Here is a 144,179-nt window from a genome sequence, read left to right on the forward strand (position 1 = left end):
ACGATTTCGCTAAACTAGCGCAATGACAATGGCTCACAAAAACACGATTACGTTAACACTAGCGCAAAACGATTTGCGCCTTACTTGTAATCTATCCTTAAGACTTGCCTCATATGTTATTCTATAGCAACAAAATAGAAATGTCTTGTAAATACACAGGCCCCCATTTATCATTGTGTGGACGGACATGATCCGCTGTAGCGAACCATGTCCGCCGCACATCGATAAATGCCGACAGCATACACTGTCGGCATTTATCATTGCACCAGCAGTTCTTGTGAACTGCTGGTGCAATACCGCCCCCTGCAGACTAGCAATGGGTGTCAATCAACCCAATCGTATTCGATCGGGTTGATTTCTTTCCGCCGCCTCAGAGCAGGCAAACGGTTATGGAGCAGCGGTCTTTAGACCGCTGCTTCATAACTTGTGTTTCTAGCGAGCCTGAAGGATCGGCAGAAACATGGGTCATCAAGCTCCGTTCTGAGCTTGATAAATAGACCCAACAGTGTCTACTACTGTCCCTTTAACTGTTTGATTAATTATTTGTGCATGGATTAATGAAAAGTTTGTATCCCTTACAGCATTCATAAAACTCAAGTCAAAATGAAACTTTCATAATTTAGTTAGATAACACAATTTTTAAAAACTTTCCAATTCTCTTCCATATATACACATATAAGCATTTTATGATTGGCTGATGGCTGTCACATGATGCATTAGGAAGGAAAATTTAACTAACTTTGATCTTTTTCAGAACAACATCTACTACTCATTTGAAATTAAAACGAAGTGCTTTTGCATAGTATGTTTATTTAGCATCTATTGATTGTGCTATTCTAATGCGTTTAGTGGCCCTTTAGTTTGTCTGATTTTCCTATAATATAACTGATTACTGTATTCCACTACCTCAAGAAAGGCTAGTGTGTATCCTCTAGGGTCAGACACTTGACCCTACAAAATGCTACACTTTAATTGCTCGATAAGTGCAGGGCTCATTTATCTATCCCTTAAACATATTGTTTCATTATGCATAACTTAACAATTTATATAAAAAAATCTCAAGGGGTTTACTGTCCCTTTAAAGTATTAAAATATATTAAAAATGGCTAACTCTAGCGAGAGGTTTGTTTACCTTTTCTACTTTGGCCTTGAAAGATATTTAGTGCAATACGTTTTAATACAACTGTAGCATGGGAACCAGTCCTTATTATGACTAACATGTTTGTTAGACAATGTTTAAGGGGGCATCACTGCTTGTTGAAAAAGTATAATTTTTTACAGTTCCCCATAACAGAAACTAGACTGAAACAGATGGAAACTGAGACTACAGGAGTCTATATGATGAGGGGTTGTGTGCAAGACTCTGTAAACCTTAATGCAGCTGAAATTGAACAGGGACTTTAACTAAATTCAGACAAACTGAAACAAATTGGTATCCTGAAAGATTTGTTTGCAGAACTGCTTCTAGGCAACACAGGAGACAAAAAAGAAACATAAACACTTAAAAGCAAATGCTTGTGCACTGTTCCTGTTGAGACTTTCCTGAAACATCTTCCTTAAAGTCTTTGGGGCCGAATTTGGGGTGTATGCTGTCGGCATTTAGCGATGTCTGTCGGACATGATCCGCTGAGAGGATCATGTCAGACAGACATATGATAAATCGAGCCCTTTGTCACCTGATGAGATTAGGTTCAAACTGTGTGTGATTAGCTACTTGCCAGTCTATGCCAACTTAACAGTTAGTGCTAGATTTATTATAGCTGAGGCGTACAGGGGCGCGTATATGCACCCCTGTACGCCTCAGCTCACCTGTGGCGGGGCGAAATTACACGCAGGTATTTGGCATTGCACACGAGAGCAATTTTGCGCTCGCGTGCAATCCCGCCCCCTGCCCGCGTACAGCCAATCACGTGCTGGCAGGAGCTGTCAATCTCCTCGGTCGGACTCGACTGAGGAGATTGCATTTCGCCAGTTTAGAGGTGGCGAACAGCTTAGGGAAGCAGCGGTCTTGTGACCGCTGCTTTATAAATCACGGCGAGCAAGTTCTAGTGAGAACTTGCTGCCGTATGGCTGCCGTAGGGGCTTCATAAATCTAGCCCTTAATCACTCCCTTAAAGCTAAGTATTGTCTAATATATACTCAATGCTTTTAGTATAAGTTTTCAATAAAAGTGATTTGATTTCATAGCATGCCAGTGTCCTCCCTTTTGCAGCACTAATAGATAAAGGTTTGGCCTTCTCCCTGGCACACACAAATTTCTTGTTTTAAATGTTATAGGGAATGAGTGTGACATCCCTTTAAATCATTTACCCTTTAATCAAGTGATTCTTTTTAGTAGTGCAATTAATGTATACCAGCGTTAGACTACGGCTATATAAAAACCTTTGCAAGATTCCAAACTGTATGAAGAAATGCAATCTAATCTGTTCCCCTAATATCTTATAACAATGCTGCCATGTATATTTCTAAGCAACACAATGTACAATGACTAATAGATAGATTTGCCTTGACATATATGGTATCTATCACCCACGCTAAATATATGTGTCAGGATGCTTGGAAATATACTGGATTGGGGTCAGCTAGAATTCAGCAATGTGACATGCAGAGAGTTAATAAACAATAGAAGTGGGAGGCGTAGCTTCAGGCAGACCGGCCAGGTTGATCCTCCAGACGCCGGGCAAAGAGCTTCCAGTGCTGCAAACTATCAGCGTTGTGCTAGAGAACTTCGGGTGAGCAGAAAGGTGCAGGCTAAAAAATAAGGACCAAGCAGTCCCAAATATGTTGCAAAGAAAGAATGAGCAGCACAAAATATATTGCAAAAAGTGGATGTTTAATCCGGCAGTCTCTTGACAAAATACAACAATACACACAGGTATGGAGGTGAGAAAGGGGGTGTGTCCTTACGCGTTTCATGCCACAAGGCACGAAACGCCTTGCGGCATGAAAAGCATAAGGACACGCCCCCTTTCTCAACTCCATACCTGTGTGTATTGTTGTATTTTGTCAAGAGACTGCCGGATTAAACATCCACTTTTTGCAATATATTTTGTGCTGCACATTCTTTCTTAGTTAATAAACAATATTCTGCTTTAAAGGGACGGTAATATAAAATGTGTTATATGTAGTAAAAAATAACTGTGATTTAAGTCTGAAAAGTTTTCCAGTTAAAGGGACACTAAACACAAATTGTAAACTACATGATTATAAACCTTTATGTATATAAATAGTTTTGCAATGAAAATTGCAGCCTTATTTTGTCAAATGAGTATATTGTTTTATGTTTATTCTTTTCACTGATCTCCCTGTCTCCCAGAACAAAAGAACCCCTGCTAACCAATCACAAAACTAATATTAAGATATAACGCAAACTCTTTCTGCACATGTGCAGACTAGGGTAGCCTGCCCTCTTTAATCCCCCTAAGGTATTTTAGCACTGATTCAATATGATTACTTTTGCAAAGAATGCTTTGTTGATTGTTGATGCACCTTTAAAAAGCATATGACACCATAGAAGCTTAGGGAAGGAAGTAAAAGTAAACAAAAGCTCACATAAATTGCCTGAAAGTATTAACCCAAGCCTCCCTGGGAGAAAATGAAACAAACATTATTTAGATGTATTTCGCAACAAAAGGCTGCAAAATCAATAATGAATGTATATTGAAATAATGTTTCACTTGCAATAAGGAAACATTTTATGCATTGTTAAAAAGTCAAGTTTAGCCCAAGGTAGGCTGCACAAAGCCTAACTCTGCCACATACCTGTCACTAATTGCCAATGCAAAACAGTAAATAGTTTGCTCACATAATGACTTAGCTAGCCATGTCTTATTCGGCTCCTCTAAAAATAAGGGAAGCAGAGGACTGCATTTGGCTGTTGATAAATAATTGTAAAAAAACATATGATAATGCATTCCAAAACATTTTCACAATCACTCAGTATGTTAGTTTATTGCAAGACAGCGGAAAAAATTGCCTTCCCTTTTAAGAACCTGGAGTGATCTGGCAAATGAGGTAACATGAATACAATGCACATGATATTCCTGTTGATATTTGGGCCCCTTAAGGTTCCAGGTTACCTAGTGTTTAATCAGGCTCAGTTTGCATTTCATAGTAGGTATAATTAACCTTTTGAGGTTGTACAATCTACAGAAATCAGAAATCAAAATTCATATGCACCTAGAAATGCTGTTATAGATCAACATTCCAGAATAGGGCTCCGAAAATCTTTCACATGTTCAGAAGGTCAAACATATTCAAAACCGGGCAATTTTATATTCAGTTCCACGTGTTCCCTTAGGAAAATCTAACCGATAACTGACCCAACTCCTTAGTGTCCCATTGCATTAAAATCAAGGATAAACTTAGCCCTTAACAAAAAATGTTATGAAGTTTATTTTATTAATTTACAGTGATTTTCTGGCCTCAAAATGCGCCTTCCTTGTACAGAAAGCTCTCTGCATTCCTGAATTTCTCTTCAGGAAAAAAATATCCAGTTAAGAGCAAGAGGTAAAAAAAAAATGTATTTGGTTTGTGGCCGTTATGTCAGTCTTGTGATGCTGTTTAACCTACACAGAAAGCTGTGTATTCTGCTGGTACTTAGTGTGTTTTTGTAGGAATTGTATATTTCCAAAGGCAGCGAAAGTGCATAGCACGGAGAAAGTCTTTGTTTACTCAACTAAATGCTTCTTGTGTTTAACAATTTTGCTTACACAGGGAGAGAAGTTTTTAACAAATGCACACTAGGCTTTTTTTCTTATTTTTAAGCTGCTGTTCTTTTTTAAAAAAAAAAGTATATAAAAAATGCTTCTATTTAAAGGGACAGTATAGTATAAATTAAACTTTCATTATTCAGATAGGACTTTTAATTTTAATCAACTCTCCAATTTACTTTTATCATCAAATTTGCTTTGTTCTCTTGGTATTCTTAGTTTAAATTAAACATAGGTCGGCTCATATGCTAATTTCTAAGCCTTTGAGGGCTGCCTCTTATCACGTGCTTTTTAAATCTCTTTTCAACACAAAGAGACAGAAAGTACACGTGGGCCATATAGATAACACTGTGTTCAGGCACAGGGAGTTATTTAAGATCTAGCACAAAACAATGCGAAATTTAAGACAATAGATAATAAACAGTCACAGTCATGTGATCAGGGGGCTGGAAGAAGGTTCCTAGATACAAGGTAATCACAGAGGTAAAAAGTACATTAATATAACTGTTGGTTATGCAAAACTGGGGAATGGGTAATACAGGGATTATCTATCTTTTAAAACAATAACAATTCTATGGTAGACTGTCCCTTTAAAGGGATAGGGAAGTCAAAATTAAACTTTCATGATTCAGATATAGAGCATGTTATTTTAAGACATTTTTAAATTCACTTCTATTTCAAATGTGCTTCGTTCTCTTGGTATCCCTTGTTGAAAAAGAATACATACATATCCTACACTAGTGGGAGCTAGTTGCTGATTGGTGCCTGCACACATTTGTCTCTTATGATTGGCTAACTAGATGTGTTCAGCTAGCTGCCAGTAGTGCACTGTTGCTGCTTCAGCAAAGGATAACAAGAGAATGAAGCAAATTTGATAATAGAAGTAAATTGGAAAGATGTTTAAAACTGTATGTTCTACCTAAATTATGAAGAATAAAAATTGGCTTCCTATCCCTTTAAAAATGAAGTGATCTCATGCACATTTCATGTTTAACCTTTATATACCTTTAAAAATATATTGTATTAAAATAATTAGATGGATCTTTTTTTTTTTTTTTAAATAATATGAGGTGTAAGCTGTTTAAATTAAAGGGATATAAAATTCAAAAATGTTCTTTTATGATTCAGACAGAGCATTTTAAACAAAGTTTCCAATTTATGTCTAAGATCAAATTTGCTTTGTTCCCATGATATTCTCACATGGCAGAAATAATGCTGCCAGATAGTGCTCTAGCAAATGGAAAACATTCCTGCAAAACTGCTGCCATATAATGCTCCAGAAATGGGCTCCTAAGCATACATCCCTGCTTTTCATATAAAGATACCAAGAGAATAAATAAAAATTGAATATATATGTCCCTTTAAACTGAAACTAACACAGCAATATCAGCTGTGCACTACCACAACATCACAGGTTGATAGTTACCTCCCACTAATAATTATTGGCTTATGTGTACAAATGTTGAAATCATACTACGCATACACTTTTTATCTTACGTATGTTAGTGGCCTGATCATATTTTTAAAACACTGCTAGTTTATGATATTATATAAAACATATACTATAATTCATATTACATATATCCCAATATTTCAAAATACCAAGGAGAGATAAAGACAAAGCTGGGACAGTCCTGTAAAATATGGGATGTCTGGGAACGATTATACAAACCTTATGTGTTAACTTGAAATGTATTTTATGCTTTTTTTTATATATAAGTAATAATACATATGAGTGAGTCGACAAGGTTCTTAAGCAGAAATCCCTGCCATACTGAAAGTGCTCCCTGCCATAGTGATAGCGCACCCTGCCATACTGATATATAGCGCACCCTGCCATACTGATATATAGTGCACCCTGCCATACTGATAGCGCACCCTGCCATACTGATAGCGCACCCTGCCATACTGATAGCGCACCCTGCCATACTGATATATAGTGCACCCTGCCATACTGATAGCGCACCCTGCCATACTGATAGCGCACCCTGCCATACTGATAGCGCTCCCTGCCATACTGATATATAGTGCACCCTGCCATACTGATAGCGCACCCTGCCATAGTGATAGCGCACCCTGCCATACTGATAGCGCTCCCTGCCATAGTGATAGTGCACCCTGCCATACTGATAGCGCACCCTGCCATAGTGATAGCGCACCCTGCCATACTGATAGCGCTCCCTGCCATAGTGATAGCGCACCCTGCCATACTGATAGCGCTCCCTGCCATAGTGATAGCGCACCCTGCCATACTGATAGCGCTCCCTGCCATAGTGATAGCGCACCCTGCCATACTGATAGCGCACCCTGCCATACTGATAGCGCACCCTGCCATACTGATAGCGCTCCCTGCCATAGTGATAGCGCACCCTGCCATACTGATAGCGCTCCCTGCCATAGTGATAGCGCACCCTGCCATACTGATAGCGCACCCTGCCATACTGATAGCGCACCCTGCCATACTGATAGCGCACCCTGCCATACTGATAGCGCACCCTGCCATACTGATAGCGCACCCTGCCATAGTGATAGCGCACCCTGCCATACTGATAGCGCACCCTGCCATACTGATAGCGCACCCTGCTATAGTGATAGCGCACCCTGCCATACTGATAGCCAATTTGTGGTCTAATAAAAAGTTTACAAATACAGCTCTACTAAAATATGATTTTCAGAATATTCACTTGTAATTACAATGAAATGTAATCTTTATTTGCAAGCACTTTATGAAAACTTTACGAATTGATATTACTAAACTATATTGTTTTACAAGACTGGTTTAAAAAAAAAAATACAACATAAATGACTTTACAAATGATGCTAGCTCGGCCATGCATCACATTAGAATTTCTTGCATTGACTTACGGCCTGATTTATGCCCTACGGCTGTTTTTTATTACAGTAGTTTATGAACATACCCAGTGCCTGCATTTCAGTTTGTTATGCTGACAGAAGGATTGATTTAGGAGTTAACGGTTTTAGGATTTAATAAGACCTTGATGTTGTTCTTCAGTCATCCAAATTCCAGGCATGAGGCAAATTAGTTTAAGGTGTGACCTGGGTTTAAGAGGGGATATGGTGAATGACAAGCTCAGTAGCTAAGTCTCTTCATAGTTTTAGAGGCTTGTGATTGGCTGCAAAGGTGCGCCCGTTTCTGAGTTTTATAGACGGAGATGTTGAGATTTCCATGAACTGACATGGAAGACAAAATTAAAGACACATTAAAAACTTTGAGATGTTAATATAAAATGAAAAATTGTATACATATATAAAAAAAAATCTGCAATATACTTTCAATAGTTATTTTGTCCCCTTTTCCTGTAATCCATTCTGAAATTGTGCACTTTTCAGTTCCTGTTAGAAATGGAAGTGCAGAACACAATATATGTCACACAGCCATCGACTGCACACTGTAGTGACCTATTTATAACTGTCCCTAATTGGCCACAGCAGAGAAGGTAACCTAAGTTACAACATGGCAGCTACCATTGTTTTATAGACACTAAAACTTTAAATATTGACAAAATAAATGTAAACAGCTAATGATACTTTAAAAATACATCTACTTGTTATTCTCAGACTAATCTTTTTTTTTACTGCATCATTCATTTTAGCATTTATTTAGTGTTTAATGTCCCTTTAAGCATTTATAATTCAGATATAACAATTCCAGTTTGCTTTTATTATCCTTTATTGTACTCTCCAGAGCCTACCTCAGTATGCTGTTATGGAATGTTTCATGTGTCCTGAGCACTATATGTATATCAAGTCTGTGCTCCAGAGTCTAGCTCACTCAGTATGGTCTATGGAAAGGAGCTATGCCTAAACAAAGGATGACAATAGAAAGAGGTACATTTGATAAACAGAAACATATTTTTTTTGTTCTTATATTTTCTGTTTAAATAATGAGTTTGTTTTACTTCTTAGTCCCTTAAATTTTCATAACCATTCCAGTTTATTTTAAAAGCTATCATACATGCATAAACACATACAATGATGCACACATACATACATGCATAAACACATACAATGATGCACACATACATACATGCATAAACACATACAATGATGCACACATACATACATGCATAAACACATACAATGATGCACACATACATACATGCATAAACACATACAATGATGCACACATACATACATGCATAAACATATACAATGATGCACACATACATACATGCATAAACACATACAATGATGCACACATACATACACACATACATAAACACATACAAAGATGCACTCATACATACATGCATACACACACATACTTGCATACATGCGCACATATATACATGCATACACATATTCATGCATGCATACAAACATGCATGTATACACGCATACGTGACAGTCTTTGTGACCGCTGCTTCATAACTGCTGTTTCTGGCGAGCCTGCAGGCTCGCCAGAAACACGGGGCATCAAGCTCCATTCGGAGCTTGATAGATAGGCCCCTTAGTGTCTATAAAACAATGGGAGCTGCCATGTTGTAACTTAAGTTAACTTCACTGCTGTGGCCAATTAGGGACAGTTATAAAAAGGTCACAAGAGTGTGCAGCCAATAGCTAAATCATCTGCACAATGTTATTAAAAATTAAGCAAAACTATACATTGTTACAAAAACCCCTCCCATATAGGTGATATAAATGGATCATCTACAAAACATTCATGCAAAGAAAAATCTAGTTTACTATATCCCTTTAATGTGATGCTATTAAGTTATTAACCATCATCGATTCATCTTGGAACTGAATGATTATTAAAGTGATGGTAAATCCAAGCATTTAACAAATGCTAGGATTTACCATCACTAAAAATCAAGGGAGTTTCATTCATCAACTGGCTTAAAAAGGGTGCTAAACTCACCCTTTCTGTGACGTTGTACAGCGATAAATTCTGTGGCTTCAGCCGCCCACGGCACTTCGATCTTCTACTAATGAGGTGCCTGTTGCACCTCTGAACCAATAGCGGTGCATGCATACAGAAACCTGTCAGTTGACACGCACGACTATTGGTTCAGCGGAGCAAATGTCACCTCATTGAAGGAGACCTATGTGTCGTGGGCGGCCGGAGCCACTGAATTTAGCGCTGTGCAACAGCACAAAAAGAGTGAGTTTAGCACCCTTTTTAACCCAGTTGATGGAGGAAACTCCCCTTGATTTTTAGTGATAGTAAATCCTAGCGTTTTTTTAAACACTTGGATTTACTATCACTTTAACTGGGGTTTTAAATACTGTCCTAGTAAAGTTAGTGAAAGATGTATAATTAACCCTTCCATGAATCAAAAGATACTTTTTGTAAATCTTAAAACATATAATTTTAAAGTTTATCAAACATGTTTCTAAAGTAGTGATTGTGCGGCCCTGCTTGGTATGTTAAAAGTGTTTTTATAAGTGTTTCATTGTTTAACTATCAACAGTAAAATGTGTTTGTTTAAACTTTTTCGTGAATATGTCACCAGAAAAAGAAGAAAAGCTCACACATTAAAACACTGAGTTACTATCAGACTGTGAGAGCTTCTGTATTCTGTGGGTGAGTTGAGTACAAAGATATACTTTAATTTTTGCTTCAAAAACTAAATATAAACAGCTTTACCTTAACCAAAGCCAGATCCAGAGCAGCAATGCTAGATTAACACAGCAGGACCTCGATCACATACTTGGTGACATGCGCCAAAAACCGCGTTGCCATTTTTTTCTCAAATTGCGCGATCACAAACCTGGGGCAGCAGACATGTTATACGCATTGATTTTTCAAGGTGTGCACATTTTTTACTCTCATAGATTAACATAGAACTGGCGTCGGCAGTCGGTATCACAAAGGCAGCACATGGACTTACGCGTGCAGAATGGATATATTTTACTCCATTTTCAGTTTGCCACAAATAGGCAGGTGCAGCAACCCTTGCAAACAGTAAAAAAAGCAGTGTATGTCCCTGGAAGGCTGAACAAACACCTAACGCATGTGCACTCACATACATTTCACATATCAAACATTTAACCCTTTCATGGCCACTTTATAAATCAAACCAGTATCTGCCCTCTGCAAGTGTATCAAACCAATCACAAACAGCACAACCTCACATCTGCTGCCTTAAAACACCTGACAGACAATGCACACCCTGATTACCCACCATCTTTCCCTTGCTGTTTCTGAGATGTGAGAGGTATCATTTGGAAAGGCACAGTTTTATTTTCACGTGTGAAGTCAACACAAATACTCCTACTCTTAGATCTCCAATTACGTGTGCAATATACTGGCGTAAAGTACTGGCAACGCCAGAAATATGTAGTTGTGCACATTTCTGAACATCGCCAGTTTTGCATACTTACGTCGGTATGTCAGTCATATGATGGTGCGTGTTATGTGGTTCACCCGATGTGCGAGGTAAACTTACGGGTGACGTGGGTTTCAGAAGTTGCGCTGAAAATTATGCAAAATATGTGATTGCACCCCTGGAGAGCCAATGAAAAGAGCCATATATGTGTACCTACCAATCACCAGCTAGCTACAAATAGTGCTTTACTGCTCTGTAGCTGATACTTTATAGAAACCCAGGGTAATTTGAAAACCCAAAATCTGCAGAGTCAAGTTACAATAATAGAGACAAAATGAAATTAAAAAAAGGATAAGGTTAACGTTGAAATGTGCATGGGTGCATTTAAATCTTAAAAAAAAGCATTTCCATCTAAAAGGGAGGAGAGTCCACGGCTTCATTCATTACTATTGGGAATTAAGAACCTGGCCACCAGGAGGAGGCAAAGGCACCCCAGCCAAAGACTTAAATACCTCCCCCACTCCCCTCATCCCCCAGTCATTCTTTGCCGGAGTTTCGGAGTAGTCTCTTATGGAAGGAAGTACTCTTTGCAGTGGGACTGGAGTTTTAAGTAGTCCTGTCAGTCTCTCAGTGAGAGCCTAGGCGTAAGTTAGAGTCCGGAGATGCAGGGAGAGGCTTTCTGTGAAAGCATCCAGACTCATATTAACAGCTCCATAAGCAATCAGCGTTGACGAGTTTCACTGCCTGCTTTCTTCACTCAAGTCCATGTCAGGAGCGAGGCTACTAAAGTGTCACACTTGAAGGGCCGTGTTCCTGTTCCATGGTGTAGATTCTGGTAAGATTGTTTCATTTTTTATTAATAACGATAACATAGAAGACAGGGTCACAGTGTGGCGCCTTTTTATCTTTACAGAATCAAGGGTTAATATTCCTGGAAGGGGGATTATTTAATGGGGGGGTTATACATGATATTGCTTATTGTGTCATTGCTGTGTTATGTGCGAGATGAGGCTCTGGCAATGTGTGGAACTTTCAGGTTACTTGCGGAATCTTTGCGCGGCCATTTTTTGGTGCGTTTTCCCCTAGTGCAGGGGCGTCCTGCCAGGCATTCCATGTGACTGGGTGTGGCATGGCTCATTCAACTAGAGCTGAGGCTTCATCTTGGGCCTCTAGGGAGCAAATTTGTAAGGCGGCTACCTGGTCCTCCTTACACAGTTTTACAAAGTTTTTCAAATTTGACGTTTTTGCTTCTGCGGAAGCTGTTTTTGGGAGAAAGGTTTTGCAGGCTGTGGTGCCCTCAGATTAGGGTCCGCCTTTTACCCTCCCGGTTTCATTCAGTGCACATTTAAATCTTGAAAAAAGCATTTTTGCAATATATTTACATTAGCAAAAATACTTTTTTAGTGGCATACACACATATGCAGTGAGTGCCCGTGCACCAGTATTCAAATACCAATCACATTTTGTTAGAGAGTCAGCAGTGGCTTGTATGACACAAATGAAATCTTTACAAGCACAATACACATCACAGCCAGCTCTCTAAGCTTGAATGCTGATGCCCGGGCCCTCACAGCATATGTGCATATGCCTCTGAAAAACAGTTATCACTTTTAGTAAAAGCATTTTTGCTATTTGAAGTATATTGCAAAAAATGCATATATTTAAAATTTAAATGCACCCATGTACATTTCAACTCAGACCTTTCTATCCCTTTAATTTATAAGATATAACTACTTACCAATGAAAGAAGGGTTAATTTAACCCTTTCGTGCTGGGGTTTACATGTCTACATCAGAACAACTGTTCCAATGTAAACAAATTGAAATCTCGTGATCGTGCACGTGATCACAAGATTTCAATGATCGGATTGCATCAGGGGAGCGTCCCTATAATGCTAGACACGCCCTCCAGACCACGATCCCATCAGGGAAGCGCCAGTGGCTTCTGGAAAGCCAAGCAGTAAGGATGTTGTATTCCGTCCTTCGGCGCTAAAGTCCAGCAAAATTCGAATGGAATACAATGTCCTAACGGCGTTAAAAGTTTAATACTGCTGACACCTTGCGGTCCATATAAATTGTTTTTCTGCAGATATTTGTAACTTGTGTTAAAGGAACACCCAAGGATGTTAAAAACTAAACATTTAAGTGCCCAGTATTTCTGTGATTATGTTACTGGAACCTAGAAACCAGAAGTTAAACACATAGTTAAAGTCCCACCCAGGAGTTGCAAAGCATATTAGATCATATACATTTTTCCTTAAAATGTCTCTGATGAAGCTGTAGATTATAAAATGTGCAATCTAAAATATGAGTTTAAAATCTTAAACAAGTATTTCATCCATTCAAATTTCTTGATTACTCAGGAATTATTCTGGTTTCAATGTATGCATCTCTTTGTGAGTCTAATAAATAAAATGTTCAGTTTAAAGAGCACATTTTAAAAGTTTTTGTTTTCTGACCAATATGTCACATTCATGGGGGTCTAATCCTGAAATTGTTTCCTAAAAATGGGAATGCTTCACACCTAATAGAGGATGCTTTAGCTATTAATCTATCACATGAAAAAGAGAAGCGGACAGATTAGGGTCAAATTACCTCTGATCTGTTAATAATTGGTCATGTGATTAACAACTTTCAGTAGACACTGAATAATTTGTGATCTTGATAGATTTCAGTGGCACACTGCTGAGATAAAAGTGCTCTAATGAATAGGAGCAGTTAACCCACAGATTGCTGGGGGGGGGGGGGGAGAGCGGTATAATCCCTTTTATGGGAAAGCCTATTTTTGCTGCTAGCCCCTACAGTACAATGAGTTCCGCCTATTACATTTGGAATTTGGAATCTTTTGTGAGATGAAAATTAGCTGCTTTTATGTGGCAAACTTACTCTAACCAAAGAAAATGTAGCACTTTCATAACTTTACATGACAAAATACTCAAAACATGGTTTTATTTTATATAAAATATTTAAAAATATTAAAATAAAACAATATAAAATCTTAATTTCTTCAATAGCCTTTTATCATAGACTCATTATCATTTTAAAATATATTACACTTTATAAATGTATTATAGTGTTGTTTCTTTGTTTTTTTTTAAGGATATTCTTTGCTATATAACCCAACTTGTTCTGTAGGACTTGTCCCTTTCAGGCAGTCAGCAACGGATACTTAGGTTTTGTGGCACTTGCTGTTACTTTCACATTAAAGTTAAACAGCACTAGTCATAATTAAAATAGAGCATACCATTGAAAAGATACCCCACCCAATTTGTTTAAAACTGCAGCATTTTTTCTATTTTTTTAATTCCCTGACCACCCTTGCACACACACATACATACACAAACACACACATATACACATATACATACATACAAACATACACACAAACACTTACACACATACATACACTGTCACACACACACACACATACACACATAAAAATACACACACAAACATAAACAAACACATACACAAACATACACACATACATACATACATACACAAACATGCAAACACAGACATATATACACACACACACATACACACACACATACACACACACACACAAACATACACAAACATACACAAACATACACACACATACATACACACACAAACATACACACACATACATGCACACACAAACATACACACACATACACACACAAACATACACACAAACATACACAGACATACACACAAACATGCACACATACATACACACACAAACATACACAAACATACACACACAAATATGCACACACATACATACACGCATACACACACAAACATACACACATGCACACACATACATACACACACATACACACAAACATACACACACGTACACATGCATACACACACATGCATACATACTCACATACTTACACACACATACATGCATACACACACACATGCATACATAGACACTCACACATACACATGCATACATACATGCACACATTCATACACACACATGCATACATACAAACACATATGTATACATGCACATGTACACATGCAGACACACATGCATACATACATATACATGCATAAATAGTATACATACACACATGCATACTGTATCACAAACATATGCATACACACACATACACAAACACATATATATATATATATATATACACACACACACACACACACGCAAACATGCATACTACACATGCACATACATACACACATACAGTACACATGCCTGATCAGTGGTGTAACTCATTTACAAATGCCCTAATTTGTACCAGCAAATAAGATAAACCATATAGAAACATGCTTTTTAAGGGGTTTGTCCCTAGACTGCATAACTATACAAGGTCTGCTAACAAAAATAAACAATTAAATAATTTTAAATGGTCCAATTTGTATAGAGATATTTTGCAATTCATTACTTTATTCCTAATATGTAATGTACTATGCTTATATAAAAGGAGATGAATGTCAAAATTAAACTTTCATTCTGATTCTGATTCAACATGCAATTATAAACTTTTGTTATCAAAGGTACTTTATTCTCTTGGTATCCTATGTAGGTTTAGGAGTAGCAGTGCACGTCTGGGAGATAGCTGGTGATTGGCTCTTGTCATTGGATCACCAGGTGTGATCAGCTAGCTCTCAGTAGTGCATTGCTGCTATGGAGCGGACTCTAACTATGTGCTTATAACTTTTGCAGGAACTAAACACATATGGTAGGGTGACCATATTGTCGCTTTAAAAAGGGACAGATATGAAAAATACATATGTCAGGGTTCTTATACAAAACATTTCTTTAACCAGGCCTTAAAAAGAGCCCTGACATATGTATTTTTCATATATGTCCCCTTTTAAAGTGACAATATGGTCACCCTACATAGGGGTCGATTACAACCATTTAGAAAAAACATATCAAATGATTTATCTATAAAAATCCTTATAGACTTTATTTATAGTGGGTCTATAAATTGACTAGCACTGCTGATTGGATCAGTGGCAGTCTCCGCTCGCACTGTGGGTCACAAGTAGAACTTTAACTGGTTTTAACCCTTTTGCAGGGGTTAAACAAAAAAAAATTCTCAGCATTGCTAATGCTACAATTATATACTAATTCCTTATTTTAATTTTATCACTACAATGTAGTATAGAAAAATCATTAGATACAATTTCCTACAGAATTGTGATCGACTCCATAGTTTTATGTAAACAATAGTACAATTATAAATTGCTGTAACATATTAGATCAGGGTTATTCATATCATGGGTCGGGACCCATTACTGGGTTACAACTTGTGTGTGTGTTGTAAGAGTGTGTGTGTGGTGTGTGTTTTATATGAAATTGTGTGTGTGGTGTGTGTGTGTGTCACGGTGTGTGTGTTATATAAGAGTTCTTGTGGTCTGTGTTTCTGTTGTATGAGAGTGTGTGTGGTATTTGTGTTTGGTGTATGAGTGTGTGTGTGTGTGTGTGGGGGGGGGTGTTATGTGTGTATTGTTGAGAAAGTGTGTGTGTTATTGCCTTTTACAACACTTTAAAGTTTAACCACAATCAGGAATAAAATACACACACATTTTAGTAACTTTGCCAAATATTGCAGCTATCATAAATATAGGGCCGCTAAAGTATGGGGTAATATGGCACTGGGTCTTGGGGGGGGGGAAAGTTTGAAGAACCCTGTATTAGATAATTTGCTTTTTGTAGTTTTATGTACATTAATGTCATTCTAAAATACAATGTTTCTGGCTTAAAAGATACTGTATTAGCAATGCCTGTTATACATATGTATATTTTCTACATCTAAATTGTTTCACTAAAGGTGCAGTAATGATCAGCAATTGTTGGGATTTATGAATTTAACTTGTGCACAGCTCCTAAGTTAAATAAAATCTTGTGTGATTTAGCAGAACATAATATCCCAATGTGTGGGGTTTGTACATGAGCCTTATTGTATTTTAGCAAACAACTGACTTTGCCAAGCTGCATTTTTTTTATATTTCATTGTGACTTTGATTTTTACCCTAAAGATTGCAAATCCATGTACAGCTGTCAGTCAGTGTGGAGCCAAAATTTCCTGCCTGGCCCCCAATTATGCACAATCACTAAAAACCAAGGATTACGTAGGATTACCATAATGGTTTTCTTTCCCTAAAAGTGCAGGATATTGTTCATAAAAAGAAATAGGGCTCAGATATTGCAACCAGATTGTTTGAATTTCAGCTGTTATGAGCACTGTATAACATATAATCCTCACCCCTTTTAACCTGTTCATTGCTAAACCCAGTTGTGATAAAAGTTAATAGAATGTTTTAAACATATGAATTACATGCTCTAAATGATCAGAGAATGTAATTTATGATACTAAATTCAACACATAAAGGGACATGAAACCCAATTTTTTTCTTTCATGATTCCGATAGAGAATACAATTTTAAACAACATTCCAATTTACTTCTATTATCTAATTTGCTTCATTCCTTAGACATCCTTTGTTGAAGAAATAGCAGTGCACATGGGTGAGCCAATCACACGAGGCATATATGTGCAGTCACCAATCAGCAGCTAATGAGCAGAATTAGATATGTTTTAAACAAAGGATATCAAGAGAATGAAGCAAATTAGGTTATATAAGTAAATTGGAAAGTTGTTTAAAATGTAATGCTCATTCTATATCATGAAAGAACAAAATTGGGTTTCAGGTCCCCTCTCTGAGCTGCAATCCAGGAGAAAGTTCATAAGTCAATCAGAAGTGGTTGTCACATGTTGCCACCAATCACCAGCTGCCAGGGCTTGACTGGGAATAAAAAGCAGCCCTGGAAAATTTGGAGACCAGCCCTATTTTCCGTTGAGTCATTACAATGTGCAAGCCCCATTTTTCTCAAAGAAAATTACTGGGATACTCCTTCCCCCAATAATTTTTTCAAAATTATATTATATTAGTTTTTTTTTTTTTTTTTAAAGAACCAGATTATTGTTATAAAGGCACCCTACGACCCATTTGCTTCCATTAATCACCCCTTTCAATTGTAGCTTTCCAGCCCTAGCTGCTGCAGCCCACCGGGAAATCTCCTGTTATCCTGGTAGGCCAATCCAGCCTTGTCAGCTGCTTTCTACTTTGTAACTGCACTGCATGTGGTCCAAAGTAGGGTTGCCATGTGTCCAGTATTCAACTGGACAGTGAAGTATTTAAGCAGGCAGTCTAGTAAAATGTTCACAAAAATACTGGATTAAATGCCCATTTCTTTTATAAAGTCTGTGAGTGTTAACTAAATGTAAAAGGTCTTCTAGGCCTCCATGCATTACAAATATAGAGCATCAAAGGAGCATTTAAAGGGGTCAAATCATTACTGTTTGTGTGTGATACTGGCAACCAAAAAGGTACAGTCATTGATTGGTATGTTATTGGTGTTCTGTCGAAATATGCAAGTCATCAAATTTTACAACCAAGCTGTTCTGCGCATGCGCATGCTCTGAATACATTTTGACAGAACACTCTATACATGCTCATAGCAAGAGAAGTCTGACAATGACAGAGAACATATTTTGTATGATGTTTGGAACTTTTTTTTTTAGTTTTAGTAATAAAATAAAATGATACATTGTATTTTTTATTATTAATAGTAATACAAAAAGGGGGCGGGACCAACATCTGAACTGAACGGTCACACATCTCAGCAGCTACGGCTACAGTTTCTATAAATTTAAGCTTGGCGACCGTTCAGACTTCTGGACTTAACCAATATTGAGACTTTAATAGCCCTAGAAACTTGACGGGTAATTACTTTATACCCTGCGGTGAAAACCTCCCAACTCCGACGACTATGACAGACTATAGCCCTTCGTGAGCAGCAATTTTCCTACCCACGTGGAGCCCAAGGTGAGGGCTCAATGCGGCTACCTGATCCTCTCTAGTCTCAATACCCTATAGGAGCACCATGGCATCTGCAATGAAAATATATGTTCACCATTAGTGATGTCGCGAACTTAAAATTTTCGGTTCGCGAATGGCGGACTTGACCTTCCGATATTGTTCGCAAACCTGCAAACCGCCATTGAATTCAATAGGCAGGCGAATTTTAAAACCTACAAGGACTCTTTCTGGCCACAATAGTGATGGAAAAGTTGTTTCAAGGTTACTAACACCTGGACTGTGGCATGCTGGAGGGGGATCCCTGGCAAAACTCCCATGTAAAATTACATAGTTTATGCAGAGTCTGCTTTTAACCCATAAAGGGCCTAAATCACCTAACATTCCCAAATTGTTTGCAATAACGTGCTTTAAAACATCAGTAATGATGTCGTATCTATCAGGTAGTGTAAGGGTTACAGCCGCATCACAGTGACAGAGCAAACTCCAAGTGTAACGCACCGCAATCAACCGCAAACAGTCCACTTGCAGAACCACGAGATAGGTAGATTTGATAGATAGATAGATAGATAGATACATAGATTACATAGCTCAATCGATGCAATATACATATGATCGATACACTGTACATAGCTCAATAGATGCAATATACATTTGATAGATACGAATTACATCGATCAATAGATGCAATATACATTTGATAGATACGAATGTTATGGAATCAAAGATGCAATATACATTTTATAGATGCGAATTACATTGATCAAAAGATGCAATGTACATTTGATCGATACGTTTGTTAGTTCGATCGATTTGATATATAAATAAATGGATTTGAAATATATATAATTTCCCTGACAGAGTATAACAATAAGACATGTGGTCTGTGACCCGTGGTGTGTAAAGTAGTACTATTCTTAACATTTTACTACAACCTGTTACTCCCCCAATCGGTTGAGGTCTATATGGCCTTCATTTTTGGAACCGGGAGATGGAAGAAGATGATTGTTCTTTCCTCCAACTTCAAATTTGTCAGAAACACAAGTGGCTGTCTCAAAACAGTCCGGACAGAAGATAGATCGATCGATAGGATAGATAGATATACATAGATTGATAGTTAGATAGAATCGACAGAAGAAAAATAGATAGATTTTTTAGATATATAATTACCCTGATAAAGTCTAATAATTAAACATGCGGTCTTGGACCCAACTAGGTTGTGTTAAGTAGTACTATTCTTCGCACTTTCAGCCCTGTAACTCCCCCTATTGGTGGAGGTCTATATGGCGGTTATGATTACCCTGACAAAGTATAACAACAAGACACGCGTTCTGGGACCCATGGTAATTTTGTTGTGTTAAGTAAAAATGTTCTTATCACTTGAATCCCTCTTACCCACACTTTTGTTGGAGTTCTATATGGCCTGCATGATTAGCCTGACAAAGTATAATAAGAAAACATCTGGTCTTGGACCCATGGTAACTAGGTTGTGTTTAAGTAGTACTATTCTTAGAACTGTAATCCCTGTTACTCCCCCTATCAAGGGCGGTCTATATGGCCTGCATGATTACCCTGACAAAGTATAACAACAAGACACACAGTGTTGGACCCATGGTAACTAGCTTGTGTTAATAATTAGTACTTTTCTTAGCACTTTAATCCCTGTTACCCCCCTATCGGGGGGAGGTCTATATGGCCTGCCTGATTACCCTGAAAAAAATATAATAATAAGACATGCGGTCTGGGACCCATGTTAACTAGGTTGTGTTTTAAGTAGTACCATTCTTAGCACTTTAATCTCTGTAACTCCCCCTATTTGGGGAGGTCTATACAGCCTGGATGATTACCCATACAAAATATAATAATAAGACATCTGCTCTGGGTCTTGGACCCATGTTAACTATGTTGTGTTAAGTAGTAATGTCCTTAGCATTTTAATAGCTGTTACTCACCCTATCGGTGGCGGTCTATATGGCCTGCATGAGTACCCTTACAAAATATAATAACAAAACATGCGGTCTGGGACCCATGGTAACTAGTTTGTGTTAAGTAGTAATTTCCTTTGCATTTTAATACCTGTTATGGGAGGTCTATATGGCCTGCCTGATTACCCTTACAAAATATAATAACAAAACATGCGGTCTGGGACCCATGGTAACTAGGTTGTGTTAAGTATTACTCTTCTTAGCATTTTAATACCTGTTACTCACCTTATCGTGGGAGGTCTATACGGCCTGCATGATTACCCATACAAAATATAATAAGACATCTGCTCTGGGTCTGTGACCCATGGTAACTAGGTTGTGTTAATTTGTACTGTTCTTAGCATTTTAATACCTGTTACACCCTTTTGAGGAGGTCTATATGGCCTGCATGATTACCCTAACAAAATATAATAATAAGACATATGCTCTAGGACCCATGTTAACTTTGTGTTAAGTAGTACTGTTCTTAGCATTTCAATACCTGCTACTCACCCTATTGGTGGAGTTCTTTTTTTTTTTTTTTTTTTTTTAATTCCTTTTTATTGAGGTTAAATATAAAAGTCAACAGAAAAAAGAAAAAGATTATAACAATCAAATTGTCGAAAAACAAATCTGTTACATCACAGTTATAACAAGACAATTATAGATAGACCTCCTGTTTTCTATTTTTTAATACATAGAGATGAAAAATTTTAAACCTCTCTTTATCAATGTATAAATGAAGTAACGAAAAAGGAGACACAAAGATTATTACAACAATGTGCAGCAAACTGACTATTATTAGCTGATCATTCTGAACTTAAATCCTAGACATATCATTATCAAATAGTTAACATGACATAATGTGGTTTCGTGTTTCTACCCTGTGTCTCTCAAATCATAAACCATAATCTTTTTTCATTAATGTACTTTCCTAAATTTTCCTTCTCAGAATACATCAACAAATGTAAAAACAAAACAAAACAAAACAAAAAACAAAGAAAACAAAACAAAAAAAAAAACAAAAAAAAAAAAGAAAGGGAAAGGGAAGAAGGAAGGGTCAATATGCCGGGGTATTTCTCTCCCAATCCCTATCTCTACCACCGCCTCACCCCCATCCCGCCCCCCCATAGCGCCACCAACTAAGATTCTCTCATAGTACCATTAATCCAAGTATGTGGAAAAATATCCAATAACGTTAATTCCGCGAAGGTCTGTGAGGAAAGAAAAGGCGACAGAATCCTCTTTTGCAAGGAATATGGATAAGATAAAATAACTGGCGTCCATTTCCAGAAAAACTTCTTAATCCTTTTCTCAGATGCGTCGTGAAGATGAAACGACTCAAAAACAATTTGATCTTGTAGTGATCTGAAGACCATAGCTAATCCCGGTATCCGCCTAGCTTTCCAATTTTTAAGTATACAATATCTAACCGTAAGAATAATAGTATTTAGGCTATTTATAGTATTCACATTAAGAGCCTCCTGTGGGGGGCATAGAAAAATAATATCCTCCGCAGATAGAGCACATGATATTTTATATAATTTATTAAACCAGAAGATAATCTTCAGCCACAGTTGTCTTACCATAGGGCATGTCCAAAACATATGGAGTACATCAGCTCTATCATGTGAACAACGAGGACATAAATTGACCAAAGACGGAAAGATTCTAGAAATTTTCCACGGGGAAAGGTAAAAATTATTAACCAACTTCATGTGAGATTCCTTCCAAGAAACCGAGACTTTGCACTTATATAGAGAGTCAAAACTCTGAGTAATCTTATCATGGTTTATCAAGGGAATTAGCGGAGACCAGGATTTGCAAATAATGTCCTTGAATAGTAGACTCTGTTTATTCAACATGATATCATACATCAAGGATATAGAAGAATTTCCTCCCACAAATTTTTGTATATGAAGCTTAATGTCCGTCCAGTCAGAAAGAGAAGGAAGAGACCAACTTTGTGATAAGACAAAATGGCGAATTTGAAAGTAGGCAAATAGATTAGATCTGGCTAGATCATATTTATTAAAAATAGTATCTGCTACTAAAAATTGATCATTCTCATCAAATAACTGTTTTACATAATGTAGACCTTTATCGGACCAGACTTTAAAAGCTTTTTGATAGAGGCCTGGCAAAAAATTTGGATTATTTATAATAGGAAGCCATTCAGAGAACGAGTAATCTATATTTAATATTGCACAAAACTTCTGCCAGGCCAATACTATATTCCTAATAGTGATGAGACAGCTAACATTCTGAGGTAGATTCTGAGCAGCGATATGTAGTATAGCCTTTAACGCAAATGGGGTAATCAGATGGTTTTCTATTTCTGCTGATGAGACTAGATTAGTACCAGCTAGCCAATCTATTGCCGTTTTAACCATCACAACCAGATTATATAATTTAAGATTGGGAAGCGCCAAACCCGCCGATCCGTAATTTTGCATTAGTCTGGCCAGTGCAATTCGAGGCCTTTTATTATTCCAAATAAATTTGGAGATTAAAGCATTAAAAAGCTTTAAATCTTTATTTAATATAAATAGGGGCAGATTCTGAAGAGGGTATAATAAACGTGGAAAAATAATTGATTTTATCAGATTTACTCTGGCTGTAATAGACAATGGAAAAGCGGCCCATAGATGTAAATCAGATCCAATTTTTTGGAGCAGAGGCTCAAAATTAGCTTTATACCAAAATTTAGGATTTTTATGTAGAATTAAACCTAAATATTTAATGACATCAACCATTTTAAATGGGATATCAATGCCTGCTAACTGAGGGTTGTTTATACACATTAATTCGCTCTTTTCTAGGTTAATCTTATAACCTGAGAAAGAACTGAAAATTTCTAACACGTGTATGATCATAGGGATAGACTGCTGGATATTGGTAAGGAAAACCAACACGTCATCTGCATAGAGCAGCGTTTTAAGACGGTGTGCGCCGAATGGGACTCCTAACAATACATCTCTGAATCGAATCGCAAGAGGTTCCAGCGCTATATTAAAAAGTAGAGGGGATAAAGGGCACCCTTGCCTGGTGCCTCTCTGTAATGTTATTTTAGGAGATAAAGAGCCATTAATAAGCAAAAAGGAGATCAGATTATGATATAGTCTACCAATAAACTTGACAAATTCCCCTTTCAAACCAAATTGATCCATCGCTCTGAAAAGATATTCCTATACAATCGAGTCAAAGGCTTTGACCGCGTCCAGAGAGAGTATTGCAGTTTCTTGCCATGAAGGCGTCTTCTTTTCCCTATCCACATTCCAGGCATAATCTAGGAAGTTAATCAATTTGCGGGTATTTTTTACTGGATTTCTAGCTACCATAAATCCAGTCTGATCTGGATGGATAATTTTAGTTAGACAAACAGATAGTCTTAAAGAAATAATGGCCATTAAGATCTTATAATCTGTGTTCAGAACCGAAATTGGCCTATAAGAGGCCAGATTTTCGGGATTTTTACCTTTCTTCAAGATGAGAGAAATATTAGCCGCAGAAAAGTAGCTAGAAATCACATTATCCAAACTATAATAGTAATTGAATAACTTTTCTAAAGTGGGCAGAAGAGCCTCGCCAATACATTTATAAAACTCTGCGGGAAACCCGTCTGGTCCAGGGGCTTTATTCATCTTCAAGTGATCTATGGCTCTTTTTATTTCATCGATAGATATTGGAGTATTAATTAATATTAAGTCCTCGCTACTTAATTGGGGTGTCTTTATCATGGACCAAAAAAGATCTTGATTGGCATTATCTATCTTAACTCCAGAGTATAGCTGTTGATAATAATCAAAAAATGCCTCCATGATTCCATTGGTCTCCGTATATCTACCCTTTTCAGTTTGAATCACAGAGATAAGATTTTTCTTTTTTCTAACCTTAATGAGTCTAGCCAAATATTTAGCAGAGGATCCGTGGGTTCCTTTAAATTGGAGATTAATTTTCGCTTCTTCTTCTAAAAGTTTTTGTTTTAAAAATAAATCTCTGTCCTTCCTATTATCTTGGTATCTTTTCCAATTTGCCGAAGTGCTGCTTAAACAATATTTACTATATGAATTCTTGACTTTATTAATGATTTGGATTTCCCATACTTTACTCTTTTTTTTAGCTATACTGAGATATGTTTGTATTTCTGCCCGCATTACTGCTTTAAAAGCTTCCCAGAAAATTTCCGGTTTATTGGAATAACTCACATTGTCGGAATAATATTGCTGCCACCGCGATCTCAAGAAATTAACAAATTTCGGATTAGTGTACAAGTGTCGAGGAAAATAGAAACTGGGTGTTTGAATCCGTTGTTTTAACCTAGAAAAAAAGTCAAAGAAATAATAGCATGATCTGAGATAATAATATCTCCAATCCCTGCCTCCAACTTCTGAATAGACAGATTCTCCGCAATTAAAAATAAGTCAATTCTCGAGAAGGTGCCATGTGCTTTAGACTCACAAGAGAATGCTTGTTTATCTGGATTTTTTAGACGCCAAATATCTATTAGTTTTAACCTGGCACAAAATTGTGATAAGTATTTTGCATTTTTTGCATATAGTGATCTATTTTTATTGGACAATCTGTCTAACACAGGACACAGAATGGCATTAAAATCACCCCCTAGAATTAAATTTTCTGTGATAAGAGGAAATAATTTAATTTTTATTTTCTCCCAAAATTCTTTAGAAAATTGGTTTGGAGCATATATATTACAGAATATAAATTTAATATTTTTTATAAAAACATGGATAAGTATATACCTTGCAGCCGGATCTATTTCTATCTTCTCTATTCTATATTCCAGTTCTTTATGGAAGAGAATAGCGACCCCACATTTTCTAGATGGACCAGTCATAGAGACTACTTCCCCTACCCATTTTATCTTCAATTTAGCCGCTTCATGCTCATTAAGGTGTGTCTCCTGAAGGAGAACAACATCTGGATTATATCTTGCTAGGGTCTTAATAACCAATTTGCGTTTAATTGGAGAGGATATTCCTCCTATATTCCAGGATAATACTTTAGTTCCTTCCATGATCTAGCTTAGAATTCAATAGCTAATAGGGAACATTTGATTTGGGGCGAGCTGAGGGCGCGCATGAGGCAGAGGGGAAGCAGCGGAGAGAAAAAAGATAAGGGAGAGGAGAGAGAAAAAAGGAGAGGGAGGGAAAAAAAACAAAAAACAAAAATAAACAAAAGGACGACACACAACTCAACCCTAAAATAATATAGAACAGAAAAGACAACTTCGCTATCCTTGCATCGCGTTAAATAATTAGTTTTCAGCAACATTAAGAAAAAAACCCCCCATAAACTCTAACTAGTGAAATTCCCTGCGATTAGCTGCTCTCAATATATTTTTTAACTTCTGTAACATCATCAAATACATGTCTGATACCAGAGTGATCCTCAACTATAATTCTGGCAGGATATACCATATGAGCCTTTAGCCCTTTATTTATTAATTGTGTACAGTGAGGGGCCATCTGTCTTCTCTTAGATGAAGTTTCAAAAGAGAAGTCCTGAAATAATAATATCCTGCTGCCTCCGAATACTGGGGGATCAGATTTTTTGAATAGTTTTAATAGATCGACTTTATCTTGAAATGTAAGAAGTTTAAATAGACAGACTCTATTTTTTGCAACTCCATCCAGAGAGGACTCCTTGGGACCCAATCTATGGGCACGCTCAATTGTGAGTGGTAACAAGTGAGATGGCATACCAAGAGAAAGGGGTAATGTGGTGGATGTGAATTTTATTAAATCCTCGAATTCTGACTGTTCTGGAAGTCCTACTAATCTGATATTATTGCGCCTGGAGCGATCCTCTAGATCCTCCAGGCGCAACTGCATATTTTTAATTTTGGATTCTTGTTTTCGTAGGGTATCAGCCTGCATATTCGTCTGGTCTTCTATATCAGAGATCCTAGTCTCTGCTTCCATTAAACGCGCTGAGAACTGTCTTACCTCAGCAGACAGCGAACCTATTTCGGTAGCAATTGAGCCCAGCTCTTTTTTAATATCTTCAAATTGTGGTGAAAACACTTCTGATATTTTAGTTATAAGAGCTTGTGAATCAAATGGGGACCTGCTGGTCTCCATTGTACTATCTAAACTAATATCTACTGCTTTACTTTTTTTGTCTTTCGTTTTCACAGGCATTATGGGAGAACTAGACTTCCCCTGCGTGATAAATCTTTCTATCCAAAATGTGAGTGGAAAAAGAAAACCTCCCCTAATCTGTGAACAATGCCAGGCAGCCGCCTGCGAAGTGAACGTGCAAAAATACCACCCAAATACGTGTAAAAGGGAGAAAATAAATATGTGTGTATAATAAAGCCTCCTCACCCTATCTTATTTATGTGTATATGCTTTGACACTAGCCTTCCACTATGTGTCTCGTGTGTGTATTAATGGAGTGTTCTCAGTAGCACTCCTCCCTAATTAATTAAAGAAAGAAAAAAAAAAAAGAAAAAAAAGGAATCAAATAATAGTGAATAGGGCCTGTGATTTCTAGGACAGAAAAAGTTTTTCCAGAGCCCAATATCAGTTAGATAGATATCCAGAGAACAGGAATAAAGGGAAATTTCCCCAATTATATTTTGTAAGAAAAAACATAGACTATTTATGTGCAAATAATCAGTACTATGTATATTATAATTTCTTAAAAGTAATCTACAGAATTTACAATAGAGTTATCCTAAATAAGGAGAGCTTTTCCCTTTCTTTATCGTGGTAGCCAGTTATCAAACAAATTCTGCGTAATTAGATAAGAATTATGAGAGGTATCAAAGGAATATTAAGTTATTAAGATCTTCTTAAGCATAGAATTCAAAATCCATTAACATTGCATATGTATAGACCACTTGAATGGGTTAACTATTTAACATAATCTAAGCCTTGTAACACCTAGGTTTAAAAAATAATGGAGAGCTCTGCAAAAATAAAGAATGCCTAAATCCAGTATTAAACTAAGAGCTCCCACACCTTGCCCTTATTTCTACAAAGCGCTGTAAAGTGCTTATACCATTTTCTTTAAACACAAATATTGTTACATTATAGTGCCAATATTATAATTATGAGCAAATAACAGAAGAAAAATGAAAAGGGGTTAATAAAAGATCACAACGGTCACAGATAAATACATTTCTCTTCTTCTGCAAGGTAGCGTCCCAAGAAAAAGAAAAAAGAGAATTTTAAGCTCAAATTGAACACTCTGGCCTTCTCAATAGCGTCCAGTGTATTGTTTCCAGGGATAAAGACATATGCAATTACTCCTTTCTTTCCCCTTTTTAGGTAGTTCTAGTGAACAGTCTTGGAAGCATTTAGACACTGGGAAATCCTCATAACGATGTGTTACTAAGCCTGCACCCACCACAATAGCAGAATATGCACACAAACAAAAATTCCAGCAAATAGATTATAACAGGCGTTTGTCACTCACGTATATATCGCCCAAACTGTTCGCTCAGTCCTCAGGGAGTACTCTGGGGCTCTTCTTATGATTTTCAGCCAGCAATCTGCTCCCCTCTTCAAGCAACACAGTATCCGGGTGGTTTAACGAGCCTGTGTAAGCTCCGTATGGGAATGATAGGTGTCGTCTATTTCCTGGCACACCTTCGTTTCCTATTGGGTGGGTGGGGAGGCTCGCACGATGGGCCACTTTCCAATTGGCCAAGAATCTTCAGCTGTTATGTCCTCGAGCACTAGACACTAATACCTTTACTAAGGTTGCTTTCAATGCTCCCAGGGAAATTAGCGTTCTGTGGGTGTCCTAGGGGGTATTGCTACCCCACAGCGGGCACAATTAATCCTCAGGATATTATCCCGTGCAGGTAATCTTTTTTTTTCCGCTGGTAGCTATCATCCCTGCAGGAATACTGATGTGTGGCCAGAGCGATACAAACTGTCTCATCACGGTAAAGACATGCTGTACATACAGCGGTGGACAGGAAGCAGGTGTAAATCACTAGGCACAGAACTCTGGTTGCCGGTTCTTAACGGAGTAACGAAGTTGCGGCTTTGACAAAAAAGCTGAAATTGAGTCTCTTGTGGGTTTCCCGTCTGGGCTTGAGTAACGCTTGCCCGGCTCCCTAGGATGCTGTCTGCACCAACAACGGGAGATAAGACGCCAGGAGAGAGTAATATGGAGCTGATCAAACTTCGGCTCTCAACGCCGACACAGCGTGTTCACACTGCACAGCTCCTCCCACCGGAAACCACCACCGGTGGAGTTCTATATGGCCTGCATGATTACCCTTACAAAATATAATAAAAAAACATATGCTCTGGGACCCATGGTAAGTAACTAGGTTGTGTTCAGTATTACTGTTCTTAGCAGTTTAATAGCTGTTACAACACCGAATGGTGGCAGGTCTATCTGGCCTTCATGATTAGCCGCACCCAAACCCAAAAAAAAGCCAAGCGATCTTGGATTAACACCCATGGCTAACTCGGTTGTTTCAAGTAGTACTATTCTTAGCACTTTCATCTCATCATCCCTGTTACTTCCAGGACTCTCGGTGGTGGTCTACATGGCCATCATGATTAGCCTAACCAAATACTACAATCCAACCTTGGCTCAGTCTTCATAAGGCCCTTCATTGGCTGTATTTTGGTACAACTGTTCTTATTAGTTTAATAGCTGATACAACACCGAATGGTGGCAGCTCTATATGGCCTGCATGATTAGCCGCACCCAAAACAAAAATAAAGCCAAGTGGTCTTGGATTAACACCCATGGCTAACTCGGTTGTTTCAAGTAGTACTATTCTTAGCACTTTCATGTCATCCCTGTTACTTCCAGGACTCTCGGTGGTGGTCTACATGGCCATCATGATTAGCCAAACCAAATACTACAATACAACCTTGGTTCAGTCTTCATAAGGCCTTCATTGGCTGTATTTTGGTAGTTCTGTTCTTATTAGTTTAAAAGATGATACAACACCGAATGGTGGCAGCTCTATATGGCCTGCATGATTAGACGCACCCAAAACAAAAATAAAGTCAAGAGGTCTTGGATTAACACCCATGGCTAACTCGGTTGTTTCAAGTAATACTATTCTTAGCACTTTCATGTCATCCCTGTTACTTCCAGGACTCTCGGTGGTGGTCTACATCGCCATCATGATTAGCCAAACCAAATACTACAATACAACCTTGGATCAGTCTTCATAAGGCCCTTCATTGGCTGTATTTTGGTAGTTCTGTTCATATTAGTTTAATAGATTATACAACACCGAATGGTGGCAGCTCTATATGGCCTGCATGATTAGCCACACCCAAAACAAAAATAAAGCCAAGAGGTCTTGGATTAACACCCATGGCTAACTCGGTTGTTTCAAGTAGTACTATTCTTAGCACTTTCATGTCATCCCTGTTACTTCCAGGACTCTCGGTGGTGGTCTACATTGCCATCATGATTAGCCAAACCAAATACTACAATACAACCTTGGTTCAGTTTTCATAAGGCCCTTCATTGGCTGTATTTTGGTAGTTCTGTTCTTATTAGTTTAATAGATGATACAACACCGAATGGTGGCAGCTCTATATGGCCTGCATGATTAGCCGCACCCAAAACAAAAATAAAGCCAAGAGGTCTTGGAATAACACCCATGGCTAACTCAGTTGTTTCAAGTAGTACTATTCATAGCACTTTCATGTCATCCCTGTTACTTCCAGGACTCTCGGTGGTGGTCTACATCGCCATCATGATTAGCCAAACCAAATAATACAATACAACCTTGGCTCACTCTTCATAAGGCCGTTCATTGGCTGTATTTTGGTAGTTCTGTTCTTATTAGTTTAATAGATGATACAACACCGAATAGTGGCAGCTCTATATGGCCTGCATGATTAGCCACACCCAAAACAAAAATAAAGCCAAGAGGTCTTGGATTAACACCCATGGCTAACTCGGTTGTTTCAAGTAGTACTATTCTTAGCACTTTCATGTCATCCCTGTTACTTCCAGGACTCTCGGTGGTGGTCTACATTGCCATCATGATTAGCCAAACCAAATAATACAATACAACCTTGGCTCAGTCTTCATAAGGCCCTTCATTGGCTGTATTTTGGTAGTTCTGTTCTTATTAGTTTAATAGATGATAAAACACCGAATGGTGGCAGCTCTATATGGCCTGCATGATTAGCCGCACCCAAAACAAAAATAAAGCCAAGAGGTCTTGGATTAACACCCATGGCTAACTCGGTTGTTTCAAGTAGTACTATTCTTAGCACTTTCATGTCATCCCTGTTACTTCCAGGACTCTCGGTGGTGGTCTACATCGCCATCATGATTAGCCAAACCAAATACTACAATACAACCTTGGCTCAGTCTTCATAAGGCCCTTCATTGGCTGTATTTTGGTAGTTCTGTTCTTATTAGTTTAATAGATTATACAACACCAAATGGTGGCAGCTCTATATGGCCTGCATGATTAGCCGCACCCAAAACAAAAATAAAGCCAAGAGGTCTTGGATTAACACCCATGGCTAACTCGGTTGTTTCAAGTAGTACTATTCTTAGCACTTTCATGTCATCCCTGTTACTTCCAGGACTCTCGGTGGTGGTCTACATTGCCATCATGATTAGCCAAACCAAATACTACAATACAACCTTGGTTCAGTTTTCATAAGGCCCTTCATTGGCTGTATTTTGGTAGTTCTGTTCTTATTAGTTTAATAGATGATACAACACCGAATGGTGGCAGCTCTATATGGCCTGCATGATTAGCCGCACCCAAAACAAAAATAAAGCCAAGAGGTCTTGGATTAACACCCATGGCTAACTCAGTTGTTTCAAGTAGTACTATTCTTAGCACTTTAATGTCATCCCTGGTACTTCCAGGACTCTCGGTGGTGGTCTACATCGCCATCATGATTAGCCAAACCAAATAATACAATACAACCTTGGCTCAGTCCTCATAAGGCCCTTCATTGGCTGTATTTTGGTAGTTCTGTTCTTATTAGTTTAATAGCTGATAAAACACCGAATGGTGGCAGCTCTATATGGCCTGCATGATTAGCCGCACCCAAAACAAAAATAAAGCCAAGAGGTCTTGGATTAACACCCATGGCTAACTCGGTTGTTTCAAGTAGTACTATTCTTAGCACTTTCATGTCATCCCTGTTACTTCCAGGACTCTCGTTGGTGGTCTACATGGCCATCATGATTAGCCAAACCAAATACTACAATACAACCTTGGTTCAGTCTTCATAAGGCCTTCATTGGCTGTATTTTGGTAGTTCTGTTCTTATTAGTTTAAAAGATGATACAACACCGAATGGTGGCAGCTCTATATGGCCTGCATGATTAGACGCACCCAAAACAAAAATAAAGTCAAGAGGTCTTGGATTAACACCCATGGCTAACTCGGTTGTTTCAAGTAGTACTATTCTTAGCACTTTCATGTCATCCCTGTTACTTCCAGGACTCTCGGTGGTGGTCTACATCGCCATCATGATTAGCCAAACCAAATTCTACAATACAACCTTGGCTCAGTCTTCATAAGGCCCTTCATTGGCTGTATTTTGGTAGTTCTGTTCATATTAGTTTAATAGATTATACAACACCGAATGGTGGCAGCTCTATATGGCCTGCATGATTAGCCGCACCCAAAACAAAAATAAAGCCAAGAGGTCTTGGATTAACACCCATGGCTAACTCGGTTGTTTCAAGTAGTACTATTCTTAGCACTTTCATGTCATCCCTGTTACTTCCAGGACTCTCGGTGGTGGTCTACATTGCCATCATGATTAGCCAAACCAAATACTACAATACAACCTTGGTTCAGTTTTCATAAGGCCCTTCATTGGCTGTATTTTGGTAGTTCTGTTCTTATTAGTTTAATAGATGATACAACACCGAATGGTGGCAGCTCTATATGGCCTGCATGATTAGCCGCACCCAAAACAAAAATAAAGCCAAGAGGTCTTGGATTAACACCCATGGCTAACTCGGTTGTTTCAAGTAGTACTATTCTTAGCACTTTCATGTCATCCCTGTTACTTCCAGGACTCTCGGTGGTGGTCTACATTGCCATCATGATTAGCCAAACCAAATAATACAATACAACCTTGGCTCAGTCTTCATAAGGCCCTTCATTGGCTGTATTTTGGTAGTTCTGTTCTTATTAGTTTAATAGATGATAAAACACCGAATGGTGGCAGCTCTATATGGCCTGCATGATTAGCCGCACCCAAAACAAAAATAAAGCCAAGAGGTCTTGGATTAACACCCATGGCTAACTCGGTTGTTTCAAGTAGTACTATTCTTAGCACTTTCATGTCATCCCTGTTACTTCCAGGACTCTCGGTGGTGGTCTACATCGCCATCATGATTAGCCAAACCAAATACTACAATACAACCTTGGCTCAGTCTTCATAAGGCCCTTCATTGGCTGTATTTTGGTAGTTCTGTTCTTATTAGTTTAATAGATTATACAACACCGAATGGTGGCAGCTCTATATGGCCTGCATGATTAGCCACACCCAAAACAAAAATAAAGCCAAGAGGTCTTGGATTAACACCCATGGCTAACTCGGTTGTTTCAAGTAGTACTATTCTTAGCACTTTCATGTCATCCCTGTTACTTCCAGGACTCTCGGTGGTGGTCTACATTGCCATCATGATTAGCCAAACCAAATACTACAATACAACCTTGGTTCAGTTTTCATAAGGCCCTTCATTGGCTGTATTTTGGTAGTTCTGTTCTTATTAGTTTAATAGATGATACAACACCGAATGGTGGCAGCTCTATATGGCCTGCATGATTAGCCGCACCCAAAACAAAAATAAAGCCAAGAGGTCTTGGATTAACAACCATGGCTAACTCAGTTGTTTCAAGTAGTACTATTCTTAGCACTTTAATGTCATCCCTGGTACTTCCAGGACTCTCGGTGGTGGTCTACATCGCCATCATGATTAGCCAAACCAAATAATACAATACAACCTTGGCTCAGTCCTCATAAGGCCCTTCATTGGCTGTATTTTGGTAGTTCTGTTCTTATTAGTTTAATAGATGATACAACACCGAATAGTGGCAGCTCTATATGGCCTGCATGATTAGCCACACCCAAAACAAAAATAAAGCCAAGAGGTCTTGGATTAATACCCATGGCTAACTCGGTTGTTTCAAGTAGTACTATTCTTAGCACTTTCATGTCATCCCTGTTACTTCCAGGACTCTCGGTGGTGGTCTACATTGCCATCATGATTAGCCAAACCAAATAATACAATACAACCTTGGCTCAGTCTTCATAAGGCCCTTCATTGGCTGTATTTTGGTAGTTCTGTTCTTATTAGTTTAATAGATGATAAAACACCGAATGGTGGCAGCTCTATATGGCCTGCATGATTAGCCACACCCAAAACAAAAATAAAGCCAAGAGGTCTTGGATTAACACCCATGGCTAACTCGGTTGTTTCAAGTAGTACTATTCTTAGCACTTTCATGTCATCCCTGTTACTTCCAGGACTCTCGGTGGTGGTCTACATCGCCATCATGATTAGCCAAACCAAATAATACAATACAACCTTGGCTCAGTCTTCATAAGGCCCTTCATTGGCTGTATTTTGGTAGTTCTGTTCTTATTAGTTTAATAGATGATACAACACCGAATGGTAGCAGCTCTATATGGCCTGCATGATTAGCCGCACCCAAAGTCCAAAAAAAGCCAAGCGGTCTTGCACTAACACCCATGGCTAACTCTTTGTTTTCAAGTTGTACTATTCTTAGCACTTTCATCTCATCCCTTAATTCCATGCCTCTCGGGGGTGGTATACATGGCCATCATAATTACCCTCACCAAAATATAACAACAATACGTGCGTGCAGGGAACCATGGTAAGGTTACTTCCTTTCGCAAAATTGAGTATAACAGTTGCAGGCAGAGGTTCTGACCCTGCATTATGGCTGCATCTCTCCCTAAAAGAGGCATGCATTACAGAGTCTGTGGGCATGTATGCAAAGAGCTGTCCTGCCTAAAAGGAGCAGCAAGGCAGTACAGGTCGTTCTCTGTTACAGAAGCATTAGTTATTTTGTTGTGAAGAGCTTATTTCCCAGCAGCAATGCCTGAACCAGCCAAGCCAGCGCCTAAGAAGGGCTCCAAGAAAACCGTAACAAGTATCATTTCATAAAGAGTTAACTTTTTTTCAGCTTTTAGAAACTATTTTCTAAATACAAGTTTGCTGGCCTCAGCTCTAATTAAGTTTAGTGATAAAACATTCCCATTGTCTAATCACCTCCGGAGTCAGACTGCTAATTGATAAGATGGACTGCATTGTTTTTTTATGTGTAACTTGTTATCTGAAGTACTGTAATCCTATTGTGGCCTGTCAAAGGACATTGTCTCTCTATCTAAATGTGTGATGGGGGATTTTATGCTTCCCCCCCTGGGAGTGCCCTGTGTGCATGTAACTTCAATAAAAAGCAGGCTGGGCATCCCAGTCCTGAGTTCTTGGTTGACCCTCAATCGCAGCGTTGACTCGTTTTTGTGGGCAGAAGGGTATCCTAGCTGTACTACAGCTAAGGGGGATTATTCTACATTTGCGAGACTCATATAGAATACTATGGAAAGCAGCTTCTCCCCTCTTCAGCAATAGGGATCCAGGCTACTAAGCGGTCCATCTCTCAGCGAGACTAAGGGTAACCGTAACATTTGGCGGCAGTGGTGGGATTTTCCTGGATTTCCTAGGAGAGGTACAGAACGGATGGAGAGCGCTTACAAAAAATTGAAGCGTACAACCCTAAAGGATTTACTTGAAAGCAGAGGGGGGTACGCCAGCAACCGGCCGAGGAGAGAGCTGATCGCAGAATTGACCGAACTGGATCAGAGCTTCACAATGGCGGAAACACCGACCACGATTAGTGACGAAAAAACCAGGATTGTTCGGGAGAGGCTCTCACTGTACGGGCCGAACCCCTCCATGGAATTGGTACAGCAGTTGATGGCGGAAGCGGACGAGGATATATGAGAGACTCGAGACCACAAACTCAACCTAGCGAACGCACACCGCAATGCTGAAGCCCCGCAGGTAATCATCCCTGTCGAAAATGCTGGGAGGCCCAAGATACCCTATGCGGCATTTCGACCCTTCCTAGAGAGCGAGACAGGGATTGATGAATATTTGGCGGACTTCGAAAGGCAATGTGCCCTGCACCAGATTCCCAACAGAGAGTCCCACGATATTGTCTGGGAAACTATCCAGGCGAACCCTGGAAGCCTTTCGTACTCTGGGTGCTGAGGAAGTGACACAGTATGAGCTAGTTAAGGAGACACTGTTGCGACGATACGCAGTAACTCCGGACACGTATCGCCGACAGTTTCGGGGCACAAAAAAAAAGCCTAACGATACCCATATGGAATGGGCACACCGAATGCGGAGAGCGGCAAATCACTGGATGAGCGGTGACTGGTGAGGAAATTTTACAATTGTTTCTCTTAGAACATTTTTATAATGGCATGGAACAGCAAGGGAAGGAATGGCTGCGAGACAGGCGGCCTTCTACCTTAGAAGAAGCAGCCAAATTGGCCGATGAACATTATGACTCCTGTCTTCACGAACCCATGAACTACCGAGCTCCAGCACGGGTCGAACCCAGAGAGGTTTACCGTGCACCCCCTCATGCTGAATTCCGAGCCCCGGTGCCCGCAGGGCCCGCCCGACACTCAGGACCACCCAATAACAGCTCTGAGCATCCCAGACGACTTGCCACCGATGCAAGCAACCAGGGCATTTCATGGCTAGCTGCCCCCTTAATACGCACCAGACACCCAGGAATTACAATTACCCCTCTGGGTCATATCGTCCGGCCCGGGCCCTCTGTGTTAACCAAGAGGCCCCTATGGAGGAATATTTGGGGCCGCTTCACGAGGCGGACCCTGTATATGCTGCCTCAGATAACCGCCAGCACCATCGGCAGAAGGTATGGCTCGAGGGGCGATCTACCGAGGGATTGAGAGACACAGGGGCTACTATCACGTTGGTACAGAGTCATTTGGTGCCAGAGCACAAGCGATCCGGACAGACTGTGGCCGTTAGAGTGGCGGGGGGGGATGTGTACAAAATTCCAACAGCTAAAGTGCATCTTGATTGGGGAGCGGGAAAGGGGGCTGTGAACGTGGGCATAATGGATAATTTACCTGCCGAAGTACTACTGGGCAACGATTTGGGCCCCATGACTTCTGCCTATGCTCCAGTATGCAACAACGAGGAGGACCCAGTGACTACACGGGCCCAAGCCCGGACGGAGCGAGAGCTCTCACCAGTGTGGGAGACACAGGTAAAACCTACCCCGACCTTGCCTGACATGTTAGGCCCCATACCCTGGGACACCCCAGATGCTTTCGAGACAGAGTCTAAGACTGACCCGACCTTACAAAAGTACCGGGAACAAGCAGAGACTGGAGGGGGCGGGGCAGATAACGAAACATTCTTATGGGAAAAAGGGAAACTATACCGCTGGACAGAGAAAAGGGGACAGCGTAGGCGACAGCTGGTAGTGCCCCACAAATACCGTCAAGAAATCCTCAAGATAGGCCACGACATCCCCTTAGCAGGCCACCTAGCCGTAACCCGTACCCTACACCGCATTACTCACACATTCTTTTGGCCAGGGGTACACGCTGACGTTAGAACTTACTGTAACACCTGCGATGTGTGTCAACGAGTAGGAAGGCGAGGCGATCACCCTAAAGCCCATCTAGTAAATATGCCCATTGTAGAGGAACCCTTCAGCCGGGTTGCTATTGACCTAGTGGGACCACTGGCTACCCCTAGTCCCTCCGGTAAGCGCTACATTCTTACCGTAGTGGACTACGCTACCAGGTACCCAGAGGCTGTCGCCCTATCCAACATACAAGCGGATACGGTAGCGAATGCACTAGTACAGGTGTTCTCCCGGGTAGGATTTCCAAAAGAAATCCTATCCGACCGAGGCACCCAATTTACGGCTGAATTGACCCAACAACTCTGGCAGGTTTGCAAAATTAAGTCCCTCTTGAGCTCCCCATACCACCCCCAGATGAACAGGCTGTGTGAGAGGTTCAATGGGACCCTCAAGCAAATGCTCAAGACGTTCACTCAGGAATACCGAGACTGGGAACGCTTCCTGCCGCACCTCCTATTTGCTTATCGGGAGGTGCCCCAGGAAACAACAGGGTTCTCTCCCTTCGAGTTGCTCTACGGAAGAAAGGTACGGGGACCCCTAAACCTGATCCGGGAGCACTGGGAGGGAGAGATGGACACTGACGGTGTCCCCATTGTGCCATACGTGCTGGAACTCAGGGATCGAATGGAGCAATTAGCCAAATCCGTGCGGGCTAATCTCCAGTCGGCCCAGAGAAGACAGAAAGTATGGTACGATCGGGGGGCCCGAAAGAGAGTCTTCACCATAGGACAAAAGGTGTTAGTACTTAAGCCGGTGAAGACAGACAAATTGCAGGTGTCCTGGCAGGGTCCCTACCAGATCGTAGAGAAAAGGGGAGACACCACTTATGTGATAGCTAGCTGCCACGACAACAATCTTAGAAAGACATTCCATGTAAACATGCTCAAGGAATATTTTGAGCAACCAGAGAACGTGACGGCCATATGTTGTTCCCCTCAGGAAGACCCCGACAGTCTACCCATTCCCGACCTATTAGAAAAGAGTCTCCCCACAGGTATAGTGGCTCAGGTTCAGATAGGAGACCAACTTAGCCCCACTGAAAGGGAGCAGCTCAACCAACTCCTACAGTCCAAACACCTCACCTTCTCCCCGAAGCCAGGGTACACTACTTTAACCACCCACCAGGTAGATACTCCGGGACAAGCTCCCTTGCGCCAGGCTCCGTACCAATTCCCTGAAGCAGTTAGGACAGGAATGAAGAAGGAGATCGATGAGATGCTCCAACTCAGGGTAATTGACCCCTTGATAGTCCCTGGGCCTCCCCAGTTGTCTTGGTGCCCAAGAAAGATGGGACCACCCGGTTCTGCGTAGACTATCGGAGGCTCAATGAAAAAACCGTGACGGACGCTTACCCTATGCCCAGGGTAGACAAGCTACTCGATCGTATAGCCAGGGGAAATTACCTGACCACTTTTGACCTCTGCAAAGGTTTTTGGCAGATTCCCCTGGCCCCGGAGGCTATCCCCAAGTCGGCATTCGTCACCCCATTCGGCTTATATCAGTTTAGGGTAATGCCGTTTGGGATGAAGAATGCCCCAGCTACATTCCAGCGCTTGGTGGATAGGCTCCTGGATGGCTTGCGCCTACCTGGACGACATAGCGATCCACAGTGAGTCCTGGGAGGACCACTTAGCTCACTTAGGAATGGTTCTGGATCAGATCCGGGCTGCTGGCCTGACTGTGAAGCCAGAAAAATGCCACTTTGGGATGGCCGAGGTACAGTACCTGAATCACCGGGTGGGGTGTGGAAAGCAGCGACCAGAGCCGGCCAAGATAGAAGCTGTCGCCAATTGGCCCACCCCCATCACTAAGACTCAGGTCCTAGCCTTCCTGGGCATGGCAGGGTACTATAGACGGTTCGTACCAGACTACAGCACACTTGCCAAACCCCTGACTGACTTGACCAAGAAGAACTTACCTCGACAGGTCCTGTAGTCTCCCCACTGTGAAACGGCTTTCCAGGCTCTCAAAAATGCTCTAATTAACGCTCCTGTCTTGGCGGCCCCAGCCCTTAACAAACGTTTTATCGTCCATACAGATGCTTCCATGTTCGGGCTGGGAGCCGTCCTCAGCCAAGTAGGCGAAGATGGAGGGGAGCATCCAGTTGCCTACATCAGCCGGAAGCTCCTGCCCCGCGAAGTCAGCTATGCAGCGGTCGAAAAGGAGTGTTTGGCTTTGGTGTGGGCATTAAAGAAATTGACTCCCTATTTATATGGGCAGGAGTTCACTCTGGTCACCGACAATAACCCGTTAGTGTGGCTGAACCGGGTCTCTGGAGATAACGGCAGGCTATTACGTTGGAGTTTATCGTTGCAACCCTTCAATTTCACCATTACTTACAGACCTGGGAAACAGAATGGCAACGCCGACGGGTTGTCCAGACAAACCGACCTCAGCCCCGCATAACCAGCAGTCTGGACAGCCTTAGTCTGCCCCGAAAAGGGGTCAGACCGTGTCTGCCAGAGTGTTCCACAGAAAGGGAGCACTGTTACAGAAGCATTAGTTATTTTGTTGTGAAGAGCTTATTTCCCAGCAGCAATGCCTGAACCAGCCAAGCCAGCGCCTAAGAAGGGCTCCAAGAAAACCGTAACAAGTATCATTTCATAAAGAGTTAACTTTTTTTCAGCTTTTAGAAACTATTTTCTAAATACAAGTTTGCTGGCCTCAGCTCTAATTAAGTTTAGTGATAAAACATTCCCATTGTCTAATCACCTCCGGAGTCAGACTGCTAATTGAAAAGATGGACTGCATTGTTTTTTTATGTGTAACTTGTTATCTGAAGTACGGTAATCCTATTGTGGCCTGTCAAAGGACATTGTCTCTCTATCTAAATGTGTGATGGGGGATTTTATGCTTCCCCCCCGGGAGTGCCCTGTGTGCATGTAACTTCAATAAAAAGCAGGCTGGGCATCCCAGTCCTGAGTTCTTGGTTGACCCTCAATCGCAGCATTGACTCGTTTTTGTGGGCAGAAGGGTATCCTAGCTGTACTACAGCTAAGGGGGATTATTCTACATTTGCGAGACTCATATAGAATACTATGGAAAGCAGCTTCTCCCCTCTTCAGCAATAGGGATCCAGGCTACTAAGCGGTCCATCTCTCAGCGAGACTAAGGGTAACCGTAACACTCCTTCAGCCGTTTTATATGCTGTCCCACGGCCACGACCCTCAACAGCCACAACAGAATGAAACACCACATATGCCATCCTTTTGAACAATAGAGTACAGGTATGGCATTGATTTTAGTTACACGGCGATATTTATTATGAACCGTGAAATTGAAAACAAAAACAGGATTGGACACCCAGTACAGTACAGGTCGTTCTCCTTCGGCCTTTTTAGAAGAGTGTTCTGGACCCTCAACAAAAACAACAGCAGGAAAGAGGACATATGGTATCCTTTTGAACAATAGAGTACAGGTACATCATTGATTTTAGAAACCCAGAGATAATTTTTGGCAAATGGGAAATAGAAAAAAACATTCATTGGACACCCAGTACACTTCTTTATCCTTAGGCCTTTTTATAAGAGGGTCCCGGACCCTCAACAGAAATGACAGCAGCAAAGAGGACATATGGCATCCTTTTGAACAATAGATGACAGGTAAGGAATTGATTTTAGAAACCCATAGATAATTTTGGTCAAATGGGAAATAGAAAAATACATTGAGTGGACACCCAGTACACTTCTTTATCCATAGGCCTTTTTATAAGAGGGTCCCGGACCCTCAACAAAAACAAGAGCAGGGAGCTGGGCATAGGAGTATGAGTGTGACAATAATAATGTGAAGGGGAAGATTGCGGAGTTGTGGCATTTTGAATTTGTTATCGTGGGAAGTACTTGCAATGACCTTGCTCTGGTGAATCCATATTGCAAATGTATTTTTTAAGGCACTGTTTGTCTATTTATTGAATATCAGCATTTGGTAAATGAAGCGTGACTTAAGGCTGGTGAGAACCAACCTTTCTTCTGGCTGTTTGAAAATGTTGTGGCTCTGGACAAACATGTGAATAAGGGTCCATCGGCCATATTCTGCACGCAACCCCTTTGATGATTGACGCTAAAAATGTGTCACCTGCAAGCAGAGATCGTTACTTCTGTCTAAATCTTCCTGGTATGGACAGGCCACTGTTTCCCACAGCAAGTCATAGGCTTGAACTACAAGATTGTCTTGAGTATGGTAGGAAATCATAGTTTATTAAAGTCTGTACTATCACCACAAAAGCTGAACTTCTTGAAGCAATGAAAATGCCAGCAATTTCCTGTGCTTATGGATGACAAGGAGGACGTCCTGTCGTGCACAGAGATGGAGAGTATTTTTGGTTTCCCTGTACACAACACAGAGATGTCTCCAACATCACCATAAACACAAGACAGCGACTCTTGTGTGAAGTTCCTGGAGTGTTCCGGTAGCCATCTCTTTGCGCCCCTAAAGGAATACTTTATCAGTTTTTTTGTATACATTTGACATCAGATTTGGAGACTGTGGTGACGCAAATTTTATTTACTGTTGTGCAAGCTGTGGCAATTTCAATTGGCATTAAAAAGTAAGATTTGGAGAGGTGACGCACATTTTATGCACGCTGTGGCAATTGCAATTTGCAGTGAAAAGAATCTGCTAACAACCACTACCTAGGACCACGCCTGACTCCTGAAGTCATGCTTCAGTTAGTAACTCAAGTTAAATTAAATTAAATTTTTTTTTTTATTATTATTATTATGCTCCCATTCTTCTAGTCATATCACACAACATGGAAAATGGCAGTGTGCAAAGTCATAATCTTAGTGAACCTATAAGTGCATACAATTTTCTAAAATAAACAAAAATACAGAGAAAAAAAAAAAGGACATATGGCATCCTTTTGAACAATAGATTACATTTAAGGCATTGATTTTAGAAACCCAGAGATAATTTGTTGCAACCGGGAAATTTAAAAAAACATTGATTAGACACCTTGTACACATATTTATCCTTAGGCCTTTTTATAAGAGGGTCCCGGAGCCTCAACAAAACCAGCAGCAGGAAAGAGGACATATGGCATCCTTTTGAACAATAGATTACATTTAAGGCATTGATTTTAGAAACCCAGAGATAATTTGTTGCAACCGGGAAATCTAAAAAAACATTGATTAGACACCCAGTACACTTATTTATCCTTAGGCCTTTTTAGCAGAGGCTCCAGGACCCTCAACAAAACCAGCAGCAGGAAAGAGGACACATGGCATCCTTTTGAAAAATAGATTACAGGAAAGGCATTGATTTTAGAAACACGGATATAATTTGTTGCAACCGGGAAATCTAAAAAAACATTGATTAGACACCCAGTACACATATTTATCCTTAGGCCTTTTTAGAAGAGGGTCCCGGAGCCTCAACAAAACCAGCAGCAGGAAAGAGGACATATGGCATCCTTTTGAACAATAGATTACATTTAAGGCATTGATTTTAGAAACCGAGAGATAATTTGTTGCAACCAGGAAATCTAAAAAAACATTGATTAGACACCCAGTACACTTATTTATCCTTAGGCCTTTTTAGCAGAGGCTCCAGAACCCTCAACAAAACCAGCAGCAGGAAAGAGGACATATGGCATCCTTTTGAAAAATAGATTACAGGAAAGGCATTGATTTTAGAAACACGGATATAATTTGTTGCAACCGGGAAATCTAAAAAAACATTGATTAGACACCCTGTACACATATTTATCCTTAGGCCTTTTTAGAAGAGGGTCCTGGAGCCTCAACAAAACCAGCAGCAGGAAAGAGGACATATGGCATCCTTTTGAACAATAGATTACATTTAAGGCATTGATTTTAGAAACCCAGAGATAATTTGTTGCAACCGGGAAATCTAAAAAAACATTGATTAGACACCCAGTACACTTATTTATCCTTAGGCCTTTTTATCAGAGGCTCCAGGACCCTCAACAAAACCAGCAGCAGGAAAGAGGACACATGGCATCCTTTTGAAAAATAGATTACAGGAAAGGCATTGATTTTAGAAACACAGAGATAATTTGTTGCAACCGGGAAATCTAAAAAAACATTGATTAGACACCCAGTACACTTCTTTCTCCTTAGGCCTTTTTATACGAGGGTCCAGGACCCTAAAAAAACACCAGCAGGAAAGAGAACATATGGCATCCTTTTGAACAATAGAGTACAGGTATAGCATTGATTTTACAAACCCAGAGATAATTTTGGGCAAATGGGAAATAGAAAAAAACATTGAGTGGACACCCAGTACACTTCTTTCTCCTTAGGCCTTTTTATAAGAGGGTCCAGGACCCTCAAACAAAAGACCAGCAGGAAAGAGGACATATGGCATCCTTTTGAACAATAGAGTACAGGTACAGCATTGATTTTACAAACCCAGAGATAATTTTTGGCTAATGGGAAATAGAAAAAAACATTGAGTGGACACCCAGTACACTTCTTTCTCCTTAGGCCTTTTTATAAGAGGGTCCAGGACCCTCAAACAAAACACCAGCAGGAAAGAGGACATATGGCATCCTTTTGAACAATAGAGTACAGGTAAAGCATTGATTTTACAAACCCAGAGATAATTTTGGTCAAATGGGAAATAGAAAAATACAGTCAGTGGACACCCAGTACACTTCTTTCTCCTTAGGCCTTTTTATAAGAGGATCCAGGACCCTAAAAAAAAACACCAGCAGGAAAGAGAACATATGGCATCCTTTTGAACAATAGAGTACAGGTATAGCATTGATTTTACAAACCCAGAGAGAATTTTGGGCAAATGGGAAATAGAAAAAAACATTGAGTGGACACCCAGTACACTTCTTTCTACTTAGGCCTTTTTATAAGAGGATCCAGGACCCTCAAACAAAACACCAGCAGGAAAGAGAACATATGGCATCCTTTTGAACAATAGAGTACTGGTACGGCATTGATTTTAGAAACCAAGAGATAATTGTTTGGAAACGTGAAATTGCCCATAAAACCATGCTTGGACAGCCACTCCAGGTCGTTCTCCTTCAGCCTTTTTATAAGAGGGTCCAACACCCTCAACAGAAACAACTGCAGGAAACACCACCACATATGCCATCCTTTTGCAGAAGCAAGTACAGGTATGGCATCCATTTTAGAAACCCAGAGATAATTGAGAGGAACCAGGAACATTTTTCTAAAAATTTGCTGGGGCACCCATTACAGGTCGTTCTCCTTCAGCCTTTTTATACCATGGGCCACAACCCGCAACAGGCACAACAGCATGAAACACCACATATGCCACCCTTTTGCACAATAGAGTACAGTTATGGCATAGATGGAACACAGAGATAATTTAGAGCAACCAAGAGACGGATAAAGATGCTCGGTCGGTCCTCCTCCTTCAAATTTGTGGCAATGCGCGTTCAATTTAATGGTCCACCAGATATGAGTGGTGTGCTAAGTTGTACTATTCGTAACAGTTTAATCACTGTTATGTGCCTTATTTTTTTTATTTGAGTTTTGTACCCACAGAGCGGCAGCAGAGGCCAGAAAAATTAGGAATGTACAAATGACTGAAAAATTTGGGTATTGTTGTAGCAACTGCTGTAGCAGCGGCCAGAAAAATTGATGTTTGTAAAACATTTATAAAGTGCCCTAAAAGCTTGTGGCTTGAACACTAGTTGTTGGCGGATAAGTCAAGCAAGTCCTCCGGCTTTATAACAAAAAAAAAGGCCAGCTGTGTACCAGTTGTAGCCCAAGCCAGCTTATCTCATCATCAGGCCTTTTTTATTCAAATGTATCGCCCAATATCAGTCCCTTCGGGATCCATCCCTCATTCATTTTTATAAAAGTGAGATAGTCAAGGCTTTTTTGACCTAGGCGACTTCTCTTCTCAGTGAAAAAACCTCCTGCTGCACTGAAAGTCCTTTCGGACAGGACACTTGAAGCGGGGCAGGCCAGAAGTTCCATTGAAAATTGGGATAGCTCAGGCCACAAGTAGTCAAGCTATCCCAGTAGTCAAGGGGTCCATCGCTCCTGAGAGTGTCGAGATCCGCAGTAAAAGCTAGGTAGTCTGCTACCTGTCGGTTGAGTCTTTCTCTAAGGCTGGATCCCGAAAGGCTCTGATGATACATGGGAGTTAAAAAGGTACACATGTCCTCCATCAACAAGACGTCAGGAAAGCATCCTGTCCTTGCCGCCGTGGTCGTGGGAGGAGGAGGAGGATTAATTTCATCTCTTCCCCTGTTACATTCCCGTGGTGCTGTGACATCACCCTTATACGCTGTGTAAAGCATATTTTTTAATTTATTCTTAAAATGCTCCATCCTTTCCGACTTGCGGGAATTTGGTATCATTTCAGGCACTTTATGCTTATACCGGGGGTCGAGGAGCGTGGACACCCAGTACAGGTCGTTCTCCTTCATCTTTTTTATACGAGGGTCCCTCAACAGGCATGACAGCATGAAAGAACCCATTTGAACAAGGTTGGATGCAGAGCTAATCATGTCCCGTTCCTTGTCCTCACTGATCTCACTGAGGGTATCTTCTTCCCCCCAGCCACGTACAACCCCACGGGTACCAGAGAGGTGACAACAACGAGCACCCTGGGATGCCTGTTGTGCTCTGTCTTCCTCCTCCTCCTCAAAGCCACATTCCTCCTCTGACTCCTCTTCCTCACAATTCTCTTCCTGCGTTGCCGCAGGTCCAGCAAGCGATGCTGATAAGGCTGTTTGTGGGGGTGATGGACACCACAACTCTTCCTCTTCCTCTTCACGCTCATCTACTGCCTGATCCAGCACTCTTCTCAGGGCACGCTCCAGGGAAGAAAACAAATGGTATGATGTCGCTGATGGTGCCTTCGGTGCGACTGACAAGGTTTGTCACCTCCTCAAAAGGACGCATGAGCCTACAGGCATTGTGCATGAGCGTCCAGTAATTTGAAAAAATATCCCCAGCTCACCAGAGGCTGTCCTAGCACCCCGTTCATACAAATACTCATAAACAGCTTTTTCTTGTTGGAGCAGGCGGTCAAACATTAGGAGTGTTGAATTCCACTGTGTCAGGCTGTCGCAAATCAAGCGCCTCACTGGCAGGCTGTTTCGATGCTGGATATCGGACAAGTGCGCCATGGCCATGTAGGAACGCTTGAAATGGCCACACACCTTCCGGGCCTGCTTCAGGACGTCCTGTAAGCCTGGGTACTTATGGACAAATCATTGTACAATAAGATTACACACATGTGCCATGCATGGCACATGTGTCAACTTGCCCAATTTCAATGCCGCCACCAAATTACTTCCATTGTCAGAAACAACCTTGCCAATCTCCAGTTGGTGCGGAGTCAGCCACTGATCCACCTGTGCGTTCAGGGCGGTCAGGAGTGCTGGTGCGGTGTGACTCTCCGCTTTCAGGCAAGTCAACCCCAAGACAGCCTGACACTGCCGTACCCGGGATGTAGCATAGTACCTGGGGAGCTGGGGGGGTGCCATAGATGTGGAGCAAGACGCAGAAGTTGAAGAGGACTCAGCCGAGGAAGAGGTTATGGAAGAGGATGGAGTAGGAGGAGTAGAGGAGGTAGCAGCAGGCCTGCCTGCAAGTCGTGGCGGTGTCACCAACTCTTCTGCAGAGCCACGCATTCCATGCTTGTCAGACATCAGCAGGTTTACCCAATGCGCAGTGTAGATGATATACCTGCCCTGACCATGCTTTGCAGACCAGCTATCCGTGGTCATATGGACCCTTGCCCCAACGCTGTGTGCCAGACATGCCATAACTTCCTTTCTCACAACAGAGTACAGGTTTGGGATTGCCTTTTGTGAAAAGAAATTTCTGCCAGTTACCTTCCACTGTGGTGTCCCAATAGAAACAAATTTTTTGAAAGCATCAGACTCCACCAGCTTGTATGGTAAAAGCTGGCGGGCTAAGAGTTCAGACAAGCCAGTCAGAAATTGGCTTCTTACGCTCAAACATGTCCTTGACAGACAGCTGACTGTGGGCAGATGTCCAGGAACTGCTACGTAAGAGAGACTGAGTGGAGGATGGTTGAGAGGGGGCAAGGAGGACAGCACTGGTTGACGTGGCTGAAGATCCTGGAGCAGGAGGAGGAGGGCGGCTTTCACTTTGTGTGCTGCTTTTACTCATGTGTTCTTCCCATCGGCCTTTGTGATGGGAGACCATGTGCCTTCGCAAAGCAGTTGTACCTAGGTGGGTGTTGGACTTCCCATGACTCAGTTTCTTTTGGCACAGGTTGCAAATGGCATAGCTGTTGTCAGAGGCACACACACAAAAAATGCCACACTGCTGAGCTCCACGATGACGGCATTCTGGTGGTGGCAACAGCATGCGTTGATGGGCATCAGCATGCTGTCTGGCTGACCCCGGGTGCCGATGCATGCTGTCTGACTGTGCCACTAGCTCCTTGAGACGACCTCCCCATGCTCCAAATCGTCTCCTCCTCCTCCTCCTCTCTGTCTCCCCATCTGAACTTTCCCTCTCTTCTTCTTCTCTTCTAGCAGGCACCCACGTGACATCCACCGACACACCATCATCAACCGCTTCACTTGTATCTGACACATCAAGAAAGGAAGCAGCAGCGGGTACAACATCATCAGCATCACACCGTACCTCCATGTTGGTAGTGCTGCCTGACTGAGACTGATCACTATTATCTACATCCTCTGTCAATGATGGTTGCGCATCACTCATTTCTTCCAACTGATGTGTCAATAACTCCTGTGACAGATCAAGTGAAGCGGCTGTGGTGCTAGTGTTGGTGGTGGCGACAGGCGGGGGAGTGGCACTGGTCACTTGAGACCTGCCCAAAGCACAGCTGGACGTAGATGGTGCGTCAAGGTTAGGAGGACTAGCAGCGGAAGCTGAAGAAGATTGGGTGTCCTGTGTTAGCCATTCAACTAGGTCCTCCTCCGAACTTTTTGCGTCCCCCCTGGCACTCGGCGTCTGAACAATGTGCATATTTATAGGGTCTAAAGGAATCACAGCACCACGACCACGGAACCTGCGGGGTGGCCTGCCTCTCATTTTTTTTTAAATGGACACTAACAATACTATTACACCAATTATATGAGTGGTGGCACTGTGAAAGTGGGCACAGTATACGCTGTGAGACTGACAACAACAAAAAAGACAGATGTTTTAAAAATCACAAATTGTTATTTTTTTAAAAATTAAAAGTACTGTGACAACAAATATGATTGTTGGCACTAGTTGGCAAATGGGCCTGTCTGGCACACACGCTGGGAGAAAGGAAACTGCAATTCAATGGCACTAGGAGACTGAAGAATCACAGTCAAAACAGTTATGATTAACAAAAATTCCAATCCTGTTACAATAAATATGATTGGTGGCACTAATTGGCTAGTTGGGACTGGCACACAGGCAGGCAGGCAGGAGGAAAATGCAATTCAAGGGCACTAGTAGACTGCAGATTGAATGTCAAAACAGTGATGATTGACAAATTTTGCAATACTGTTAAAAGAAATATGATTGCTGGCACTAATTGGATAGTTGGGCCTGGCACACAGGCTGGCAGGCAGGAGAAAAGTGCAATTCAATGGCACGAGCAAACTGAGGATTAAGAACAACAATCAAATTTTTTTTAATTTTTATTAGTAACAATACTGTGACAACAATTATGATTGGTGTAAATAGTTGGCAAGACGGCCTGGCACACAGGCTGCAAGGCAGGAGGTAAATGCAATTCAAGGACACTAGGAGACTGAATACTGACAGTCAAAACAGTGATGATTGACAATTTTTGCAATACTGTTAAAAGAAATATGATTGCTGGAAATAATTGGCTAGGTGGGCCTGGCACACAGGCTGCAAGGCAGGAGGAAAGTGCAATTCAATGGCACGAGCAAACTGAGGATACAGAACAACTCTTACCAAAAATTTTAATTTTTAATTATTAAGAATACTGTGACAACAAATATGATTGGTGTAAATATTTTGAAAGTAGGCCTGGCACACAGGCTGCCAGGCAGGAGAAAAGTGCAATTCAATGGCAGAAGCAAACTGATGAATCACAAGCGATCAATGGAATTTTAAAAATTAACAATACTTTTACAACAACTAGGATTGTTGGCACTAATTGGCTAGTTTGTGCCTGGCACACAGGCTGCCAGGCAGGAGGAAACTGCAATTCAATGGCACTAGTAGTCTGAATATTTGCAGTCCAAAAAATTATGATTTTTAATTTTTTTGATACTGTAACAAGAATTTTGATTGGTGCCACTAATTGGCTAGTTGGGCCTGGCACACAGGCTGTCAGATATGAGTCGTGGATGGTAGGTAGGGCAGTAATTTAACACAGTATGCTGTGTAAGTGACAAAAACACAGGCCTGATAGAAAATTAAGTTAGATTACACTAGCAAAATATTTTAAAATTTTAGATTTTAATATTAAAATTATGTTAAGAAGTGCAATGCACATATGAGTGGTCGCACTGGCTGGCTGCTACATAGGGCAGAAATTAACAACAGTATGCTCAGCAAAACACACAGGCCTGATAGAAAATGATATTAGATTACACTATCAAAAAAATGTAAACTTTTTTTTTTATATTTAAATTAAGGTGAAGAAGATATGAGTGGTGGCTGCCTGGTACAGACCAATTAACCAAAAGACTGAAAAAAATGAGGTATATTAATGCTGAGTGAGCCTGACAGACACAGGCCTGATAGAAAATGTAATTAGATTACACTAACAAAAACAGAATTTATGTTTACCTGATAAATTACTTTCTCCAACGGTGTGTCCGGTCCACGGCGTCATCCTTACTTGTGGGATATTCTCTTCCCCAACAGGAAATGGCAAAGAGCCCAGCAAAGCTGGTCACATGATCAGTGGCGTCACTAGGGTTGGTGTCACCCGGTGCGGTAAGTTATGGTGTCACCCCCCCCCCCCCGAAAGCAGACACACACAAAAACACAGGCAAACACACATACAAACACTCAGACACACTTAAAACATACTCAGATGCACACACAAACACTCGGAAACACACTCAGACACACACACAAAAACACACACACAAAAACACTGATACACACACACACACACAAAAACTCAGACACACACATACAAAATATGTAAACTGCACTGCATTAATTATGAAGCTCATGCCTAGAGCTGCTCCCTGGCTCAGCAGAGCATCAAATGAAAGATAAACAGAGCACTCTAAAAATAAATCACTGAAGAAAAGTTTTAGGTGCAAACTATGAAAATTCTGCTCTCTGACTCTGTTCCAAGTCTGTCAGTGCACAGCCCTGGGCCGCGTGCCTACCGCTTCTTATGGCCAATCACCTCTGCACTCTGCCCACCCCCAGACCCCCACCCGCCCTTCTACCTGTTCAGTGTGCACTTAGTGTACCGTAACCGTAATGGTCTGGTGGGCATCATACGTGGCTCCTTCACTTTAAAGACAGTGTCAAACAGTCATGCGGTCAGGTGCCAGGCATCCCCTCATGATTTGCCAGTTCCCGTTTAGAGAGACAGCACAGCAGTGAGTGACTCCACTGCTCCACATGTCACTGAGCAGTGAGCACAGATAGGCAGGCAGGTTTAGGCTAGCAGCGCAACTTTGCAAGCCCCACAGCATGCCCACAACATTCATAGAGAAATTGGGCAGGGGAGAAGCAAAGTACAAACAAGCAAAAGCAGCAGGGAAAACTATTTGTTGAAATTGCAGCACTGGCTCAAGGGGCAAAAAAAATGTGTGTCTACATCTTCCCCAGTCCCACCAATGTTCACAAATGCCAGCCCCTCTAATAAAAAAAAAATCTATGCATCTCAACATTGTATTTCTTTGAATTTCAATAAAATTAAAAAAAAAAAAAAAAAAAAAAAAATTTTTTTTTTTTGGTGTCACCCCCTGGTGGGTGTCACCCGGGTGCGGCCCGCCCCCCCCGCCCCCCCCCCCTAGTGACGCCACTGCACATGATCCCTCCTAGGCTCCGCCTTCCCCAGTCATTCGACCGACGTAAAGGAGGAATATTTGCATAGGAGAAATCATATGATCCCGTGGTGACTGTAGTTAGAGAAAATAAATCATCAGACCTGATTAAAAAACCAGGGCGGGCCGTGGACCGGACACACCGTTGGAGAAAGTAATTTATCAGGTAAACATAAATTCTGTTTTCTCCAACATAGGTGTGTCCGGTCCACGGCGTCATCCTTACTTGTGGGAACCAATACCAAAGCTTTAGGACACGGATGATGGGAGGGAGCAAATCAGGTCACCTAGATGGGAGGCACCACGGCTTGCAAAACCTTTCTCCCAAAAATAGCCTCAGAAGAAGCAAAAGTATCAAATTTGTAAAATTTGGTAAAAGTGTGCAGTGAAGACCAAGTCGCTGCCTTACATATCTGATCAACAGAAGCCTCGTTCTTGAAGGCCCATGTGGAAGCCACAGCCCTAGTGGAATGAGCTGTGATTCTTTCAGGAGGCTGCCGTCCGGCAGTCTCATAAGCCAATCTGATGATGCTTTTAAGCCAAAAAGAGAGAGAGGTAGAAGTTGCTTTTTGACCTCTCCTTTTACCAGAATAAACAACAAACAAGGAAGATGTTTGTCTGAAATCCTTTGTAGCCTCTAAATAGAACTTTAGAGCACGAACTACATCCAAATTGTGCAACAAACGTTCCTTCTTTGAAACTGGATTCGGACACAAAGAAAGCACAACTATCTCCTGGTTAATATTTTTGTTAGAAACAACTTTCGGAAGAAAACCAGGTTTAGTACGCAAAACCACCTTATCTGCATGGAACACCAGATAAGGAGGAGAACACTGCAGAGCAGATAACTCTGAAACTCTTCTAGCAGAAGAAATTGCAACCAAAAACAAAACTTTCCAAGATAATAACTTGATATCTACGGAATGTAAGGGTTCAAACGGAACCCCTTGAAGAACTGAAAGAACTAAATTGAGACTCCAAGGAGGAGTCAAAGGTTTGTAGACAGGCTTGATTCTAACCAGAGCCTGAACAAAAGCCTGAACATCTGGCACAGCCGCCAGCTTCTTGTGAAGTAAAACAGATAAAGCAGAAATCTGTCCCTTCAAAGAACTTGCAGATAATCCTTTCTCCAAACCCTCTTGTAGAAAGGATAGAATCTTAGGAATTTTTACCCTGTTCCATGGGAATCCTTTTGATTCGCACCAACAGATATATTTTTTCCATATTTTATGGTAAATTTTTCTAGTTACAGGCTTTCTAGCCTGAATAAGAGTATCAATGACAGAATCTGAGAACCCACGCTTTGATAAAATCAAGCGTTCAATCTCCAAGCAGTCAGTTGGAGTGATGCCAGATTCGGATGTTCGAACGGACCTTGAACAAGAAGGTCCCGTCTCAACGGTAGCTTCCATGGTGGAGCCGATGACATATTCACCAGGTCTGCATACCAAGTTCTGCGTGGCCACGCAGGAGCTATCAAGATCACCGAAGCCCTCTCCTGATTGATCCTGGCTACCAGCCTGGGAATGAGAGGAAACGGTGGGAACACATAAGCTAGGTTGAAGGTCCAGGGCGCTACTAGTTCATCTACTAGAGTCGCCTTGGGATCCCTGGATCTGGACCCGTAGCAAGGAACCTTGAAGTTCTGACGAGACGCCATCAGATCCATGTCTGGAAAGCCCCATAATTGAGTTATTTGGGCAAAGATATCCGGATGGAGTTCCCACTCCCCCGGATGAAATGTCTGACGACTCAGAAAATCCGCTTCCCAATTTTCCACTCCTGGGATGTGGATTGCAGACAAGTGGCAGGAGTGAAGCTCCGCCCATTGAATTACTTTGGTCACTTCTTCCATCGCCAGGGAACTCCTTGTTCCCCCCTGATGGTTGATATATGCAACAGTCGTCATGTTGTCTGATTGAAACCTTATGAATTTGGCCTTTGCTAGTTGAGGCCATGCCTTGAGAGCATTGAATATCGCTCTCAGTTCCAGAATGTTTATCGGGAGAAGAGATTCTTCCCGAGACCATAGACCCTGAGCTTTCAGGTGTTTCCAGACCGCGCCCCAGCCCACCAGGCTGGCGTCGGTCGTTACAATGACCCACTCGGGTCTTCTGAAGCTCATCCCTTGGGACAGGTTGTCCAGGGTCAGCCACCAACGGAGTGAATCTCCGGTCCTCTGATCTACTTGGATCGTCGGGGACAAATCTGTATAATCCCCATTCCACTGTCTGAGCATGCACAGTTGTAATGGTCTTAGATGAATTCGCGCAAAAGGAACTATGTCCATTGCCGCAACCATCAAACCTATTACTTCCATGCACTGCGCTATGGAAGGAAGAAGAACAGAATGAAGTACTTGACAAGAGCTTAGAAGTTTTGATTTTCTGGCTTCTGTCAGAAAAACCTTCATTTCCAAGGAGTCTATTATTGTTCCCAAGAAGGGAACTCTTGTTGACGGGAATAGAGAACTTTTTTCTACGTTCACTTTCCACCCGTGAGATCTGAGAAAGGCTAGGACAATGTCCGTATGAGCCTTTGCTTGAGGTAGAGATGACGCTTGAATCAGTATGTCGTCCAAGTAGGGTACTACTGCAATGCCCCTTGGCCTTAGCACCGCTAGAAGGGACCCTAGTACCTTTGTGAAAATTCTTGGAGCAGTGGCTAGTCCGAATGGAAGTGCCACAAACTGGTAATGCTTGTCCAGAAAGGCGAATCTTAGGAACCGATGATGTTCCTTGTGGATAGGAATATGTAGATACGCATCCTTTAAATCCACCGTGGTCATGAATTGACCTTCCTGGATGGTAGGAAGAATTGTCCGAATGGTTTCCATCTTGAACGATGGGACCTTGAGAAATTTGTTTAGGATCTTGAGATCCAAAATTGGCCTGAATGTTCCCTCTTTTTTGGGAACTATGAACATATTGGAGTAAAACCCCATCCCTTGTTCTCCTAATGGAACAGGATGAATCACTCCCATCTTTAACAGGTCTTCTACACAATGTAAGAATGCCTGTCTTTTTATTTGGTCTGAAGACAATTGAGACCTGTGGAACCTTCCCCTTGGGGGTAGTTCCTTGAATTCCAGGAGATAACCTTGAGAAACTATTTCTAGCGCCCAAGGATCCTGAACATCTCTTGCCCAAGCCTGAGCGAAGAGAGAGAGTCTGCCCCCCACCAGATCCGGTCCCGGATCGGGGGCCAGCATCTCATGCTGTCTTGGTAGCGGTAGCGGGCTTCTTGGCCTGCTTACCTTTGTTCCAGCCTTGCATCGGTCTCCAGGCTGGCTTGGTTTGAGAAGAATTACCCTCTTGCTTAGAGGATGTAGAATTTGAGGCTGGTCCGTTTCTGCGAAAGGGACGAAAATTTGTTTTATTTTTAGCCTTAAAAGACCTATCCTGAGGAAGGGCGTGGCCCTTTCCCCCAGTGATGTCTGAAATAATCTCTTTCAAGTCAGGGCCAAACAGCGTTTTCCCCTTGAAAGGGATGTTAAGCAATCTGTTCTTGGAGGACACATCCGCTGACCAAGACTTCAGCCAAAGCGCTCTGCGCGCCACAATAGCAAAACCTGAATTTTTCGCCGCTAATCTAGCTAATTGCAAAGTGGCGTCTAAGGTAAAAGAGTTAGCCAACTTAAGTGCTTGAACTCTGTCCATAACCTCCTCATAAGAGGATGCTTGATTGAGCGACTTTTCTAGTTCCTCGAACCAGAAACACGCTGCTGTAGTGACAGGAACAATGCATGAAATTGGTTGTAGAAGGTAACCTTGCTGAACAAACATCTTTTTAAGCAAACCCTCTAATTTTTTATCCATAGGATCTTTAAAAGCACAACTATCTTCTATAGGGATAGTGGTGCGTTTGTTTAGAGTAGAAACCGCCCCCTCGACCTTGGGGACTGTCTGCCATAAGTCCTTCCTGGGGTCGACCATAGGAAATAATTTCTTAAATATAGGGGGAGGGACAAAAGGTATGCCGGGCCTTTCCCATTCTTTATTTACAATGTCCGCCACCCGCTTGGGTATAGGAAAAGCTTCGGGGGGCACCGGGACCTCTAGGAACCTGTCCATCTTACATAATTTCTCTGGAATGACCAAATTGTCACAATCATCCAGAGTAGATAACACCTCCTTAAGCAGAGCGCGGAGATGTTCCAATTTAAATTTAAATGTAATAACGTCAGGTTCAGCTTGTTGAGAAATTTTTCCTGAATCTGAAATTTCTCCCTCAGACAAAACCTCCCTAGCCCCTTCAGACTGGTGTAAGGGCATGTCAGAACCATTATCATCAGCGTCCTCATGCTCTTCAGTATCTAAAACAGAGCAGTCGCGCTTTCGCTGATAAGTGGGCATTTTGGCTAAAATGTTTTTAATAGAATTATCCATTACAGCCGTTAATTGTTGCATAGTAAGGAGGATTGGCGCACTAGATGCACTAGGGGCCTCCTGAGTGGGCAAGACTGGTGTAGACATAGAAGGGGATGATGCAGTACCATGCTTACTCCCCTCACTTAAGGAATCATTTTGGGCAACATTATTATCAGTGGCATCATTGTCCCTACTTTGTTTGTCACATTCATCACATATATTTAAATGGATAGGAACCTTGGCTTCCGAACATACAGAACATCGTCTATCTGATAGTTCAGACATGTTAATAGGCATAAACTTGATAACAAAGCACAAAAAACGTTTTAAAATAAAACCGTTACTGTCTCTTTAAATTTTAAACTGAACACACTTTTTTACTGAATATACGCAAAAGTATGAAGGAAATGTTCAAAATTCACCAAAATTTCACCACAGTGTCATAAAGCCTTAAAAGTATTGCACACCAAATTTGAAAGCTTTAACTCTTAAAATAACGGAACCGGAGCCGTTTTTACATTTAACCCCTATACAGTCCCTGGTATCTGCTTTGCTGAGACCCAACCAAGCCCAGAGGGGAATACGATACCAAATGACGCCTTCAATAAGCTTTTTCAGTGGATCTGAGCTCCTCACACATGCATCTGCATGCCTTGCTTCTCAAAAACAACTGCGCATTAGTGACGCGAAAATGAGGCTCTGCCTATGACTAGAAAAGGCCCCCAGTGAAAAAGGTGTCCAATACAGTGCCTGTCCGTTATTTTTAACAAAATTGCCAAGATTAAAATAACTCTCCAAAGTTATAAACCATTAAAAATGCTTATATAGTAATCGTTTTGGCCCAGAAAAATGTCTACCAGTCTTTAAAGCCCTTGTGAAGCCCTTTTATTCTTATATTGAAAATTAAGAAAATGGCTTACCGGATCCCATAGGGAAAATGACAGCTTCCAGCATTACCAAGTCTTGTTAGAAATGTGTCATACCTCAAGCAGCCAAAGTCTGCTCACTGTTTCCCCCAACTGAAGTTAATTCCTCTCAACAGTCCTGTGTGGAAACAGCCATCGATTTTAGTAACGGTTGCTAAAATCATTTTCCTCTTACAAACAGAAATCTTCATCCCTTTTCTGTTTCAGAGTAAATAGTACATACCAGCACTATTTTAAAATAACAAACTCTTGATTGAAGAATAAAAACTACATTTAAACACCAAAAAACTCTGAGCCATCTCCGTGGAGATGTTGCCTGTGCAACGGCAAAGAGAATGACTGGGGAAGGCGGAGCCTAGGAGGGATCATGTGACCAGCTTTGCTGGGCTCTTTGCCATTTCCTGTTGGGGAAGAGAATATCCCACAAGTAAGGATGACGCCGTGGACCGGACACACCTATGTTGGAGAAATTATTATTTTTTTTTACATTTAAAATAATGTTATAAACGGATATTAACACTGGTGGCTGGCACTGAGCAATGACCCAAAGTATATGCTGTGTGACACAGGCCTGATAGAAAATGAAAAAAAATTACACTAGCAAAATAATTAAAATTTTTGGTTAGTTAAATTTAAACTAATGTTGTTAGGGAGATATCAGTGGTGGCAGTAATCACAGCATATGCTGTGAGCCTTAAACACACAGGCTGAAAGCCAGGCAAATGCTAATAAAAATACGGGAAAAAAAACGGCACGAAATATAGCCCTAAAAAGGGCTTTTTGGGGTGCTGTCCTTGCAGCAGAGATGAGTGGAGTCCTTCTGGACTGTAGTGGACACTAAAAACACTAGCCTAGCTATGTATTTCCCTATAATGTCAGGAGCACAAACACAACACGTCCTCTCACTAAGTAAGCAAGGTCGTTATGAGTCTAAAATGGCGGCTTCCAAGTAGCTGGGAGGGTCTGTGAGGGAGTGTCTGTTGTTGATTGGCTCTAATGTGTCAGACGGCTGTGACATACAGGTTCAAAGTTTCCTCAATGATGACACATAGGGGGCGGATCGAACATCGCCATGTGTTCGCTCGCATCCGCGAACGCGAACAAGCTATGTTCACTGTGAACCGTTCGAGGGCGAACAGTTCGGGACATCACTATTCACCATATAACTGTAGACTACTGTATGGCAACAGTTTTACCAGAATGGTAAACATTAACAAGAGCACTAGAGGGCAGCACTATTTACTGCCATGTAGTGCTCTGCAAACGTACCTAGGTATTCCTTCAACAATTATTACAATGGGAACAAAGCAAAATTGATAATAGAAGTAAATGGTAAACTTTTTTAAATTGTATTCTTTGTCTGAATCACAAACATTTTTGAATTGTATATTCCTTTTAAATACACATATTGTTTCAAAAGAATATATATACAGTATATTAAAACTGTTAAACAAAAAAAAAAGCTTTATACTGGAGTGTTGCTATAAAATAACATCAGCCAAGTCTTAAAGGGACACTAAACCCAAATTGTTTCTTTCACAATTCAGATAGATCATGCAATTTTAAGCAACTATCTAATTTACTCCTATTATCATATTTTCTTTCTCCTAGATTTAGAGTTTTGCATTAGAAGGGGTGCGTTAGCTATGCATGGTTTTTTTCCCCGCACCTTTTAAACAACGCTGGTATTTAGAGTTCTCAGAAGGGCTGCGTTAGGCTCCAAAAAGGGAGCGTACAGGCATATTTACCGCCACTGCAACTCTCAATACCAGCGTTGCTTATGGACGCGGCCAGCTTCAAAAACGTGCTCGTGCACGATTACCCCATAGGAAACAATGGGGCAGTTTGGGCTTAAAAAAAACCTAACACCTGCAAAAAAGCAGCGTTCAGCTCCTAACGCAGCCCCATTGTTTCCTATGGGGAAACACTTCCTAAGTCTGCACCTAACACTCTAACATGTACCCCGAGTCTAAACACCCCTAACCTTACACTTATTAACCCCTAATCTGCTGCCCCCGCTATCGCTGACCCCTGCATATTATTATTAACCCCTAATCTGCCGCTCCGTACACCGCTGCAACCTACGTTATCCCTATGTACCCCTAATCTGCTGCCCCTAACACCGCCGACCCCTATATTATATTTATTACCCCCTAATCTGCCCCACCCCCAACGTCGCTGCTACCTACCTACACTTATTAACCCCTAATCTGCTGACCGGACCTCACCGCTACTATAATAAATGTATTAACCCCTAATCCGCCTCACTCCCACCTCAAAAACCCTATAATAAATAGTATTAACCCTTAATCTGCCCTCCCTAACATTGCCGACACCTAACTTCAAGTATTAACCCCTAATCTGCCGACCGGACCTCGCCGCTACTCTAATAAATGTATTAACCCCTAAAGCTAAGTCTAACCCTAACACCCCCCCTAAGTTAAATATAATTTAAATCTAACAAAATAAAATAAATTTATTAACTAAAGTATTCCTATTTAAAGCTAAATACTTACCTGTAAAATAAACCCTAATATAGCTACAATATAACTAATAATTATATTGTAGCTATTTTAGGATTAATATTTATTTTACAGGCAACTTTGTATTTATTTTAACTAGGTACAATAGCTATTAAATAGTTAATAACTATTTAATAGCTACCTAGTTAAAATAATTACAAAATTACCTGTAAAATAAATCCTCACCTAAGTTACAATTAAACCTAACACTGCACTATCAATAAATTAATTAAATAAACTACCTATAATTATCTACAAAAAGTAAATCAACTAAACTAAATTACAATAAAAAACACTAAATTACAAAAAAAACCCACTTAATTAAATAAAAAAAGATTACATGAATTTTAAACTAATTACACCTACTCTAAGCCCCCTAAAAAAATAACAAAGCCCCCCAAAATAAAAAAATGCCCTACCCTATTCTAAAATAAAAATTTAACAGCTCTTTTACCTTACCAGCCCTTAAAAGGGCCTTTTGCCGGGCATGCCCCAAAGAAAACAGCTCTTTTGCATTTAAATAAACATATAATACCCCCCCAACATTACAACCCATCACCCACATACCCCTAATCTAACCCAAACCCCCCTTAAAAAACCTAACACTAAGCCCCTGAAGATCTTCCTACCTTATCTTCACCACGCCGGGTATCACCGATCCGTCCAGAAGAGGGTCCGAAGTCTTCATCCTATCCGGCAAGAAGAGGTCCAGAAGAATGTCCGAAGTCTTCATCCTATCCAGCAAGAAGAGGGCATCCGGACCGGTAGACATCTTCATCCAGGCGGCATCTTCTATCTTCTACCATCCAGCGCGGAGCGGGACCATCTTGAAGCAGCCGACGCGGATCCATCCTCTTCTTCCGGCGACTCCCGACGAATGAAGGTTCCTTTAAGTGACGTCATCCAAGATGGCGTCCCTCGAATTCCGATTGGCTGATAGGATTCTATCAGCCAATCGGAATTAAGGTAGGAAAAATCTGAAGACTTCGGACCTTCTTCTGGACCTCTTCTTGCCGGATAGGATGAAGACTTCGGACCTTCTTCTGGACCTCTTCTTGCCGGATAGGATGAAGACTTCAGACCCTCTTCTGGACCTCTTCTTGCCAGATAGGATGAAGACTTCGGACCCTCTTCTGGACGGATCGGTGATACCCGGCGTGGTGAAGATAAGGTAGAAAGATCTTCAGGGGCTTAGTGTTAGGTTTTTTAAGGGGGGTTTGGGTTAGATTAGGCGTATGTGGGTGGTGGGTTGTAATGTTGGGGGGTATTGTATGTTTATTTAAATGCAAAAGAGCTGTTTTCTTTGGGGCATGCCCCACAAAAGGCCCTTTTAAGGGCTGGTAAGGTTAAAGAGCTGTTTAATTTTTATTTTAGAATAGGGTAGGGCATTTTTTTATTTTGGGGGGCTTTGTTATTTTTTTAGGGGGCTTAGAGTAGGTGTAATTAGTTTAAAATTCATGTAATCTTTTTTTATTTTTTGTAATTTAGTGTTTTTGTTTTTTTTGTAATTTAGTTTAGTTGATTTAATTGTAGATAAATGTAGGTAGTTTATTTAATTAATTTATTGATAGTGTAGTGTTAGGTTTAATTGTAACTTAGGTTAGGATTTATTTTACAGGTCATTTTGTAATTATTTTAACTAGGTAGCTATTATATAGTTATTAACTATTTAATAGCTATTGTACCTAATTAAAATAAATACAAAGTTGCCTGTAAAATAAATATTAATCCTAAAATAGCTACAATATAATTATTAGTTATATTGTAGCTATATTAGGGTTTATTTTACAGGTAAGTATTTAGCTTTAAATAGGAATACTTTAGTTAATAAGATTTATTTTATTTCGTTAGATTTAAATTATATTTAACTTAGGGGGGTGTTAGTGTTAGGGTTAGACTTAGCTTTAGGGGTTAATGCATTTATTAGAGTAGCGGCGAGGTCCGGTCAGCAGATTAGGGGTTAATACTTGAAGTTAGGTGTCGGCGATGTTAGGGAGGGCAGATTAGGGGTTAATAAAATTTATTATAGGGTTTTTGAGGCGGGAGTGAGGTGGTTTAGGGGTTAATACATTTATTATAGTAGCGGCGAGGTCCGGTCGGCAGATTAGGGGTTAAAAAGTGTAGGTAGGTAGCGGCGACGTTGTGGGGGGGGGCAGATTAGGGGGTAATAAATATTATGTAGCGGTCGGCGATGTTAAGGGCAGCAGATTAGGGGTACATAGGGATAATGTAGGTTGCGGCGGTGTGCGGTCGGCAGATTAGGGGTTAAAAAAATTTAATAGAGTGGCGGCAATGTGGGGGGGCCTCGGTTTAGGGGTGCATAGGTAGTTTATGGGTGTTAGTGTACTTTAGAGCACAGTAGTTAAGAGCTTTATGAACCGGCGTTAGCCCATAAAGCTCTTAACTCCTGACTTTTTTCTGCGGCTGAAGTCTTGTCGTTAGAGTTCTAACACTCACTTCAGCCAAGACTCTAAATACCAGCGTTAGAAAGATCCCATTGAAAAGATAGGATACGCAATTGACGTAAGGGGATCTGCGGTATGGAAAAGTTGCGGCTGGAAAGTGAGCGTTAGACCCTTACCTACAAGACTCTAAATACCAGCAGTAGGCCAAAACCAGCGTTAGGACCCCCTAACGCTGGTTTTGACGGCTAACGCAGAACTCTAAATCTAGGCGTTTGTTCTTTAGCACCCTCGATTTGCTTGCTGATTGGTGGGTACATTAAGCCACAAATCAGCAAGAGCAACCCAGGTGCTGAACCAAAAATGGTCCGGCTCCTAAGCTTATATTCCAACTTTTCAAATAAAGATACCAAGAAAAGGAAAAAAAAATGATAATAGGAGTAAATTAGAAAGTTGTTTAAAATTGTCTGCTCTACCTGAATTATCAAAAAAATGTAACGTTTTTAAACAAATTAACATAATTTTTACTGCAATTATGTTTCAGTAGCCAAACTCCACCCATTTGCCTTATTTAGAGGAGCCAATCTTGGCTTTAGTCTGCAGACAACAAGGCTAGCTAGAGTCATAAAGTTAGTATAAAATGCATTGTTTTGCAGTTATGAAAGCCAATTAGTGAAAAATATGTAGCAGGGTTAGCCTTGAGGCATCAGCAGGGTGCTTTTAATTTTCTGAGAAGTAGAAATTGCTAAAAAAATAATAAATCTAAGTTACATGAAAAGGGAACAAAATAAATAATGAAGATATATTGCAAAGTTGTTTCATTATTCATAACTAAAAATTGTTAAATGTCCCCTTTAAAGGGACATTAAACACTTTGAGATAGTAATATAAAATGATAAATTGTATATAATAAAACAACTCTGCAATATACTTTCATTATTTATTTTGTCCTCTTTGCCTGTAATTCCATTCTGAAATTGTGAGCTTTTCAGTTCCTGTTAGAAATGGAAGTGCAGAACACTGTTAAATCCAGCACAACCATTGGCTGCACACTCTAGTGAGCTATTTATAACTGACCCTAATTGGCCACAGCAGAGAAGGTAACACAAGTTACAACATGGCAGCTCCCAGTGTTTTATAGACACTAAAACTTTACACATATTTTTTCACTTTTTAAACAACTAATGAAACTTTAAAAAAATACATCTACATGTTAGTCATGGACTAATCTTTTCTTTGAATGCATCATTCTATCTAGCATGTATTCAGTGTTTAATGTCCCTTTAATGCTGCTCTGCTCTTGCTTATATCTCTCAAATTTAATATGCATAATTCCCAGGATTCTTTTCTGCAATGTGAGCACTGTTTCTTTTGTGGTTAACCAGCAAAAAAAAAGCCATAGATTGCTAGATATGTCAAAGCTATCATAAATATGTTTATAATTTCCTTATGATGTATCACAAAGACCTAAAGCCACTTTTTTTTTCACTCACCATATGTTAGAAAAGAATTTTGGAGACCTAATGATGTTAGAAAAACAAGATTTATTACCAATCAATTCTAAAATATCCTTTGTTCAAAATTCACATCATTCACTTTATCAAAGCTAAAATAACACATGATGAAGTGGCCCTGAATTGAACCAAAAATATATGTGACGCCTCGCATGTTGGGTGCGTTTCTTTAACAGTGACCCTGACAGTTGATGCTGATAAATTGCTTGTTTTTTTCAAGGAAATTCATGACGTGAATGGATCACAAACACTAAGATGTGGATAATTGAGATCAGTGTGTCAAGCAAAGCAATGGAAAACAATGTCAGGGGCTCACACAGCAATGCTCTTGCCAAGAAATTAATGAAGACAAGATGGCTCTTTTTAGAATCCCAACAGTATGGAAAGTGCTGGATAGAATTCTCATGTTCCTCCCTTCCTCTCCTAATAAAATAGCTGACAGCGTGGCTGCTCTGCAGAGAATATGGACTGAGACAAACCCAGAAGATAAATCTCTAACTGTAAATAAAAATACAATTACATTTAGATCTCATTTAAAGGGACATTAAACCCCCCCAAAAATATTTAATGATTCAGATAGAGCATGTGATTTTAAACAGCTTTCTAATTTACTTCTATTATAAATGTTTCTTTGTTTTCTTGGTATCTTTTGTTGAAAAGCAGTGATGTAAGCTTAGGAGCTGGCCCATTGCTGGAGCACTAAATGGCAGCAGTTTTGCAAGAATGTTATCTGCAGTAGATGACAGCACTATTTCCTGCCATGTTGAGCGTTAGATACCTACCTAGATATCTCTTTAACAAAGAATTACCATGGGAACAAAGGAAATGTAATAATAGAATTAAATTGGAAACATTTTAAAAATTGTATGCTCTGAATCACACAAAAAAATGTTTTGGGTTTTATATCCCTTAAAAGGGACATAAAACAAGTTGGGATGGAGACAAAATATAATAATATGTACTTTAATAACTTTACCTAAACATTTATACTGCAGTGTCTCGCCATTAACCCTTTCTTTTAAGTTTCTGAATTGTAAAGCTCTAACTCCCCTCCAAACATTTCCTTCTATGACTGTAGAATACAAAAGTGAATATGGATTATCTGCTGGAGCATGCCTAGAAGCTGTGAACTCGGTTGAAATACAATGTCTGTGTCTTAACACTGATAAGAGGGGGGTGGAGTGGGCTGCCCCAGGCAGCTTAGCTATGTAATTCATTTTGCTTATATTTGAAAATTATTTTAAATTAATTGCCAGCAATTTTTAAACAATTTTTTTATGCAAACTATTTTAATTAATTAGCCCTTTTAGGATATGCACAGATCTCAACCTGTTTTATGTCCCTTTAACTACTATGTTTTATAATGGTTGGATCGGCTATTGCAGACTCAGCAATTTGTGGGTCATACATCTATTTAAAAATAAAATACCCCCCAAAAAAGTATGAAAGAATTCCACAATTACCTATTCCCTTTTCTGTTTTAGAGTCAGCAGCTTCACCTTCAATGAGATCCAAATTCTTTAGCCAGGAAAAACTCAAGTCCTATAATTAAAGACAGAAACCAAATAGTGCTTAAAAAATAAGTAGTGCCTAAGGGTTCCACCACAAAAAAACAAACAAAAAAACCCTCTTCTGAGCTATTTAAGTAGGAAACTAGACAGTATTAGAGCAAGGAAATTGTCTTCTAAATATGCTACAAATGTAAAGCAACTAAAAATACTTTGAAATATTTATACTGTATATTAGGTTTTTAATTATATGTTTTTAAAACTCTGCAATTTATTTTCACCCTTTATAATGTCTCAATTTTCTATAATTTAACTTTGAAAATTGTGGGTTTTCCAAATATGAAAATCTGACATATCATATAAATCCTGCTATCAATATCGTGAGCCTGTGCTAAGATTAGCGTGTAATCTAATATTATAAATACACGGTAAAACCGAATAACTAGAGAATGTTTAGGGTGGACAATATTGTTTTGGTATTCTATTAGCAAGCCCTATACTTTCAATTAATAGCACTGTCACGCTAAACATCGCTCTTATTACAAGTTGTGAATTAGGTTCTAGTGCAAAAAGTTAGGGTGACTTGAGAACGGAAGTAATGTGCTAGGGTTGAAATAAAAGTATAAGAAAACATATGTAAAACATATTAAAATACAATATTACACTCAAATATATACCTATTAAATGTAAAATATATATTTTTTATTGAAATAAATGTATGAACAGTGATTTAAAGGGATATGGTATATAACATGGTTTTTGACTGGGAAGGGCTCAAAACATGTGTGTGTGTGTGTGTGTGTGTATATATATATATATATATATATATATATAAACACACACACAGACATATATATATATATATATATATATATATATATATATATATATATATATACATACTGTCAAGGCATATGTAAGGTTAATAAATATATATTTTAATCATATGTTTTAAGATTAATAAATGTATATACATATTTTGATCATGTGTTTGACTGGTCAGTGGAGGATGATTCAATTCATTCTTAACTTGGGACTCCTGTCCCATCCTCCCACATTCAGTGTGCAAAAAGTGAAGAGGGCACCCAAGTGAGAATAATAGAGCATTTGGTTTAATTAAAATGTAACAACAATTTCAGGAAACCATATGTGTGATTGCCTGGGAATGGGAGATAAAATCTATTACCCCTCACAACGTGCCGTAGAGTCCGACACATCTTGTGAGAAAGTAACTCTGTGCATTTCAAATGCAAATAAACCATGCTATGTGGGTGGGGCTGTGAAGACCTTAGGAAACAAAGACAAATGCTATGGTGTGAACTTAAAATTACTGAAAGCAGTGTGGGTTGAAGAATTAACATTTACAACCCCTGTATAACACAGATAAAAATAAATACATTTTTGCAAAGGGAACAATACTAGTTTCATATGTGTTTGGAATAATTCAAATAACCCATATATGTATATATATGGGACTGAGACATTTTATATTAAATGAATGATTGCTATGTTGAGTAATAATTACATCAAATACATATGAATGCTTGGATCATTTCTAATAATTATTTCTATTTTTATTGCAGACAACCATTGGTCATGGGCATCAATCTATGCACTTAGAAAGAGGTGCACTGAATACCTCAGCCTCTGTGTTTTTAAGAATATGAATAGATATTTGTGGACCTAAAAAGAAATAATTAATGACACTTATTATTTTATTTCAGGTGAACCATGGGCAAAGTTCCTGCGTGCAAGAATTGTGGGAGACATAGAGCATACTATATTATATGAAAACATATTAGATGTATAAATGCCATTAATTTCAGAAACAGGATACATTATTTTAATATAATATACTGTGTTTCATATCAAAATGATCAGAAAATTCATAAGATATTACTTATCCAAAACAAATATTGTGAGTAGTTGTTGCAGTAAATTATGATAAAATGAATAACCATTTCATAGAAATACTGAATTAAGTTGTTAAAATGTTTAGAAATGGTATTGCATGTATTGCTGTGTTGTGCTGTCTGCTGCCACCTAGTGTTATGATGTGAAATTGCAGCCATGAGATGATTGGTTGTTGCAAGGATGCATATCCTTGGCAACATATATTCCCAAATGAACCAATCCATGTTCAGTTGCAAAGGGCCAATCCGAAACAAGACTTCCGTGGGGCGTTTCCAATACTCACCAATGATGGATAATGATCAAAAAAAGGGGAGGGGTAAAATCAGATGATTTAACCCCAAGCATAGAGACTGAAAAAAGGCTGCTGGCTAATCCTGGAGCAATAACTACTGTGGTTATTATTAAAGCACACGGCTACTCTTAGACTCCATATGTGAATATCCCCAATTTTGAAATTCTGAGGTGAAATTGAATCTGTTGAGAAACATTGGAAACTGGATATCGATTGGTTTATTTGGTAAAGTATTGAAATGACATGTGATGTTTTAGAATAAGTTATATGCATAGTCACTACAGTTAAATTACAATTGGAAGATTGGAGAGAGCAAATTGTGCTTTTAAATTGTATTGCATAACCTTGAATAGCTCTTAGCTTGCCTATTTGTATGCAAACATTTAAAGTAAACATTTACTATTGCTGTATGTAGCAGAGTTAAGTAAATAGTTTAAATTTCAAGTTAGCATTTCATAAGCCTATGTGTTGTTTAAATTTGTATCTGGTAGACTAAGTAACTTATCTGTGCAAGTTCTGATGTTTTAAATCAATATTGTATTAGGATAAATTGCAGTTAAATAGCATAATATATATATTATCCTATTGTTTATAAGCACTGTTTAGGATTGTATTGCTTGGATGTTAAAAGTTAAAGGTTTTAATCCCATTGTGTTAACTGAATGAAAGGCTATTTTTAAATAACGCTGATTTGTGAAGGTAAATTTTTCTGGGCTTTGTAAGAAGGATAGCATATCTTAATTAGTTGGTTTTAACGTATATAATATTGTGTCATATTATGGTATTGCAAATATATTTCAAAATGTTCATGGATATTAACTAAATAAAAGAATTCAGGTATTTATATTAATTGTATGGTTTCTAGTAGATGCATGTTGGTTAAGGGTTTCTATTTTTAAGGATAATTATTAAATATATTGTGTTATAACCCTGCCATAAGCTGATATATTATTTGGAGAGCACTACTTAGATTTTCATAAATATACTGACATATTGTATGGAGGCATTTGCTGAGATTTATTAAAATTCATCATATTGATATCATATATTTGTAGTAAATAGAAATTATTATAAAAGAGAGAAAAAGTTTCATATTTCGATATTAATATTTTGAAGATATAATTTTTGAAAAATTGAAATATTGATTTTCATATTCTGAGATTGATATTAATATCTTAAAATATTATTAAATATTAATTTTTGAAAAATTAATAAAAATATAAATTTTTCATATTTCGAAATATTAATTTTTCATATTTCAAAATTAATATTATTTAAAAAAATATATATATATCATTTTTTTTCTCTCTTTTTATTGGCAAAAAAAATTGTATTAGCGTTTTAATTTAACTAAATACTAAACCAATATAATAATGTCTGTAGCCAGAAGTGACTCATTTAATTCTATACATAGCGATGAAAATGGTCCCATCACCATACCCATTACTAAAGGTCAGGTCCTTAAGAAAGATATCATAAGTTACATTAAAGGGAAGTTTAATATTGCGGGTGAATTAAATGATTTTATGGATATGCTTGAAACTAGGGCTAAAAATATTACCGTTAATAATAATATGTGGAATGAAGAGAATGAATTCTTCCAAGAATTATTAATGATTAATCAATGCAAGACTCCCAAAAAGCGAGACAAACTAATACTAAAATTTTGGCCCCTTTTAATATGCATTATTGACGAAATGTCGTTTTGTGTCATAGAAAAACGATTGCAAATACAGGAGCTAGAAAGTAGTATTCGTTCCTCACGCAGATGCGAAGAGGATTTAAAAATAGCCAAAAATAAAATGGATGAATTTGCCCAAAACCTAACTGCCTTAGATAAGCATAACATAGACTTACTCGCACAGATACAAGAATTAAATAAACAGCTTGCACAAAGCCAGAGAGAATTAAGAGATGTAAAAAGGTCATATCGCCATAATGAAAAACCCTTATATTAACAGTGAGAATAATGCAGATAATGCTAACTCTTTTAGCGATCGCGTCAGGGACGAGGTACAAAAATATATGGAACAGTATAGACAAATGACCCCTAATGGGTCAGAAATAGATTTCCCAAATAGGCAGTCACCTCATGATATAAATCCAGAGGACTGCTGTAACGCAGCTGGTGCGGGGGAGGGAAACTCTAACAGAGAATCCCAAAATAAGTCTGATAAAGTATACGATTCCCATAAAATAATAACCTTCATACAGCGCGCAGTACCTATATTCTCCAATAAGGGAACAAAATCGGTAATTGATCATTTAGAGGCTTTTGAAAATGCATTAGCTATAATGAATGTTACAAGTGAGAAATTAAAAATTGAATTTCTGCCCTGGGTATTTGACAGTAAACATCACAAATTCTTTGCTTCACTAAAGGATATGAATATTCTGGAGTAGGATAAAACGACAATGCAGAAAAGAATTCGGGCAATATCGCACTAAAACTGCCGCGAAAATAGCGGCATATAGATTAAAATGAAGTGCAAATCAGAGTCCAATCGAATTCCTTTCTGAATTGAAGAATACGTACAGTATGGCTGAAGATAATCCCAGATTTGATGGCTCAGAATTTGTAAATTTATTTTTTGAAGCACTGCCTACACCCATCAAAATTAACTTAGCTAGAGATTTTGATGAGGACTGCTCATTGGAATGGCTGATCAAAGAGAGTACAAAGTTATACTCTATTCAGCAATCCAGTGAACAGGGGGTGAAAAGGGAATCAAAACCCAAAATTGTGGCAGAAACTAGGGTGTCACCTAGCCCCCTCAATTTGGAGTCTAAAAAGCAAACCTACGTGGAGGTGGCAAGTCAAAACAGGCCTTCTCCACAGAGGTTTAACTCTGCCCCCTCCCCTACACAGGTTGAGGCGCAGGGAAACTATAACCAAAGTGGGGGACATAATCAGGTAAATAATTACTCACAAAGAGAATACTCACCAAATAATTGGTATCCACGCAAGGGTAGATACAATAGACGGCGAAGATATTCTCAGGGTAACCAAACACCCCAGGTATATAATGCTCCCCAAAGTACTAATACTGAACAAGCTGAACCCCAGGGGCAACCACGCCAGACTAGAAATAGCGGCCCTGATTCTGAGGGAACCCAATGGTCCAGGAATCATTATTATGGGGCACCAAGAGATAGGCCCAGGGGTAGAGGTAACTTGTACAATCAGGTAGATATGCTTTTTACCCAGTTAAATCGGTTGAGCGAACAATTCGCTAATATGAGTAAACCTTCTATGGCTCAGCAACCGAACAATACTTTTTTAGGGGTACAGCCAGTGGTCAGCAGTGGACCACAGGCACAGTCATAAATACTGCAGTATCACCTGAGAGGGAGGGGAGAGATATACAAAATGCAATAATAAATATCAATGATACTAATCATATTCTCTCCCCACAGACCGGAAACGGACATATTAGCTGTGATGACAGGCAACCTCATCTGGGAAAAATTAACAAATCTCTTCCTTTGCAGCACTCCCTTAACCTTATTTCCACAGATGCAGTACACAAGAATCCAGCCGACCCTGTCATAGAGGAGGCCGGTAGGTATGAAACTTCTTCTGCATCGGAAAACATGGCGAATTCAGGTAACACGTGGCGAAGCCCACAGATGTGTGATAACGCCAACTTTATGTGTGAAATGGTAGAAAATGCAGGAAGGTATTATTTATTAGTTGAGCTGCAAGATTCAGTCTCCAACCCTATCATGGGATTAATTGACACGGATCTCAGGCAACTATCTTATCCCACATTTACTACACACAGCTAAATGAGCTAACACCCCACAAACCTAAAATAAAAGAATTTGATGGTTCCCTAATAGGAGTTGGGGGTGAGTCTCTAAAAGTTACGGTACTGCATGGCTAAAATTTAAATTGGGGAACAGGATCATAAGACACCCTGTCATTATAGTGGATCTGCCAACTGATCGTTTAATTATTGGTAGTGATCTCCTGAAGCGATTAAGCACCATAATTGATTGCATAAATAATGTAATTTGGTCACAAGTTAAAAGGCCTATTAATTATGAAAAATCTGGTATATCTCGCACCCGACATAGCTGTCACGTGGTGGAAGAGAAACCAGATGCTGTGGAGATTCATTTTAGGAATTACTCTGTACCTGAAATCACTATTCTCCAAATAGATGATCAGACTCCTTTTAGTGGCTCTGATGGTAATACTTTTAAAATTTCGCCTGGAAAGATAGCGAATATTTCCCTAGATGGCGATGTATTAACCATATCACTCCACAAGGTGGATCATAGAATCCCTAAGGGGGGAGGCCACGCTCAATACCTCACAGGGATTGAGAGAGTTAAAGAGGATCTATTTATCCCTATACAAATGAATGACCTTGGTACAACAAAATATGCCAAGTTGAGTTTAAATCAGGAAGCTAGCTATATAAGCGAAGGTTTATTAGCGCAAATAGCTGAACCTAAAGTGATTAAATATCTTTCTCCCCAAGACCACAGTGTCAACGGCCTGGATGACAGGTCTGAAAGCTATAACATCACAGCTAAGTGCTTATTATCTATCTCTATTGTTAATAAGTCAGTGAAGCACCTGTTTTTAGTTTTAAATACTCCCCATAATCAAATATACATTGGCAATGATATCTTACATAGATATGCCATACAAATAGATTTGATTAATTCTTGCCCCAAAGAATCGAGTCAGATCGGGGGACCCACTTCATTAGCAAAGTGATGACCAAAATGTGGAAAATACTAGGGGTTAAAAGAAAGCTCCATATTGCTTATAGAGCTGCCTCAAGTGGTGGTGTATAGCGTTACAACCAGTCCATTGTGAAAATCCTCAAAAAGTTTGTGAGTGAAACGGGTGAAGACTGGGATGTAAAACTACCTCTAGTCCTAATGGCATTAAGAGCAACTCCAAGTAGTGCTACCAAGATGTCACCTTTTGAACTGATGACTGGTAGAAGAATGGTTCTACCTCAACATCTACTGTACCGTACATCAGACCAAGACTTGATAAACGCTGCAATACACATCAATATGTGGAGAACCTAAGAAAGCACCTGCAATATGCCTTTGCATTTGCTCAAAGGAATTTAGAAAGAGCCGCAACTGCCACTAAAACCTATTATGATCTCAAAACGTCCAAAACGGAATATGAAATAAATGATAAAGTTTATCTTTATAACTTTGGAAGAGATCAGGTTAGGGAAAAGAAATTCCTTCCCTCATGGAAAGGTCCTTTTGTCATTACTGAAAAAATATCTCCAGTGGCCTATAAAATACGGATCCCCAAAAATGAAAGTTTCATAGATAAATGGGTCCATATCAATCAATTACGGGCATGTCTTCCTAGGTCCCAACTACAAGTCATAGAGGGAGAATGAAGTGTCATATCCCCAAATGCACTAAAGACATACTGTAGTTTGAAGATGACTGGCTCAAAAATAACGGACTTTCTACTTAGAAGACTGTCTATGATGTGTACGGTCAACATCCTCACCAAATACCATTGACTTTAAGCCAATTTAAATACATGTGTCCTACATCTATTTAAAATTGGAAGGGGGATTTATGTCAAGGTATATGTAAGGTTAATAAATGTATATTTTAATCATATGTTTTAAGATTAATAAATGTATATACATATTTTGATCATGTGTTTGACTGGTCAGTGGAGGATGATTCAATTCATTCTTAACTTGGGACTCCTGTCCCATCCTCCCACATTCAGTGTGCAAAAAGTGAAGAGGGCATCCAAGTGAGAACAATAGAGCATTTGGTTTAATTAAAATGTAACAACAATTTCAGGAAACCATATGTGTGATTGCCTGGGAATGGGAGATAAAATCTATTACCCCTCACAACGTGCCGTAGAGTCTGACTCAGGTGACACATCTTGTGAGAAAGTAACTCTGTGCATTTCAAATGCAAATAAACCATGCTATGTGGGTGGGGCAGTGAAGACCTTAGGAAACAAAGACAAATGCTATGGTGTGAACTTAAAATTACTGAAAGCAGTGTTGGTTGAAGAATTAACATTTACAACCCCTGTATAACACAGATAAAAATAAATACATTTTTGCAAAGGGAACAATACTAGTTTCATATGTGTTTGGAATAATTCAAATAACCCATATATGTATATATATGGGACTGAGACATTTTATATTAAATGAATGATTGCTATGTTGAGTAATAACTACATCAAATACATATGAATGCTTGGATCATTTCTAATAATTATTTCTATTTTTATTGCAGACAACCATTGGTCATGGGCATCAATCTATGCACTTAGAAAGAGGTGCACTGAATACCTCAGCCTCTGTGTTTTTAAGAATATGAATAGATATTTGTGGACCTAAAAAGAAATAATTAATGACACTTATTATTTTATTTCAGGTGAACCATGGGCAAAGTTCCTACGTGCAAGAATTGTGGGAGACATAGAGCATACTATATTATATGAAAACATATTAGATGTATAAATGCCATTAATTTCAGAAACAGGATACATTATTTTAATATAATATACTGTGTTTCATATCAAAATGATCAGAAAATTCATAAGATATTACTTATCCAAAACAAATATTGTGAGTAGTTGTTGCAGTAAATTATGATAAAATGAATAACCATTTCATAGAAATACTGAATTAAGTTGTTAAAATGTTTAGAAATGGTATTGCATGTATTGCTGTGTTGTGCTGTCTGCTGCCACCTAGTGTTATGATGCGAAATTGCAGCCATGAGATGATTGGTTGTTGCAAGGATGCATATCCTTGGCAACATACATTCCCAAATGAACCAATCCATGTTCAGTTGCAAAGGGCCAATCCGAAACAAGACTTCCGTGGGGCGTTTCCAATACTCACCAATGATGGATAATGATCAAAAAAAGGGGAGGGGTAAAATCAGATGATTTAACCCCAAGCACAGAGACTGAAAAAAGGCTGCTGGCTAATCCTGGAGGAATAACTACTGTGGTTATTATTAAAGCACACGGCTACTCTTAGACTCCATATGTGAATAACCGCAATTTTGAAATTCTGAGGTGAAATTGAATCTGTTGAGAAACATTGGAAACTGGATATTGATTGGTTTATTTGATAAAGTATTGAAATGACATGTGATGTTTTAGAATAAGTTATATGCATAGTCACTACAGTTAAATTACAATTGGAAGATTGGAGAGAGCAAATTGTACTTTTAAATTGTATTGCATAACCTTGAATAGCTCTTAGCTTGCCTATTTGTATGCAAACATTTAAAGTAAACATTTACTATTGCTGTATGTAGCAGAGTTAAGGAAATAGTTTAAATTTCAAGTTAGCATTTCATAAGCCTATGTGTTGTTTAAATTTGTATCTGGTAGACTAAGTAACTTATCTGTGCAAGTTCTGATGTTTTAAATCAATATTGTATTAGGATAAATTGCAGTTAAATAGCATAATATATATATTATCCTATTGTTTATAAGCACTGTTTAGGATTGTATTGCTTGGATGTTAAACGTTAAAGGTTTTAATCCCATTGTGTTAACTGAATGAAAGGCTATTTGTAAATAAGGCTGATTTGTGAAGGTACATTTTTCTGGGCTTTGTAAGAAGAATAGCATATCTTAATTAGTTGGTTTTAACGTATATAATATTGTGTCATATTCTGGTATTGCAAATATATTTCAAAATGTTCATGGTATTTATATTATTAATATATATATTAATTGTATGGTTTCTAGTAGATGCATGTTGGTTAAGGGTATCTATTTTTAAGGATAATTATTAAATATATTGTGTTATAACCCTGCCATAAGCTGATATATTATTTGGAGAGCACCACTTAGATTTTCATAAATATACTGACAATACACACGCATAAATATATATATATATATATATATATATATACACACACACACATAAATATATATACACACACATATATATATATAGGATCTCTGATGAAGCGCATGTGAGCATGCGTGAAACGCATCAGATCTAGCACCCCTTGCACCCCTGTGACAATGCTACTAACCTTGTGTATTCAATAAACCACTTGGCATCAAGTTCTCGGTTCCTCGTTTCTTCCTTTTTTGTATCCTATATATATATATATGTGTGTGTGTGTGTGTGTGTGTGTGTATGTATGTATATATATATATATATATATATATATATATATATATATATATATATATATATATATATACATACAGTATATACACCTTTAATCCCTTCCCAGTCAAACACTTTGTCTTATACCATATTTCTTAAAAACAATGTAAACACCTTTTATTTTTATAATAAAAATACTTTAAATATAACATTTTCTTCTGAGTGAAAACAATGATTTTAATTTTAAATATTACATTCAACTTCCAGATGCTAGTGCTTGAACAAATTTTTAATTTAAAATTTTAATATGATTACAAGAATAAGAGCACTATTGATTTAATTTGTGCGTTTTTATCGCTCTATAGAGCTAATATTTTTAAGCTCCACTGGTAATGTAGCCCTGATTTTTGTAAATTAGTTAACCAGTGTCATTTTGTTAAACCTATTTACAAGGTTTTGGGAGTCAAAAGCAGTCCATGAATACTCCTCTAGAAAGTTTTGTGGAATCCATGTTCTTTGTCTCGAGCTCTGAGGTAACAAATCCCTGTGTATAATGTTGCAGGGTTTAGTACATTCTCCATTCATAAGTATTATCAAGGCACTCCAACCTCTCTAAGAGGATGTGGGACAAGCACACTTTTTAGAGGTGTCTACAACAAAAGCAAACAAACTAAATAATGGAAGCATAAAGCAGTGTTTAATGGCCCTTTAGGCAGACACAGGAGACTAAATTATTTTTTTAGATGACTTCTCTGGTCATATCACATATCACCTTCAGAGGGAGCTTTAGAGTGCAGTAGCGTTAGACTCTCTATAGTAAACAAATCTATTGCTGTATAACTAGAAGCACTGTTCAATGAAAAACTGAGAATAATGTCCCGTGCCACGATCAGACGGAGACAGAGAATAATCGAGCCAGGGACTTCATTTGTGCCTTAGCCCTGCAAATCAGAGGGTGAGGGAGGGGGTCCCTTCTCCTGGATTTGCACACAGGGACTGGGGAGGAAGGGGCTCCTGGAGTATCACACAAAGGAGGTATCCAGAGCTGCAGACCCACTTGATCCACCTAAGATAAAGGTGGAATCTGGTTCTGTTTTGTGTGTTTCTGTGGTTGTCGGTGTAAGTGTATTGAGTGTTTGTTAGTGTGAGTTGGTGTTTCTGTGTGGTCTGTGTATCTTTGTGTCTGTCCATGTGGGTGTCTGTGTAAGTGTTTCTGTGATTGTTTGTGTCTGAGTGTGTCTCTGTGTCTGAGTGTGTATGTTTCTTCCTGTGGGTGTTTGTGTGAGTGTGTCTTGAGTGTGAGTGTTTCTGTGAGTGTGAGTTGGTGTTTCTGTGTGGTCTGTGTGTCTTTGTGTCTGTCCATGTGTGTTCTGTGGGTGTCTGTGTTTGTGTGTGTGTTTGTTCCTGTAGGTGTATGTGTTTTTCTGTGGGATTGTCTGTGTGTGTTTCTTTTTTGTGTGTCTGTTTTTTGTGTGTGTGTTTCTGTGTTAGTGTGTATGTTTCTGTAGGTGTCTGTGTGTGAGTATGTTTCTGGGTTTGTGTATGTGTGTTACTACTTTAACAACATTTTGAATATTGACAAAGAAAAAGTACATACACATTTTTTGTCACTTGCCCAAAAATTGCACAGGGCAAAGGGGGTGCAAAAATCCATGGTTTCTATAGGGGCCACAAGATTTCTAGGGGTGGCCCTGATAGTGTCTTGTATGTGGACCGGACCCATCCAAACAGAATGTGCAGTAGTAATAAGTGAAGACAAAGCTGTGGCTGTTCCCTGACATTACTCAGCACTGCTTGATGCAGCTAAAGCTCCTTCTACAAGTTGCTTGCATAAATTGGTACAAACACTGCTTTAGTGAGACACATGCACGCTCACGAGTCTACTTCAGTATGCACTCATGGAAAGGAGTTACTTTTCAAGAAGAACAAGAAAAAGAGGTACATTTAATAAAAGTAAACTGGATTTCGTTCTACATGTCCATTTAATCTGAATCATGAAAGTTAAATGTTGTCTTTAATGCCCTTCTAAGGTGTTCGTGTGAGTGTGTATGTATATGTATATATACACTCACTTGCCACTTTATTAGGTACACCTTGCTAGTACCGGGTTGGACCCCCTTTTGCCTTCAGAACTGCCTTAATTCTTCGTGGCATAGAATCAACAAGGTGTGGGAAACATTCCTCAGATATTTTGGTCCATATTGACATGATAGCATCACACAGATTTGTCGGCTGCACATCCATGATGCAAATCTCCTGTTCCACCACATCCCAAAGGTGCTCTATTGGATTGAGATCTGGTGACTGTGGAGGCCATTGGAGTACAATGAATTTATTGTCATGTTCAAGAAACCAGTTTGAGATGATTTGAGCTTTGTGACATGGTGCATTATCCTGCTGGAAGTAGATGGTTACACTGTAGTCATAAAGGGATGGACATGGTCAGCAACAATACTCAGGTAGGCTGTGGCATTTAAGCGATGCTCAATTGGTACTAAGGGGCCCAAAGTGTGCCAAGAAAATATCCCCCACACCATTAAACCACCAGCCTGAACCGTTAATACAAGGCAGGATGGATCCATGCTTTCATGTTGTTTACACCAAATTCTGACCCAACCATCTGAATGTCGCAGCTGAAATAGTTTTTCCAATCTTCTATTGTCCAATTTAGGTGAGCCTGTGTGAATTGTAGCCTCAGTTTCCTGTTCTTAGCTTACAGGAGTGGCACCCGGTGTGGTATTCTGCTGCTGTAGCCCATCTGCTTCAAGGTTTGACATGTTGTGTGTTCAGAGATGGTACTCTGCATAACCTTGGTTGTAAGAGTGGTTATTTGAGTTACTGTTGCCTTTCTATCATCTCGAACCAGCCTGCTATTCTCCTCTGACCTCTGACATCAATAAGGCATTTTCATCCACACAACTGCTGCCCGTTTGATTCTTTTTCGGACAATTCTCTGTAAGCCCTAGAGTTGGTGGTGTGTGAAAATCCCAGTAGATCAGCAGTTTTTTAAATACTCAGACCTGCCGTCTGGCACCAACAACCATGCCACGTTCAAAGTCACTTAAATCCACTTTCTTCCCCATTCTGATGCTCAGTTTGAACTTCAGCAAGTTGTCTTCACCACGTTTAGATGCCTAAATGCATTGAGTTGCTGCCATGTGATTGGCTGATTAGCAATTTGTGTCATCAAGCAATTGAACAGGTGTACCTAATAAAGTGGTCGGTGAGTGTATGTAGATATGTTGAAGACCATTAAGTGGACTAATTTTCAGTTTACAGTTTTTACAGTAAATAATGTATTTAATAGCTCATATTGTATAATTTCCCAATATCTGTCAAGTGTTTTTGGTGCAAATTGCATAATTGATAAATACATAATAAAATAAGCACTTACTTTGAATATGAAATGAGTAGTAGATTTGTTTTCTAACAAAGTTCAATTTTTATTCAATTTTCCCTCTACCTCTATCATGTGACCTCCCTCACCCAATCACAAAAACGCATATGCGTATATACTGTGCACTCTTGCACATATTCAGTAGGATCTGGTGCCTCAGAAAGAGAATATAAAAAAAACTGCACATTTTGATAATGTAAGTTAATTAAAAACATGTTTAAAACTACATGTTCTATCTAAATAGAGAACGTTTAGATTTGACTTTAGTGTTCCTTTAATGCAAACTGTTAAAAAAAAAAATTGATTGCTACATTGCTACATTATATGTAATTGACCTCTAAGTGCTAAAAGGTTGTGAAGATTTTATAAGCAAGTGATTTATGGCATGTCTGAACCAAGCTTATTTAAACATTTCCAGCCAATTATGTTTAAAGTCCAGAGCAGTAATTGACTTAATTGCAGAAACCACAGCAGGACATCCATGTAAACACATATATCCCTCTAAGACACAAACATACAAACACACATTCCCACAAACACTGACTTAAAGCTGTCATTGGCCCAAAGTCTGTTACATTACACTTGGAAAGGGTTACAAGCTTACATTTGTTGCAACAAAGTATGATTACTTAAGCCTCAGATATCTGAGCTTATCTTATATCCTAACTTCTGGCATTCACAGCCCTAAAAGAGCAAAAATAATAAAACAAATTAGCAGTAATTACTTTGCCTTCATTTCAGCCGTGGGATCTTTTCTTTTTTTTTCTTTTTTTCTTTTTTTTTTCATTTCTTTCACACAAGAGGTTTAAAATCCTTTAGAATCTCAATTAAGTTTGTTATGAACAAGTTAGAAAATTGTGGGAATCAAATTATTCTGCAGTGATACAATCTCCCCACCCTAAGCCCTAGTGATCCATAGAATGTATATCAGGCTTAAAGGGACAGTAAGCACATAGTAATTACAAGACATTTATGTTGTGCTGCTATGGAATAACATATCAGCCAAGTCTTAACATTTTTAAAACAAATTAACATCCTTTTTACTGCAATTATTTTTCAATAGTCAAACTCCACCTACCATTTGCCCTATTTTGAGGAGCCAATCTGTGCTTTAGTCTACAGACAACAAGGCTAGCCACAGTCATAAAGTTAGTAAAAAAAAATGCATTGTTTAGCAGTTGTTATATTACAAAGCCAAATAGGGACAGGTATGTAGCAAAGACATCTTTGAGAAGTCAGCAGAGTGCATTTCATGTTCATGAACTTCTCAATTTTCAGAGCTAAATTACATGAAAAGGGGCAAAATAAATTTAGAAAATGTATTTAATAGAAGTAAATTATAAATGTGCTTAAAATTGCACGCTCTATCTGAATCATGAATGAAAAAATGTGGGTTCAGTATCCCTTTAACTTTAAGTTTAAAGGGACAGTATACTTTAAAATTATTTTTCAATTAATGTGTTTCCAATTACTTTTTTTTTACAAACTGCAGAGTATAAAATGTATGAGATTTGCTTTTTAAAGTTTATTTGTGTATGTGAATTAGCTGATTTTCTGTTTTGAAGCCACAACCTAATAAAATGGGTTGAACTTGTAGATATAATCAGATCTCATTACTTTATCACATTGTGTACATATACCTGCTTCTTTATCTTATATGTGTACATAAACCAAAGACCAATACTTGGAGAGAACAATGGAAAATTAACATTTTATTACCTTATCTATTCTATACCCCACTGGGAGTGTAATGTCTTCTGCTGGTTGTGTTAACACAGCTTATCTATAGCTTGGACCTAAGGCCAGAACCTTTCAGAATAGATGGGGATACCACAGGCCAAATCAACTATTTAAAATGTGAATATAAGTGTAAAGGAAATATTTGTAAATAATTTAATACACCTCAGCAGGTAAAGATCATTGGGAACAAATTAAAGGAGAGAACATTTTTTAGTAAACTGTCCCTTTAAGCTCTTCTGGCACCCTGAATACCTTTCCAATAAGAAATAGGAGACAACTAATTTAATTTTGTCTTTACTGTCCCTTTAAGTTCTCACACGAGCAGGCCATTCCGCTCCTTTTGTTTCACTTTTTTTTTTTAACTAAAATACCTACTTGATTACTGTAACTGTCCTGTATCTCTATGGAATATTAGGATTCACAAAATGAAACAATGATAATTTGCCTCCTCTGGTGTCAGACTATCCTATGACTACACCTTGTTTCACCTGAGGATGCTGCCTTCCATGAACTCTCTAATTCTCTGGAATTCTGCTCTGTTCTTTGTTAGCTCCTTAATCAGTTAGAGATTACAGAAGCCTGCAAATGAGCAATGCAGATTGTTGGCATAGAAACTATTATTCTTTAAAGTTGTTCAAAACTGATCTTTGCTAAAGCTCCAGCAGTAGTGCCCATTCCAATTTCTCTCGTTCTGTCCCATCTTTATTAATTTATGTCTCGCCTTTCTTATTCTCCATCTCTCAGCCCCTTCTATCATCTCTCTCCTCTCCCCATTTCTTCCCTCTCTCCCTCCACTGTCCTCTCAACCTATATGTCTCCTTCATCCTTGCTCTCTCTTCTCTCTCTTTTACCATCTCTTTTCTCCCCTCTCTTTCCTCCTTCCCATGTCTACTCTTCACTTCCAAACTCTCCCCTCCCCATCTCTTGATTCTCACACTTCCTTCCCTCTCCCAAATCCTCTCCTCTCTCCCTCCCCATCTATGTCCTCTCCCTGATCTCTTGATTCACCCATTCACATCTCTCATCTCCATTTTCTCCTCTGTCTTCTCTCTTTTCAATTCTCTCCTCTCTCCCTTCCAATCTCTCTTTCTTCTCCCATTCCCATCTCTATTCCCCATTTCTCTCATCTCCTTTCTATTTACACAATTCTCTCCCCTTCTCTCTAAACTCTTGATTCTTCCTTTCTCACTTCCCCGCCCCCTTTCTCTCCCCTTCCTCCCTCATGCCTACTCATCACTATCTCCTTTCTCTTACTACCTTTCTTTCTTATCAACCTTCCAGTGGTATCCCCATTCTCTTTCTGCTCCCTATCTCTCTAGGTGGCCCCCCAATGATTTGTGGGAGGGAACTTGGTGGGAGGATGAGACTGGGCATGTTGTGGGAGGGACCAGGTATGTCATGGATGGGACTAGCTGGAACTGCTGCAGAGCATGAGCAGAGTAGTGGTGGGAAGTCACCATTGCGAGGGGCAAATAGGGGGCAGCTATTATGATGGAGGAAACTAGTGCCACTTGCCCACTGGTGATGTCACTGAAACTTTTCTGTCCCATTACTTGCCATATATCCCCATACCCAATATCACTCCTGTTACTCCTTTCCTCTTCCACTTACAATCCATATGCTCCCCCATTCTCTTCCTGCTCCCTATCTCTCCTGTCCACCTTCCCAAATATCTCCTCTGCATCCTTCCCCATCTCTCTATTCTACCATTACTCTCTTCCCCATCTTTTTTTTACCCTCCTCCATTGCTATCTTCTCATTAATAATCTGCTAAATCAATAAAATTAGAAACAAACTATAAAACTATAGTTTTGAGATGTTAGATAACTAGTAGGAACTGTGTATGTACATATATATATATATAAATATATATATATATATATATATATATATATATATATACACATACAGTATCACACAAAATTGAGTATACCCCTCACATTTTTGTAAATATTTTATTATATTTTTTCATGTGACAACACTAAAGAAATGACACTTTGCTACAATGTAAAGTAGTGAGCGTACAGCCTGTATAATGGTGTAAATTTGCTGTCCCCTCAAAATCACTCAACACACAGCCATTATTGCCTAAACCGTTGGCAACAAAAGTGAGTACACCCCTAAGTGGAAATGTCCAAATTGGGCCCGATTAGCCATTTTCCCTCCCCGGTGTCATGTGACTCTTTAGTTTTACAAGGTCTCAGGTGTGATTAGGGAGCAGGTGTGTTAAATTTGGTGTTATCACTCTCATACTCTCTCATACTGGTCACTGGAAGTTCAACATGGCACCTCATGGCAAAGAACTCTCTGGGGATTTGAAAAAAGAATTGTTGCTCTACATAAAGATGGCCTAGGCTATAAGAAGATTGCCTAGACCCTGAAACTGAGCTGCAGCACGGTGGGCAAGACCATACAGCGGTTTCACAGGACAGGTTCCACTCAGAACAAGCCTCTCTATGGTCAACCAAAGAAGTTGAGTGCACATGCTCAGCTTCAAATCCAGGGGTTGTCTTTGGGAAATAGACATATGATTGCTGCCAGCATTGCTGCAGAGGTTGAAGGGGTGGGGGGTCAGCCTGTCAGTGCTCAGACCATACACCGCACACTGCATCAAATTAGTCTGCATGGCTGTCACCCCAGAAGGATGCCTCTTCTAAAGATAATGCACAAGAAAGCCCACAAACAGTTTGCTGAAGACAAGCAGACTAAGGACATGGATTACTGAAACCATGACCTGTGGTCCGATGATACCAAGATAAACATATTTGGTTCAGATGGTGTCAAGCGTGCGTGGCGGCAACCAGGTGAGGAGTACAAAGACAAGTGTGTCTTGCCTACCATCAAGCATGGTGGTGGGAGTGTCATGGTCTGGGCCTGCATGAATGCTGCCGGCACTGGGGAGCTACAGTTCATTAAGGGAACCATGAATGCCAACATGTACTGTGACATAATGAAGCAAAGCATGATCCCCTCCCTTTGGAGACTGGGCTGCAGGGCAGTATTCCAACATGATAATGATCCCAAACACACCTCCAAGATGACCACTGCCTTGCTAAAGAAGCTGTGGGTAAAGGTGATGGACTGGCCAAGCATGTCTCCAGACCTAAACCCTATTGAGCATCTGTGGGGCATCCTCAAATGGAAGGTGGAGGAGCGCAAGGTCTCTAGCATCCAGCAGCTCTGTGATGTTGTCATGGAGGAGTGGGAGAGGACTCCAGTGGCAACCTGTGAAGCTCTGGTAAACTCCATGCCCAAGAGGCTTAAGGCAGTGCTGGAAAATATTGGTGGCCACACAAAATATTGACACTTTGATCTCAATTTGGATATTTGCACTTAGGGGTGTACTCACTTTTGTTGCCAATAGTTTAGACATTAATGGCTGTGTGTTGAGTGATTTTGAGGGGACAGCAAATTTACACTGTTATACAGGCTGTAAACACTACTATATATATACTAAATATATATACACACATATATATATATATATATATATATATATATATATATATATATATATATATTAAAAATAATTCTAATGCTGCAACGAATTGTAAAAACAACATCCCAAGGAATTTCTAAAACAAAGAAATGGTAAATTTTCCGTAATGGATATTGAGCTTAAGTACACCACAACAGCTGTCTTGTGTTTGAGAGAGATAGATAAGGGTGTTGCTTACCACAAAATGAATCAGCTTGCTCTAACACAAGAATTCCAGCTGAATTATGAATATTTTTCTCGGATTTAAAGGATATTTTGACAAATAGGATTGTAGTTCAAATTAATATAAATCTAAGACATAACCAAAGTGTTGGTCTCAGTTTGCAGCAAATTGCTTAGTAATGAAAACATCATAACATGACCTTTATTTCAAAGGTGAGCAATGCTTTTAGGGGAAAAATGTAGCATATTGTAAGATAATTTAATGTTTAAAAGGAAAATTATTATAATACTATATACATTGGGAGATAGATGAAGTATTAACTGAAAAGTATATCAGTATTTTTTTAACATACCACATTCCAAATCCATTGATTGAAATCACTATGGTTTTTTGCATTTTGTGAATTTTATAGTGTTCCCTATGGCAGGGGTTGTGTCCTTTTTTGAGAGTGCATGTCTAATTGGTGAGGATATAGGGCTCGATTTATCAAGTCTCTACGGCTGCAAGTTCTCTCAAGAACTTGCTTGCCGTGATTTATCAAGCAGCGGTCACCAGACCGCTGCTTCCCTAACATCTTCGCCACCTCTATCGTGGCGAAATTCAATCTCAAGGAGATTGACAGCTCCTGCCCGCACATGATTGGCTGTGCGCGGGCAAGGGGCGGGATTGCAAGCGAGCGCAAAATTGCGCTCGTGTGCTATGGCGAATACCTGCGGGTAATTTCGCCCCGCCACAGGCGAGCTGTACGCCTGGTAATTTCACCCCTGTATGCCTCAGCGTTAATAAATCTAGCCCATAATCTTCTAAACAAATTCTCTCAGGTGCCCGTATTATTTTTTAAACGTAAAATGATGCTGAATAAACAGTAAAGTTAAAGGGACAGTCTAGTCAGAAGGAATCTTTCATGATTAAGATAGGGCATGCAATTTTAAACAACTATCCAATTTACTTCTATCATCAAATTTGCTTTGTTCTCTTGGTATTCTTTGTTGAAAGCTAAAGATAGGCAGGCTCATGTGCTAATTTCTAAGCCCTTGAAGGCCATCTCTTATCTCAGTGCATTTTGACACTTTTTCACAGGCTTATTCATGTGTGTCATATAGATAACACCAAGGCACGTCCTCAGTGGTTTTAAGCGCTGAAAGCAATCGTGATCGCTTCCAGCCACTTTCAGGGTATTGCAGCAATGCCTTGATATTGAGGCATCCTGCAATACCTTTTGGTAAAATATCTATGCATCAGCCAGCGATAGTACTGAGCGTTAGTGGCGTGGGAGGAATAGGAGGGAGCCGGGTGGGTGGACCATCGCTGGAGAAGGTCCGGTGAGCGATGAGAGGTTCGCGAGTGGGCTTGAGGGGGCAGGAGCGAGCGTGAGGGGGCAGGAGTGGATGGGACCGCTACACTAGGCAAATGGAAATGGGAAGGAGGGAGAGGGGGGAAAAGTGTTGGGAAAGGGATCTGGGAGGGAGAGGGGGTAGGGTATTGAGGGGGGCAACTACACTACAGAAAAAAATGTGTTTTTTTTTTGTCTAAAAAAAAAGAAACCTAATTTTCAGCAAACTAGGTTCTATAAGACAGCTGCCAGTACCCAAGATGGCGGCAAATAGGTAGAGGGGGGAGGGTTAGAAAACTGTTTTGGGGGATCAGGGAGGTTGGGGGCTAAGGGGGGATCCTACACTGCAGAATATATATATTAAAATATATATATACTGTTGATTAAGAATAGTCTTTGACTATTACATTATGAACTTGATGTATTGAAAATAAAAATTATTTGGATTGTTATTTGAACACCTGTAAGTGCCCTTCTGAATCAATGGTCTACATGTTTACATAATTGAGGATAGGACCCTGGTACTGAAAACACCCTAAAGGTTGGAGTGCTGGGCTACTGGCTAACTGATTTTTTATATATATGTAGAAGGTGCAGTAGCACTCCAGCTTCAAATAGAACCGTTGAGCTCTCCTTGCCCCGGGTGCACTTCAGTATAGATAAAGCAGCAAAGAGGAAGTCACTCACATGGTCTTGCAAAAAGATAAAGTATTTATTTTGACGTTTCCGGTGTTACCCCTTTCTCAAAAAACAGCACTGTGCTGTTTTTTGAGAAAGGGGTAACACCCGAAACGTCAAAATAAATACTTTATCTTTTTGCAAGACCCTGTGAGTGACTTCCTCTTTGTTGCTTTATATATAAATATAAATATATATATATATATATATGTAAAGGCATTTTATTTTAGTACTGGCAGACTTTCTGACAGTACTTAAGATGGGGGTGACAATTGTGGGGTAAGGGAGGGAAGAGAGCTGTTTGAAAGGGGCCAGGGAGGGATCAGGGGGTGGGATTTTCAGATGGGAGGCTGATCTCTACACTAAAGCTTAAATTAACCCTACAAGCTACCTAATTAACCCCTTCACTGCTTGGCATAATACAAGTGTGGTGCACTGTGGCATTTAGCAGCCTTCTAATTACTAAAAAGCAATGCCAAAGCCATATATGTCTGCTATTTCTGAACAAAGGGGATCACAGAGAAGCATTTACAACCATGTGTGCCATAATTGCACAAGCTGTTTGTAAATGATTTCAGTGAGAAGCCTAAAGTTTGTGAAATTTTTTTTTTTATTTGATCACATTTGGCGGTTAAATGGTGGCATGAAATATACCAAAATGGGCCTAGATCAATACGTTGGGTTGTCTACTAAATAAAAATATATACATGTGAAGGTTTATTCAGGGACTCCTGACAGATATCACTGTTACAATGTAACTATTGCTATTTTTTTTATTTTTTTTAAATGGTTTGGAAATAGCAAAGTGCTACTTGTACTTATTGTCCTATAACTTGCAAAAAAAAGCAAAGAACATGTAAACATTGGGTATTTCTAAACTTAGGACAAAATTTAGAAACTATTTAGCATGGGTGTTTTTTGGTGGTTGTAGATGTGTAACAGATTTTGGGGGTCAAAGTTAGAAAAATTGTTTTTTTCATTTTTTTCATCATATTTTATAATTTTTTTATAGTAAATTATAAGATATGATGAAAAGAATGATATATTTAGAAAGTCCATTTAATGGCGAGAATAATGGTATATAATATGTGTGGGTACAGTAAATGAGTAAGAGGAAAATTACAGCTAAACACAAACACCTCAAAAATGTAAAAACAGCCCTGGTTCTTAACGGTAATAACATTTAAAAATAGTCTGGTCACTAAGGAGTTATAATATATAATAATATATATAATAACGTTGGTTGTACAAAACTAGGTAATGGGTAATAAAGGGATTATCTATCTTTTTAAACAATAAAAATATTGGTAGAGTCTGTCCCTTTAATTTTTCTTATAATTATATTATGTATATAATCAATTAAAGCATATACAGCAATTTTTTTTATTTATTTTTATTTTTTCCAAATATAATGTGCTATATTTTGATAAAGAATCAACTGCAAACATATAATAACAGTTTTCAAAAGTTGACTGATGTGCGTAAAGCTTGATACTGTATATTTTCTGTACTTTACATGGACTCACAAGGATGAAATAAAGTTTTGTTTTGTTTTTACTTAAAGAGATTGTGCAGCAGTATTTTTATTTATTTATTTTTTGACCATCTTTATTTTTGTTCATTTAAAATAGGCAAATAAAAAATGATTTCCGTTTTTTTTTTGTTTTGTTTTGTTTTTAAACTTATGTTCCTTTTCTGGATAAACAAAAAACCCTTGTACCATTTGCAGAAGTTTGTCTCTTCAGTAAATAGGACACTAAACACCTTGTAATTGTGTTGCTATAGACTAACATATTAACTAGGGGTGTGTATTTGTTTCAGAAAAAAATGTCAGTTCATAACGAAAATGCGGTTATTTATTTAATTTTAGCAAAATGAATATTGGAATGAATACACTAACTAATTTAAAGAAAAACAAATATATTCATTATTTTTTAACACTTGTAGCTCGCTGGTGAGCTGCGTTAATCATCTTCTTCTTCATAGACTCCAAGGCTGCGCTAATGCTTCTATTAGCGCGGTTTACCAATACGTTACAGGTACATTAGTGCGGCAGATCCCTTCTCCTGTGGAGTGTGCCAATCCGGCCTTCTTTACAGAGTCCAGGAGTATTAGGCCCTGGACTCTTTGAAGAAGCTTTGGATTAGCGCCCCCCCCTCCCCCCCCCCGTCTGCCGCGCTAATGTACCTGTGCCTATGAAGAAGAAGAGAATCAGCGCAACTACAGGTACGTATCAACGTGACAAAAGTAGAGAATATTTACATTTGTTTTAATGAGAACTAATGTAAATGTTAATAAATATTCAGTATTCAAAATACCAAATAGTGCAGCACACAAATATTCTGAAAAACAAATTTTTCAGAATATTTGTTCAGAATAATTTGTCCGATACAAATTATTCACTGCTGCACGAGTCTAATATCAACCAAGGCTTAATATTTTTTAAAAACAAATAAGCATCTTATTTACTGCAATTGATTTTCAATAGCTTAACAAAACTTGCCTCATTCGGAAGAGCCAATCCAGGCTTGAGTCAGCAGACAAGAAGACTGACCACGGTCATTATGTTAGTATAAACTGCATTGGTTTGCAGTTGTTATCAGTTATATTAAATCAAATGACCTCTTAATGCAGTAGAATAACATAATTAACAAGTACATAATAAAAAGACAATGCAATGGCACTTACTCTGAATTTCAAATAAGCAATAGATTTTTTTTTCTGACAAATGTATTTTTCCTCCTATTGTCTGGCCCCCTGTATCATGTGACAGACATCAACCAATTACAGACTAGTATAAGTATACCCTGTGAGCTTGTGCACATGCTCAGTAGGATCTTGTTCCCCATAAAGTGTGAATATAAAAAAACTGTGCTCGGTGAAAAAGATCCGATAGGTCTGATTTACAAGGTCTCTGCTCCCTGGTAAGGTTGTTTGGATATTTCCTGTGATTTTTGGGACTGTGGTTACAGCAAGTTGTATATAAGAGTGTGTTTGCAGCGGTTTAACACTCAGCTATATATATACTTGAAAGTTCACTTGAACATTGTATCCAGGATATCTATAATAGCCCTATCTAATTTTTTCTCTTACCCCTGTATCATGTGACAGACATCAGCCAATTACAGACTAGTATAAGTATACCCTGTGAGCTTGTGCACATGTTCAGTACTATCTTGTTCCCCATAAAGTGTGAAAGTAAAAAAAAACTGTGCACATTTTATAATTTAGGTAAATTGAAAAGTTTCTTAAAACGGCATGCTCTATATAAATCATAAAAGTTTATTTTGACTTGAGTGTCCTTTTAAGGAGAGATACGTTGCAGAATTTAGTGTGATGCACTTCCAAGTCTTATAATTAGAAAATACACCATTTTCAGAGCTAAATTACATAAAAAAGGGGGAAAATAAATAATAATGTATATTGCAATGTTATTTAACTATGTGTAACCAAATGCTCTATTTTACTGGCTATGAAAATTCAGTGTTTTCCAGATTCTTGTGGACAAAAGGCAAGTGTTGGTCTGAGCTCCCACCTGGCCTCTTTGATTTATAGCCAAGTCTGTTTGTTAGTAGCCCAGCTCTATGTCTGCTCACATGAAAAGAAGCATATGGGAACATTTTAAATTAAATGCTTCAAATTGTCATTTAACTAGAACTTAATATGACAGTTTTATGTTCAAGACCAGCTGATTATTAAACTGGAATGCATACCAGAGAAAATATCTGAAAGGGGAATATTGCATGTCACACTTCTCCTAGCAGCCAGTGCCTCAGATTTAGGGTCCTATTTAAGAGTCTTGGAAGCCTTTGTTCACACGGTTTTACATCCTTTTTTTAAGTATATTTGTGCTATATTTCATGGCTGAAATGCTAAAGCTCTGAAAAAAGAATATTCCAGGGACTTGGAAAAGGGTCTCTGCAATGTATTTTTAGGCCCTTGTCCAACAACTCTCCATATAAAAACAAATTCCTAGTGCTGGGGAAACGTTTAGTCCCAGCTATTTTGGGGGCGGGGGATTTATTACCCAAAATTAGGTATACTACTTTTTTTTTAACATGCTGGCAAATGTCAGTTAGGAGGAAAAATAAAAGAAATGAGAAATTATGGCAAAAGAACTCACAAATTAAAATGTATTATTAATAAAAACTCCAGCTAATATGTGACCCTTAGTCATACTGAATAATACACTAAATAGAAACATGTGTTAAATATATGTAACAATATGTATACAATGTATATGTTTCCAGCTATGATTATATAAAGTTCTTTTTGTTTTTTTTTGTTTTTAGGAACCTATGACACTAAATAAGTGCTATCTGGAATCTGTTTTTAAAGGGCAAAAAAGTTTTATTTTGATAAATAAAAAAGCTATAACATTTTTTTGCTAGTCATTTAAGTTATGCAAAAAAAAAAAAGTTGTAATGCAGCCCCTCATTTTAAGAGGTTGGACATCCTTGGATTACTAAGGTTACTAATATGTAGAGGAGGTGATCATGGGTACGGAAGGTCTGCTTAGGAGTACCACATGCAAATGGAGAAAACTATAAAGTATAATGTAAAGCAAAGCAAAACTGAAATAACCCATCCTAAACATGTCATAGAACAAGTTAAATATACATTGACTTATCTGAGTTACAACTGGATGTCTACACCTTTATCTGTCTGCATTTTCACAGCAGCAAGATCACTGACGACAATGATTAAAGGGACAGTCTAGTCCAAAATAAACTTTCATGATTCAGATAGAAAATGTAATTTTAAACAATTTTCCAATTTACTTTTATCACCAATTTTACTTTGTTCTCTTGGTTTTCTTAGTTGACAGCTAAACCTAGGAGGTTCATATGCCTAGGTTTAGGCCGCCTCTTCTCTCAGGGAAATTTGACAGTTTTTCACCACTAGAGGGAGTTAATTCATGCGTGTATATATATAGATAACACTATGCTCAGGCACGTGGAGTTCCTATGAGCCAGCACTGATTGGCTAAAATGCATGTCTGTCAAAAAGAATTGAAATAAGGGGGCAGTCTGCAGAGGCTTAGATACAAGGTAATCAGAGGTAAAACGTGTATTATTATAACTGTGTTGGTTATGTAAAACTAGGGAATGGGTAATAAAGGGATTATCTATCTTTTAAAACAATAACAATGCTGGGGCGCGATCCGATATAGATCGCAGTTTGCGGCGCAAGCGAGGGAACCCACGTCGCCCGCAGTTTCAGCTCGCAACTCGAGCCATCCAATATGCGGCGCCGTCACTTGCTAAAGTGGCGCAAGTCTCACAAACCAGCGATGTCCAGAAATCTGCGTAAGTACAGATTTTTGGAGTCGCCAGTGACTTGCGCCACGTTAGAAACTGCCGGCGCCTATAAAGCCTGACTAAAGTCTAAATCACCCGCACTGTCTAACACGCCTCCTAAACATAGCCCGACACGTCTAACACGCCTCCGTAACATAGCCCGACACGTCTAACCCTCTATCGGCTATCCCCCCTCACTATCCTAACAATAAAAAAGCTATTAACCCCTAAACCGCCGCTCCCGTACCCCGCCGCAACCTAATAAAGTTATTAACCCCTAAACCGTCGCTCCCGTACCCCGCCGCCAGCTATATTATATCTATAACCCCCCTTAAGTGAGCCCCTAACACCGCTGCCATCTATATTAAAATTATTAACCCCTAATGTAAGCCCCTAACACCGCCGCCATCTCTATTAAAATGATTAACCCCTAATTTAATCTACCTACCCCGCCGCCAGCTATATTATCTATATTAACCCTAAGTATATTATAGTTAATATAGGTATTACATTATATATATTAACTATATTAACCCTAATTATATTAGGGTTAATATAGTTAATAGAGTTACTATAGTATTTATATTAACTATATTAACTCTATCTAACCCTAACACCCCTAACTAAATTTATATTAAATTAATCTAATTCATTTATAAACTAAAATATTCCTATTTAAATCTAAATACTTACCTATAAAATAAACCCTAAGATAGCTACAATATAATTAATAATTACATTGTAGCTATGTTAGGGTTAATATTTATTTTACAGGTAAATTGTTAATTATTTTAACTAGGTATAATAGCTATTAAATAGTTATTACCTATTTAATAGCTACCTAGTTAAAATAATTACCCAATTACCTGTAAAATAAATCCTACAAATACTCCTACACTATCAATAAATTAAATAAACTACAAACATCTATCTAAAAATACAATTAAATAAACTAAACTAAATTACAAAAAAAAACAAACACTAAATTACAAAAAATAAAAAAAAGATTACAAGATTTTTAAGCTAATTACACCTATTCTAAGCCCCCGAATAAAATAATAAACCCCCAAAATAAAAAAAATTCCCTGCCCTATTCTAAATTAAAAAAAAGTTCAAAGCTCTTTACCTTACCAGCCCTTAAAAGGGCCTTTTGTGGGGCATGCCCCAAAGAATTCAGCTCTTTTGCATACAAATACAATACCCCCCCCCCCATTACAACCCACCACCCACATACCCCTATTCTAAAACCACCCAAACCCCCCTTAAAAAAGCCTAACACTACCCCCCTGAAGATCTCCCTACCTTGTCTTCACCACACCGGGCCGAACTCCTGATCCGATCCGGGCGATGTCTTCCTCCAAGCGGCAAAGAAGAATTCTTCCTCCGGCGATGTCTTCCTCCAAGCGGCAAAGAAGAATTCTTCCTCCGGCGACGTCTTCCTCCAAGCGGCAGCAAAGTCTTCATTCTTCCGGCGGCATCTTCAATCTTCTTTCTTCGCTCCGCCGCCGCGGAGCATCCATCCCGGCCGACGACTGAACGACGAATGAGGTACCTTTAAATGACGTCATCCAAGATGGCGTCCGCCGAATTCCGATTGGCTGATAGGATTCTATCAGCCAATCGGAATTAAGTTAGAAAAATCTGATTGGCTGATTGTATCAGCCAATCAGATTCAAGTTCAATCCGATTGGCTGATCCAATCAGCCAATCAGATTGAGCTTGCATTCTATTGGCTGTTCCGATCAGCCAATAGAATGCAAGCTCAATCTGATTGGCTGATTGGATCAGCCAATCGGATTGAACTTGAATCTGATTGGCTGATTCAATCAGCCAATCAGATTTTTCTAACTTAATTCCGATTGGCTGATAGAATCCTATAAGCCAATCGGAATTCGGCGGACGCCATCTTGGATGACGTCATTTAAAGGTACCTCATTCGTCGTTCAGTCGTTGGCCGGGATGGATGCTCCGCGGCGGCGGAGCGAAGAAAGAAGATTGAAGATGCCGCCGGATCAATGAAGACTTTGCTGCCGCTTGGAGGAAGACGTCGCCGGAGGAAGAATTCTTCTTTGCCGCTTGGAGGAAGACATCGCCGGAGGAAGAATTCTTCTTTGCCGCTTGGAGGAAGACATCGCCGGAGGAAGAATTCTTCTTTGCCGCTTGGAGGAAGACATCGCCCGCATCGGATCAGGAGTTCGGCCCAGTGTGGTGAAGACAAGGTAGGGAGATCTTCAGGGGTAGTGTTAGGCTTTTTTAAGGGGGGTTTGGGTGGTTTTAGAATAGGGGTATGTGGGTGGTGGGTTGTAATGGGGGGGGGTATTGTATTTGTATGCAAAAGAGCTGAATTCTTTGGGGCATGCCCCACAAAAGGCCCTTTTAAGGGCTGGTAAGGTAAAGAGCTTTGAACTTTTTTTAATTTAGAAAAGGGCAGGGAATTTTTTTTATTTTGGGGGTTTATTATTTTATTAGGGGGCTTAGAATAGGTGTAATTAGCTTAAAAATCTTGTAATCTTTTTTTTATTTTTTGTAATTTAGTGTTTGTTTTTTTTGTAATTTAGTTTAGTTAATTTAATTGTATTTTTAGATAGATGTTTGTAGTTTATTTAATTTATTGATAGTGTAGGTGTATTTGTAACTTAGGTTAGGATTTATTTTACAGGTAATTGGGTAATTATTTTAACTAGGTAGATATTAAATAGTTAATAACTATTTAATAGCTATTATACCTAGTTAAAATAATTAACAATTTACCTGTAAAATAAATATTAACCCTAACATAGCTACAATGTAATTATTAATTATATTGTAGCTATCTTAGGGTTTATTTTATAGGTAAGTATTTAGATTTAAATAGGAATATTTTAGTTTATAAATGAATTAGATTTATTTAATATAAATTTAGTTAGGGGTGTTAGGGTTAGATAGAGTTAATATAGTTAATATAAATACTATAGTAACTATATTAACTATATTAACCCTAATATAATTAGTGTTAATATAGTTAATATATATAATGTAATACCTATATTAACTATAATATACTTAGGGTTAATATAGATAATATAGCTGGCGGCGGGGTAGGTAGATTAAATTAGGGGTTAATCATTTTAATAGAGATGGCGGTGGTGTAAGGGGCTTACATTAGGGGTTAATAATATTAATATAGCTGGCGGCGGTATAGGGGGATTAGATTAGGGGTTAATAATTTTTATATAGGTGGCGGCGGTGTAAGGGGTCAGATTAGGGGATAGATAAGGTAGATGACAGCGGTGTAAGGGGTTCTAATTAGGGGATAGATAAGGTAGATGGCGGCGGTTTTAGGGGCTCACAGTAGGGGGTTAGTTTATGTAGATGGCGGCGGGGTCCGGGAGCGGCGGTTTAGGGGTTAATAACTTTATTAGGGATTTCGGGGGGGGGGGGGGTTGCGGTTGACAGGTAGATAGACATTGCGCATGCGTTAGGTGTTAGGTTTATTTTAGAAGATCGCGGTTGACAGGGAGATAGACTGCGCATGCGTTAGGTGTTAGGTTTATTTTAGAAGATCGCGGTTGACAGGGAGATAGACATTGCGCATGCGTTAGGTGTTAGGTTTATTTTAGCAGCCAGTTTAGGGAGTTACGGGGCTCCAATAGTCAGCGTAAGGCTTCTTACGGCTGCTTTTTGTGGCAAGGTGAAAATGGAGTAAGTTTTCTCCATTTTCGCCACGTAAGTCCTTATGCTGCATATTGGATACCAAACTGCGCTGGTTTGGTATACCTGCCTATAGCCCAAAAAACTACGGGCGACGGCAGAAATATACGCGCGTAACTTCTAGGTTACGCCGTATATGTGATACCAAACCAGCGTAAATATTGGCGTCGCCGGCTTTTGCGGGCGACGATTTTTATCGGATGGACCCCCTGGTGTTGACTGTCCCTTTAAGGATGGGGCTACAGTTAGGAGTAGTATTAGGATCAGAGTTTGGGTTATTGTTGGAATAAGGTTAGGTCTAAGGATAAGAATAGTACTAAGGTTTGGCTAGGTCTAAAATTAGGGCTTGGACTAAGTTTAGGATGGCTATTGTTAAAGAGACATGAAACCCAAATTTTTTCTTTCATGATTAAGAAAGAGCATGTGATTTTAAACAACTTTCTAATTTACTTCTATTATCTAATTTGCTTCATTCAATGATATCCTTTGCTGAAAAGCACATCTAGATAGACTCAGAAGCTGCTGATTGGTGGCTGCACATAGATGCCTCGTGTGATTGGCTCACCCATGTGCATTGCTATTTCTTCAACAAAGGATATCTAAATAATGATAATAGAAGTAAATTGGAATGTTGTTTAAAATGTATTCTCTATTTGAATCATGAAAGAAACATTTTGGGTTTAGTGTCCCTTTAAGGTTACAGTTACAGGAATAAGGTTAAAAAATAGTTACAATTACATTAAAGGGACATTAAACACTAAATATATGCTAGATAGAATGATGCATTCAAAGAAAAGATTAGTCCATGACTAACATGTAGATGTGTTTTTTAAAGTTTCATTAGTTGTTTAAAAAGTGACAAAATAAGTGTAAAGTTTTAGTGTCTATAAAACACTGGGAGCTGCCATGTTGTAACTTGTGTTACCTTCTCTGCTGTGGCCAATTAGAGACAGTTATAAATAGGTCACTAGAGTGTGCAGCCAATGGTTGTGCTGGATTTAACAGTGTTCTGCACTTCCATTTCTAACAGGAACTGAAAAGCTCACAATTTCAGAATGGAATTACAGGCAAAGAGGACAAAATAAATAATAAAAGTATATTGCAGAGTTGTTTTATTATATACAATTTATCCTTTTATATTACCATCTCAAAGTGTTTAATGTCCTTTTAAGGCTTAAGATTACAGTTAATACAATGGTGTTGTTGTTCATGTGTTGGACAAGTTAATGGAAAGACCTTTAAAGAGACAGTCTACTCCAAAAATGTTATTGTTTAAAGATAGATAATCCCTTTATTACCCACTCCCCAGTTTTGCATAACCAACACTTATATTAAAGTGATAGTAAATCCTAGCATTTGTGAAATGCTAGGATTTATCAGTGGAACAAATAACGGGGACTTTCAGTCATGAAGTATAAAGTACTTCATGCTGAAAGCTCCTTTATTTGTTTGAAGCGTTCGCCATGCTGAGCTCCTCAGTCAGCCCACGTCAGAACGCTATTTTTCAGTGAAGTGACATTTCCACCTCTTAGGAAATAGCTGTGCGTGGCAGCTGGCATGTTGCCGGATACCTAGCACGCTGCTGTGGGCTGCCTGAGTCACTAAGCGTAGCGAACGTTGCAGACAAATAAAGGAAATTTCAGCATGAAGTATTTTAACCCCTTAACGACCGAGGACGTGCAGGGTACGTCCTCTAAAAAAATACCCTTAACGACCAAGGACGTGCCCTGCACGTCCTCGGTCTGGAAAGCAGCTGGAAGGGATCCTGCTCGTTTCCAGCTGCTTTCCGGTTATTTCCGGATATCGAGGCATCCTGCAATAACCCTTAATAGCCATCTATGGCTTCCATCGTTGGTGGGTGGGAGCGTGTGTGGGAGGCGGGTGGCGGCCATCGATGGCCCAGGTGATGTGGAGGGGGGCGGGATCGTGGGCAGGTATGCCCGGGGGCGCACACGGATGCGCGCACGTGCACGGGGAGGTGGGGGCGGGCGCGTGCACGGGGAGGGTGCGGGTGGGAACCGCTACTCTACAAAAAATAATATAAGGAAAATGTTAATAAAAGTAAAAAATAAGGGTCATCAGCGGGTGTTGGGTGCTCTGTGGAGGGAGGGAAGCTACACTACAGAAAAAAAATGGGAGAAAAAAAAATAAAACCATTTTTTTTCTGCAAACTGGGTACTGGCCAGTACCCAAGATGGCCCCCAATAAGGCAGAGGGGGAGGGTTAGAGAGCTGTTTGGGGGGATCAGGGAGGTTGGGGGCTAGGGGGGGATTCTACAAAGCAGCATATGTAAATATGCCAAAAAAAAGAAAGAAAAAAAGATACCTTTTATTTTAGTACTGGCAGACTTTCTGCCAGTACTTAAGATGGCAGGGGCAATTGTGGGGTGGGGGAGGGAAGGAAGCTGTTTGGGAGGGATCAGGGGGTGTGATGTGTCAGGTGGGAGGCTGATCTCTACTCTAAAGCTAAAATTAACCCTGCAAGCTCCCTACAAACTACCTAATTAACCCCTTCACTGCTAGCCATAATACATGTGTGATGCGCAGCAGCATTTAGCTGCCTTCTAATTACCAAAAAGCAACGCCAAAGTCATATATGTCTGCTATTTCTGAACAAAGGGGATCCCAGAGAAGCATTTACAACCATTTGTGCCATAATTGCACAAGTTGTTTGTAAATAATTTCAGTGAGAAACCTAAAATTGTGAAAAAATTTAAGTTTTTTTTAATTTGATCGCATTTGGCGGTGAAATGGTGGCATGAAATATACCAAAATGGGCCTAGATCAATACTTTGGGGTGTCTTCTAAAAAAAAATATATACATGTCAATGGATATTCAGGGATTCCTGAAAGATATTAGTGTTCCAATGTAACTAGCGCTAATTTTGAAAAAAAAAGTGGTTTGGAAATAGCAAAGTGCTACTTGTATTTATGGCCCTATAACTTGCAAAAAAAGAAAATAAAATGTAAACCTTGGTTATTTCTAAACTCAGGACAAAATTTAGAAACTATTTAGCATGGGTGTTTTTGGTGGTTGTAGATGTGTAACAGATTTTGGGGGTCAAAGTTAGAAAAAGTGTGTTTTTTTTCCATTTTTCCTCATATTTTATAATTTTTTATGGTAAATTATAAGATATGATGAAAATAATGGTATCTTTAGAAAGTCCATTTAATGGCGAGAAAAACAGTATATAATATGTGTGGGTAGAGTAAATGAGTAAGTGGAAAATTACAGCTAAACGCAAACACCGCAAAAATGTAAAAATAGCCTTGGTCCCAAACGGACAGAAAATGGAAAAGTGCTGTGGTCATTAAGGGGTTAAACTTCATGACTGAAAGTCATCTTTATTAGTTGCACTGGTAAATCCCAGCATTTCAAAAACACTAGTATTTAGTATCACTTTAATAGGGAGGGTTAGAGAGCTATTGGGGGGGAGGGGGTCAGGCAGGGAGGTGGGAGGGTTGAGGATGATCACTACACTGTAGGAAAGAAAAATATCTTTAAAAAAGTAAAGAAATAATAATTCTATTAATAATAACAAACCTAAACAGCATACTAGCAGACTGTCTGCAAGTACCTAAGATGGTGGTGACCAGTGGGGGATGAGTGAGGGAAGAGAGCTGTTTGGGAGGGATCAGGGGGTGGGAAGTGTCATGTGGGAGGGTAATCTCTACACCATTGTTTCTCAACCACAGTCTTCAATTAACCCCAACAGGTCAGGTTTTCATTATAATTGAACCAGAGCTCAGGTGAAATAATCAGCTGATGAGTGAGAGCAGGTTAGTAACCATGGTTACTGATCAGCTGCTTACTTCCCCAGTGCACTGGTTCAGCTATAATGAAAACCTGGCCTGTTGGGGGTACTTGAGAATAGCAGATGAGAAACACTGCTCTACACTAAAGCTAAAATTAACCTTACAAGCTGCATAATTAACCCCTTCACTAACGGGAATAATAGAAGTGTGGTGCGCAGCAGCAATTAGCAGCATTCTAATTACCAAAAAAAAAAATGGGAAAGCCATACATGTCTGCCATTTCTGAACAAAGGGGATCCCAGAGAAGCTATTACAATAATTTGTGTCATGCTTTCACAAGCGGTATGTAAATAATTTCAGTGAGAAACCTAAAGTTTGTGAAAAAGTGAATGATTCTTTTTATTTGATTGCATTTGGCGGTGAAATGGTGGCATGAAATATACCAAAATGGGCCTAGATCAATACCTTGGTTTGTCTGCTTAAAAAAATAAAATAGTTTTGACAGGTACATAAAAGAAAAAAACCAACAAGGCTCTATATATGTTTAAATGGAATGATAGCAAAAATGCTAAAAATTCTCCTGTAGTTCTCTTAAATTCCTGGTAGCAAAAGGGTTAAAGGTTATAAAGTATATTAATATAACAAAATTGGTTGTGCAAAGCTGGGGAATAGGTTGGTAGTAAAGGCGTTATCTATCTTTTCAAAAATTTAGAATTTTGCAGTAGATTGTCCGTTTAACAATATGCTCAAGAAGATAGGTGAAGTGATGGCTAAATAATTTAGGCCATGATCTTACCATTACAGTAAGACCTCGAGACAACCTTTTGGTGTCTATACATTTAACCCATTGTCCCTTTTAGGAGTAACAACATTGCTTTATATATTGTGTGTATGCCAGTCAGATTGTAAGCTCTTTTGTACAGGGTTCTTTAAACACCTCTTTTTTTGTAGACATATATATTTTGCAATTTGTGTTTATTTCCTCTTGTGCCAGATTTGTAAACACTGAAATCCAAAATCTGAGTACAGATAGGACCCAGTCGGCCAGTTCCCACCTCTCACTATAACTGATCCTTTCATAGTCAGTGTTGCACTATGTTGCTGCCAATTCTTCTTCAATTCCTTTACTGTTTTACTCTTATGCATCTCTTCTCAGTCTGCTCTCCTACCTTCCGATGCAGCAGTACTTTTTTGTATTTAATTTATTTGACCCGCTTGCTTATTATTATTTGTATTTATTTGTATAGCGCCGCCAAATTCCATAGCGCTATTAATATTCCATATACAAATTTTTTAGGATGAAATAATTTAAAGATTTTTTTATTATTATTCCTGTGCTAAATGGAGATATTGTTAACAAAAGGATGTAATACAGCTTTTAATAAACGTATGGGGAAAAATAAGGGCTACTTTTTCATACAATTTCCAATAGGTCACAAATCTCTAGTATTTTTGTGACAGCCCACAATTGCACTAAATCATTTCTGCTAAATAACAGCAAAACCAGGGCCGGGCTGGGAAATCAGACCAGCCCTGAAAATTGTTGAAGACAGGCCCCAGCCCCCTCGGCCAAGACCGGCCCCAGCACCCCCGGCCCAGACTCCCCACCCTGGCCCAGTCTCCACTCCTTTACCTTGCTTGCCAACATAGTCCTCAGTTCTAAGGGGCCATTTATCTGCCCCCACATCCTTGGCAGAAGTGAAACAGCCTTGAATAAATAAGCTATGCATGCGCACAAGGCTCACCTCCCTGCCTAAAGGATGTGGCCCTACAGCACAAGCGGCCCACCGGGAAAACTCTCGGTATCCCAGCGTGCCAATCTTGCACTGCCAACAACTTATGATAGTTGACAGTGATGATCCTGCTAGATAGATTTTGTCACCTTTTGCTAAAATACTGGTACATATATATTTATATACGTAGGTACCAATGTTATTTGCCTGTAAATATAAACCACTCCTTTCTTTTATTAAAGGGACATTAAAACCAAAATTATACTTCCATGATTCAGATAGAGCATGCGGTTTTAAAAACTTTCTAATTTACTTCAATTATCACATTTTTTATATACACATTTTTTATATACACACTTTCCATCTCTAGTAACCAAGTAATGTTACATAATGAATTGTCCCTATTACTATGGCAACCTTCTGCTTCTGAAGACATGACTAGGACCAGAGGACTATGATGAAGGTGTTTTGGTCAAACTTCAGTTTCTACAATAAAAAAGGGTTATGGGATATTTGCCCCCTCACTTTTGCTTAGAAGGTAGGTACAGTTAAAGCTAGGTCAGAAGACTGTGAACATCAGGTGCCTCCAATACTGAAGGGTTAGATATTACACAGCCAGTTGGCACCTGGGAAAAACACCAAGAGAGCCGCTCTGTTATGGAAAATAAGCTGCCATATAAGGCGAGCATTGCTGAGCTGTAATGCTGTTGTATATCAGATGGGTAAACTTTCCACTGTCCTGTTCACTTAGACCAAAGCTGGGTCTGTAGTTGAACCTGTGTATAATGCGCTCTGTACAGGAAGCAGTTTACAAATACAGAATTTCTAGCACTCAAAGTATTTTTTTTCTATATGTGGGTTGTTGTATATATCAGCAATTAAGCACTGAATTTCAAAAGATGCAAAATAACTGCTCTCATTTTATAAAGCTGCACATTTTGGTAACAAATTACTTAAAGGGACAGTATACATTCATTTTCATATAACTGCATGTAATAGACACCACTATAAAGAACAAGATGCACAGATACTGATATAAAAATCCAGTATAAAACTGTTTAAAAACTTACTTAGAAGCTTTCAGTTTAGCTCTGTTGAAAAGGTAGCTGGAAAGCCCACTGCAAGTGGGAAATAAGACCCTCCCCCCTCCCCCTTCTTTTGCATATGAAAAGACCCTTTACACAAACAGGAGCAAGCTGGAGAAGGTAGCTGACGGTATTCACATAAAACTTTGGGGCTTGGTTAAGAGTCTGAAAATCAGAGCAATGTTCTTTCAAAATAAGCAAAATTATACATTTATTTTTTTTAAAAAACTTCAAGGGGTATATCAATAGATCATCTACAAAACATTTATGCAAAGAAAAAATGAGTGTATAATGTCCCTTTAAAGGAGCAGTAAATGCAGTAGATTTGCATAATCAACACATGTAATAACAAGACAATGCAATAGCACTTAGTCTGAACTTCAAATGAGTAGGTTTTTTTTCTGTCAAATTTCAAAGCTATCTCTAGTTCCATTCCTCCTTTATCATGTGACAGCCATCAGCCAATCCCCTATGCATATATGGATATTCTTTGAATTCTTGCACATGCTCAGTAGGAGCTGGTGACTTAAAAAGTGTAAATATAAAAAGACAGCACAGTTTGTTAATGGAAGTAAACTAGAAAATTGTTTAAAATTGCTGCTCTAGCTGAATAATTTAAGGGACAGTCAAGTCCAAAATAAACTTTCATGATTCAAATAGGGCATGTAATTTTAAACAACTTCCAAATTTATTTTTATCACCAATTTTGCTTTGTTCCCTTGGTATTCTTAGGTGAAAGCTAAACATAGGAAGGCTCATATGTAATATGCTAATTTCTTAGACCTTGAAGGCCGCCTCTTATGTGACAGTTTTTCATCACTAGAGGGCATTAGTTCATGTGTGTCATATAGATAACATCAAGTTCACGCCGTGAAGTTACCTAGGAGAAAACACTGATTGGCTAAAATGCAAGTCTGTCAAAAGAACTGAAATAAGGGGGCAGTTTGCAGAGGCTAAGATACAAGGTAATCACAGAGGTAAAAAGTATATTATAACTGTGTTGGTTATGCAAAACTGGGGAATTGGTAATAAAGGGATTATCTGTCTTTTTAAACAACAAAAATGCTGGTGTTGACTGTCCCTTTAAGGTTTAATTTTGATTTGAGTGTCCCATTAAAAACTATAATGAGTGTATTCATCTCATAACCTTTGATTGTAGCCAATTAGCACAATCTGTATATGAGCCTGAGCTTTGCTCTAAGCAATCACTGAGCAGTATTAGCTGGTCTAGGCAATTTGTAGCATTTTGCTGCAAACTTAAATAACAACATTTGACAACATGGTGTATTGCAGCAAAAGTAAGATATATATATATCCTTTAAGTGATTTAGCATTGTATTTTTATTATGCATTTTTTGGTTATGCAAATATACTGTATTTAATGTGTTTTTTTAATGTCCTTTCATCCAATAAGCAGTGGATACTTGAGCATTAGTAATAAGTGTAATTGCTGCAATATGAAATATACAAAGTATCTGCACTAACAATTCCCCCTTCACCATAATCTCTTTATACACAGGGACATTTTTAGGAGAGCCCTTATGCTTAGTCATCAAAAATTCCCATTGTTGTGCAATAATTACCCACACAACACAGTAACTCACGTATCCCACAGCAAGCATAAACCTTGTAAGAAGAAGATTCAGATCATTTATCTACATAAAAAACTTCATAAATACTTTTCTATCACGCATATGAAAGAGCACTATTTAAACGAGTTTACAAATATTTTTCCATGAAAGGGATTAATATATACATTTTAAACTAACAGAAAGTGCATTCTTTTGCATTATTGGTAAATGGGATTACAAAAATTGCTGGCTGATAAGGGCATCCCCTACAACTGTAAAGATGAATAGAGACACAACCTTCAAGCATAGGAAAAAAATGCAAACACTAGAACGTCCATTTTCAATAAAGAAAAACTTTAATGCATAATGAACTGTCATATTTTTGATGCAGCAAAGAGAAAAAAAATACTTTAAAGTCCTTTATTGGTAAAAATAGATGTAGAACATACCCAATAGTTTAATAGCCATCACTGTGGCATCGTCCAAACAAAGCACACACATTAGGCTAGCTTACAAGTGGAGCGCTAATTTAGTGCACGATAGATAACCAGCCATTACAAGTGTGGTCAGATCTCTAGTTAATTTTCTAAATGTGCTCCAATTGCCCCAAATTTAAGTGTTGTGTTGTTGTTTTTTTTTAAAATAAAACATAACTGCACAAAGCAATTTTTTAGGGTTTAAGTGAGTGGGTGTGAGGTGTTAGAAAACAAAAACAGCACTGAAAAGTGCCTTTATATTGCGGTCTATGGGAACTGTGTGTTCCATGTAAATTTATATGTATATGCTTTTAAACATGTATATTTATGTGTATATACACATATAAACACATAAATATATATTCATATACATATATATTAAAATTTGCTGCCCATCGCTGCACAACTTACCCCCGTTTGCTGCGCTAGGTTCTCATACAGTGTCTCACTGTGTGAGAACAAGACTCCAATCGGAGCCTATGGAAGCACACTCTTTTGAGTGCAAAGCTTCCATGCAATTTGAACGCAAGCTTGCATTCGCATTGCACTGGACTTATAATACCAGCGCACAATTGCGTCCCCTGGTATTACCAGTTGAGCGCAAATATCGCACTCACGTAAGCGCAATTTTGCGCTTCACTCGTAATCTAGCCCACAGTTTGGTCACACAAGTTTGGAGTCTACTCACCCTGTGACTGAGAGGAAGAGCACATACTGGGCACGACTGCAGCTCCTTCTGATAACACTGACTCTCACTGTGAGGAACGGCACTGGCAGTTCCTCACGGCCCGGGGTTATGCCGGGAGCAGAAGTATGTACAGAACTCAGTATGTTGGGGTATATTAAATGGACATTAAACATGGTTATTTTCTGCAAGTTTGCTTAAAATTGGCTTTTTTAATAAGAAAAAAAAATGCAATATTTGCTTATCATCTAGCTTTTAAGCAATTCATACCCCATGCTTGTTTTTTTTAACTTTTGACAAGCAGGCAGTGCAACCAATCAGAAACTGTAGCACTCACTCTTCTTCACGCACAGCTTAGCGTGAACGATGGGTCACAGGGAATTATATTGCATTTTTCTGGAGTTGTTGCCCCAGGATAATATACACAGTATACGACATGTACTTACATAAGCCTGCTCTGGGGGTTAATTGAGCTGACACTTCTTTTTCCCCATTGTACCACTAGTGTCAAAAGCCCATTTGCATTATGGTGTTCTTATGAAACTCTACTGAACCTAAGTGCTCGATTTATCAAAGCTGAGGCGGACAGGGACGCATAGACGCGCCCCTGTACTCCTCAGCTCGCCTGTGTCGGGGCAAATTTACCCGCAGGTAGTCACCATTGCACACAAGCGCAATTTTGCGCTTGCGTGCAATCCTGCCCCCTGCGCGCACACAGCCAATCACGCGCGGGCAGGAACTGTCACGGTCGGACTAGACTGCGGAGATTGGCGAAGAGGTTAGGAAAGCAACGGTCTGCTGACCACTGCTTGTTAAATATGGCGAGCAGGTTCTTGTGAGAACTTGCAGCCGTAGGGCTTTGATAAATCGAGCCCTTTATATGGGTCCCTGAAGTTTTATTGTCCTTTATTGTTCATATCTACTTTGCTGGTAGCTCCTGCTGCTTACCATCCTGATCCTGAACTGCTTGCTATTTTTGTTTATTGTACCTGCTAGTAATACCTGCCTATTATATCTATTGGCCAAACCTGTCCATTGTACATGCTGACCATGCATACCTATTGTACCTGCTGACCATACCTGTCTATTGCACCTACTAGTCATACACGCCTATTGTACTTGCAGGGCATTCCTACCTATTACAACTGCAGGCCATATTTGCCTATTGTATTGTGTATTCAGCTTTGGATGAATGGAAAAAGTCACACACTTTGCATTAATTTTAAAACTAATAATGAATGCCACTTTAATCAATAAGGAGACTGTGGGTTTGCTAGGTTTAGGAGGACTGCCTCTTCAGGAGACTGTGGGTGTGCTAGGTCTAGGAGGGCTGACTCTTCAGGAGTCTGTGGGTGTGCTAGGTCTAGGAGGGCTGCCTCTTCAGGAGACTGTGGGTGTGCTAGGTCTAGGAGGGCTGCCTCTGCAGGAGACTTTGTGTGTTCTAGGTCTTGGAGGGCTGCCTCTTCAGGAGACTGTGGGTGTGCTAGGTCTAGGAGGGCTGCCTCTTCAGGAGACTGTGGGTGTTCTAGGTCTAAGAGGGCTGCCTCTTCAGGAGACTGTGGGTGTGCTAGGTCTAGGAGGGCTGCCTCTTCAGGAGACTGTGGGTTTTCTAGGTCTAAGAGGGCTGCCTCTTCAGGAGACTGTGGGTGTGCTAGGTCTAGGAGGGCTTCCTCTTCAGGAGATTGTGGGTGTGCTAGGTCTAGGAAGGCTGCTTCTGCAGGAGTCTGTGGGTGTGCTAGGTCTAGGAGGGCTGCTTCTGCAGGAGTTTGTAGGCTCTCTAGGTTTAGGAGGACTGCTTCTGCAGGAGTTTGTAGGCTCGCTAGGTCTAGGAGGGCAGCTTCTGCAGGAGTCTTTCGGTGTTCTAGCCAGGCCCGGACTGACCATCGGGCATACCGGGCATTTGCCCGGTAGGCCGCAAGGTAGTTTAGCCCCGCCCACTGCGACCTCACGGCATAGATTTTTTTTTGAGAACTCTATTTTTTTGGTAAAATATTTATATATATATATATATATATATATATATATGTTTGTGTATACTACTGCAGCACAAATCATCATTTGGTCAGTATGCACGCCGTACGGTACCGGGCGGTCCGTACTACAACTAGTCTCTCTCTGGGAATCAGGGCCGCCATCTACAAACATTCCTCCCTATTCGGATTGGCCACACTGTCCGCACATGCGCACTACTTCCGGCCCGGGTCTGAGCGCACTATGAGGGACGTCATGGATAGACAGTCACACACACTCCCTGCACGTGGCTGCACTACACTCTTGCCGCGTGCCGGGTCCATGTGACACACTGAGACTGCGAGGCAGGCAGCGATAGACAGACTAGTGCTGACTGCTGCGGCTGCCTGTGTGTCATGTGTCTGTCACTGGTGGTAAGGTTGGAGGCGGCAAGGCCAGAAAGATGCTACCGCCGGGCCAGGTGGGTCCTTCCTGAGTCCTCCAGGGCGGCTAGGCTGATCAAGAATCTCCTCCATCATGGTCTGACTCTGGATTGGGGCCGGCATTCGATTTCCGTGAGGCCGGCGGGGGGCTAGAGAGCAGCGATGATGACAACGTTACAAGGGCAGGTAGGTGACCGTGAGGTCTGGTCTCAGAGAGGACCTTTTACATAACTTAAAGTAATACTAAGTATATATATATACAGTAGTACATGAATTTACAGCCTAAGTGATCTGTAGTACTAATTAGGCCTGGCTGGGCCGGCTGTCTATCTATGTACAGCAGTGGTCATCATTTATTGTAGTGGGGCTGGGGGCATCATTTATTGCAGAGGGGGCTCAGGGCATCATTTTATTGCAGGGGGCATCATTGTATTGCTATGGCATTATTTTATTGCAGCGGGGTTGGGGGCAACATTTTATTGCAGGGGGGCTGGGGGCTTTATTTTATTGCCTGGCGGGCATCATTTATTGCAGTGGGGCTCCGGGCATCATTTTATTGCAGGGGAGCGGGGGGCATCATTTATCACTGGGGGCATCATTTTATTGCAGGGGGGCTGGGGGCATCATTTATCGCTGGGGGCATCATTTTATTGCAGGGGGGCTGGGGGCATCATTTATGGCTGGGGGCATCATTTTATTGCAGGGGGGCTGGGGGCATCATTTATGGCTGGGGTATCATTTTATTGCAGGGGGCTGGGGACATCATTTTATTGCAGGGGGCTGTTGGATTAATTTATTTCAGGAGGGCTGGGGACAGCATTTAAGGCTAAGGGCATAATTTTTATTGCCGGGGGCAGGGTGAATCATTTATTGCAGGGGGGCTAGGGTCATCATTTATGGCTGGGGGCATCATTTTATTGCAGGGGAGCTGGGGGCATCATTTTATTGCTGGGGCATCATTTTATTGCTGGGGGCATCATTTTATTGCAGGGGGCTGTGGGAATCATTTATTGCTGGGGGGCTGGGAACATATACTGAGCATATATAAACATGTATTATATGTGCAGATCTTTTGTAATGAGGTGCTTAAGTGCTGAAATATACTGTGCATAAGTATGTGACTGTGTGACAAGCAGTTTAGAAATGGTCTGGCCTTAGGCAAATATATTTTTAAATCATTAACTATTCCATTTCTAAACTGACTCTGTTATGTTAAATAGTTGAAACCTATATGTTAAATACCTCAAACAGATTGAAAAGAAAAGGTTAAAAATCTGGATTGCTTTCAGATTGAATATTTGGCAGTTTCTGTTTGAACTGAATTGAATTTTACTGGAAAGTTCATATCCGTGTTTCCTCTGGTCACAATGATTTGCACCTCATTCTCTTTGTATCTTTTTTTGAAAAGCAAAAATGTAAGCTTAAAAATGTGCCCATTTTTGGTTCAGGGTAGGGGAGGGGGGCCTCTTTGTCCGAAAATGCCCGGGCCTCTTTTTGATCCCAGTCCGGCCCTGGTGCTAGCTCTAGTAGAGCTGCTTCTGCAGGAGTTTGTAGGCTCTCCAGGGCTAGGAGGGCAGCTTATGCAGTAGTCTGTGGTTGTGCTAGGTCATGGAGGGCTGCTTCCACAGGAGTCTCTTGGGTGTGCTAGCTGTAGGAGAGCTGCTTCTGCAGGAGTCTGTGGGTTTGCTAGGTCTAGGAGAGCTGCTTCTGCAGGAGTTTGTAGGCTTGCTAGCTCTAGGAGGGCAGCTTATGCAGGAGTCTGTGTGTGTGCTAGGTCTAGGAGAGCTGCTTCTGCAGGAGTTTGTAGGCTCGCTAGGTCTAGTAGGGCTGCTTCTGCAGGAGTCTGTGGGTGTGCTTGGTCTAGGAGGGCTGCTTCTGCAGGAGTCTCTTGGGTGTGCTAGGTCTAGGAGGGCTGCCTGTGCAGGACTCTTTGGGTTTTATAGGTCTTGCAGTGCTGCTTCTGCAGGAAGTTTGTAGGCTCGCTAGGTCTAGGATGGCTGCATCTGCAGAAGTCTGTGGGTGTACTAGGTCTAGGAGGGCTGTTTCTGTGGGAGTCTGTTGGTGTGCCATGTCTAGGAGGGCTGCTTCTGCAAGAGTTTGTAGACTTTCTAGGTCTAGGAGGGCTGCTTCTGAAGGTGTTTTTAGGCTTGCTAGGTCTAGGAGGGCTGTCTCCTCAGGAGTCTGTGGGTGTGTTAGATCTAGAAGGGGTACTTCTACAGGAGTTTGAAGGCTCGCTTGGTCTAGGAGAGCTGCCTCTGTAGGAGTCTGTGGGTGTGTTAGGTCTAGGAGAGCTGCTTCTGCAGGAGTTTGTAGGCTCACTAGGTATAGGACAGCTACTTCTGCTGGAGTTTGTAGGCTTGCTAGGTCTAGGAGGGCTGCCCATATAAGGTTCGACCTTATATGAACTTTTTGTTTCACAAAGTGCTTATGTATGCATTCTATAATATTATTTTAGCATCACTTTAACAATTTGGCATTATCATTTTTGTTTTCACTCACTGTGATATACAAGTTATATATTATAGTAATTTGTCTGTTGCTGGAATTTCCAGCATTCACTATATTTTATATTTATATATTTATTTATCATATACTATTTGAGAGTTGCACTATACTATTCCTCTATTAGAGGCATTCACGGAGTTAAGATACTCACCTGATTCTATTATATATTATAAAGTAGAGAATACTACCTATAATCTTCATTAGGCACCTTCTACCTCTTTCACATATTCTGCCTCTGCAGAAGTCTGTGGGTGTGCAAAGTCTAGAAGGGCTGCTTCTGCGGGAGTCTGTGGGTGTGCCAGGTCTAGAAGGACTTCCTCCTCAGGAGTCTCTTGGGTATGCTCGGTCTAGGAGGGCTGCTTCTGCAGGAGTCCGGGGGTGGACTAAGTCTAGAAGGTCTGCTTCTGCAGGAGTTTGTAGGCTCGCTAGGTCTAGGAAATCTGCCTCCTCAGGAGTCTGTGGGTGTGCTAAGTCTAGGAGGGCTGCTTCTGCAGGAGTGCTAAGTCTAGGAGGGCTGTTTCTGCAGGAGTGAAGTGGGGCACTAAGTCTAGGAGGACTGCTTATGCAGGAGGAAAGTGGGGTGCTAAGTCTAGGAGGGTTTGCTTCTGCAGGAATGAATGGGTGCACTAAGTCTAGGAGGGTTGCTTCTGCAGGAGTGAATGAGTGTACTAAGTCTAGGAGGGCTACTTCTGCAGGAGTGAATCGGTGCATTAAGTCTAGGAGGGCTGCTTCTGCAGGATTGAATGGGTGAACTATGACTAGGAGGGTTGCCTCTGCAGGAGTGAATGGGTGCACTAAATCTAGGAGGGTTGCTTCCACAGGAGTGCATGGGTGCACTAAGTCTTGGAGGGCTACTTCTGCAGGAGTGAATAGGTGCATTAAGTCTGGGAGGGCTCCTTCTGCAGGAGTGAATGGGTGCACTAAGTGTAGGAGGGTTTCTTCTGCAGGAGTGCATGGGTGCACTAGATCTAGGAGGGCTGCTTCTGCAGAAGTGAATGGCTGCACTAAGTCTAGAAGGGTTGCTTCTGCAGGCAGTACATGTAGGCTCGCTAGGTCTAGGGTTGGGTCGCTATGTCTAGGGGGGCTGCCTCTGCAGGAGACTGTGGGTGTGCTAGGTCTAGGAGGGCTGTCTCTGCAGGAGACTGTGGGTGTGCTAGGTCTAGGAGGGCTGGATCTGCAGGAGTCTGTGGGTGTGCTAAGTCTAGGAGGGCTGTTTCTGCAGGAATCTGTGGGTTCGCTAAGTCAAGGAGGGCTGCTTCTGCAGGAATCTGTGGGTTCACTAAGTCTAGGAGGGCTGTCTCTGCAGGAGACTGTGGCTGTGCTATGTCTAGGAGAGCTGCCTCTTCAGGAGACTGTGGGTGTGCTAGGTCTAGGAGGGCTGCCTCTTCAGGAGACTGTGGATGTGCTAAGTCTAGAAGGGCTGCCTCTTCAGGAGACTGTGGGTGTGCTAGGTCTAGGAGGGCTGCCTCTTCAGGAGACTGTGGGTGTCCTAGGTCTAGGAAGGCTGCATCTGCAGGAGTGTGTGGGTGTGCTAGGTCTAGGGGGCTGCCTCTTCAGGAGACCGTGGGTGTGCTAGGTCTAGGTGAGCTGCTTCTGAAGGAGTCTGAGGGTGTGCTAGGTCTAGGTGAGCTGCTTCTGCAGGAGTCTGTGGGTGTGCTAAGTCTAGGTGAGCTGCTTCTACAGGAGTTTATAGGCTTGCTAGGTCTAGGAGGGTTGTTTCTACATAAGTCTGTGGGTGTGCTAGGTCTAGGAGGGCTGCTTCTGCAGGAGTTAGTAGGCTCGCTAAATCTAGGGTGGTTTTCTCAGGAGTCTCTTGGGTATGCTAGATCTAGGAGGGCTGCTTCTGCAGGAGTCTGGGGGGTTGCACTAAGTCTAGAAGGGCTGCTTCTGCAGGAGTCTAGGAGGACTGCCTCCTCGGGAGTCTGTGGGTGTGCCAGGTCTAGGAGGGCTGTTTCTGCAGGAGTGCTAAGTCTAGAAGGGCTGCTTCTGCAGGAGTGAATAGGGGTGCTAATTCTACAAGGATTTCTTCTGCAGGAGTGAATGGGTGCACTAAGTCTAGGAGCGTTGTTTCTGCAGGAGTGAATGGGTGCATTAAGTCTAGGAGGGTTGCTTCTGCAGGAGTGCATTGGTGCCCTAAGTCTAGGAGGGCTGCTTCTGCAGGAGTGAATGGGTGCACTAAGTCTGGGAGGGCTGCTTCTGCAGGAGTGAATGGGTGCACTAAGTCTGGGAGGGCTGCTTCTGCAGGAGTGAATGGGTGCACTAAGTGTAGCAGGGTTGCTTCTGCAGGAGTGCATGGGTGCACTAGATCTAGGAGGGCTGCTTCTGCAGAAGTGAATGGCTGCACTAAGTCTAGAAGGGTTGCTTCTGCAGGCAGTATATGTAGGCCCGCTAGGTCTAGGAGGGCTGCCTCTGCAGGAGACTGTGGGTGTGCTAGGTCTAGGAGGGCTGTCTCTGCAGGAGACTGTGGGTGTGCTAGGTCTAGGAGGGCTGGCTCTGCAGGAGTCTGTGGGTGTGCTAAGTCTAGGAGCGCTGCTTCTGCAGGAATCCCTGGGTTCGCTAAGTCTAGGAGGGCTGCTTCTGCAGGAATCTGTGGGTTTACTAAATCTAGAAGGGCTGCCTCTGCAGGAGACTGCGGCTGTGCTATGTCTATGAGAGCTGCCTCTTCAGGAGACTGTGGGTGTGCTAGGTCTAGGAGGGCTGCCTCTTCAGGAGACTGTGGATGTGCTAAGTCTAGAAGGGCTGCCTCTTCAGGAGACTGTGGGTTTGCTAGGTCTAGGAGGGCTGCCTCAGCAGGAGACTTTGGGTGTTCTAGGTCTAGGAGCACTGTCTCTTCAGGAGACTGTGGGTGTGCTAGGTCTAAGAGGGCTGCCTCTTCAGGAGACTGTGGGTGTGCTAGGTCTAGGAAGGCTGCCTCTTCAAGAGTCTGTGGATGTGCTAGGTCTAGGGGGCTGCTTCTTCAAAAGACAGAGGGTGTTCTAGGTCTAGGTGAGCTGCTTTTGCAGGAGTCTGTTGGTGTGCTAGGTCTTGGTGAGCTGCTTCTACAGGAGTCTGTTGGTGTGCTAGATCTAGGTGAGCTGCTTCTGCAGGAGTTTTTAGGCTTGCTAGGTCTAGGAGGGTTGTTTCGACATAAGTCTGTGGGTGTGCTAGGTCTAGGGGGCTGCCTCTTCAGGAGACCGTGGGTGTGCTAGGTCTAGATGAGATGCTTCTGAAGGAGTCTGAGGGTGTGCTAGGTCTAGGTGAGCTGCTTTTGCAGGAGTTTGTGGGTGTGCTAAGTCTAGGTGAGCTGCTTCTGCAGGAGTTTTTAGGCTCGCTAAATCTAGGGCTGTTTTCTCAGGAGTCTCTTGGGTATGCTCGATCTAGGAGGGCTGCTTCTGCAGGAGTCTGGGGGGTTGGACTAAGTCTAGAAGGGCTGCTTCTGCAGGAGTCCAGGAGGACTGCCTCCTCAGGAGTCTGTGGGTGTGCCAGGTCTAGGAGGGCTGTTTCTGCAGGAGTGCTAAGTCTTGAAGGGCTGCAGGAGTGAATAGGGGCGCTAAGTCTACAAGGATTTCTTCTGCAGGAGTGAATGGGTGCACTAAGTCTAGGAGCGTTGATTCTGCAGGAGTGAATGGGTGCATTAAGTCTAGGAGGGTTGCTTCTGCAGGAGTGCATTGGTGCACTAAGTCTAGGAGGGCTGCTTCTACATGAGTGAATGGGTGCACTAAGTCTGGGAGGGCTGCTTCTGCAGGAGTGAATGGGTGCACTAAGTCTGGGAGGGCTGCTTCTGCAGGAGTGAATGGGTGCACTAAGTGTAGCAGGGTTGCTTCTGCAGGAGTGCATGGGTGCACTAGATCTAGGAGGGCTGCTTCTGCAGAAGTGAATGGCTGCACTAAGTCTAGAAGGGTTGCTTCTGCAGGCAGTACATGTAGGCTCGCTAGGTCTAGGGTTGGGTCGCTAGGTCTAGGGGGGCTGCCTCTGCAGGAGACTGTGGGTGTGCTAGGTCTAGGAGGGCTGTCTCTGCAGGAGACTGTGGGTGTGCTAGGTCTAGGAGGGCTGGATCTGCAGGAGTCTGTAGGTGTGCTAAGTCTAGGAGGGCTGTTTCTGCAGGAATCTGTGGGTTCGCTAAGTCAAGGAGGGCTGCTTCTGCAGGAATCTGTGGGTTCACTAAGTCTAGGAGGGCTGTCTCTGCAGGAGACTGTGGATGTGCTAGGTCTAGGGGGCTGCTTCTTCAAAAGACTGAGGGTGTGCTAGGTCTAGGTGAGCTGCTTTTGCAGGAGTCTGTGGGTGTGCTAGGTCTAGGTGAGCTGCTTCTGCAGGAGTCTGTTGGTGTGCTAGATCTAGGTGAGCTGCTTCTGCAGGAGTTTGTGGGTGTGCTAAGTTTAGGACAGCTGCTTCTGCAGGAGTTCATAGGCTTGCTAGGTCTAGGAGAGCTGTCTCTGCAGAAGTCTGTGGGTGTGCTAGGTCTAGGAGGGCTGCCTCTGCAGGAGACTGTGGGTGAGCTAGGTCTAGGAGGGCTGCCTCTGCAGGAGACTGTGGGTGTGCTAGGTCTAGGAGGGCTGGCTCTGCATGAGTCTGTGGGTGTGCTAGGTCTAGGAGCACTGCTTCTGCAGTAATCTGTAAGTTTGCTAAGTCTAAGTGGGCTGCTTCTGCAGGAATCTGTGGGTTCACTAAGTCTAGGAGGGCTGCCCCTGCAGGAGACTGCGGCTGTGCTATGTCTAGAAATTCTGCCTCTTCAGGAGACTGTGGGTGTGCAAGGTCTAGGAAGGCTGCCTCTTCAGGAGACTGTGGATGTGCTAAGTCTAGAAGGGCTGCCTCTTCAGGAGACTGTGTGTTTGCTAAGTCTAGGAGGGCTGCCTCTGCCGGAGTCAGTTTGTTTGCTATTTCTAGGAAGGCTGCCTCTGCAGGAGTCTGTGGGTGGCTAGGTCTAGGGGGCTGCCTCTTCAGGAGACTGTGGGTGTACTAGGTCTAGGTGAGCTGCTTCTGCAGGAGTCTGTGGGTGTGCTAGGTATAGGTGAGCTGCTTCTGCAGGGGACTGTGTGTGTGCTAGGTCTAGGTGAGCTGCTTCTGCAGGAGTTTGTCGGTGTGCTAGGTCTAGGACAGCTGTTTCTGCAGGAGTTTGTAGGCTAGCAAGGTCTAGGAGGGCTGTCTCTGCAGAAGTCTGTGGGTGTGCTAGGTCTAGGAGGGCTGCTTCTGCAGGAGTTTGTAGGCTCCCTAAGTCTAGGACTGTTTTCTCAGGAGTCTCTTGGGTATGTTCGGTCTAGGAGGGCTGCTTCTGCAGGAGTCTGGGGGTTGGACTAAGTCTAGAAGGGCTGCTTCTGCAGGAGTTTATAAGCTTGCTAGGTCTAGGAGGACTGCCTCCTCAGGAGTCTGTGGGTGTGCAAGGTCTAGGGGGCTTGCCTCTTCAGCAGTCTCTTGGGTGTGCTAGGTCTAGGAGGGCTGCTTCTGCAGGAGTGCTTAGTCTAGAAGGGTTGATTCTGCAGGAGTGAATAGGGGCGCTAAGTCTACGAGGGTTGCTTCTGCAGGAGTGAATTTGTGCACTAAGTCTAGGAAGGTTGATTCTGCAGGAGTGAATGGGTGCACTAATTCTAGGAGGGTTGCTTCTGCAGGAGTGCATGGGTGCACTAGGTCCATGAGGGCTGCTTCTGCAGGTGTAAATAGGTGCACTAAGTCTAGGAGGGCTGCTTCTGCATGACTTTGTAAGCTTGCTAGGTCTAGGATTGCCTCCTCAGGAGTCTGTGGGTGTGCCAGGTCTAGGAAGCTTGTCTCTTCAGGAGTCTCTTGGGTGTGCTAGGTCTAGGAGGGCTGCTTCTGCAGGGGTGCTAAGACTAGAAGGGCTGATTCTGCAGGAGTGAATAGGTGCACTAAGTCTAGAAGGGTTGATTCTGCAGGAGTGAATGTGTGCATTAAAGGGACACTAAACCCCCCCCAAATTTTTTTTTTTAATTTTTAATATTTTTATTGAGGTTGAAAACAAAACAGTACATAATTGCTCCGGATATGAGTCCTTAGACAGTGATTACAGCAATAAACAAACCAGTTATTATACATAGTATGGTACAGTTTAAATCAGGTGTCAGGGATTACAATATACAATTAGGCTTCACAATCTAACACTGGTATGAACTGCAGGACATTCTCCTAAAGTTGTATATATGGTGAACAGAGCATAAAACAAACCTCAATTTTTGTTTAGATATATGAAAAAGTGACAACCCCCTATGAGAGAATTAATATCGAGTGCAATATAAAAACAACACAAAAACAAAACATATATTCCCCCATTTAAATACAACGGCCTCTCTTGGGCCACCAGATATGCAAATCAAATTGAGATGGGGATGCTTTGGGGTAAGAACAAAAGGGGTCACTTCTGGACCTTAGTAGGTAACTTAGTTAAGGAGTAACGGTGTGGTCAGAACCTAATATAAATAGTGAAGAAGAGGTCTATAAATTATTGGACATAGTGTGTAGTGACTATGCTATAACAGTTGGGGGTGGGCAAAAATGTATGCATATATATTGTGTACAAGGTTAACGTTACATCCTAGACCGCATAGAGCCTGGTTTCTCAACAGCCGGGCCGTGGCCCAGTACCGGGCCGTGATAGCCCTGCTGGTGGGCCCTGACCTGTCATGCCCCCACTGCACACTCTTACCCCACTGCAAACCAGGTGCAGACTGAGACCAATCAAGGCCCCAGGAACACTGTCTCACACTGACCAAAATGTATTAAATGGTATGCAAATGTACATGGTAGCCTTCCTGCCCTGCCCCTAACAGGCCCCTCATCCTACAGAGCCAGGACCCCCAACATTAAGGGCCAGAGAAAGGGCACCCAACCTCCAGGGCCAGACCCCACACTCCATGGCCCTCACAGCGACAGACCCCTGCCAGGGCCCCCACTAAACCCACACTTATTTGCTTAGTTACTGATAGGGCAACTGAAAACTCCAGCTTAAGGAATGCACCAGGATCCGTGGAGATACCATTTGTGGGCCCCCCTACTTGCTGGTCCCTCGGCCCAGGTCCTATTTGCCTGGCTGATCAGCCCGCCCCTGCTGCTCACTATATATATATATATATATATATATATATATATATCTGGGCCCCGGACATGTCTAGCTAAAATTTACTGGGCCTTGAGGTCACTTTGGTTGAGAACCACTGGCATAGAGTATGACCCCTAAACACTTAGCACTGGCAGCATATTGATAAACTTCCTGCACATAACAGATAAAACATCAATCCTTGCACACACTTGTTCCATTGTTATACATGTACTTTAACAGAATGGGGAGAGAAAGCTTACAATGTAATAGAAGGATTACACAAATATTAACAAGTTGAACTAATTAAACTTTAGAACCAGGACCTTCAGTATATTATCTACAAATGGGCCAGCTATAGCAATGGGTTAAAACCTACACAGTTCGGCCATATTTGTTCCGTGCAAACCAGGGTATTAAGACAACACTGAGCTTCCCCAGTGATCTAACCTATTCCCACCTTCCAGGTACTGAGCGGTCCCAGTGATTCAGCGTGTCTTACCACCATGGAAATGAAGGGTGGGTATTGCAACCATATTGTAGCGCCCTTTAAGTCCTTTTGCAGAGCCACGCAGCGAAGCAATCTCACAGCCCGGTCTCCACACTGTGACTGGACCAGGTAATACCGCTGCCCTGTGAAACATCGCAGCAAATGACCCCTCTCTATCACAAACCTATCTGCGGTGGCTAGATAGCAATCCCCTCCTGGAGTGGGTTCAGCGGCACTTGTGAAAGAAAGGCAGACCGGACCCGATCCTTGCATAGAAGCTCCAGCTTGATCCACTTGCACAGTCATGTCTATCTTTGCAATGTTGCTCGTGGCAGCAATCAGCTCAGGTAGTGGGGTGGACGTGATACATAGATTCTTGCGGGTCTCCCCTTCACTTGCTGCCGCGCTATCTTCTACATCTAGCTTGCGATCCGGCCAGCGGCTAAGTGGTGCCGTGAGGTGAGTCACATCCTCGGGTAACTCGTGGGCTCCTTGTACCTTCAGGAGGGAGCTTTCTGGGCTCAAGCTTGTTGGGGTCTGAGTTTTAGTCGAGAGGGCCTCCCCCCACCGGCCCTCCCGGCCGAAATGAGAACCAGGCTTTCCTCTGTCACCCGAGCATGGGTAGCAAGGATTTCGCAAAGATCCCTTTCTAGAGCACAGAAGTGTTCCTGTAGGAGGTTATGTATTTGTGTCTCCCACTTTGTTAGGGCCTCCATGTGTGCTTGTCAAAATAGGTACCAGAGCAGGGTAGTCACTTATAATGATGTCGTCTTGTCAGTAATGGTTCTCTCGTAGGAGGAGAAAAAAACAAAAAACAAAAAAACAGCCAATATATGACTGCTAGCTATCCTATTTTAGGATATCGTAACCCCGGAGTTCAGGGGGGGGGGTAGTATTGCGGCAGCCCCAGACCTACTTTCCAAATCCTTTACAGGCACTTCTTCTGTGTCTGGGCTCACTGCGTAGGTGCAGAAATTTTCAAGATGGCTTCAGGTCTTGAGAAGGAGTGTGGCACGTAGCTGACTCAACAAACATAGGCACAAACTTTGTCAAACTTATCCACTCTTAGAGTTGAACTATTAATAGCGGTAGGAAGTTGCTACAGAATAGGAAATGTCAAGATTTGCAGCATAGAACTTCTATAATTGATGCCTGTCTCAGAGAGCTTCATGAAGACACGTCTTGCCGCATTGAGTGTAGGCTCCGCCCCCCCTAAACCCCAAAATTTTATTTCATGATTCAAGTAGAGAATAAAATTTTAAACAACATTCCAATTTACTTCAATTATCTAATTTGCTTTAATATTTAGATATCCTTTGTTGAAGAAATAGCAAAGCACATGGGTGAGCCAATCACATGAGGCATCTATGTACAACAACCAATCAGCAGCTACTGAGCCTATCTCGATATGCTTTTCAGCAAAGTATATCAAGAGAATGAAGCAAATTAGATAAAAGAAGTAAATTAGAAAGTTGTTGAAAATTGCATGCTTTTTCTAAATCATGAAAGAAAAAATGTGGGTTTAATGTCCCTTTAAGTCTGGGAGGGTTGCTTCTGCAGGAATGAATGGGTGCACTAAGTCTAGGAGGGTTGCTTCCACAGGAGTGAATGGGTGCACTAAGTGTAGGAGGGTTGCTTCTGCAGGAGTGCATGTAGGCTTGCTAGGTCTAGGAGGGCTGATTCTGCAGGTGACTGTGGGTGTGCTAGGTTTAGGAGGGCTGCCTCTGCAGGAGACTGTGGGTGTGCTAGGTCTAGGAGGGCTGGCTCTGCAGGAGTCTGTGGGTGTGCTAAGTCTAGGAGGGCTGCTTCTGCAGTAATCTGTGGGTTTGCTAAGTCTAAGTGGGCTGCTTCTGCAGGAATCTGTGGGTTCACTAAGTCTAGGAGGGCTGCCTCTGCAGGAGACTGCGGCTGTGCTATGTCTAGGAATGCTGCCTCTTCAGGAGACTGTGGGTGTGCTAGGTCTAGGAAGGCTGCCTCTTCAGGAGACTGTGGATGTGCTAAGTCTAGAAGGGCTGTCCCTTCAGGAGTGTAACAATTCAAACAATCTTCCTTAGAAAACATATAAAATATGTCAGCATTTCTCTATCAGAGATAAATGTGTTATCCCAAATGTCTCATAAAAACAATGACTGCTGTAATTATGAATTTAACTTAGGATGTTTAATTTAGCTTATAGTTAACACAGCATATGTGACTTAGATATGCTGTAGTTAACGATTAGCCGGTACAAGTTATCAAGTAAAGCAGGTAGAATAACTTTCACAGTACTTAGCAAATAGACGTCATATAAATGCAATCAAATAATGTGTTTGAATTTCTAAGTTACAATGGTGATAGGTTCGCTTACCAAGCGTGGTCAAAGGATATGCTAACGGCTTGAGAGAGACCAGAGAGTGAGGTGTTTGCTTTGCAGAGCTGAACAAGCAGCGGGAAGTAACCGGAGCCAGATTCTGTAGCGTGGCGTGTGCGGAGGTGATCGGAGCGGCCGTCGGTGACGTCACCCGCCTGTCAGTTGTTGCTCCGGAGCAGAGGTAAGGAGTCAGAGAGAGAGATGTCCAAATCGAAGTCCGGAGGTAAATATTTCAGCAGGAAATACTGCCAAATAAATAAGAAGAGAGTTCCTCAGGAGTCAACTTGATTATAGAAGTAGTTCTAATCCTAGAAGGAGTAGAAAGGCTAGTAACCAGGTGAGATCCTTAATACCAAGCAAAGGTATTAGGAAAAGGCGTTCCTTATAAAGGATAAGTGAATTGAAAAGGAGGCCAAAAAGATTAACCCTATACAGAGAGGAAGGTTGTTACAGAGGGCCCCCCAAAAATGAACCACTCCGAGGTTCAAGGACGAGGCCGATCCGGATTCCGACGATGAAATAGCGACACCAACCTTGGGGCAGATAAATTTACTGACGGCTCCCAAGAGTCTTCATCGGATGAGTAACCCTTCCAATGGATGAGGTATTGTAACCTACCAGAGACTTTCCTAGAGTCAAGTATTTTCTCGACTTCAAACTCACAGTCAGGAACAATGGGTACCTGAGGAATAGATCTCAAGGATGTGTTCCTGAGTTCTTTATACGGTTTGAGCAAGTTGACATGAAAAGTGGGATGTATCCTGTATTGTACAGGGAGATCCAATGTCACTGCATTAGAATTTACAATTTTTTTAATTGGAAATGGACCAATGTAGAATCTATTCAGTTTCTTAGTTGGTGTACAGAGACGAAGATTTTTAGTCGATAACCATACTAAGTCTCCAATCATATAATTAGGCGAAGGACCCCTTCTGAGGTCGTAATACACTTTCTGTCTGTCCTGAGCAATCTTAATGTTTTCAGCTAAGATAGAGAAGGTTTCAGAAATGCTGTTAGTGGTGTCGTTAACAACAGGGCAATGACTGTCATGTTGTGGATTAACGTGAAAGATTGGGTGAAAACCATAATTCGCAAAGAAAGGTGTGCTCTTGATTGCGGTATGATATGCGTTGTTATGAGCGAATTCAGCCAGCGGTAGCAGTGATGACCAATTTTCTTGGTTCTGGGTCACAAAGCACCTGAGATATTCCTCCAACCACTGGTTCGTCCTTTCCGTCTGGCCATTCGTCTGGGGGTGGTAGGCAGTACTTAAACGTTGTTCGATATTCAATGCTGTACAGAGTTCTTTCCACATACGAGAAGTAAACTGAGTACCTCTATCCGTAGTAATGGATAGAGGTAACCCATGCAATTTTATGACGTGTTCTATTAATAAAGTTGCAGTTTCCAATGATGTTGGAAGTTTGTGATAGGGTATAAAATGTGCAAGTTTCGTGAATAAATCAACAACCACCAGAATTGTGTTATAGTTACTTGATTTAGGTAGTTCTACAATAAAGTCTGCAGCTATGTGAGTCCACGGTTTGTCAGGTATAGGCAGCGAAAGTAGATAACCCACTGGCTTGTGTTTTTCAATTTTACAGGTAGTACAAATCTCACAAGACTGTACATAAGTTTGAATGTCAGAACCCATGTGTGGCCACCAGTAGGATCTCTTTGTTAGTTCTAGAGTCCTTCCTACACCTGGGTGACCTGCTAGGTAAGACTCATGCATAGATTTGAGAATATTCTTCCTCAATGAAGGAGGTACATACAGCTTATCATTTTTATAATATAAACCATCAACGTGTTTTTGTAACAAGTGTTTGGGTAAAGTAATATCTTTTTGCTGTTCATCCAGAAGAAACGAGTCCTCATTGAAAACTATCCCAAGAGTCTCCTGAAAACAATGTTCTGGTAATATTGTCCCATAAGGAGTTTGTTTTTTAGGTTTTTCAGGTAGTCTCGAAAGGATGTCAGCTTTCTTGTTTTTGGAGGCGGGTCTATAGGTAATGGTAAATGAAAATCTTGAAAAGAAAAGACTCCACCTCACTTGTCTGGATGTTAATGTTCGGTGAGTCTTAAGATATTGGAGGTTCCTATGGTCTGTATATATTTGAATAGGTATGTCAGTACCCTCTAGGAGGTGCCTCCAATGTTCCAAAGCTGATTTCATAGCGAGCAGTTCCTTCTCCCCTATGTGGTAGTTGAGTTCTGAGGAAGTTAGTACTCTTGAGTAAAACGCAATTGGGTGAATGGGTTCTTGAGGTGAAGGTCTCTGAGAGAGTATGGCACCAATGGCATAATGTGATGCATCAACTTCTAGAATATACTGAAGATTGGTTTTGGGGAAAGACAATATTGGTGCAGTTGTAAAACAAGTCTTTAGGTATTGGAATACTTCATTTGTTGATTGTGTCCATAAGAATGGAGTATTGTTTTTTGTTAAATCAGTTAAAGGTTTTGTTATACCTGCAAAATTTTTTATGAATTTCCGGTAAAAGTTGGAAAAACCAAGAAATTTCTGAATGTCTTTTTTTGTTTTTGGAATTGGCCAATTTTGTATGGTAGAAACCTTGTCATTTTGCATTGAAATTCCTTGTGGTGTGATATGATAACCCAAAAATGTGATATCCTGAGAGTGAAATATACATTTCTCTAATTTCACATACAGTTGATGTGCTTGTAACCTAGAGAGTACAGTTCTGACTTGTCTAACATGTTCTTCAAAGTTGGATGAATAAATCAGGATATCATCCAGATAAATGACCATGGAGATGTCAAGTAAATCCCTGAAAATGTCATTTATGTATCTTTGAAACGTGGCAGGGGCATTACAAAGCCCAAAGGGCATAACGGTGTATTCGTATAACCCATATCGGGTTCTGAAGGCAGTGAGCCACTCATCACCTGGTCTAATTCTTATGAGGTTATACGCCCCCCTTAGGTCAAGTTTTGTAAATACAGTTGCACCTCGCAACCTCTCAATCAATTCAGGTATTAAGGGTAGAGGGTAGCGATTTTTTATAGTTCTCTTATTTAATTCCCTGTAGTCCACAATTGGACGTAGAGAATGGTCTTTATTTCTAACGAAAAAGATACCTGCTCCTGCCGGAGAGGTTGAAGGTCTTATGAACCCTTTTCGGAGATTGTCATTTATGTATGTTTTTAAATGTGACAATTCAGATTCTGATAATGGGAATATGTGCCCATATGGTATGTCAGATCCAGGAATTAAGTCAATTGGGCAATCATATGGCCGATGGGGTGGAAGTGATTCAGCCTCTTTTTTACAAAATACTAATTCAAAATCTGTATACTCTTTCGGGATTTTAGTTTCAGTGATCGTTAATAAGGGTATATGTGGTAAACAGGTGGTCTTACAGTAGCTGGAAGTAAATTGTATGTTATTAGATTCCCAATCTATTGTTGGTTGATGTAATTTTAACCATTGTAACCCCAGTACAAGTGGAAATATGGGTGATGACAACACATCGAATGTAATATATTCATGATGGTTGTTATGTGATATAACCTTAATGGGTACTGTTTGGTGTGTAATAGGCCCAGATTCTAGTTGGTTACCGTCAATGAGACGCACTAATACAGGCTTTTGCTTTTTAACAAGTGGAATTTTATTCAACAATACAAGTGCAGAATCTATATAGCAAGAATATGCCCCAGAATCGATTACAGCTTCAGAACACAGGCGGTGGTGGTCCCACTGTAAAGAGACGGGAATAAGACAGTTTGTTACCCGAGTGTTAGTTAATTTCAGGGTTAACTCATTGTCTGTTTTCTTACCCTTTTTAACTCTTTTAAGTACTGGGCAATTTGAGACATCATGATCCTTTGATGCACAATATAGGCATAAATGATTGAGTCTACGTCTGATCTTTTCATCTGAAGTTAAAGGTCCTTTAATGGTACCTATATCCATAGGTTCTTCTGTTCCCTTTGTATTCTGCAGTGTTGTTCTTGAGTCATGATATCTGTTATTGGTGTCATGGGAAAACTTCTCCTGTTTCCTCTCTCTAAGTCTGTGATCTATCTTTATACTTAACTGCATTAAAGCTTCTAAATCATCTGGTAATTCTAATCTGGCAAATTCATCTTTAATAGGTTCTGATAAACCTAATCTAAATTGGCTCTTTAAGGAAACCTGATTCCATCCAGAATCTATTTGCCAGATTTTAAACTCTGAAATATAATCCTCCACAGCCCTTTTATTCTGTTTTAAAACCTCTGAGTTTATGTTCAGCTGTACTCTGTCTGTGTGGATCTTCATAGAGAGAGGATAATGAACTAAGAAAATTATCAAAAGAATTAATTATTGGATTATTTTGTTCATAGAGTGAATCTGCCCAGACACGGGGTTCACCTCTTAGATAAGATATCATTGTTAAAACCTTAATTTTATCATTAGAAAAAGTTTTAGGTTTTAAAGTGAAAAATAATGTGCAAGCATTGATAAATTGTCTGAATTGTTTCCTGTCTCCACTAAACTTGTCTGGTGGACTCACAGGTGGTTCTGGGGAGGAATCAGTGTGTTGGTGTGCTGGGGTTAGGCCTTCTTTGATGATATTTTTTAAAGTCTGATTTTCTATCTGTAAATCTCTAAGACCCTGATTTAATTGATCAACCTTTTGGCCTAAGGTTACCACATAGTTTGAAAGTTCCACAGGATCCATCACACTTAATCTTGTTATTTTTGTGGCTTGGTATTCTGTAACAATTCAAACAATCTTCCTTAGAAAACATATAAAATATGTCAGCATTTCTCTATCAGAGATAAATGTGTTATCCCAAATGTCTCATAAAAACAATGACTGCTGTAATTATGAATTTAACTTAGGATGTTTAATTTAGCTTATAGTTAACACAGCATATGTGACTTAGATATGCTGTAGTTAACGATTAGCCGGTACAAGTTATCAAGTAAAGCAGGTAGAATAACTTTCACAGTACTTAGCAAATAGACGTCATATAAATGCAATCAAATAATGTGTTTGAATTTCTAAGTTACAATGGTGATAGGTTCGCTTACCAAGCGTGGTCAAAGGATATGCTAACGGCTTGAGAGAGACCAGAGAGTGAGGTGTTTGCTTTGCAGAGCTGAACAAGCAGCGGGAAGTAACCGGAGCCAGATTCTGTAGCGTGGCGTGTGCGGAGGTGATCGGAGCGGCCGTCGGTGACGTCACCCGCCTGTCAGTTGTTGCTCCGGAGCAGAGGTAAGGAGTCAGAGAGAGAGATGTCCAAATCGAAGTCCGGAGGTAAATATTTCAGCAGGAAATACTGCCAAATAAATAAGAAGAGAGTTCCTCAGGAGTCAACTTGATTATAGAAGTAGTTCTAATCCTAGAAGGAGTAGAAAGGCTAGTAACCAGGTGAGATCCTTAATACCAAGCAAAGGTATTAGGAAAAGGCGTTCCTTATAAAGGATAAGTGAATTGAAAAGGAGGCCAAAAAGATTAACCCTATACAGAGAGGAAGGTTGTTACAAGGAGACTGTGTGTTTGCTAGGTCTAGGAGGGTTGCCTCTGCCGGAGTCAGTTTGTTTGCTATGTCTTGGAAGGCTGCCTCTGCATGAGTCTGTGGGCCGCTAGGTCTAGGGCGCTGCCTCTTCAGGAGACTGTGGGTGTGCTAGGTCTAGGTGAGCTGCTTCTGCAGGAGTCTGTGGGTGTGTTAGGTCTAGGTAAGCTGCTTCTGCATGGGTCTGTGGGTGTGCTAGGTCTAGGTGAAATGCTTCTGCAGGAGTTTGTTGGTGTGTTAGGTCTAGGACAGCTGTTTTTGCAGGATATCGTAGGCTAGCTAGGTCTAGGAGGGCTGTCTCTGCAGAAGTCTGTGGGTGTGCTACATCTAGGTGGGCTGCTTCTGCAGAAGTCTGTAGGTGTGCTAGGTCTAGAAGGGCTGCTTCTGCAGGAGTTTGTAGGCTCACTAAGTCTAGGACTGTTTTCTCAGGAGTCTCTTGGGTATGTTCAGTCTAGGAGGGCTGCTTCTGCAGGAGTATGGGGGTTGGACTAAGTCTAGAAGGGCTGCTTCTGCAGGAGTTTGTAGGCTTGCTAGGTCTAGGAGGACTGCCTCCTCAGGAGTCTGTGGGTGTGCCAGTTCTAGGAGGCTTGCCTCTTCAGCAGTCTCTTGGGTGTGCTAGGTCTAGGAGAGCTGCTTCTGCAGGAGTGCTTAGTCTAGAGGGGCTGATTCTGCAGAAGTGAAAAGGGGCGCTAAGTCTACGAGGGTTGCTTCTGCAGGAGTGAATGGGTGCACTAAGTCTAGGAAGGTTGATTCTGCAGGAGTGAATGGGTGCACTAATTCTAGGAGGGTTGCTTCTGCAGCAGTGCATGGGTGCACTAAGTCCAGGAGGGCTGCTTCTGCAGGAGTGAATGGGTGCACTAAGTCTAGGAGGGCTGCGTCTGCATGACTGAATAGGTGCATTAATTCTAGGAGGGCTGCTTCTGCAGGAGTGAATGGGTGCACTAAGTCTAGGAGGGCTGCTTATGCAGGAGTGCATGTAGACGTGCTAGGTCTAGGAGGGCTGCCTCTGCAGGAGACTGTGGGTGTGCTAGGTCTAGGAGTGCCACCTCTGTAGGAGACTGTGGGTGTGCTAGTGCAGGAGTCTGTGGGTGCACTAAGTCTAGGAGCCTCTGCTGCAGACTGTGGGTCTGCTATGTCTAGGAGAGCTGCCTCTTCATGAGACTGTGGGTGTGCTCGGTCTAGGAGGGCTGCCTCTTCAGGAGACTGTGAATGTGCTATGTTTAGAAGGACTGCCTCTTCAGGAGACTGTGGGTGTGCTAGGTCTAGAAGGGCTGCCTCTGCTGGAGTCAGTTTTTGTGCTATTTCTAGGAGGGCTGCCTCTTCAGGAGACTGTGGGTGTTCTAGGTCTAGGAGGGCTGCCTCTTCAGGAGTCTGTGGGTGTGCTAGGTCTAGAAGGGCTGCCTCTGCTGGAGTCAGTTTTTGTGCTATTTCTTGGAGGGCTGCCTCTTCAGGAGACTGTGGGTGTTCTAGGTCTAGGAGGGCTGCCTCTTCAGGAGACTGTGGGTGTGCTAGGTCTAAGAGGGCTGTCTCTTCAGGAGACTGTGGGTTTGCTAGGTCTAGGAAGGCTGCCTCTGCAGATGTCTGTGGGTGTGCTAGGTCTAGGGGGCTTCACTAAGTCTAGAAGGGTTGCTTCTGCAGGCAGTGCATGTAGGCTTGCTAGGTCTAGGAGAGCTGACTCTGCAGGAGACTGTGGGTGTGCTAGGTCTAGAAGGGCTGCCTCTGCTGGAGTCAGTTTTTGTGCTATTTCTAGGAGGGCTGCCTCTTCAGGAGACTGTGGGTGTTCTAGGTCTAGGAGGGCTGCCTCTTCAGGAGTCTGTGGGTGTGCTAGGTCTAGAAGGGCTGCCTCTGCTGGAGTCAGTTTTTGTGCTATTTCTTGGAGGGCTGCCTCTTCAGGAGACTGTGGGTGTTCTAGGTCAAGGAGGGCTGCCTCTTCAGGAGACTGTGGGTGTGCTAGGTCTAAGAGGGCTGTCTCTTCAGGAGACTGTGGGTTTGCTAGGTCTAGGAAGGCTGCCTCTGCAGATGTCTGTGGGTGTGCTAGGTCTAGGGGGCTTCACTAAGTCTAGAAGGGTTGCTTCTGCAGGTAGTGCATGTAGGCTTGCTAGGTCTAGGAGGGCTGACTCTGCAGGAGACTGTGGATGTGCTAGGTCTAGGAGGGCTGCCTCTGCAGTAGACTGTGGGTGTGCTAGGACTAGGAGGGCTGCCTCTGCCGGAGTCAGTTTGTTTGCTATGTCTAGGATGGCTGCCTGTGCAGGAGTCTGTGGGCCGCTAGGTCTAGGGGGCTGCCTCTTCAGGAGACCATGGGTGTGCTAGGTCTAGGTGAGCTGCTTCTACAGGAGTCTGTGGGTGTGCTAGGTCTAGGTAAGCTGCTTCTGCAGGGGTCTGTGGCGGTGCTAGGTCTAGGTGAAATGCTTCTGCAGGAGTTTGTCGGTGTGCTAGGTCTAGGACAGCTGTTTCTGCAGGAGTTTGTAGGCTAGCTAGGTCTAGGAGGTGTTACAGTTTGGGAAATTGCTTATGTTATAGTTCCATTTCAATGTATATATTGTATGTATGTATGAACATATTTATGTATTGGTATAATATTCTAGTCATATTAACTAGCCATGAGAAATATAGAGGCTGTCTATTTTACTATGCCCTATTTGAATTACAAAAACCTCAAAGAAGGTCAGGGATGGTAAACAAGGGAGTTATTTCCCCAGGCTTCCTCCCATTCAATAGAGTCACCAAATGTTTACATGTAAATAGGAGTCTTTTCATGCAGCTGTTGGCGTGGAGGTGGTAAATAACAGGTTATCATAGACAAAAGAACATCTGACCTTACAATCAGAACAGCTGTCCAAGCCATATGATTTATAGCTATCCACCCCCTACAATAGCCCCTATTTACATGTAAACAGCTAGGACCAATGGTGTTTGTTTTCCCAAATATGGTTAGGGAGGGAAAAATTGAACCAATTGCATTAAGGTAATACTAACAGATGGGGCAGGGTTTTAATATATAGAACAAGATTTAGTCAGTAGGGTTAGTCAGAGTCAGAGAGAAGGAGAGAGAGGGGAGGATGAGGACAGGAAGCTAGCAGAAACATCCAGACTGTCCCAGACAACCCTATTACAACATCTGAATAAGTGTATATTTGTCTTGTAAGTAAATGTTAATTGTTATTGTCTTTAAGCCTATGCATTGAATATTGTGTCATTTTATGTTTTTAGCTGATCTAATAAATAATTCCGTATTACATTGGGTTATTTATCATTTTCTCATCTATATGTGTATGTATGCAATATTTTAGGCTAGAACCTAGTCAATTCTGCCTATTAATATAATATAGAAATATCTAATCCCATAGCTACAAATTGTACATTGTAAACCCTTTTTTAGCTAAATAATAAGCCAGATTTCATATAGTTATGTCTTGCATGGTCAAGAAGCATAAAATATATACTTCTGGATTAGTTAGAATTTAATTGTTAATTCCTCAATGAGCCATAAAAAGCTGTTGCCTAGATTTAGAGTTTTGCGTTAGCCGTCAAAACCAGCCAATCGGATTGAACTTGAATCTGATTGGCTGATTCCATCAGCCAATCAGAATTTTCCTACCTTAATTCCGATTAGCTGATAGAATCCTATCAGCCAATCGGAATTTGAGTAACGCCATCTTGGATGACGTCCCTTAAAGGAACCGTCATTCGTCTGGAAGTCGTCGGCCAGGATGGATGTTCCGCGTCGGCGGGATGAAGATGAATCTGTAAGAAAGAAGATTGAAGATGCCGCTTGATAGAAGACTTCAGCCGGATGATGGATCTCTTCAGCCCCCGCTTGGATCAAGACTTCAGCCGGATGATGGACCTCTTCAGCCCGATGATGGACCTCTTCAGCCCCCGCTTGGGCTTGGATGAAGATTTCGGAGGCCTCTTCTGGACGGATTGGTGAAACCCAGCGTGGTGAAGATAAGGTAGGGAGATCTTCAGGGGCTTAGTGTTAGGTTTATTTAAGGTGGGGTTTGGGTTAGATTAGGGGTATGTGGGTGGTGGGTTGTAATGTTGTGGGGGGTATTGTATGTTTTTTTTAATAGGCAAAAGAGCAGAATTCTTTGGGGCATGCCCCGCAAAAGGCCCTTTTAAGGGCTGGTAAGGTAAAAGAGCTTTTGTATTTTTATTTTAGAATAGGGTAGGGCATTTTTTTATTTTGGGGGGCTTTGTTATTTTATTAGGGGGCTTAGAGTAGGTGTAATTAGCTTAAAATTGTTGTAATATTTTTATAATGTTTGTAAATTATTTTTTTATTTTTTGTAACTTAGTTCTTTTTTATTTTTTGTACTTTAGTTAGTTTATTTAATTGTATTTATTTGTAGGTATTTGTATGTAATTAATTTATTGATAGTGTAGTGTTAGGTTTAATTGTAACTTAGGTTAGGATTTATTTTACAGGTAATTTTGTAATTATTTTAACTAGGTAGCTATTAAATAGTTATTAACTATTTAATAGCTATTGTACCTGGTTAAAATAAATACAAAGTTGCCTGTAAAATAAATATTAATCCTAAAATAGCTACAATATAATTATAATTTATATTGTAGCTATATTAGGGTTTATTTTACAGGTAAGTATTTAGCTTTAAATAGGAATAATTTATTTAATAAGAGTTCATTTATTTCATTAGATAAAAATTATATTTAACTTAGGGGGGTGTTAGTGTTAGGGCTAGACTTAGCTTTAGGGGTTAATACATTTATTAGAGTAGCGGTGAGGTCCAGTCGGCAGATTAGGGGTTAATACTTGAAGTTAGGTGTCGGTGATGTTAGGGATAGCAGATTAGGGGTTAATACTATTTATTATAGGTTTATTGAGGCTGAGTGAGGCGGATTAGGGGTTAATAACTTTATTATAGTAGTGGTGAGGTCCGGTCGGCAGATTAGGGGTTAATAATTGTAGGTAGGTGGCGGCGACGTTGGGGGCAGCAGATTAGGTGTTAATAAATATAATATAGGGGTCGGCGGTGTTAGGGGCAGCAGATTAGGGGTACATAGGGATAATGTAGGTTGCGGCGGTATACAGAGCAGCAGATTAGGGGTTAATAATAATATGCAGGGGTCAGCGATAGTGGGGGCGGCAGATTAGGGGTTAATATGTGTAATGATAGGGGTGTTTAGACTCGGGGTTCATGTTAGGGTGTTAGGTGCAGACTTAGGAAGTGTTTCCCCATAGGAAACAATGGGGCTGCGTTAGGAGCTGAACGCTGCTTTTTTGCAGGTGTTAGATTTTTTTCAAGCTCAAACGGCTCCATTGTTTCCTATGGGGGAATCGTGCAAGAGCACGTTTTTGAAGCTGGCCGCGTCCGTAAGCACCGCTGGTATTTAGAGTTGCAGTGGCGGTAAATTATGCTCTACTCTCCCTTTTTGGAGCCTAACGCAGCCCTTCTGTGAACTCTAAATACCAGCGGTAGTTAAAAGGTGCGGGGGGAAAAAAACACACCCCTTTGGCCGCTGAACTCTAAATCTAGTGGACTGTAAATAAACAGATATATTTTATGGACGTATGCTATATTGTCACTCTGGGATGAAATCAGAAAATATTGCTTAGATATACATATATATATATTTGCACTGTACAAGTCAGATTATGGAACTAAAATTCCTCATATTAAATAACCTATAAGACTAAATAATATTTGTACTCTCATATAATTTTCATATCATTTTTAAGAGTTATACTTTTAAGACTTTTAAAAGTTGTACTCATTATTTTTAAGAAAGGGCTGTCTCTGCAGAAGTCTGTGGGTGTGCTACGTCTAGGAGGGCTGCTTCTGCAGAAGTCTGTGGGTGTGCTAGGTCTAGGAGGGCTGCTTCTGCAGGAGTTTGTAGGCTTGCTAAGTCTAGGACTGTTTTCTCAGACGTCTCATGGGTATGTTTGGTCTAGGAGGGCTGCTTCTGCAGGAGTCTGTGGGTTGGACTAAGTCTAGAAGGGCTGCTTCTGCAGGAGTTTGTAGGCTTGCTAAGTCTAGGAGGACTGCCTCCTCAGGAGTCTGTGGGTGTGTCAGGTCTAGAAGGCTTGCCTCTTCAGCAGTCTCTTGGGTATGCTAGGTCTAGGAGGGCTGTTTCTGCAGGAGTGCTAAGTCTAGAAGGGCTGATTCTGCAGGAGTGAATAGGGGCGCTAAGTCTACGAGGGTTGCTTCTGCAGAAGTGAATGGGTGCACTAAGTTGAGGAAAGTTGATTCTGCAGGAGTGAATGGGTGCACTAATTCTAGGAGGGTTGCTTCTGCAGGAGTGCATGGGTGCACTAAGTCCAGGAGGGCTGCTTCTGCAGGAGTGAGTGGGTGCACTAAGTCTAGGAGGGCTGTGTCTGCATGACTGAATAGGTGCATTAATTCTAGGAGGGCTGCTTCTGCAGGAGTGCATGTAGGCTCGCTAGGTCTAGAAGGGCTGCCTCTGCAGGAGAATGTGGGTGTGCTAGGTCTAGGAGTGCCACCTCTGTAGGAGACTATGGGTGTGCTAGTGCAGGAGTCTGTGGGTGCACTAAGTCTAGGAGCCTCTGCTGGAGACTGTGGGTCTGTTATGTTTAGGAGAGCTGCCTCTTCATGAGACTGTGGGTGTGCTCGGTCTAGGAGGGCTGCCTTTTCAGGAGACTGTTTATGTGCTATGTCTAGAAGGACTGCCTCTTCAGGAGACTGTGGGTGTGCTAGGCCTAGGAGGGCTGCCTCTTCAAGAGTCTGTGGGTGTGCTAGGTCTAGGAGGGCTGCCTCTGTGGAGTCAGTATTTGTGCTATGTCTAGGAGGGCTGCATCTTCATGAGACTGTGGGTGTTCTAGGTCTAGGAGGGCTGCCTCTTCAGGAGACTGTGGGTGTGCTAGGTCTAAGAGGGCTGCCTCTCCAGGAGACTGTGGGTGTGCTAGGTCTAGGAAGGCTGTCTCAGCAGAAGTCTGTGGGTGTGCTAGGTCTAGGGGGCTTCACTAAGTCTAGAAGGGTTGCTTCTGCAGGCAGTGCATGTAGGCTTGCTAGGTCTAGGAGGGCTGACTCTGCAGGAGACTGTGTGTGTGCTAGGTCTAGGAGGGCTGCCTCTGCAGGAGACTGTGGGTGTGCTAAGTCTAGGAGGGCTGCCTCTGCAGGAGACTGTGGGTGTGCTAGGTCTAGGTGGGCTGGCTCTGCAGGGGTCTGTGAGTGTGCTAAGTCTAGGAGCGCTGCTTCTGCAGTAATCTGTGGGCTCGCTACGTCTAGGAGGGCTGCTTCTGCAGGAATCTGTGGTTTCACTAAGTCTAGGAGGGCTGCCTCTGCAGGAGACTGCGGCTGTGCAATGTCTAGAAGAGCTGCCTCTTCAGGAGACTGTGGGTGTGCTATGTCTAGAAATGCTGCCTCTTCAGGAGACTGTGGGTGTGATAGGTCTAGGAAGGCTGCCTCTTCAGGTGACTGTTGATGTGCTAAGTCTAGAAGGGCTGCCTCTTCAGGAGACTGTGGGTTTGCTAGGTCTAGGAGGGCTGCCTCTTCAGGAGACTTTGGGTGTTCTAGGTCTAAGAGGACTGCCTCTTCTGGAGACGGTGGGTGTGCTAGGTCTAGGAGGGCTGCCTCTTCAGGAGACTGTGGGTGTGCTAGGTCTAGGAAGGCTGCCTCTTCAGGAGTCCGTGGGTGTGCTAGATGTAGGTGAGCTGCTTCTGCAGGAGTTTGTGGGTGTGCTAGGTCTAGGTGAGCTGCTTCTGTAGGAGTCTGTGGGTGTGCTAGGTCTAGGTGAGCTGCTTCTGCAGGCGTTTGTGGGTGTGCTAGGTCTAGGACAGCTGCTTCTGCAGGAGTTTGCAGGCTTGCTAGGTCTGGGAGGGCTGTCTCTGCAGAAGCCTGTGGGTGTGCTAGGTCTAGGAGGGCTGCTTCTGCATAAGTCTGTGGGTGTGCTAGGTATAGGAGGGCTGCTTCTGCAGGAGTTTGTAAGCTCGCTAAGTCTAGGACTGTTTTCTCAGGAGTCTCTCTGGTATGCTTGGTTTAGGAGGGCTGCTTCTGCAGGAGTCTTGGGTGTTAGACTAAGTCTAGAAATGCTGCTTCTGCAGGAGTTTGTAGGCTTGCTAGGTCTGGGAGGACTGCCTCCTCAGGGGTCTGTGGGTGTGCCAGGTCTAGGAGGCTTGCCTCTTCAGGGTCTCTTGGGTGTGCTAGGTCTAGGAGGGCTGCTTCTGCAGGAGTGCTAAGTCTAGAAGGGCTGCTTCTGCAGGAGTGAATAGGGGCGCTAAGTCCAGAAGGGTTGCTTCTGCAGGAGTGAATGGGTGCACTAAGTCTAGGAGGGTTGATTCTGCAGGAGTGAATGGGTGCACCAAGTCTAGGAGGGTTGATTCTGCAGGAGTGAATGGGTGCAATAAGTCTAGGAGGGTTGCTTCCACAGGAGTGCATGGGTGCACTACGTCTAGGAGGGTTGCTTCTGCAGGAGTGAATGGGTGCACTAAGTGTAGGAGGATTGCTTCTGCAGGAGTGCATGGGTGCACTAGATCTTGGAAGGCTGCTTCTGCAGGAGTGAATGGGTGCACTAAGTCTAGGAGGGTTGCTTCTGCAGGCAGTGCATGTAGGCTTGCTAGGTCCAGGAGGGCTGACTCTGCAGGAGACTGTGGGTGTGCTAGTTCTAGGAGGGCTGGCTCTGCAGGAGTCTGTGGGTGTGCTAAGTCTAGGAGCGCTGCTTCTGCAGTAATCTGTGAGTTTGCTAAGTCTAGAAGGGCTGCTTCTGCAGGAATCTGTGGGTACACTAAGTCTAGGAGGGATGCCTCTGCAGGAGACTGTGGATGTGCTAGGTCTAGGAAGGCTGCCTCTTCAGGAGACTGTGAATGTGCTAAGTCTAGAAGGGCTGCTTCTTCAGGAGACTGTGTGTTTGCTAGGTCTAGAAGGGCTGCCTCTTCAGTAGACTGTGGGTGTGCTAGGTCTAGAAGGGCTGCCTCTGCAGGAGTCTGTGGGTGTGCTAGGTCTAGGGGGCTGCCTCTTCAGGAGACCGTGGGTGTGCTAGGTCTAGGTGAGCTGCTTCTGTAGGAGTCTGTGGATGTGCTAAGTCTAGGTGAGCTGCTTCTGCAGGAGTTTGTGGGTGTGCTAAGTCTAGGAGGGCTGATTCTGCAGGAGTTTGTATGCTTGCTAGGTCTAGGAGGGCTGTCTCTGCAGAAGTCTGTGGGTGTGCTAGGTCTAGGAGGGCTGCTTCTGCAAAAGTCTGTGAATGTGCTCGGTCTAGGAGGGCTGCTTCTGCAGGAGACTGGGGGATTGGACTAAGTCTAGAAGGGCTGCTTCTGCAGGAGTTTGTAGGCTTGCTAGGTCTAGGAGGACTGCCTCCTCAGGAGTCTGTGGGTGTGCCAGGTCTAGGAGGCTTGCCTGTTCAGCAGTCTCTTGGGTGTGCTAGGTCTAGGAGGGCTGCTTCTGCAGGAGTGCTTAGTCTAGAAGGGCTGATTCTGCAGGAGTGAATAGGGGCACTAAGTCTATGAGGGTTGCTTCTGCAGGAGTGAATGGGTGCACTAAGTCTATGAAGGTTGATTCTGCAGGAGTGAATGGGTGCACTAATTCTAGGAGGGTTGTTTCTGCAGGAGTGCATGGGTGCACTAAGTCCAGGAGGGCTGCTTCTGCAGGAGTGAATGGGTGCACTAAGTATAGGAGGGCTGCATCTGCATGAGTGAATGGGTGCATTAATTCTAGGAGGGCTGCTTCTGCAGGAGTGAATGGGTGCACTAAGTCTAGGAGGGCTGCTTCTACAGGAGTGCATGTAAGCTCGCTAGGTCTAGGAGGGCTGCCTCTGCCGGAGACTGTGGGTGTGCTAGGTCTAGGAGTGCCACCTCTGTAGGAAACTGTGGGTGTGCTAGTTCAGGAGTCTGTGGGTGCACTAAGTCTAGGAGCCTCTGCGGGAGACTGTGGGTCTGCTATGTCTAGGAGAGCTGCCTCTTCATGAGACTGTGGGTGTGCTCGGTCTAGGAGGGCTGCCTCTTCAGGAGACTGTGGATGTGCTATGTCTAGAAGGACTGCCTCTTCAGGAGACTGTGGGTGTGCTAGGCCTAGGAGGGCTGCCTCTTCAGGAGTCTGTGGGTGTGCTAGGTCTAGAAGGGCCGCCTCTGCTGGAGTCAGTGTGCTATGTCTAGAAATGCTGCCTCTTCAGGAGACTGTGGTTGTTCTAGGTCTAGGAGGGCTGCCTCTTCAGGAGACTGTGGGAGTGCTAGATCTAAGAGGGCTGCCTCTTCAGGAGACTGTGGGTGTGCTAGGTCTAGGAAGGCTGCCTCTGCAGAAGTCTGTGGGTGTGCTAGGTCTAGGGGGCTTCACTAAGTCTAGAAGGGTTGCTTCTGCAGGCAGTGCATGTAGGCTTGCTAAGTCTAGGAGGGCTGACTCTGCAGGAGAATGTGGGTGTGCTAGGTCTAGGAGGGCTGCCTCTGCAGGAGACTGCAGCTGTGCTATATCTAGAAGAGCTGCCTCTTCATGAGACTGTGGGTGTGCTCGTTCTAGGAGGGCTGCCTCTTCAGGAGACTGTGGATGTGCTATGTCTAGAAGGACTGCCTCTTCAGGAGACTGTGGGTGTGCTAGGCCTAGGAAGGCTGCCTCTGCAGAAGTCTGTGGGTGTGCTAGGTCTAAGGTGCTTCACTAAGTCTAGAAGGGTTGCTTCTGCAGGCAGTGCATGTAGGCTTGCTAGGTCTAGGAGGGCTGACTCTGCAGGAGAATGTGGGTGTGCTAGGTCTAGGAGGGCTGCCTCTGCAGGAGACTGTGGGTGTGCTAGGTCTAGGAGGGCTGCCTCTGCAGGAGACTGTGGGTGTGCTAGATCTAGGAGGGCTGGCTCTGCAGGAGTCTGTGGGTGTGCTAAGTCTAGGAGCGTTGCTTCTGCAATAATCTGTGGATTCACTAAGTCTAGGACGGCTGCCTCTGCAGGAGACTGCGGCTGTGCTATATCTAGAAGAGCTGCCTCTTCAGGAGACTGTGGGTGTGCTAGGTCTAGGACGGCTGCCTCTTCAGGTGACTGTGGATGTGCTAAGTCTAGAAGGGCTGCCTCTTCAGAAGACTGTGGGTTTGCTAGGTCTAGGAGGGCTGCCTCTTCAGGAGACTTTGGGTGTTCTAGGTCTAGGGGGACTGCCTCTTCAGGAGACGGTGGGTGTGCTAGGTCTAGGAGGGCTGCCTCTTCAGGAGAGTGTGGGTGTGCTAGGTCTAGGAGGGCTACCTCTTCAGGAGTCTGTGGGTGTGCTAGATCTAGGGGGCTGTCTCTTCCGGACACCGTGGGTGTGCTATGTGTAGGTGAGCTACTTCTGCAGGAGTCTGTGGGTGTGCTAGGTCTAGGTGAGCTGCTTCTGTAGGAGCCTGTGGGTGTGCTAGGTCTAGGTGAGCTGCTTCTGCAGGAGTTTGTGGGTGTGCTAGGTCTAGGACAGCTGTTTCTGCAGGAGTTCGTAGGCTTGCTAGGTCTGGGAGGGCTGTCTCTGCAGAAGTCTGTGAGGGTGCTAGGTCTAGGAGGGCTGCTTCTGCAGAAGTCTGTGGGTGTGCTAGGTCTAGGAGGGCTGCTTCTGCAGGAGTTTGTAGGCTCGCTAAGTCTAGGACTGCTTTCTCATGAGTCTCTTGGGTATGCTCAATTTAGGAGGGCTGCTTCTGCAGGAGTCTGAGGGGTTAGACTAAGTCTAGAAATGCTGCTTCTGCAAAAGTTTGTAGGCTTGCTAGATCTGGGAGGACTGCCTTCTCAGGGTTCTGTGGGTGTGCCAGGTCTAGGAGGCTTGCCTCTTCAGGGTCTCTTGGGTGTGCTAGGTCTAGGAGAGCTGCTTCTGCAGGAGTGCTAAGTCTAGAAGGACTGCTTCTGCAGGAGTGAATAGGGGCGCTAAGTCTACAAGGGTTGCTTCTGCAGGAGTGAATGGGTGCACTAAGTCTAGGAGGGTTACTTCCACAGGAGTGCATGGGTGCACTAAGTCTAGGAGGGCTGCTTCTGCAGGAGTGAATGGGTGCACTAAGTCTGGGTGGGCTGCTTCTGCAGGAGTGAATGGGTGCACTAAGTGTAGGAGGGTTGCTTCTGCAGGAGTGCATGGGTGCACTAGATCTAGGAGGGCTGCTTCTGCAGGAGTGAATGGGTGCACTAAGTCTAGGAGGGCTGTCTCTGCAGAAGTCTCTGGGTGTGCTAGGTCTAGGAGGGCAGCTTCTGCAGAAGTCTGTGGGTGTGCTAGGTCTAGGAGGGCTGCCTCTGCAGGAGTCTATGGGTGTGCTAGGTCTACGAGGGCTACCTCTGAAGAAGTATGTGGGTGTGCCAGGTCTAGGTGAGATGTTTCTGCAGAAGTTTGTGGGTGAGCTAGGTCTAGGAGGGCTGCCTCAGCAGGAGTCTATGGGTGTGCTAGGTCTTTGAGGGCTGCCTTCTCAGGAGTCTCTTGGGTGTGCTAGGTCTCGGAGTGCTGATTCTGCAGGAGTTTGTAGGCTTGCTAGGTCTAGGAGTGCTGCCTCTGCAGGAGGCTGTAGGTCTAGGAGGGCTGCCTCTTCAGGAGACACTTGGGTGTGCTAGGTCTAGGAGAGCTGCTTCTACAGGAGTTTGTAGGCTTGCTAGGTCTAGGAGGGCTGCCTCTGCAAGATTCTGTGGGTGCATTATGTCTAGGAGGGCTGCCTCTGCAGATGTCTATGGGTGTGCTAGGTCTAGGAGGGATGCTTCTGCAGGAGTCTGTGGGTTTGCCAGGTCTAGGAAGGTTGCTTCTGTTTTAGTCTGTGGGTGTGCCTGGTCTAGGAGGGCTGCTTCTGCTGGAGTCTGTGGGTATGCTAGGTCTATGAAGGCTGCTTTTGCAGAAGTTTGTAGGCTTGCTAAGTCTAGGAGGGCTGCCTCCTCAGAATGTCTGTGGGTGTGTTAGGTCTACGAGGGCTGCCTCTTCAGGAGTCTGTGGGTTTGCTAGGTCTAGGAGGGCTACTTCTACAGGAGTTTGTAGGCTCCCTAGGTCTAGAAGAGCTGCCTCTGCAGGAGTCTGTGGGTGTGCTAGGTCTAGGATGGATGCTTTTGCAGGAGTCTGTGAGTGTGCTAGGTCTAGGATGGCTGCTTCTGCAAGAGTCTGTGGGTGTGCTAGGTCTAGGAGGGCTGCTTCTGCAGGAGTCTGTGGGTGTGCTAGGTCTAGGAGGGCTGCTTCTGCAAGAGTCTGTGTGTGTGCTAGGTCTAGGAGGGCTGCTTCTGCAGGAGTCTGTTGGTGTGCTAGGTCTAGGAGGGCTGCTTCTGCAAGAGTCTGTGGGTGTGCTAGGTCTAGAATGGCTGCTTCTGCAGGAGTTTATAGGCTTGCTAGGTTTGGAATATATATAAAATATAAAAAAAAAAAGTTTGCAGGTGTTAAACATATAGTTGAAGTCAACTGCAGAGCTGCACTGCACTACTTGGAGTTAGCTGAACACATCTGGTAGCAAATTGCAAGAGGCTTATGTCTACAGGGAGTGCAGAATTATTAGGCAAGTTGTATTTTTGAGGATTCATTTTATTATTGAACAACAACCATGTTCTCAATGAACCCAAAAAACTAATTAATATCAAAGCTGAATAGTTTTGGAAGTAGTTTTTAGTTTGTTTTTAGTTATAGCTATTTTAGGGGGATATCTGTGTGTGCAGGTGACTATTACTGTGCATAATTATTAGGCAACTTAACAAAAAACAAATATATACCCATTTCAATTATTTATTTTTACCAGTGAAACCAATATAACATCTCAACATTCACAAATATACATTTCTGACATTCAAAAACAAAACAAAAACAAATCAGTGACCAATATAGCCACCTTTCTTTGCAAGGACACTCAAAAGCCTGCCATCCATGGATTCTGTCAGTGTTTTGATCTGTTCACCATCAACATTGCGTGCAGCAGCAACCACAGCCTCCCAGACACTGTTCAGAGAGGTGTACTGTTTTCCCTCCTTGTAAATCTCACATTTGATGATGGACCACAGGTTCTCAATGGGGTTCAGATCAGGTGAACAAGGAGGCCATGTCATTAGATTTTCTTCTTTTATACCTTTTCTTGCCAGCCACGCTGTGGAGTACTTGGACGCGTGTGATGGAGCATTGTTCTGCATGAAAATCATGTTTTTCTTGAAGGATGCAGACTTCTTCCTGTACCACTGCTTGAAGAAGGTGTCTTCCAGAAACTGGCAGTAGGACTGGGAGTTGAGCTTGACTCCATCCTCAACCCCAAAAGGCCCCACAAGCTCATCTTTGATGATACCAGCCCAAACCAGTACTCCACCTCCACCTTGCTGGCGTCTGAGTCGGACTGGAGCTCTCTGCCCTTTACCAATCCAGCCACGGGCCCATCCATCTGGCCCATCAAGACTCACTCTCATTTCATCAGTCCATAAAACCTTAGAAAAATCAGTCTTGAGATATTTCTTGGCCCAGTCTTGACATTTCAGCTTGTGTGTCTTGTTCAGTGGTGGTCGTCTTTCAGCCTTTCTTACCTTGGCCATGTCTCTGAGTATTGCACACCTTGTGCTTTTGGGCACTCCAGTGATGTTGCAGCTCTGAAATATAGCCAAACTGGTGGCAAGTGGCATCTTGGCAGCTGCACGCTTGACTTTTCTCAGTTCATGGGCAGTTATTTTGCGCCTTGGTTTTTCCACACGCTTCTTGCGACCCTGTTGACTATTTTGAATGAAACGCTTGATTGTTCGATGATCACGCTTCAGAAGCTTTGCAATTTTAAGAGTGCTGCATCCCTCTGCAAGATATCTCACTATTTTTGACTTTTCTGAGCCTGTCAAGTCCTTCTTTTGACCCATTTTGCCAAAGGAAAGGAAGTTGCCTAATAATTATGCACACCTGATATAGGGTGTTGATGTCATTAGACCACACCCCTTCTCATTACAGAGATGCACATCACCTAATATGCTTTATTGGTAGTAGGCTTTCGAGCCTATACAGCTTGGAGTAAGACAACATGCATAAAGAGGATGATGTGGTCAAAATACTCATTTGCCTAATAATTCTGCACTCCCTGTATAGCCACCAATCACCAACTAGCTCTCTCTAGTACATTGCAGCTCTTGAGATTATCTAGGTATTATTTTTTAACAAAGTATACTGACAGCCCAAAGTAAATCTAATAATAGAAGTAATTGGAAAAGTATCTTAAAATGGCATGATCTATGTTTAATTTTGAGTTTCATGTCCCTTTAATTGCAATTAAACATTCACAAAAGTATGCTACATAGTTACATAGTACATAGTTACATAGTTACTTGTATATTGGTTGAAAAAAGACTCAAATCCATCAAGTTCAACCTATCACACATTCCTGCATATGTCACATTCCCCTTACCAGTTTGTCATCCTCTTCTGCACATTATCCAATTCTAGAATGTCCTTCTTGACTATGGGGCCTATTTATGAAAGACCTGTCGGACAGACCTCGCTGAATGCAGAGAGCAATACGCAAAAAACAGTAGTCTAGTAGTCTCTGTAATTCATTAAAGCATGTCATTTTTTGACTATCATTGTCCGTTAAGTTTTTTTTTTTTAAACAAGACGCCTTGTTTTATAGCCCAAAATCCCCTTTTTAAAATAAAGTCTCTGTGTAGGTTTTAATAGCCAGGTGATCACCTGATGTGTTTAAATGTGTATTTATTTGAGTATAGGCTCATGGGAGCCCCCATGTGCAGATCAAATTTATATATCTATACCCAAAAGGCTTATTTTTATGAGGGTAACCAGTAATTCCAGTGACTATAGAATTTAAAAGAAAAAAAAGAAATCAAAACCCATGCACACATTGGTGTACAACTTTGTTTATTAACATTTTAATACAATTATGGATTTTTTTCAAACTTTTTTGTTTGTAGATTTCTCATATGTCATGATAAATACATAAAATAATGGTATAGTCTGAATCTGATGGGTCTGCTGAAAAAAAAAAACAATAAATAATATTTAAGGGTTTCTAAGCATCTAAAAATCCTACAATGGCTCAGCACATGGGGTGTGAAATTGAATCAGCACATGATACATGATTTGGGGCCGATTTATTATTCTGCGTACGGACATCATCTGCTGTAGCGGATCATGTCCACCGCACATCGATAAATGCAGATAGCTCCATAATATCCAAATGTTGAAACACTTAAAAGTGATGCAACATAGCTGTAAAAAGCTGCAAAAATATTACCTGAACATCTCTATGTAAAAATGAAGATATTTTACCTCAAAATGTCTTCATCTCACAATAGTAAGTGCTCAGTGAACAGTTATACGTCAGCTACTGTCCAGCTGTAGGTTGGAAAAAAAAAACAATAGCCAATCAGCATCAGAAGCACTGAGGTCATGCTTTGCTTTACTGTGATCTCCTGAGATTTTACTGAAATATCATGAGATTCATAGTAAACTTCCTTAAACTAAGTAGGGAAATAACATAACTGTGCCTGAACATGCCAGATGCAAGCTTCCTGGCAAGTCCTGGGACTAGCACCCTGATTGGCTGCTTAAAGTCCCTTTACAATTGGATGTGGCTACTGAGGATATTTGAGGTAAAAAAAAAACTTCCTTTTTTACATATTCAGGTGATATTTTCTTGTCAGCTTTTTATTGCTAAACTGCATCAGTTTCAAGAGCTTCAATATTTGGGTATCATGTCCCTTTAATGTACAGTGAATTTTGTATTCTTGCTTATAATTTTAACTTTGGATTTTGAGATTGTAAAGCGTACTTTATTTTTCTACTTCTACACAGTCTTGGTCAGTTGACTTAACAATCTTGTTCCTTGGACGTGTTTGAAGTTTTCTTGCAGGCCTTATTTCCCAAGCAAATAGTTCAAAGAAGAAAAAAAGAAATTGCAGGCTGCACCAGACAAGAGTATATGTAAAATCCAAAAATGTATTCAGGCATAATTAAAACAGAAGGAAAAAATAAGACTTTCCAAAAAGCACACACAAGCAATTGCATACAACCTCAGCACACAGGTGCTGCCACCGACGCGTTTCCTGCTTAGAACAAGCACTTCATCAGGGATAAACAGCTGATCTCCCTGTGAAAATTTAAACCTCTGATACTTAACCCCTTCATAGTCAGAAGGAGCGACCTAGTAACTATATCTATAGACACTTTGATATACTTTCAACTATATAGTGATAAACACATATAACATATATACACAGGTTAAAAAACTTTCAAGATTACTTAGTATTTCAATTCACAGAAAATATACCAGTTCTCAAGATATTAGAGGAATATATAAAGGGTTTCATAGTACAATACAATCATAATAATAATCTAAACCTATTTGAAGTGATTACAAACTAGATGTATAAAGTACTTTTAAATTGTCATTTTACACCTTTCAAAAAATAGACAATTATAATACTATCATATATAGGCTTAAATATAATTATAAAACACATATGACTACTTCAATCTATTAGGATAAAAAAAGAATCATAGAGAGGAATTATCTTACACAAGTTAGTTTTGGTGATACATATTGAATAACCAGACATTGGGATTTTACAGCCTAAATAAGTATACAACTTATCATCAAGATCTATTTACTATCTTTAATTTTTTTTTTTTTTCTAATATGATAGATCTGTGACACAGTCTATTTCAAAAGTTGTATGGAATTACTAAGCCCCTATGAATAGCTTGAGATCCCATATTTTATTAATACCTTTTGGAAAACCTGTTTGAAGTTTATGTATCCATAGTGCTTCCTTTCTATTTAAAATAGCTAATCTGTCTCCTCCTGTGATTCGTTTAGTATTATTTCCCAAGCATATTACACCTGCAGATTTTGCTGTTTTATCTCGCCAAAATGTAAGCTGGAGCATTTGTACAACAGTGATTGCACTTAGAGAAAAACAATACTACATGATAATGTTGCTTGTATGTTATTGTGTCTCCCTTAGAAAGTAATATATGTTACTATGACTACTATGAAAGATGATGCAGTGCTAAAGCGTGAGATTCCTGGCTTTCCGCTATTAATGGCAGCAGGGGTTTCGCTATGCTGTGGATCTTACACTGTACCACAGCAAAGAAGGAGATGAGAGCGCTAGTAGTATAGATAAAACATAACCTTTATTTGGTTATTAAAAGTAGAACAGTAGTCACTTATCAGAACAAATAGAGGGGGTACCTCTGGCTGGCAGGCTTACGCGTTTCGGCTAGGCCGTAATCATAGCATGTTAATGCCAGCCACAGGTGTGCTTTTTATACATAATTGCACCATCATCATTGGATAAAACAAACATGTCATTAAAAACAATAACACGCCCAGAATCTGTTTAACCCCTTACATATTGGGGGGTAACACGGACTCAATTGAACAATTCAAAAAACATAGGTAATAAATAAAAGATGTTTGTTTGTTACTATACAGATTGTTAGATATACATACTGGCATCAGTGCAGTATTGTTGATTTAAACATTGCAAACTTCGCTTAGTACATATAAGCACAAACAACTTGAATATCACTTTTGATGTAAATAGACATAGACATATGGGTTAGATGGAGTAAGATAATATCCTACTATTTCTATTCAGATTATTTATCCCCGGAGTGCTTGGTTACCCTGGATGCCAAATCGGCATCAACACATTGTGTAGAGTCTCTGACTCGTTGCTGAGAGGGAGCGGTCCTTGAGGGCGAATCGGATTGGTGGAACTCTGGTCTGACGTCAATCTCTATTGCGGCCTGGAATCATTCGGTTGGAGGATTGCCCAGTCCATATCGGACACGCCCCCGGGTGGGCGTATATTTACGGCGCCTCTGGAAAAGTTCCGAATAAAGTGCGGCACAAACGGATTGAAAAAGAAGTGTGGTTCTTACCTATCTATGGATGCTATGGAAGCATCAGACGGCCCTGCATAAAGGACATTCCTTGGACTGTTGACAAAGGTGAGACCACATCAAGTACATATACGAACTCACTTGTATTCCACTGTTGAATTTGATCAAACCTTGATAACTGCCAAGCGATTTAAAGAGAGCACACTGGGTACACTACAAGGAAAAATTCCCTGTGGTATTTAAGATACGGGACTGTAACGGCACAATTGTTTAGGTGTTCTAGTACCCTCACACTCCCCCTTTGGTCTTTTTGCTTATTCTGGCGTGTGTGGCAGCGCCTGGGGGGCCAGCACCTGACATGCAGGGTGATAATATGGACAGTCAAGCCTCAGTGCATTACTTTTCATTACAACCTATAGAGACTGGGGGTGAACCGGACACTGAACTCTCTAGAATTTTCTCCACAGATAAAGCATACTGTTCACTAGGTGAACTCTTTGAGGATATGGAAAAGCTCAAGATCAGAGAAATAAAACTTCAATGGGACATTTGGTCAATGAATAAATATATTGAACTATGTATTGTCCCTAGGGGGCTAAGAATCAACAAGTACCCTACCTTTGATACAAATGATTCTGAGTTTATAAAAGCATGGAATGTGATATTAACTGAGTGCTCTGTAATATTGATGATATTACTTTGTGATTATAAATCAAAGATGCTATCATGTGTTAGAGATAATATCAGTGAGATACAGGTCGAACTGAATTCTAGAAAAAATGATGTAGACTATGGCAGATTTGATATAGTCCTAAGAGATACTATAACTGAAATTAAGAAGACATATGGGTTAGATGGAGTAAGATAATATCCTACTATTTCTATTCAGATTATTTTTCTTTCTCAAAACGCATAACGTTATTTTTGTAAAACAGAGAAAGATAGATATATATATGAATAGAGTAAACCACAACAGGATCAATTTGTATAACCGTGGGGTGCTAAACTAATATGTATATATGTTGTATATATGTTATAGCACATGCCCAAATGGACACAATTAGGACTGTGATAGAACATAATGCATATGCTTTAGAATATATGGATACTGTATCCAGA

The sequence above is a fragment of the Bombina bombina genome, chromosome 7, assembly GCF_027579735.1.
Source record: "Bombina bombina isolate aBomBom1 chromosome 7, aBomBom1.pri, whole genome shotgun sequence".
NCBI lineage: Eukaryota > Metazoa > Chordata > Amphibia > Anura > Bombinatoridae > Bombina > Bombina bombina.